General features: G+C 39.2%; 3 protein-coding genes across 12 annotated transcripts; 1 reads left to right on the plus strand and 2 right to left on the minus strand.

Moving 5' to 3' along the window:
- Positions 1-30,639: 30,639 nt before the first annotated feature.
- Positions 30,640-39,618, minus strand: LOC143146381 (oxaloacetate tautomerase FAHD2A, mitochondrial). 3 transcript variants are annotated; one of them, XR_012991926.1, is made up of 8 exons: positions 39,365-39,618; positions 36,032-36,193; positions 35,232-35,267; positions 33,194-33,410; positions 31,963-32,297; positions 31,691-31,778; positions 31,251-31,610; positions 30,640-31,036 (listed from the first exon to the last, which is right to left on the minus strand). XR_012991926.1 is itself a non-coding variant. In XM_076310624.1 (7 exons), exons 1-7 carry the CDS (start codon positions 39,499-39,501, stop codon positions 31,548-31,550), a joined length of 1,038 nt encoding a protein of 345 aa, XP_076166739.1. In that variant the 5' UTR covers positions 39,502-39,618; the 3' UTR covers positions 31,080-31,547. The 3 variants fall into 3 exon arrangements, 2 of the variants coding, with proteins under 2 accessions (XP_076166739.1, XP_076166740.1); XM_076310624.1 differs by lacking the exon at positions 30,640-31,036 and having other exon boundaries at positions 31,080-31,610; XM_076310625.1 differs by lacking the exons at positions 30,640-31,036; positions 35,232-35,267 and having other exon boundaries at positions 31,080-31,610.
- Positions 39,619-40,215: 597 nt separating this feature from the next.
- Mrpl35 (mitochondrial ribosomal protein L35) lies at positions 40,216-41,757 on the minus strand. The gene is made up of 4 exons (XM_076310627.1): positions 41,370-41,757; positions 40,834-40,993; positions 40,601-40,741; positions 40,216-40,528 (listed from the first exon to the last, which is right to left on the minus strand). The coding sequence occupies exons 1-4, from the start codon at positions 41,398-41,400 to the stop codon at positions 40,297-40,299; spliced, it is 564 nt and encodes a 187-aa protein (XP_076166742.1). The 5' UTR covers positions 41,401-41,757; the 3' UTR covers positions 40,216-40,296.
- Positions 41,233-121,688, plus strand: Mitofilin (inner membrane mitochondrial protein mitofilin). Of its 8 annotated transcripts, none has more exons than XR_012991924.1 (16): positions 41,233-41,542; positions 41,907-41,992; positions 42,449-42,517; positions 42,944-43,150; positions 43,249-43,343; positions 43,504-43,611; positions 43,755-43,962; positions 44,042-44,453; positions 44,538-44,669; positions 58,481-58,709; positions 92,324-92,482; positions 100,566-100,669; positions 102,132-102,319; positions 116,306-116,498; positions 121,097-121,323; positions 121,371-121,688. XR_012991924.1 is itself a non-coding variant. In XM_076310615.1 (15 exons), exons 1-15 carry the CDS (start codon positions 41,489-41,491, stop codon positions 121,118-121,120), a joined length of 2,268 nt encoding a protein of 755 aa, XP_076166730.1. In that variant the 5' UTR covers positions 41,233-41,488; the 3' UTR covers positions 121,121-121,688. The 8 variants fall into 8 exon arrangements, 6 of the variants coding, with proteins under 6 accessions (XP_076166730.1, XP_076166735.1, XP_076166734.1 ...); XR_012991925.1 differs by having other exon boundaries at positions 121,389-121,688; XM_076310615.1 differs by having other exon boundaries at positions 121,097-121,688.
- Positions 121,689-121,896: the final 208 nt, after the last annotated feature.

Here is a 121,896-nt window from a genome sequence, read left to right on the forward strand (position 1 = left end):
TTTTAGGGAATTTCGAGCAGGGTGTTGCGAGATGCCCTGGAGACATTTGCCTCTAGCCGTTGCTAACTCCACCACTGTCTCGACTGATAGGACATGGATGGGTGTTTAGATTACAAAGGACACACATAGATGCCTATGTGGAACATATTCTTTCTCAGTGTTGGGTAAATATCATACACTGATAGATCAAATATTCCTTCGTGAAGGAAGATACTATAATGAAAGCTCGTGTAATTATGTCCTCTCTGTATCACAAGTTCACATGTGGGTAGTGCTAGCTCTGGCAGACGTTACTACTGAAAAATTTGTAACATCCTCTTTTCCACAGAGACTCTGTAGACCTGGTGCAGTCACCAATGCAAGAATCACCACGCAACCATCGATCTTAGACCTAAGTTAAATATTCGAAGGCAATTGCGTAACATTTACGAGAATTAAACTACGTCAACTTAGAGCAATTGAAGAACTTATAAAACAGAAATTCTGGATCCTGACCTGACGAAAGGGAACAAAGTCCCCCTAGAATGATCTCAGAAGTCTCAGCTTCCATCTCCGCAAGTCGCCTATCGCGAATGCCTCGGCGAAAATGAATTCCACATCGAGTACACCCGTTCACTCAATCATCGATCTTAGACCTAAGTTAAATATTCGAAGGCAATTGCGTAACATTTGCGAGAATTAAACTACGTCAACTTAGAGCAATTGAAGAACTTATAAAACAGAAATTCTGGATCCTGACCTGACGAAAGGGAACAAAGTCCCCCTAGAATGATCTCAGAAGTCTCAGCTTCCATCTCCACAAGTCGCCTATCGCGAATGCCTCGGCGAAAATTAATTCCACATCGAGTACACCCGTTCACTCAATCATCGATCTTAGACCTAAGTTAAATATTCGAAGGCAATTGCGTAACATTTGCAAGAATTAAACTACGTCAACTTAGAGCAATTGAAGAACTTATAAAACAGAAATTGTGGATCCTGACCTGACGAAAGGGAACAAAATCCCCCTAGAATGATCTCAGAAGTCTCAGCTTCCATCTCCACAAGTCGCCTATCGCGAATGCCTCGGCGAAAATTAATTCCACATCGAGTACACCCGTTCCCACAAGGGCACGTCAAGCCCCCCCTCTGTATCCCGCTCTCCCTAAGTAAAGGGAGGGAGACGCCGGCGCGTCGTGGCAGCTTTTTTCACCGGGTTTCGCGAACGTGGACGCGCCGCGGCCCTGTTTCCACTCCGATACTTAGGTAATAACCCGGTAATGACGGGCTCCGTTCGAACGGATTACTTTTTATTCGTTCGCGTGTAGGGGCTGCAGTGCAAACACGCCAGCGTGGAGGATGATGATGATGATGATGATGATGATGACGATAATGATGATGACGATGATGAGGGTCTTCACGCAATCCGCGGACCCAGGCCGGTCTACATACGCTTCTCGCTACATGTTTATACGGATCGCTGGGAGCCGTTGAAAATTCCATCAACGCGATTATTACGTTGGCGCTACATAGGTAGGTGTACGCACGAAACCGCCTAGGAATATACATATCCCGCTCACCAGCGGCTACACGCCCGTTTAATCGGAACGAGATTAATTGAATTAGTGCCCGAGGCCCGTTCCCTACGACAATTTCCCGCTTAATTTTTATCATCGTCCCCGGGTTACGATAACGTTGTCCCCCAATGATTAATCGATTAATTTCTCCATACGTAGGAAGACACGCAGGGTGGTGTGTGGTGTGTGGTGTGTGGGGGGGTTACTGCTTGTTCCCGCGTAATGGACACGAGTTTTCTACGGTCTTGTTGCCCCCCCGTCGATCGTCGTTTCCGTCCCCTCGCGGTCTTGCCGGATATTGTTAAATAGCAGTTAGTCGTTCCTAGCCGCATCGTGACGCGTTACTCCTTTTTCCGACGATACGAGGCAATTTTCGTTCAGCCGGCGGAGCAAACGTAAAACCGATTCACGGTGATCTCCCATCGCGGTTCCCTCGCGAGTCGCGTTCGTCCATCCTCGTTTATTGGAGCGAACGTATCATTACGGGGAGCAATTAATGTTCTCGGCCCCGAGGCCTAGGTATCCTTAATTGCCGGCTAATTGCTTCGTAATGTCGATCTATTAATCTCGGTGTGTGATATTAACCGTGGACGCGTTTTAGGTGGTTGAGCACGTTTTACGCGTGTAAACGGTTTAACGAGTTGAATCGCTCGCATTCTGATGCGAGGGCAACGCGAGCCACACTCTCGCGACTTTACCGATGTTTCTCCACCGCGCGTTCATTGAATGTATTTCGTTACGAGGGAATCGCTAATTCTTCCAGCGTAGATACGATCTTAATTGAACTGACCGATACGCGAGTTCACTTTCGAAACAAAAAATTGCTTATCGATGCGTACGAAGGTAGATTGGCTCGGGTTCGTTCTTGGTTTGCTCTTGGTTTGCGCGAGAACGGGTGAAAAATTGCTCCCCGGTTGTAATAAACAGAAATTAGTTCATCGGGATCGGAACGACGACGTTTTACGACCACCTCGAGTCGAGTTTAAATATTACAAAATGAGCCGATAATTGAGAAAATTTCAGATAAAAGAAGATTGGGAACGTTATTGCTTACTTTTAAAATACTCTCCGAGCACCAAAGTGTAGCGTGCTTTTTTTATAATGATTAACGGGGTACCACTCTTGCGAAGTGACGGAATTCCAGAGGACGCGTAAAGCGGCGAAGAATAAGGGCTCGGGGTAAATTAATCTTTTGCAATAAATTGTCAATTTTTGTGTAATGACAGTTTCAGTGAATTGAGAAAAAAGGAAGGAGAGTCGCAGGAATCTGTCGCACGGCCTATCAAGGTTTAGGTCTTCTCCGGCGCAATTGTTATTTTTTTATGAAATGTTGAAACTTTTCAAAATTGAAGAAGATAAAAATTACTCTTCCTAGAACCTTGTGTATTCGCACAATGTCACTTTTTGCCATAAATTGTGAAGAATTATCCTCGAGAAACAATTCGAGTTGTAGTGAAAACTCGGTGTAAATATTGAGCTTAGTGTAAAGAAATAGTTAAACGATAATACGGCAGGTTTACCTCGAAAGTAAATCGTTACGTTTAAAAAAAGTTTGAGGAGTAGCTAAAATTACTTACTAAATGGAAACTTTTAAACATTTGTTTACTTTAGGTAATTTAAAAAAATTACTTACCATACGGAAACTTTTAAGCGGTTTATTTACTTTAGGTATTTTAAAAAAACTTTTTAAACGTAATGGTTAACCCGAATAGCTTCTTTGTGGCCTAAAAGCTCCCTCGTAATATACTCAGCAGGTATTTCACGCGAGAAAGTTTGTTTGCCGAACTTTTCCACGCTTTCCTGATCTCAATTTAAGAAACACGACGTACGAGAAAGTAATTCCTAGTTTGGCCGCTTACAACTACCCCGTTCGTGCTTCTAACGAGCTTTCGAGCTCGAAACGATCGTGAATTAAGTTCTCCGCGTGCAAGGATGAAGCTCCATTTCGCGAAACATAGTCTAGAAAAACGATACTATCGTCGAACCTTACGGTACCATTACGCGCGCGATCACAAAATGCGCGTCGAGCGGTCGATCCTCTTCGAACTCCTCTCGCAATCTCCGCGCGGCAGGTTCACGCGATCCGTAACTCGCAGCAATTCTCAGCCCTGTTTTCCGCGATCCCCTTGCTCCCCCCCGATGTTCCCAGAGAATGATTGCTACGTTCATCGACAAACGAAGCGTATCCGGTGCGATTGGACCGGGATCGAGTATACAGGGTGTGTCTGCAAGCTCTCGTTCTACTTTCGGCTATCGTGGTAACGATTCCAACGATGTGAAAATTTTGTGGAAATGATGTGAACATTTTTTAGAAGGTCTTACTATGGAAAGTGAGCCTCTTTAAAACGAATGTAAGATTCGTAGCCCTCACTTGAGAAGTTTGACTCCATCTGTGAAGAGTACAGGGTACTCGGAAGCTTTATATAGCACTATAGTGTTCAGAAAATGCGAATCCTCGAGGATTATCAATTTTGTGGAAATACAGAACTTACTATGGAAAGTAAGCTTCTTTAATACAAAAATAAAATTCGTAGCCCTCTCTTGAGAATTTTGACTCCATCTGTGAAGAGCACAGAGTACTCAGAAGCTTTATATAGCATATAGTGTTCAGAAAATGCGAATCCTCGAGGATCATCAATTTTGGAGAAACACAGGTCTTACTATGGAATGTAAGACTCTTTAAAACGAAAGTAAGATTCGTAGCCCTCTCTTGAGAATTTTGACTCCATCTGTGAAGAGCACAGGGTACTCGGAAGCTTTATATAGCACTATACTGTTCAGAAAATGCTAATCCACGAGGATCATCAATTTTGTAGAAACACAGGTCTTACTATGGAATGTAAGACTCTTTAAAACGAATGTAAGATTCGTAGCCCTCACTTGAGAAGTTTGACTCCATCTGTGAAGAGCACAGGGTACTCGGAAGCTTTATATAGCACTATACTGTTCAGAAAATGCGAATCCTCGAGGATTATCAATTTTGTGGAAATACAGAACTTACTATGGAAAGTAAGCTTCTTTAATACAAAAATAAAATTTGTAGCTCTCTCTTGAGAATTTTGACTCCATCTGTGAAGAGCACAGGGTACTCAGAAGCTTTATATAGCACTATATTGTTCAGAAAATATGAATCCTCGAAGATCATCACCTGGTCAGAAAGCTTGAGCAGGTGATATGGACGAAGAGCAAATATTTTCAATCCTACGAAGTGTCTTTATACTTGAGACAATACGATAGAAATGAAAAAGTAAATTAACTGCTTAGAAGTTTCTGTATAGTAAGTAATTTTAACTACTGCTCAAGCATTTTTTAAATTACCTAAAGTAAACAAATGCTTAAAAGTTTCCATTTAGTAAGTAATTTTAACTACTTCTCAAACTTTTTTCAAAATGTTTCACAAAGTAAATAAACTGCTTAAAAGTTTCCGTATAGTAAGTAATTGTAGCTACATCTCAAGTTTTTTTTAAATTACCTAAAGTAAACAAATGCTTAAAAGTTTCCGTATAGTAAGTAGTTTTAACTACTCCTCAAGATTTTTTTAAAATACCTACAATGGACGCGCGAAAAGATTGTATCTGGAGTACAGCGAGTACTGTACCTTCAGAGATAATGTCTGAAGAGTGAAAAGGACGTGAGTATATCTGTCTTGTACCTGAGAAAACGGCCCCTGAACGAATATAACCTGCCATAACTTCAGATGTCATCTTCTCTCATGCGTATTGTACATCAAACATTTTATACTTCGAACTGTCCAGACATTGAGAGAATGCTACCAAAGTCTAATTGTAGCTCTCTGGATACAATGCAATTTTTATTCTTTGTTGTTATTTTACTATATTGATAAATTTTCACTGTAGAAAAAAATTTTCTTTGTAGAAAAATATTTCCATAACAAAAGAATGTCTAAAAATCCTTAAGTAGCAAATGAACACTCGAAATATTTTATGCTTCGAACTGTCCAGACATTGAAAGAATGCTACCGAAGTCTAATTGTAGCTCTCTGGGTACAATGCAATTTTTATTCTTCGTTGTTATTTTACAATATATACTCTGATAAATTGTCACCCTCATGGAAAAATACCTCCATAAGAAAAAAATAAAAGGCTGACAATAGAAGACTATTCATAGCTTAATTTTTAACTTTATAGAAAAATCCATGACAAAAGAATGTCTATAAATCCTTGAAAAGCAACTGAACACTCGAAATATTGTGTACTTCGAACTGTCCAGACATTGCAAGAATGCTACCGAAGTCTAATCGTAGCTCTCTAGGTACGATGCAATCTTTATTCTTTGTTGTTATTTTACTATATTGATAAATTTTCACCCTCGTGGAAAAATACACCCATAAGAAGAAGATGGAAAGCTAATAACAGAAGACTACTCGTAGCTCAATTTTTACTTTTGTAGAAAAATATTTCCATGACAAAAGAATGTCTATAAATCCTTAAGTAGCAACTGAACACTCGAGAATTTGTCAATGCAAACGCACATCGTACAATGTAAACGCAACTGTACCGTGCTCTGAAAAATTTCACCCCATCGATCGTAAACACCCCGTATAGCTTCCTCGTGCGAGGCTTACCCAGTGCAACGTCGACGCATCGCGGACAACGTAGGAAAACAAAACTCATCGTAAAAAGGAAAAGAAGGATCCCTTCTGTAATACGTCTCTGCCAATCGTCGAAACTTCGTGCCAGCTGTTATTCAACAGAAACTATTAATTTATTCCGTTGCGAGGCCGGGCTAAGTACGGTGTAAACGCGCTCGGAGCTATAGCATCGTCGGCGTGTAAGCGGGCGATCGTCCGATCCGATACACATTGCTCGAGAAAGCAAGAGCAAGGAGTGAGAGGGGGGAGGGGGAAGTAGGAGGAGGGGGTGGGGGGATCCAGCCCTGGTAAACCGAGAAGGTGCGTTGTGTAGGTTGATTGCAGGGTGCCGCGCGGTGTTTGCTTTATAAATCGTGCCCGGGTCCAGGCGAACGAGAGGATAAAACGGAAGGGGTGGGGAGGGAGCACGATGGGAGGGGACGAAACGGAGGGCAAGCGGTGGACACGGGCAGAGGAGGGGGGCTGCGACGAGTCGCGATTGATATCGCGTTCTGAAATTGGGTTATGATTTATCGGGATTTCGGGTCTCCGGTTTGCACCGGCTCGCCCCTCACGATTGAATACCCTTCGTGGCACGAAGGTATCGATGAAAGGGACCCCACGATCCCTTCCACCTTCACGAAACTGAACTGCCGTCAATAGAAATTGCCCGGTGGTTTCTGTCCGGTTGAGAATTGGATGTTTTGTCAGCGGTACGCGAGCTCGATTATCGAAAGTCTCGCTGGGATTTCTCGACACGTGTCGATTACAGTAGATTCTGCCACTTATTATTAAATAAAGTTTATTAAATAAACTTTTATTCGTACTTGAGTGTTCTCCTCCGGACAGGATACCGTGCACGGAGATCCGTTCGAATTTTATCTTTTGCACTGAATTTATTGTACAAAATGTGTCGTGTACCAAATGTATTGTACGGAGGAAGAAAGATCGCTTCTGGATGAGATTTTTCGTCACACTGCTTCGTAGTTTTTTGGTAAAGAATACTGCAGAACGGAGGAAGAAAGATCTAAAAATCCTTAAAAAGCAACTCGAAACATTTTATGCTTCCAACTGTCCAGACATTGAGAGAATGCTACCAAAGTCTAATTGTAGCTCTCTAGGTACGATGCAATCTTTATTCTTTGTTGTTATTTTACTATATTGATAAATTTTCACCCTCGTGGAAAAATACTTCCATAAGAAGAAGATAGAAAGCTAATAACAGAAGACTATTCGTAGTTCAAGTTTTACCTTTGTAGAAAAATCCATGACAAAAGAATGTCTATAAATTCTTAAAAAGCAACTGAACACTCGAAATATTGTATACTTCGGTTCTGGATGAGATTTTTCGTCACATTGCTTCGTAGTTTTTTAGTAAAAAAATTGCATTTCAATTGTGATAAAATTTCGTTTTTATTATATCTCTTCCAACCCATCTTTCCCAGTGCACTGTTTACACGCTAGCATTTGTCCACCCCCTAAATGCAATTTTCTCGCGCGCGCACTATAGCTCCTCCTCCGCGACATCTCTCGGTACAATCTTATACTCACTTTCTCGTAGTCTCTCGACCAGACGCCTTAAACACACAGTACAATCGACACTTCACTGTTCGAGGACAACGAAAGACTCTTTTCCCCCGGATCGGTATCAATAGTATCCAAAGCTCCTCAAATTACAGTTCGCGATTCGTCGTCAATAATACACCGACCATTCACCCCTTGGCGAGTAGTTTTTTACCGCCAAAAAACCGCTAAGAGCTACCGCGAAACTGTTAAACCACAATTTGCATTAATGTAACCAACCCATCGAACCGTAATTCGCGATCCCCTCGAGTATTCAATCGAGTCGGGCGTTTAGAATGCGAAATTACGGTTAACAATCGGCCCGCGAACGAACACGCGCCCCGGCGGTGTGAACGATTTTCAACTTGGACGCCGTAACCACGAATACTCGCGCTCGAGAAACGATAATCGATCCCTATCCTCGATCCACGGGCCTGTAAATGATCAGTTCCAAGCCAGGACAAATTAATAGTTCAACCACCGAACAGCTGGCATGGAATTTCGACGAATTAGCATGTACGCGGACCGCGTTCGTGCTGCGACTGTTATCGAGGGAAGAATCGACGTAGCGAGCGAGGAAATAGTCCCCGATCATTTGCTACTTAAGGGGTCCGGCACTTCGAAACAGGTGTTTAACTTATTCCCGTCTCGTTTGCGAAATGAATTGCTCCGTTCTCCGTTTTGACGTTGCCACGGGAATTGCGTGGCGCGCTGACTAACAGTAAGTTCAAGGACTGCGCAGCGCTGCGCGCACCCTTGGCTCATTAATCAAACGCGAAGTGTTCGTCGAACGTGAGCGTTAATTAATTTGTTTCTTTTTTCTTTTTTTTTCTCTCTCTCTTTCTTTCCTCGACCGAAGTCGATCATTGATTCGCGTGCATCATCGAAGTGAACGGCTTTCGGACGTTAAACAGCTGCGCGAAAGATCCGGATCGGTGATGTTTCACCGTTTACGAAATTAATGGACCTGTTGTATATTGCTACTTTTGGTAATATGTTTCGGGTTGTGTAGCAATAGGCCGGGGGAATTATTCTGTGAGGGTTGAAGGTGAAAAGTGAAGGATTTTCTGGGTGTTCTATTAACTGAGTGCAGGTAAGTTATATTTTTTTATATGTTAACAGTGTAGGGGAAGTTTTCTATGAGATTTTAAAGAAAATTATGAGGAGTCTTTGAAGATGAAAAGTGAAGGATTTTCTGGGTGTTCTATTAGCTGAATGAAGGAAAATTAATATTGTTTTATGTGTTAACAGTGTAGGGGAAGTCTTCTATGAGATTTTAAAGAAAATTATGAGGAGCCTTTGAAGATGAAAAGTGAAGGATTTTCTGGGTGTTCTATTAGCTGAATGAAGGAAAATTAATATTGTTTTATGTGTTAACAGTGTAGGGGAAGTCTTGATGATCAGTGTATGAGATTTTAAAGAAAATTATGAGGAGTCTTTCTATTATGAGGAATCTTTGAAGGTAAAAAGTGAAAGATTTTCTTGGTGTTCTATTAACTGAGTGGAGATAGTCTTCTGTGACATTTTAAAGAGAATTATGAGGAGTCTTTCTATTAGTGGTCCTCTTGACCAAATGAGAAAAAATGATATTCTTTTATACGTGAATAAAGTGAGCAATTAGACTGTAAGATTAAAAAAAAAAGAATTAATGGGTCTTTTGGGTATTCTCTTGACCAAGTAGGTGCAAATTACATTATTATATGTATTAAAAGAGTAGGGAATTTTTTGCGATTTAAAAAATAATATGAGAGGTCTTTCTTTTAGGTGTTCTCGTGGCCAAGTGGAGGAAAATTATATTATTCCATGTATTAAAGAAGTGGGTGATTCTTCTATGAAATTGAAAGAAAAATTATGAAGGGTTTTTGTTCTAGGTGTCTTCTTGCTCAATTTGCAATAAATAATGTTATTTTATGTATTAAAAGAGTAAGGAATTTTTTGTGATTTAAAAAATAATATGAGAGATCTTTCTTTTAGGTGTGCTCGTGACCAAGTGGAGAAAAATTGTATTATTCCATGTATAAAAAAAGTGGGCAATTCTTCTTTGAAATTGAAAGAAAAATTATGAAGGGTTTTTGTTTTACGTGTCCTCTTGATCAATTTGCAATAAATGACGTTATTTTATGTATTAAAATAGCGAGAAACACTGTATGATTTATAAGAAAAAATAAAGGTTCTTCCAATCGGTTGTTTTCTGGGCCAAGTGGGAGCAAATAATAACTTTCAATTCGTGACTGGAAACGCAGGGAACCTCCACGGGGGATACCTGACAATCGTGACTGGTAATGACTGGTCGTTAATGAATAGCCCGTTCGTTTCGCGATCTCCAGGTAGGTGGAACCGCAAAGTAGCCAAAAGTATCGGCTGGGATTCTAAATTAACGTTCTCGAGTTTTTACGTTTCGCCGAACAGTTCTAAGTTTTTGCGTTAATACCCCATTATTACCTTGTAAATTTGATCCGAGAGGGAAATACGATCGAGTCAGCCAATTTGAATGGTATTATAGCGTAGTGGGATCTGTTCAGAGATGGGAGTATTTTTTGTTAAGAAAAAAATTCTCTCCTAAAAGCTATGTATAATACGCACGCGAGAAAATTGCATTCAGAGTTTTGCATTCGTTCCTAAAGCGTATAATGATATACTCACGTCCTTTTTGTGTCGAAAAGACACCCTCTGAACCAATTGCTCGAGGTGGAATCTATTTAGAAATGGAAGGGTATTTTTTTAAGAAAAAAGTTCTCTCCTAAAGGCTATGTATAATACGCACGCGAGAAAATTGCATCCAGAGTATTGTATTCGTTCCTAAAGCGTGTAATGATACACTGACGTTCTTTCTGTGTCGAAAAGACACCCTCTGAACCAATTGGACTCGTTGTAACTCCAAGTGCAATTTTCTCACGTGTTTACTATACATCATATTTGATCTCGTGCTTAGGTAGCATAATATGAAACATAGAAATTGATTTTATACTTTCAGAGTCCTAGAATTCTAAAATTAAACCTATACAGAACCCTAATTACTCGTATTCTTCGATATAGTTTCAAATTTCTACGAATACCTATTTCAATTCTTTTTATTTTAACCACTGACTCTTTTTATGCTTCAACAATCAAATTGGAGCTCGAGTAAAATTTCTAATTCTTCTCAGAAGTTAATGAGACAGATTTATGGAATCTGACAACTACAAAGATTAAGCGTTAGCTCTTTTTTATTTTTTATTGCCGAGAATGATACGTCGGTAGGAAAAAGATGAAAGGGAAGAATATTCCCGGGGAGACAGAAAGGGTTAATAGAAATCTATTAATAAATAGCACAATCGTTTCGTCCGGCCCAGCCTCCGACAGGAAAGCCACAAAGTAGCCGGGATATATAATTCGTGCTATTCATAAGGTCAAATTACTATCCTTCGTCTGACCCCTTTTTGGTCCTTTCGTTTCTATTCTGTTATATTTTTTTTTCTACATACATTCCTTCTCCCTACTCGTCCTCCCTCTCCTCGTTCATACTGTTTCGCGGCAAACTAATTTTAAGATCGGAACTTTCAACGTAACAGGGATCAAAAACCAAAGCTATAAAAAAAAAAAAAAAACACGCGTTATAGATTACACGCTCGCTTAAATAAAAACATTACGAGTTCATTAAAAAGTAAATTAAGGTCACCTTAAAATCTTGAGAGATTTTCTCCACTTTCTTCTAAATTTATTTTATAATTCAAAAATATGAACAAGGAGAGACCATAAGTGGACACTCTTGTTTAATTGACGATCAGAGAAACAATTTCTGTATAATCGGGACTTTGCTTGTACATTCTCGGTTATTTTTCATTCGTTTTACACTAGCCTGTATATAAAAAAATCGTTCTTTCATCGGGAAAATCGTCTTTTGAAATCAGTTTCCGCGTTAAAACGAAGTAATAAATTTCAGTATCTTGCAATCGAACGTGGACACGTTTGAAAGCGCACGTGCGCCACAATTCACGCACGATAAGTGAGCAATCGTTACTTTTCGCGTCCCTTCATTCTCACGTTCGAGAGATAACGGTACGTTAATAAGACTGCAAATTGTAAATGATTACGCGGTATTCGTAAAAAGTCCCGAGTAATACAAGTTCACCGATGCATAAAGCGACGTGGCTGACATACTTAATTCGCAACTGCATACCTAGAATATCCTCTTAACGCGGAAGAACGCCACTAAACTTCAAGGAAATATTTTCCTACTGGCTAATGACGACGTTTCGCCGGAATCGTGCGCGAACTCCACCCGATCGCTATCGATCTTCGATTTCGAAATTATGTTATCGTCGGATTAACATTTCTAATCGTCTCTTCGAACTGGAATCCCGGTTCCCAGCTACACGCACAAGATCTAATCAATTCCCAATTACTTCCGAACAAATAGCCGAGTAATCCCCTAATATTTTAACTCCGCGTTCCAATATTTGCAGCCAACGTCTACTAAGGACCTTAATGCCTCTCGATAATAACTAATCGATCGTCTAACATTTCCTCTCCTAAGATTTAATTAATTTCCTAACATTGTCCTATTTAATATCCAAGATTACCTGCCTGAGACCTTAAGCTGTGTCGACTAATAAACGAATGACAAAATTTTGAGAAAGTAAAGAATAAACTTTCTGAACACCTGGTGTACCGTCTGTATTGTTTTATTTTTTGAGCAGTGTGCTCGATTGTTCTTTCGAAAATAATAAATTGTATTCCCCGTTGAAAAATATTCGAGCGCACATTTTTATGCAAAAAATAATACTAACAGTTCGTCGAAAGCGATGAACTTTCTGGACAATCAATTTGAAAAATATTCGATTGCACGTTTCCACATAAAAAAAAAAATAATATTTGGTATTTTCGAGTTGAACGACACGAACTCGGTACAGAGGATATCGAACACGAGTGTGTACTCGACTATTCGTGTTCATCGTATTGTTCCTCGAATGAGTTATTCGATTTTCTCGTCGATCGGTTGAGAGATTTATCGCCCGTGAACTCCTGTGCCCTATAATTTGGTAGTTTTTTAAGGGGCACGTTGAAAGAGGAGCGTTAGCGACGTTTAGGGAAGCAACCCGGTGATTTTCGACGTAATTAACCGTAATTAACGGCAACAGTTAAAGAATCTGTCGGGACAGGTGATCAACGCCTCCTCCTCTAACCTCGGGCAGTCTCTAAATTTTTACCTACCCGTCCCCCTCACTGTCATTCTCCTTAATTTCTTCTAAACGCGCTCTGTTCGTTAAACACGTCCACCGTTCCTCTGTTATTCTCTAACAGCGCACAAAAACTGCATCAACGAAGGACCTTCAAAGGATTCACTGGCTACAGGTATTCCTTACACCCCTGATATTATGAAACAAAAAACAAAGGTTCGATTGTATTATGAAATTCCATTTATAAAAATTACAATGATTTTCCGCGAATGAATTTTGAAAAAATCTCGACACCTTGCATCGAGTTTATACAATGTGTTTTATCTCTCGAAAGTGTGAGATATTTCACGAGGAAACAAAAATAACGAATGTGTGTCTTGGAAAAAAATTGGTGTAGTATAAAGGGGAACATTACATTGTATAAACAATTTTTCTATTCCCCTCTATTCGTAAGAACATTTTATTGACCCTCTGTAAAGGGTTGGATTTTATATAGTATAATGAATGTTATATCTCGATACTGTGAGATGTCTCACGAGGAAACAAAAATAACGAATGTATGTTTTTCAAAAAAATTGGTTTAGTATAAAGGGGAACATTACATCGTATAAACAATTTTTCTACTCCACTTCATTCGTAAGAACATTTTATTGACCCTCTTTAAAGGATGCACTTTAAACCGTGCATATACTCAACACAACGACGTATAGAATACCGGAAAGGGAATTTCAACATTGTTAAATAAAAGATTGATCGTTCACGCTGAACGAAAGAATCTCAAGGTGCATAGAGTTAGTAATTCGTGGCACGATCGTCTCGACTATACCCGAGAAACTATTTTGACAAGTTGATTATATCGTGAACCAACTGAGGCCCACCCCCTTTTTCCCAGAGGGCATCGAAAGATGAAATTTCTTCGGCTCCTTTAATTCTTATTCAAAGTTTAGAAGTTTCTCGACGCGTCATAATGATTTTCGTGATACACCTGCCTAATATACGGCTCTCGAGGATGTAGCATCCCTAATTTTTCACCCTCGTGTATAGTCGAGTATCGGCGACCCCGACTATTAGACGTTTATTGGTATTTATGGTGCAACGAACTGTTGCACCGGAGCCATAATTTCCAAGAATACCGGTAACTCTTGCGAGAAGGGTGTTAATTTAACATTCAGTTTGTCAAATCTAACATTAACGTATCTGATGGAAATGCTTTATTGGCGAGTTCGGTAGCGCCGAGAGAAAATATTTTTATAATTACGATTTCTCGCATAATGTTAGGGTGTCCCAGAAAATATGACGCCATTTTGATCACTTTGGTTGGTATTATGTCTATCGAAATGAAGTATATAGTACGTTCGCAAAAAGATTGCGTTTGAAGTTATGGAAATTTTCATACAGAAGCCATAGTCTCGGGTATAGAAAAACTGTACTATGGAGAAATAGAAAAATATCATTTGGATCAGGAGAGATGTAGTATTTGTTTATTTATAGCCATTCGAAGGCCGACTGAAACGCCTGGCCCAATGCAATTCGCCATTCCCTCCAGAAGTCAACTTCTCAGCTGCATACAGTATATATACCGTTGCAAAAAAATCAAACTTTCCACGCTTTTGCACTTTTGGAAATGAATTCGCTTTCAAAAAATCCCTTTATCGATAAATTGTGAAATTCAATGAAGTATAGTACGTTCGCAAAAAGATTGCGTTTGAAGTTATGGAAATTTTCATACAGAAGCCATAGTCTCGGGTATAGAAAAACTGTACTATGGAGAAATAGAAAAATATCATTTGGATCAGGAGGGATGTAGTATTTGTTTATTTATAGCCATTCGAAGGCCGACTGAAACGCCTGGCCCAATGCAATTCGCCACTCCCTCCAGAAGTCAACTTCTCAGCTCCATACAGTAGATATACCGTTGCAAAAGATCAAACTTTCCACGCTTTTGCACTTTTTAAAATGAGATTTCATTTAAAAAGTCCCCATATCGATAAATTGTGAAATTCAATGAAGTATAGTACGTTCACGAAAAGATTGCGTTTGGAGTTATGAAACTTTTCGTACAGAAGCCACAGTCTCGGATATGGAACAACTGTACTATGGAAAGATGGAAAAATATCACTTTGATTAGGAGGGATGTAGTGCCACGTGTAAGGGGTATGCAATCAACAATTTTTGTTTATTTATGACCATTCAAAGGCTGACCGAAACGCCTGGCCCAATGCAATTCGCCATTCCCTCCAGAAGTCAACTTCTCAGCTCCATACAGTAGATATACCGTTGCAAAAGATCAAACTTTCCACTCTTTTGCACTTTTAGGAATGAAATCGCTTTCAACAATTCCCCATATCGATAAATTATGAAATTCGCAATATTTATCCGGGCCACCTTAACAATTTCAATGAATCGATTACTACGAATGGTTCATAACGTTAACGAGACCGATATTTTTCCTATTTGTTCGATTCGCGTGAATTTTTCCATCGGTGTGATTTTTCCCTTTCACTAGCCAGTGCTAGTGACGTCGATCGAACGCCGCGCGACGACGTCGGGCCTCGGCTCGGCGTCGAATAAAGTCACCTGACCACAATGGCACTTAATTTTTTGCGGCATTGATCGCCGGATTCCCGAGCGGTAATCCTTCCTCCGTTGGAATCCGTTGGGCTGGTAATGAAGCCTCGCTTCAGAAGTGGCCACGGCGCGGATGCTTCCTCGCCTCCTTTTTGCCGGGCCGCGTGGGCATGAAGATGTAACATCGTGGCCAGCCGCAATATAACGAAGGGAATCGCGATACCCGGACAGATAGGTCTATGGTGATGAATGCTAGCAAGCCTCCAGCATGGGGCGCTATCAATGGCATCTCCACCGGCTACTCGGTGCCCGGGGCCGATTGCAAGTCATTCTCTTCGCTGTGGCGTCCACCGCGGCTACGCGACGCTACAACTTCCGAGAACTTAGCTGAAATCACATGTGGAAGGTGTGGCTGGGGACCACAGTGCAAGCATCTATTAAATAGAGTAACCCCGTCGCGGGATTCAAGCGATGTACAATGAGGAAGCGACCGGTAATGGGGATCGCTTCGTCGTTGCCCCCTACACTCTGTTTCTATCTTTTATACCTTCTTTCCATCCGGGGATGCTGGATCTTGGGATAGTTATTCGCGCGTACTTGCCAACAATTGCACCGATCGATTCACCGGTGTCTTCTACGGCTTGGGTGTAAGTTATCTCTGTTTGCACCGGTCTCGAGAAGTGACAATTTTGTGGTCGGATTAAGAACTACTGTCGCGAGTTTGGATAGATTTTAAACCTCTTGAACTCGATTCGTTCGCGACAATTAGGAAAACCGTAGTGCGCGATGTGTAAAATAGACAAAGAGAAATAAACGATTGTCCATTTTTAACGTAAAAATTAGTACACTGTTTTTCTACGCGTGGTGTCCTCTTTTCGACGCGCGATATTCTATAAGTAGAATCTACTGTTATGACTGCGTCTAAGATGGCCTCCGAACGAACAGAACTCACCCTAACTCCAAATGCAATCTTCTCGCGCGCGTACTGTATCAAGCACCTCCTACAGTCACACTTTCCCAATCCGTGAAAACGTTCCATTTTATACTATACTGTAAGGAATGATCCCGTCGAATATATACCTGACACGAGTTATTCCCAAGTTCCTGAACTATGATGTCCTGAAAAATCTCACTCGTGGGAATTGTTTCCCCGGGTGAGAATAATCGTCACAGTGATACAGAAATTCTGGCTATCGGCTCGCGTTCGAAAACTTCACCTGTTGTAAAAGTGGAAATCGAGCAATTATACATACCTAACCGAAACCGAATAATAATTAGTATCTGTCGACGGGACTTATCATCCGGTACGCCAGCGGCGCGTCGGGCGTTGCGACGTACGCACGATGGTTCCCCTATCGATCGAGCAATTAATAGTGAATCCAAATAGAGGATACACCCGCGATACGAGCCGAAACGTTCCGCGCTGCGAAACCCGACGGGTCAGCAGCAGTCACGCCCCGCGGCTTTAAACTGTTGGTAGATGTGGGAGCGGTTTGTTTTAGACACGGGTCTAATGCACGGGCAAACCTGTAATCATCGACGATGGAATGGGTGGGATCGAATATATCACGGCAAACGGAACGGAATCGGACGAAACGGGACCCCGTTTCACCCGACGGTGCTTGTTGTTGCCCGTGGCTAACACTTTCTGAACCCTTATCGGGCCGAAAAATCGCTATTTCGGCTATAGTCTCACCCGAGCCCCGGAAACCTGGGTCATTATTTTTTTACTCGTGATACGCGACTACTATCGTCAAGTATCGATAAATATACAGTATTTACTCACGGGTTATCGCAATCTCTGGACCGATTGGTTAACAGCTATCTAGGAAGGTTTGAGAGAGAGAGAGAGAGAGAGATTTATTTGGAAAAGATTTTTTTTTTTTTTTGAATTACCAATGTGAAAGGAAAGATTGCACGAAGATTGTTTTCGTGACTCCATGGAGCACGTGTTGGTGCTGAAGACAAAAGATTTCGTTTCGAAGGTTTCATGTACAGTACGCGAATGAAGAAATTGCATCTAGGAGTTATAACGAGTAAACTCCTCACTACCGAGCAAGTATACCGGTTGTTTGTAAAAGTTTGGAAAAATGTCTCCAACGAATCTTCGAGAGAATTGAATTTTACGTAAAACAAAAAAATTACATAAATTTCTTCTCTATCTTCTTCCATAAAAAATATATACGATCTAATATTATTTGTTGCGTACTTAAAGCGTATATTCTTCGATTGAAGAGTATTGCAACGTATTTATTGATTATGAACATTTTTTGTAAGAGTGTTGACTTTTAATATAACAACGAAACAATTTTATTAGAAATCTCGCTTCGTGGGAAGAAAATACCTAAAATCAACTTTATTTTCGATCTTGGAGGCGTGTGTCCCCCCCTCGTATAATAATAATATCGCCTGTCTGGGACTTGGGAAGAGAAAGGTACGGTAATAATGCAATAACGCTAACAATAACAGCAACGATATCGACGGAGAGATTGACTCCCATCCGGGTAGATGATACGATACACGAGCCGGACTTCAATATCGGCCGGCGCGGCGAGTCGCCCCTTCCTGGCCCGTCCAGCCATGAATTATTCAAACCAAAATAATAATGTGCGCGTGCTGTAATCGCGCGAGTCAAAATATAATTACCCGTCGCGTCGCGACCGATGAAATATCCACGCGTCAAAGCGGACCCGCGGCTCGTTATTAACGCTGCGCGTCTCGCCGCGATTATGTCTACTAAATTACGATTATTCCTGTAATTGTCGCGCATCTGTCGCCGGCTGACGCCTTCTTCGGGGGCTGACGCGAACGGGGACTAACGGGCCCCGGTAGTTTCTCTACGAAGTTTTCTCACATGCCCAATTTAACCCTCTCGGTACGAATTTACTACGAAGCGTCCCCCGTAAAAAAAAAATGCGATTACAAAAATAATTCTCTCCGCGTATCGTTATTTTGTAAATGCAAGTTGCAACGATCAAGTTGCAGTCTCGAGTGAGTTGTAACGAAGGACTTGGTTATAGAGGGAACTAAATAAAATGGAATTAAAAAGAATTTATAGAAGGTGTATATTACGATTTAGTATAAAAAAGTTATTTTTATAATTACAATTTGCTTTCTGGAGCTTCGAAATAAATAGAGACCAAGGGGATTACATTATCCCTGAACACGGGGCACAAACACGAAACAGAATATAGTCGATAGATAGTGATATATATATATATATATATAAATAGTATATTTGTTTTATTTCGAATGCGTTACTGCACACAGTTAAGGAAGAGCATTGGACCTCCATAAAATATACTTTTTCTAAGATTTTTTTTTCGAATATAGCAAGACAATTAGGTTGAAAATTTATTAACCTGTATTTTTTATACAGGTACAATAAGTACAGCTCTCCAAATGTATTTCGAACGCGTTATTGCACATAGTTAAGAAAAAGCATTGGACCTCCACAAAATATACTTTTTCTAAGATTTTTTTTAGAATATAACAAGACAATTAGGTTGAAAATGTATTAACCTGTATTTTTCATACAGGTACAAAGAGTACAAGTTCCCTACGTGTATTTCAAACGCATTATTGCACACAGTTAAGAAAGAGCATTGGACCTCCACAAAATATATTTTTTCTAAGATTTCTTTTTCGAATATAGCAAGACAATTAGGTTGAAAATGTATTAACCTGTATTTTTCATACTGGTACAAAGAGTACAAGTTCCCTACGTGTATTTTAAACGCATTCTTGCACACAGTTAAGAAAAAGCATTGGACCTCCAACAAAAATATACTTTCTCTAAGATTTTTTTTAGAATACAGCAAGACAATTAGGTTGAAAATTTACACTTGTATTTTTTACACAGTTAAGGAAGAGCATTGGACCTCCACAAAATACACTTTTTCTAAGATTTCTTTTTAGAATATAAGAAGACAATTAGATTGAAAATTTACACCTGTATTTTTCATACAGGTGCAATGGATACAGGTTCCCTACGTGTATCTAAGTGTACATAGGAGGGATACAGCGACCATTCTGAAAGGTGAAAGCCCGGTTATAACAGGAGACGCTCGGAACCAAGTGGAATTTCGTGTGGTTTAAAGAGCCCCGTGCAGATAGCAGCCGCGCGATAAGGAGATTATTAATTTCGGCTCTCTCCCCCCGCCCCCCCTCCTCCTTCGCGCCGGGACAGAAATTACACGCCCCCTTCGATGCGTTACATTTTATTAATTTTCCCGAAGGAGGTGCGCGCGTCGTGCCGCATCGGGGCATTACCGACGGTAATTTAAAAGCGCTTAAACACAGTTTAAATATTCGACCGCGGGACAGAGGGATCGAGGTTGCACGATCACCGCAGCCTGGCTTTTTATTAAGTTTGACAAACTGGTTTCCACGTTCCCGTACGACTTTCGTCGACGGTTTACTCCGCTCCGATGATTTTCTTTTTTTTTTTTTATCGGGTCGCCGGTGTCTCCGTACTCCGAATTCCCGTAACGATTCTTTTCTTTTCTTTTTTTTTTTTCTTCAACGCTCGAAATTTATATAAATTTTCGAATCGACGCGAGTTTCCAGGACGCTCGCAATTCGCCGACGTTAGTACACCTACGTGCGATAAAATAAAGCTGCGTGGATTAACATTGGAAAGAGGCTTCTGTTCTCGGCTCGTGGACTGGATTTTTAATTGGACGACAATTTAGCGAAATTTATGGAACACCAACGACTCGCTCATGGCATCGACAAATAAGATAACAATCGGTACAAGAACGTCACCCGATAAGATTTCAATTACGTTAATTTCCCTTCGAACGAAATTTATTTTTATATACACTTCACTTGTAATTATACCCCTACTCGTGAACGATTTCCAACATATTTTTATCTACCAAACGAACGTCTTTATTCTTCTCTGGAGAAATTTTATTTTAACATCTACCGTCCTATAGTTCTATCCGTGGTTGTAAACGATTTATATTATTCACACGTTTGGCGCGAAGGAACGTATCAATCGGGTTATTCGATACAATTTCGACCAGGTTTATCATACTCCGAATAAATATTCTTTTTATACTCATTATCCCCCGCAGTGTTTTCACACGAAACACACCGGCGACGCTTTCGTTTACGCTCGATTTAACCTGCGCCCTGGAATCGGCTCATACAAATTTATTAATCGTATTTCTCTGAAAGAGCGCACGCGACGCAATCGAGCTGCACGATCTCGAAATGAATCAGCCTCCCTCGAATTTCCTGGCACCATAAAGATCCTTATAATCGTCCCGGCGAACGCCGTCAGAATAATGTGCCCCGACGCTCGCCTTCCAGATAGCCCGTGCTACGCCCACGCGTACAGGTGTGAATCTATCCAGGTTACCCGAGTGTCCGTGCCAGGAATTATTACAATTATCGCGAGACAAATTTAGCCTAGTTCTAAATATTATTCCAACCAATTCCATTACGTGTTTCTATTTTCTTCGACACCGATTCCAGCGAGAAATTGTTTACCCGACATTGAACAGAATAGCGTATAGAATAGTGAACGACCCAATTACTCGTGGTTTGTAAATTCAAATAAATGTCTATAATAAAGACACGAATCTAATCCCAGGAACTCGCTAGTGTCGAGTCGGAACCTATCTTAAAAAACGACTCGCAAATTCTAATGGAACTTTGCAGAGGACTTGCAAAGCACTCTGTAGACACAACGGGTCTAGTATGACCCAAGGAATCCACCAATATCGAACGAGTGCCTCTCCTAACGAACGAGAAATCCATTTCTAGAGGAACATCGATACACAGAATCGACGTCCACTTACCCCTCCGAGTAGGAAGGGGGAGGGGGGGATTTCTAAAAATGGATAACGTATCGAAACAAATTTCTAAAAATCGATAACGTATCGACACAAATTTCTAAAAATGGACAACGTATCGAAACAAATTTCTAAAAATGAATTACGTATCAAAATGGAGAACGTAATCAATGTTACTATAAATTACACACCGAAAGAAAATTTTCAACGTTGGAAAATTGAGGATAACTTAAATACTCGAATACCAGGAATTTAACAATTGTAGTAGTATTAATATTTTCTTTCCTTTTTAGTGGGTCTTATAGTTGAGATAAATATTGAACAGTAATCGTTGCATTTTTTTAAAAGCGACAGTTCGTAATTTTGAAGCATTATTGAAAGTCTTCAAGAATACGTCAAATATTCGTACGAGTTGGCTGATTAAACGTCATCATCTTGCACGAATAGTCGTAACGACCTGCCAACAGGAATATCTCTCTGGTAGGAGGAGAGAAAAGAAATCCACACCTGCGCGATCAACTAGTAGTCCACGTGTACCCTACATGGAAAAAAAACAAACATTGAGATCTAAAACTACTATTACACACAGTATACGCGTACTAATTGTTACGTTAAAACTGGACACAGTGACTAGGTATACTCCCTCAATAATTCCTTTCCTCTTGTCTATTTTTCGTATCGTGCACCACGATTTACCTAATTATTGCGAAAAAATCGAGTTCAAGGGGTTCAAAATTCTGATCGAACTTCGCAGAGGACTTGCAAAGACGTAACGGGTCTACTATGACCCAAGGAATCCACCAATATCGAACTCTCCTAAGAAACGAGAAATCCATTTCTAGAGGAACATCGATACACGGAATCGACGTCCAGGCGTCAAGACGGGGAGCCGTACGAGCTGGCTGATTAAACGTCATCATCTTGCACGAATAGTCGTAATGACCTGCCAACAGGAATATCTCTCTGGTAGGAGGAGAGAAAAGAAATCCACACCTGCGCGGCCCGCTTGTAGTCCACGTGTACCGTACGTGTTACGGTCGCGAATGCTCGCCCACGTGTTGTAGTTTTCGCGTCGTCGCGCTTAATTCTCGCAGTGTACTCTGTCGTGGACGTCAGACTTAATTGACACGCGATATCGATAGGCAGTATCTCTCGGTTATACACGCCCGCGCGAGTTTCGCGTACGGCGACTTCTACCGTGAATAGCGTATGGTGAGGGGGGGTGAGGTGACCGACGGAGACTGGCTCGGTGAGAATTCACGTCGAAGTCCGTTTCCTCGCAACGACGACGCCGTAATTAGAACGGTTGGAAAGAAAGAAAAGAAGAAAAAGAAAAAAGAAATGGACGGTAATCGAATAATCGTGCGGATATCGCGGAGATGTCGAATCGGGTAGGTGGACGTGCCTGAATCTTAAAGGAGTCGATTCATCATAATTTCTCAACGACGTCGTGGAAACTGTTGCCCCGTATCCGTGTTACCTGCTGGCGACGCTGTAATTAGACTCGCTCGAAAATGTGTTCTAAACGCTCCAGGGACTCGGTGGTAGTGGAACGATCACGGAAACACGTCCAGGGTAGAATTTATGTACGTGAAACTGACGTGTTCAGAGAGGGGGGACAGTTGACGCCGTGGAAACGCGACGAGATGCACTGGAACGGGTTTAATTTTGATCATTTTGATCATTTCGAAACAGTCGAGGGGGGGAAATTTCTAAAAATGGATAACGTATCGAAACAAATTTCTAAAAATGCATAACGTATTAAAATGGAGAACATGATCGATGTTACTAAAGAAAATTTTCAACATTGGAAAATTGGGGATAACTTAAATACTCAAATACCAAAGATTTAACAATTGTAGTAGTATTAATATTTTCTTTCCTTTTTAGTGGGTCTTATAGTTGAGATAAATATTGAACAGTAAGTGTTGCATTTTTTTAAAAGCGACAATTCATAATTTTGGAGCATTATTGAAAGTCTTATAGTTCCGATCTATATTTCTTGACTCGACGCCATAATTACGGTCGTTCGAAAGTACCTAGATGGCAATTAAATAATTAAGGAGATATCGTGGAGGACCGTGAAATCGGACGATGATGCTCGAAAATTGAAGTGAAATGAATATTCAGTATAAAGTATTGGTTACAGAATCTTGGGTGTGCACCGGTCTAAGTGTGGAGTAATTCGTCATAAGTTTCAAATGTCACTGTAAGCAACTATTGCTCGAAATGTGTATTCAAAGCAACTGGCTGCTTTCACACTGTAATTAGTCTCTTAAGAACGTTCCGGGTATGCACGCAGTAAGTAACAATTAAAATGATCGCGGAGTTATTGCACGCAACAGAAATTAAGTGGAAATACTCATGTGAATATTATTAATCTGTGTGTCGGGCAATTTTTCGTTTCAACGCTGTAATCAAATTGTAATTAAGTAATTACAGAGTCGTTGTTAGCGTTAAAATTTAGCGCAAGAGAATATTCAACGGAATCGCAGGTAGGTTAAATGCGATACATTATGAAATATTTCGAAAACGGTTTAATAATTAAAAGTAACGCCGATAATTACAATGATGGAAGCACTTTGTATTTCTTTTTATTTCTCAATTTACGAACAAACGAAAATTTATTTTGCAAACATTTTCGATCTTACGAGGTCATCTTTCGATAATTTTGTAATGATTGATTTTAAACGAAAACTTGTTAATGCAACCACAATTATCGGTGTCGCTTTTATCAATTTACAAGCAATATAAATCATTGGCAAATTTAATAATTCTCGACCGTGCAAGTTGTAACTATCGATCAATTTCTCGTTTCATTATTTTTAGGTAAGTTTTTAGAGCAGTCGTATTTGTCGAACCTTTCCTGTTCAGCTTGCTTCAACAGAATGCAATATTCTCGTCTCTTTAATTTTCTCTTTTTTTTTTCTTTCATTTCATTAAAAGAGTGAATAAAGTTGCGAAACAAATAAATCGAATTATTAACGGTGATTTCAATGCGCAATGAAACCATGACTAATTACAAAACACGAAACAATCGTGCCCGAAGAAAGAAAAATATTATCGAAACACGAAACCCAGTCGACAAAGAGACATTACGAAAACGTAAATCGCTCTTTATTGTTTGGAACGAGTATCGGGTGTCTCGAGCCGAGTATTTTTGCAGCGATTGGGTCGTGCTCGTCGGAAGAATAAAACGATAGATTAATTTGCAGCCAGGTATGTTTTATCTCGCGCTTAAATGCAAATCGGTAGCAATTCGTCTTGCTCATTCCGTCGCCGCGAGCGTTTAAATGTTTCACGAATTAAGACGTTAAGTCTGAATCTCTCACCCCGTGACCATAAAACGAAACACTCGTGAAAATAATCAAAACGATTGACCATTGTTTCAACGAGGAGAACCTGACCGTATCATCGCTCCATTGGTACAAAGCAGTGTTAAAAAATACCTTCGACTTCCGTGACACTAAGAACTTTACACGAGAATAACAACAACAACAACAAAAATTTAGTATACATTAAACAGAAGTGGGAATATACAGAAGCTGATGGACTGGATTTTCGACATCAATAAATTCGCATATAGTCGTATTTCACGTCTCGAGAGTGTTCTCGATGGATTGGTGAAATTCTCCAGTCGAAAATGAGTACAAACACGATTATATTCGAACCGTGTTAAAAATAATATTCAATGCAATATTAGTCGTTTGCGTACTTAAAGCATATATTTTTCGATTGAAGAATATTGCAACGTATTTGTATTTGTTGATTATGAACATTTTTTGTAAGAGGTTTTCGAAGACCTAGAATTTCATTTCGAAGATGCGTATGTACAGTACGCGCATCAAGAAATTGCACCTGGGAGTTATCAGTTACTCCCAGATATATCAGTTGTTTGGAAAAATTTGGAAAAATGTCTCGAACAAATCTTCGAGAGAATTGAATTCCGCATAAAAAAAAAAATTAGATAAATTTCTTTTCTATCTTCTTCGATAAAAAAAATATTCAATACAATGTTTATATTCGTAGCATACTTAAACCGTATATTTTTCGATTGAAGAGTATTGTAACGTATTTGTATTTGTGGATTATGAACATTTTTTTGTAAGAGGTTATCCAAGACCTAGAATTTCATTTCGAAGATGCATATGTACAGTACGCGAATGAAGAAATTGCATCTGGAAGTTATAATGAGTCAACTCCTCGCTACCGAGCAAATATACCGGTTGTTTGGAAAAATTTGGAAAAATGTCTCGAACCAATCTTCGAGAGAATTGAATTCTGTGTAAAAAAAAAAATTAAATAAATTTCTTCTCTATCTTCATCCATAAAAATATATATACAATCTAATATTATTTGTTGCGTACTTAATGCGTATATTTTTCGATTGAAGAGTATTGCAACGTATTTGTTGATTGTGAACACATTTTGATTTTTTACTACGCATTTTTGAATAAATTTCAATTGCTCGTAATTAAAAAGTTACCATATGACGCGTCAATGTGGTGTAAATATTTTTTTGTAGAATCGGTGTCGAAGAAAATAGAAATACGTAATTGAATATGTTGGAATAATATTTGGAACTAAGCTAAATTTGTCTCGCGATAATTGGAATAATGATCTCGTGTTTGGGCTTATTTTCGAGAGAATAACCTTAGCAATTCATTGATAATACTCTCGCGTGTATAAAATATTGAATGTCAAAATTTTTAGTTTTGCTAACAAACTCTGTCTTGTTGACGTATACATTATTTCTCTTCCCTGGGATTCAAAGAGTACCCAATTCGTTCGTGTTACGTGACAACAAGAATTCTAATTGAGAATAAAAGAAGAAGAAACTCTTAATGTAAATTAAACAAAAGAATCGACGTACGATCAGCATCCGTTTTCAGAACGGAGATGAAAATCATAAATTAAAGACGGCAGCATTTTTTTCACCTGTCCTCCGATACACCCCCCCCCCCCCCCCCTAAAAGACCGCATCACGTTTCGTGTATTAATAACAGGTATCGTGAGGAAGCTCCCGAAGCATCGTTCCTGCAATGGAATGCGCCACGAAACGATTGTCATCGTGTGACACAACGAATTCCATTGCAGCGCGCCAAAATCCACCAAATCATTGTTATCCAACCGCTACTCTGGTAGCACTGTTTTGACTCCCGTTGGATACCGAACTACTTCCTTCGAGTTTCCACGGAACCTTAAACAAACATTGAAAATTATTTTTTTAAAGCTCCACGAACAAGAGAAAAGAAAATACATTAGGTGCTTCGAACAAAGGAAAATAATAACAGGTAATTACCAGAGACACGTAAGTACAGGTACCAGTCTAATATATAAATTGAATGAAATAACTACGTTGATAATTGGTAATGCAAGATATGTTAAAATTAACAGAAATGAATACAACTCATCGTCAAAATAAGAACTCTTTCGGTTGGATACTGAACCACTTCCTTCGAATTTCCACAGAACCCTAAACAAACATTGAAAATTATTTTTTTAAAGCTCCACGAACAAGATAAAAGAAAATATATTAGGTGCTTCGAACAAAGGAAAATAATAACAGGTAATTACCAGAGACACGTAAATACAAGTATCAGTCTAATATATAAATTGAACGATATAACTACGTTGATAATTGGTAGTGCAAGATATGTTAGAATTAACAGAGACGAATACAACTCATCGTCAAAAAGAGAACTCTTTTATGAGAGAAAATAGAGAGAAAGTTTCTTTAACTTTTCTACGAGAAATTATCTTTAAAATTGATTCGGAACGTTTCTCCCAATTTTTAGAAATAACGGGTGTATATCGAAAAAACGAAAACAATTACAAGAGGTGATCAATCGTTATCCGTAGTTCGATTTTGCTTAATATAAAATTTTAATGTACACTTTTATCGAAAGCACATTCCAAATAAAATTTGTTTCAATCGTTGAGACATGCTCAAGAGATTGTAAAACTTTCTTTCTAAGCTACGAGAGAAAAATATATGAATGTATAACGAGTAAAGGATTGAAGATAATTAATTTTTAGAGCCACGTGGATGGAAGAAACGCGAATCAAAATTGTTAAATCTTCGATAATATACACGCTCGCGCGGTCTTAGCTTTCTTATAAGTTGTCAAATCGTTTCCAGGAAACTGGAATACTGTTCGAGCAAAATTATGGACTCAGAAATGGCTGTTCGATGGCAGTAGCTTTTCAGATCGTCGAGGGGCCAAGGCACACGTGGCCATTATTAAATCGTTCTTGGTAAAGCAGAACGTCATAAAGGCCGTTTAAAGCAGCTATTGCGTTATCCTTCATTGCCGTGGATGAAATATACAAACGTAAACGGAGAGAATCGTGGATTTTCGTTCCTATAAAATAGGACTTACAACCGCTTATCTGTGTACCACATCTATCGCTTCGAGATATACGATAGGACTATTTCTAGCTCGAAGTGAGTTTCTTTTTTCTCTTTTTCTTCTTCTTCTTCTTCGTCTTCTTCTTTTTTTCTTTTTTTTTTTCGCCGCGTAGAACGTGATCAAAATTGTAAACCAACTTTTCATCTAAACATGGCCTTTGACTCTCTTCTCGGTATTACTGGCCCCCGTGAAAGCAGATACGACCGGTCAACTGCGATCCAGTTTACGCTACGCAGTTGTCTTTTGGACCAAAAATGGAATTTTCGGTTTACGAGGAAGCCGAAAACCAGTCGAGAGTACGAATAACAGAGCTCACCGATTCTCGTTCGTGTGAAACCTCTCAGAAAGTGTTCTTAGCTTCAGATCTCAATTTCACAACGAACAGATACAACATTTTTTCTCTCAATTGTCAATGCATTCTTTGCACGAGAATCCTTCAATCATAAAGATTCCAAAAAACTCAACGCTTTCGAAAACTCCAAGACCGAGTAGACCGTCTCCGTTTCGCGTCAATCGCAGACTGTAATTTCGAATGAAATATATCATCCACTCAAGGTCATCGAGAGGTCATCCCCACCACGGTTGGTTACCACCGTTCATTTCTTCTCTGCGATCCCTCCCCACCGAGCCAACCTAACTTTGATATTCGACGCGAAACTATTCCGAAAGGTCTCGAACAATTTCCAAAAGACGCCGGGACGCTAGCCATTTTTTAACAGTGGCCCCTTCTGAGCGTACGCGACGCGCATGCGCGATAGATCTGATATACCGGTAACAAATGACATCGTCGAACTGGCATAGTCACTATCTCTCCATCTCGTCCGGATCGCGAACGCGTAACTATTGTCCGCTGCGAGAGTGCCGCACACGGCGTTGCACGAGCGACGATACTTTCACCGCGCTAAATTAACTCGGCCGCGATAGTATTGTCACCGTAAGACGTTCGCCGCTATCACGTGCGACGGACAATTGTTTCGCCGATCTCAAGGGTAGCTTAAGCGAGCCTAGTTAGAAGACATGACGCCGGGTTATGAGTCCGAAGTAGAGATACGGGAAGGGCTTTGGTTGTAACACGTGTTGTTAACCGGTTCTACCTTAATTGTCTTAAACGGAGACCATCATAATTCTGGCTTTATCTTGCTGCGACCCACCGTTCCGACGTACACCGTCGCGACATCGGAAACTGCCCTTACAGGACAATTTCCTGGAACAACGTTTTCCACGATGGTGGGGGGAGGAGGGTTTTTTGTTCCTGTTTTCCGTATTAATCGACCGCGTGCAATAATCGCTGGATTGTTTCTACGATGGAACCGTTCTACACCGAGGACACGAATCCGAATCGAAGTTACCAAGTTACTTAACTAGAGACGAAAAACTTTTATTCCTAGGAACGAAAAGCAGTTTATATCTTGAAACTGCTGGAACGGACTTTAGATCGATGTAATAACAACAGTCGAGGTAGCGACGAATTCATTTGAGTAATTGATGTTTTTTATTTCCAGATCGACGAGGAGAGTGTATTAAGAAACTTTTTTATTTAACATTGCATCTTCGCGAGAGTATTATCAATAGATTCGTGAGATTCTCCCGTTGAAAATGAGTACAAACACGATCGTATTCGGACCACTTTGACTTTTCGATATCGTACGTTTTTGAAAAAATTTGAATTGCGCGTAATTAAAAAATCATCCGAAGGTGGTCGTGTTTGGGCTCATTTTCCAGGGGACGATCTCAGTAATCTGTTGATGATGGTCTCGCGGGGATAACGTTTCAAATAAGTTTCATTTTCGTTGGCGAATGAAATTCGATCTTGTATCCATTTTCCCTTAAGTGGGAACGATTCTTCAGTTGCATGTAACCGAGCACTACTGTACCGTGCGAATCCAAGTTCATCCCCTCGTCGAGTTTTCACGCGGATCAGGTTCAGAGCTTGGTGAAAATAAAGAAATCGAGAGCGAAGCTCGATGCTAATGAGACGATGGTTGAGGAGGAGAATTAGGATTGCGGGGCACGTTCCTTCGAGCGAGAGAGGATCGTACCGCGGTGGACAGTCTTGGTTTCGGTTGAACGTGCGACAGTGTCAGGACGTTAACCGTGAAATATCCATCACTGCCGTACCGAGAAACCAACGACGGTGTCCCGGCTTCGGTGGATCGGGTTAGATAAATGTAATAGTCCATAGTTCAGCTTGCTAACAAGGCTAGCCCCCCAGATCCGAGATAAAGTCGCGGTCCAGCTGACTCTGCCTGTTTATAATGAGGCCTAGCAGGGCCCGATCACCGATTAGGACATTCTTAGGCAGTACTTCATCAATCACCGAAATCGCCGCCGATTCCGTGACGCGAAATACGAAGAGACGGCGTACCCTGCGGGGGTACAATCGGTGACACAATGATTTTGTATACTTACTGTGGACAGATAACGACTGCGTCAAGATTTTTTTGGTAATTTTAATACTTGCTTCGTGCATTGCGATTTCCTGATACCGAGCGGCTTACTCGAGTAACTATAGTTTGAAGAAAAGCGATTGACCGCTGGAGGTCACCGAGGAACAACATGCTGCTCCATCTGTCGGCTGTTTGCGCAAACATCCAGACAAGTATTTTATGTCTTGCAAACAGAGAGAAGGTATCAAGTAAAAACAGATTCCATGGGTAATATGGAAGTAGCTTTTAATCGTTAAATGATTCTGTTTCAACTGTAGTTACTAGTAGGAAAGGCTATAATTGCTTTTCGGATGAAATCGAATATAATCAATATCGTTTTTCGCGTAAGTTTCAAAACTTCGTCAGGGAAATGCAAAAATCCCCGCGAGAATAATAATTTAACTAAATAGTAAAGCAAATATGAGTATAATAATGAAAATGGATATGTAATTGATGAAATTATCGGTGGAGGAAAATTGTAGAAAATATAGATATTTTGTCGGTAGTTTGTCAATACTGGATAATTTCGATACGACTCGGTGCTGATTTGTTTTATCAATTATTAATTACAAATTTAATAAGCTTAATAAATTCACTTTACCTCGTTTTAAAGTATACATAAAGACGAAATATTTCTGGAAACAGGAACTACTTCTCTACAATCTTGAACATTTTGTCGCTGAGGGCGTTGTATGTACAGCATAATTAATTTTTGTCGTTCGATCTGCTCACCGATAGGCGGCTACATCATTTGATTGTCACTTTTGTTTGCAGACTACCGATCCGAAGATTAATCCATTATTCAATGAAATATGTGCCATTGCGTCTCGAAAAGAAATTCCAGTGCGTTTATTCCGGATACGGTAGGTGCAACGAACTGAAAACTGTCATCGGCTTCACGATATTTTAACTTTATAGGATAACAGTACCGGTACGGACGACTGCGGTATCAGGTTCTATAATATTATCGTTAAAAATGAATTATCAGGACAGGATAAGTGGTAATGAAAATTCATCAAAAAATACTTTAATAGAAGTTCATAGAGGTAGGCGGAAAAAAGAAACAAAAAAAAATACAATTGTCATAAAAAAAGGTGCATATAGCAAAATCGCATTTTTAAAAACAGTCTTTCTTTAATTCTACAAGTATGAAAAATCCATGATGCTTACGAAGGTGTGTAGTAGCACTGCCGAGATATGTAAACGCGTGTAAGCTCCATTTTTTCTCGGGCGGAGCATCTCGATACCTTCGGCATAAACTTCGTGTTTTAATTTTACTGGCATCGACGCGCAAGCATCAACACGTATATATCTTTTTTTATGTCGCATCATTTAGTCCCTCTCTTGTTACCGTGAATTGAATCTGTTCAGAACAGATCGTGATTTATCCGCGACGTTCCGACAATAGTTACGATCCTGAAACGTTTCAGGGCAAATCGCTCTTGTACGTCCTCTCCGGGCATCGCATCAGAGAACTTTGTTCCTCAGGCGTCCTAAGCTCTCTATTTCTGTTTCCAATACATCCCCGCGCTGAACAATGGGAGAAAAAAAAACATGAAATTAGTCATAAATTAGACATAGAAAATAAAGTCACTTATTTCTTAAAGTACCTGCAAAAACTCTGGCGGTTTACGAGTAAATCCTACACCAGCTGGTGTACCGGTCAGAATTACATCCCCTGGTAACAGAGTCATAAATCTAAAACGTAAAATTACATAATTAAATTCCTGTTACGATGAAATTTAGTATTTATGAGTTACTTCTAGCAACGATTGTTTCATTGTTACATGGCCATTGAGTCAGAATCATGTACAATGACGTTGAATCTTAAATGCAGATCATTGCTTGTGCAACTCAAAACTATAAAAGAATTTCTACATACTGTGAAAGATAAGCAACAATCTCATGGGGTTTAAAGAGCAATTCCTCGGTGTTCCCGTCTTGCTTAATGTTGCCATTTACCCATGTTCTCACGGTCAAGTTATTGATGTCGCATATGGATTCCTTGGTGACAACAGCTGGTCCCAATGGGCAAAACGTGTCCATCCCTTTGCCAAGAAGAAATTGGCCACCATTTCTCTTCGACTTTTGCCAATCCCGAGCTGTAATGTCTTGCGCCACTGTATAACCGAAAATACAATCCTCTCCTTCGTCTTTGTTCAGTGCTTTACACTTTTTGCCAATTACTATCGCAAGCTCTGCTTCCCAGTCAACCTTCTGCAGGAAGAATTACAAGAGATCCATCAATAAATATCCAAATTGATCATTCGCTACGAAGATACACCATTTAGCATCAACGTCTTTGCAGTATTGTTCCTACAAAATACTTTTAGCTTAGAAATTAGCCTTTACATTCTTTGTAAATTAAGTCTACTTTCGATTCATAACTTATAATCTTTACCACGTTTTTCTTAACTATCACCGCCATTAAGAGTTTGAGCATAAGAAGCCGTTAGCCAATTTTAAGGTTAACCTATTGTCGACGACGAATAACTGACGAAAACTTCATTTTACGGTTTTCCTTCCATTAATGTTACAGAGAACGCTACGAGTTACTGTACACATTCATTTTCTATACTAATTACTACATTATTATCGAAATAGTCTACAATTCAAAGTAAACGAATAACGCCTGAATAACGTCTAACGGTTGTTCGTCAACGATCAATTAAATACTCAGTAAACTGCAAATAATTTTTATCCAAGAAACTAGCCCTTGAATTCTTTATAAATGAAGTCAATTTTCGGTTCGTAATTTGCAATGTTTATCATTAAAAGTAAATATAATCTTTACCACGCTCCTCTTACTGACGCCAGCATCCAGGGTTCGAACGGAAAAGATTCGTTAGACGAGCCGGTCGTTAAAGCAGTGATCTTACCGATCGGTAAGAAAGATATTGAGGGTTCGAATCTTTGACGAAACAATTCGTGTCGAGCAATTCTTTCTCTTCTCTCGCGCCGTATGTACATGGTATCTATTATTAACTCTTCGAAAGTCCGTTAACTCGTTATGCAATACACGCAACTAAATTAAGCGGTCACGGCTAAGTGGAGAGAGTTCGCCGACGATTTTCTAGACTTCGAAGCCTGGCAACGAACGCACTTGAACTTACGTCTGAAATCGGGGGGAGTAAGATGTTGTCGCGCGGCCCAATAATGTTGCTGGGAAATTTGCTGAAAACAACGGGCGATTCTGGCGGTGATAGACCTTGTTCCTTGCAGTGACCGCTGTAATTTAGACCAATGCACGCCAACTTGTCCATCCGTGTCACTGGCGCCAGGAAGTTTACATCTGCTTCCGGTATCACGCTTCGTCCTTCAGCTACTATTCTGCAATTGTTGGACTCGCGTCAAGTACAAGATATTCTTTGCTTTTACCCACTCGTAACGTTCAGAGCTTCCTCGGTTAACATTTCGATTAGTTTGTTAGTAAAAGTTTATTCGTCGTTTGCGAACAATACGCTAAAAACCGATTACGATGAAAAAAAAAAAGGAAAAAAGAAAACCAATTGTCGACGATCACCACGAATAGTTTCTTTTTCGCTTAAACGCTTAGGCTGGCTCTTAGGAGCTTGCAAACTCGCCAAGCGGGACACCAGGGGAAAACAAAAATCGCAATCGGCTCTATTTTAACCAAATGTGAGTTTTCGAAAACTGGAGAACTGTACGATTAGGGACTTGCAAGTGTTTAGTATTTTTAGAGGCAAACACCCATGCACATGGTGTGTCTGTAAATCACGAGGTGTGTCGCGTTACACAATATTGAAAAACTGTATCGGAACGGTTAGTAATTTGTCGGTAGACTCGGTTCACAATTTCCGATTGTATTGTTTCGTGTAACGCGAGGATTAAACAGGTGACAGAGATATCAGCGGTCTATAAACAACGTGCGCGAATAGGAAACAAATGACCGTGTCGATGATCAACACAGGGATTGAAATCAATTCGATGTTCGAATATTAAACGAGAATAAAATTTAAAAGACGAACTCAAAGAATTAAAATTTATTATTATTCACGCTGCACCACCGAAATGCTACAAACATTACGAATAGTAAAAAATATTCAAGTAGTAGAATAATCGAATTTCTCAATATTCACACCGGTATTCAAATATTTAAATAAGCTGTCTCGAACCTGATTGGAGCACAATCGGTTGCAACGAGCTTCGTAAACATTCAACGATAAGTTTGTATCTACGTTCGTTCCTACGATTAAGTAAATAATAACGATCTCGATCGCGATTATGTCACCGCGTGAACGATGCAACAACAAAATTCAAACGTAAAGATGAGCGACACGATCGCTGATCGAGATCGAGCTATCGATGTTTTTGTCGCGGGCGATAAACAACGGAAGAGACCCTCGAAACGGATTTCAATCGCCGGAAGATAACGGAGAACGTTCGTGGAAAAAGGCAATCGAGGTATCTCAAGGAGAAAGATCAGTACCGAAACGTGGACAGTGTCGAGTGATTTACGTTGATCGTGGGCCTCGCGTTGACTGATTTAAACTTAAATTTATTTCCTTCCAAGTCTCGTAATCCAACACTGAGCTTCTTATCTCTCGTCGAAACGTTGTACGAAAAGTACGAAAGTAACGAAAGTTACTTATACAACTTATATACACGGTGTTCTTCTCGAAACGTATCGTCTCAATATTTTATATCGAATTAAAATTAAAAGAAAAAAAAAAAAAAAAATTGATTAACATCTAATTTTGAAGATTTCTCTTCGCTTTTGGTATTTGTACACGGTGTCAGGTAGGACTGGAACTGGTCGAATAATTTGTAAGTATTCGAATATCGTTGATCGAGTATTCGAGTACTTGAATATCATTGTTCGAGTGTCAAATAAAAATGAAAAATTGAAAAAAGAGCAATCAACTTAAGGAACTCGATTTTTAGTCTACGTAATACTATTCAATCGTTGTCTAAAATATTCAAATGTCGGATAAGTGCATGAAATATTCGAATGGTATTTAGTCGGACCAATTTCGCGTGCTGGACGTAGTCCATGTGTATGTGTGTTACGTGACGAACAACGACAGGGGTGTACACGAAAACAACGAATCAACGTTTTAGAGAAATCTCGTTTGGTGGAACCAGGAATGCAAAGAATCGTTTTCACACTAAACTTATGAAGAAACAAACCTCTCCACGATGGTCCACAGGTCGACATCGTCATCCCTGGTGACAAAATGATTCTCAATGAAATCAAACTGTGCGAATCGCCGTGTTAAACGACACTCTACAGTGTTATGTTTATCCTTATGTTAAGTGTTCCATTATTTCTCATCGAGTGTTTACGTGCACTTCAGAAGTTAAAAGAGATTTGTACGATATCTAAGCATATTATTGCATGATTGATATCTAGAGAACATTACCATCCACAGAAAGCAAAAGCTACGTATACGTAACCGTTGTGTAACTCGTTAGATAACATTATTATTATCTACGTACCCTACCAATCACGAAAGTTACTTATACAACTTATATACACCGTGTTCTTCTCGAAACGTATCGTCTCAATATTTTATATCGAATTAAAATTAAAAGAAAAAAAAAGAAAAAAAAAAGTTAATTAACATATAATTTTGAAGATTTCTCTTCACTTTTGGTATTTATCTTTTCGAAGTATCAAAGTTATCGGTAATTTTTTCCAATGAAATCGCTTCTTTTATATACAGATGGAAAAATGTAAGACTGCTTCAACGACTTCGTTTTATTATAAAATAATATCCCATTTTTAACGGACCACGCTGTAAACAAATTCAATACACTCGTATGCTCCGCGGTAATTAAATTTGCTCAGTAATCATTTCTCGTGACTGCTGTTTTTTTTTCTTTTGCCAATATGTTTGCATCGTTTGCATATTAATCAATGGACCGTTGCGATAAGTGCACGCCTTATCGCTACTACGAGCGTTTGACCCGGAATTATCGGCGCTTACCTTTTGGCCTTCTTCTGAAGACCATCGCCACCTTCGAGAAATTTCTTCAGCGTGTTGGGGATCCGTGAATCAATCGCAGACACAGCGATTATATCACCGCCCTGTTTTAGTTGCACCCCTAAGTGCTGGGGACCCCCATTCTTGTTGGTGAATTGCACGAACCTGGAGAATAACGGATAATACATAGATATTTTGCAAGTAAGTAAAATCATCGATCTTCTAAATACAGAATGTTTTTATCGAGTCTAAATCCTCGAAAAATAGACCAAAATTATCGAGTCTAAATCCCTGAAAAATAAATTGAAGTTGAATTTGTTCTTTACTATGTAAAATAAATCAAAATCAAATTCTGTATCGTCCAAAGAATACTTTTTGGGAGTGGTTTTCGCTAAAAATTGTGAAATTATTTTTAAAAAAATATAGACACTCCATTTAATGCTTTTTTTTTTTGTGTACAAAAAGTCAATTAGTCGATTAAGGCCACGCCCCTACTATGAATCACGCTGAAGGTGACGCCCACTTTTGGAGCAGCGATGAAAGAGGAACCAAATTATTATTTTCTGTGTAAGAGTAATTTTTCAGTGACCTTGAGCGATCGATTAATTTTCGGCTTTTCAGTAAGGCTATATATAGCACTCCGTATATAAACACTGCATTTAATGCTTTTTTTTTGTGTACAAAAAGTCAATTAGTCGATTAAGGCCACGCCCCTGCTATGAATCACGCTAAAGGTGACGCCCACTTTTGGAGCAGCGATTAAAGAAGAACCAAATTATTATTTTCTGTGTGAGAGTAATTTTTCAGTGACCTTGAGCGGTCGATTACAACTTGGTTTCTGCTTTTCAGTAAGATTACGTGTAATTTTCGATGCGATTGAATATTTAATTTCGTTTGTTGCGACACCCTTTTTGCAATATCATTTCAGTTTCGTTCACCAGGATACTTTACTCGTTCTGGTACATTTATTTTATAACCGTATTAAATTATTTATTATAACTTCATTTTCTGTTACGTCAGACTTCGATTTTATTTCTTTGATCGATTATGTAATTCCCTCTCGAAGGAAATGTTTCCTTACGATACTGCCAAGTTCTTGTTATCGTTATTCACCCTGCAGTCCGCTTGTCGTATTGAACAGGTTTCCACGAAAGCGAAGACAAATTCCTCTCAGCTTTGCACGTGTGCCGAGCAAAGTAAGGAAGAAACCTGAAGGTTCGTCGTTACTTTCCTATATGCGTACGCCCGAGGCACTTGATTGTATGAAAAATACTGTCAATCAATAGTGTTTGACGACTCGATAAGGGTGTGTCTCGAGTACACTCTTGAATTCAAATAGGACGAGTGCATACATACATTACAATGAAATATCAAGTGCACGTGTTTATCCATTAGCAATAATTGACGATAAACGAAATATACATTTTATAAATAAAAATGGAGAATTGTTATATCTAGAATTATTTATTGTTTGAATTCGTGTTCCGCACGACCGACTAAGAATAACATACAGAATTATTCAAAATCGGAGTATATATTTGTTCACTTATATTGTCTATTTGTTAAATATTTTTTTTTCTTACTTTGATATGCCATCTTTAGATATAGTCGTCGCGAAAGATTAATATGACCTAGACTGTCTAATAAAAAAGCAAACATAAACGATAAATACACTGGAAATCTAACAAATAATTATTACGCAATAAAAATACTAATGATAAAAGAAGCAATGACAAACTTGAAAATATTATTTTCACACGTGTCCCATTTACGTGTTTCAATTACGTTTGTTACGGTTCTAATGAATATTTCTACTGATTTCAATTAGTAACGTATAATCTTCTCTTATCAATTTCAGTCAACAAAATAATCCTGTTTACGATCGGAAACGACGAACAAAAAGTAGTTTACGGTATATTTTTAACCTAATTGAAATTGATTACGAATTTATCAGCCGTTAAAATTATCCGAGGTTTACAATGAAAACGGTAAGTCTTTCAAATAAAATTATTCACAAACATCTGGACGAGTTTATGGACGACTTTGCTGCCACCTGTGCCATTTTGAATACGAACATATTTGACGTTAATGCGTTTAATCACGAAAAGCCGTAAGTAAATATTTCGCGGAAATCGGTATGAAAACACTAAGGAACATAATTCCATTCCATAAAATTGAATTGAAAATTATTCAAAATTGGTAGAATGAATAATTATATGTAATCGTGTAATCAGAACTACTTAAAAGATACATGAAACAATTTTATTAATATCAATTCCAAACAACTTTAATCATTGCTGGAATCACCGTCGATAAACATATATAAATCTCAAATAATGCCTTAAATTTACATATAGTTTGAATCGAAATTAATTAGGTTTTGCCAGTTTTACTTACTTTGAGTTTGGTAAGAATGGAACCTCTTAAAAATAATAGCCGTAATACATTATGGTATGTAACATATGCTTAGTGTATTTAATCTAATTTCATATAGCATTATTCGTATTGTTTAATATTAACAGATTTCAAAATAATTGAAAATTTCGAATTCGCAATGCTATTATCATTTTTACCTTACACCTTGCAATTTTTTTCTATTTCGTTCGCACTTGCATTAATGAACACTCTGGTGGCACGTCTTCTATATATATGTAGCTACATTCAGCATGCACGGCGCCTTGTAAGTGTGCAAGTTCAGACTTGTTCAGTGTCGATGACATAATTATGTTTTATCAAAGGTATTTGGGTGTTTGAATCGAATTAATCGATCAATTATCACACAAATTAGATTTGCGCCATTCATAGATCGGCCTATGCAATTTATTCATTCTACATGTAGGTGAATGACACCTTAAAAGTGAACGGATCGGAAATCTAAACTTAAAAAATCGTTCGAAATTTCATACACGTATTAGCTTGTAGTTTTTTCTATACTGTGTTACTAACGTCTTTTTCCAGTCGATCTAAGATATTACATTCTGGGAACGAATCGCAATATTGTTTCTTGAATTTACCACGCTTGTCTATTTCAAGTATTCCATTGAATTGAACCAAACCACGTTACTTTTGCATCATAAAATTTCGAACCAAACGGAACATGGAACATATACGTAATCGTGTCTATTAACATCGCGAGCCATTTTCGAACAAATCGATTCCCTGCTTGGGTGCACGAAACAGTAAACAACAAGAAAATATGCAAAAGTTAGATGCAGGAATCAATTAAATATGCCACGTGAAATTTGATTAGCATCGATTATCTACTAAAATCTGACATTCTGGAGTTTCTTATAACTATTCATAAACTATCAGTGAGTCGAAATTGAAGGTTCTTACCTCATATCGAGCGCGCTGCTTACAGAGAAATTCCTGCCGCAAATGCGTGTGGCGAAATGCGTGTTCTTCTCGGTGCACGAGTTTCTAAAGGCGAAGCAAGCTCTGCTGAGTAATTGCAGTTTGCCACGATAAGGCATTTTTTTCGTTGATAAAATTTCTCCCGGTGAAGTACAAACGTAATGTTGTTAACAGCTCCTATGGAAGAAAAAAAGGATGTCGCCGGCAACTCACAAAGATAGAGTATTCATCGGGAAGGACGAGCTACGACTGAACGCATTTCGCCACTCTAGCGTCGTCGAGTGTGGTGGGGAAGGACATGTGACCTCGGTGAAAAATTAGTTTTCAAACTCTATAGCGATCTATTTGATTGCGATTTTCGTGTTTAATAACAAACAATTATTAACATCTCTTAACCGTCTTTAATTTATAAACACATTTCATTTTTATAACTTTTAATGACACGAGTAATGCAATTGAGAATCGCGTGACTATAATTGATTGGACAGTTATCTTATACGAGTTAAAACCAAAGTTAGTTTAAAATCTAAATTAATGCTACCTTATCTTTTCTAGCTCTTAGATGTATTCTTTGCTTTTATGGTAATTTAATATTGAGAACTGGTTGGATGATATTTGTATTTTATCAATGTAACCTATGTTATATAAAAGTGCACAAATTTATCATTTACAATGAAAAAACTTTGACATCAAAGAATATTTATATACTACATAGGTTATGTAATATTTATCTATTTTTATTAAAATTATTAAGGTTACAATGAACATGATCAATGGAGTATTTATATTAAATCAATGAAAGGATTGAATTTTGTATTTATATTTTATATATATGTCAGAAAGAATTGGTATATTTCACTTTATAAATGCTTGATATAATTCTTTAACAGAGCTGATACTGTAAATTAGGTTGTTTATGGTAGTGGTATTCTTCTTGTTAAAGGGAATTCATTACGTTTATGATATGGATTATAGGGATCATCTACATAATAGTGGGGTCTTTTCCAATATTTTGTCACCATCTTATCTAACAAAGTGCATTGTGTTGAATTACAGAAAACATGTCTCTTTTGTCTACGTCTTCTGTTGGAAGATTTCCTCCACCTTTTTGATCGATGTCCAGCGCATGTTCTGATCCACATGCCCCTGCAATTAAATAAAACATGTTAGGAATACATTAGATAGTATACATTATAGTTTGTTGTTTTGATACCTTACCAGTTTAATCTGTAAAATCGTTTAAGTACAGTTTTTACACTCTTTCTCTTGCCCTTTTTCAAAGAAAACTTTGTGACTGTCCGTGTAGGTATTGTAACTGGTAACACTGAGGAAGGAATGACATTTTCTGCATGTATCTGACTGTAATTTTTAATTAAATTATCAATAATCTTCCATATTAACCTAATACTCTACAATATATTACGATACATGTTTTGAAGTAATGATCATACCTCAATATTGCTTTTGATTCAATACTACCAACATTATTCCAACTGTTTATAACAGAAGAAAGTGCACCAAAGTATCTTTGCTGCACAGAATGAGCAAGAGGATACTGTTTAGGGATTAAAGAATTTGTCAAACCAACAAAATTGGTACGAGCAACAATTCCTAGAACATAGAAAAGGAAACAAATGGAATCTATACATAACATGAGAAATTTTTTAAAGAAGATACAGATTGAGAGCAAAAAATTAAATTGAGGTAAAAATGGAAATAGCAATTGTATAATTAGATTGAAGTTTGTAATACGTGGTTTCAATGAGCGCGCTAACGGTTACAATTCCACGGCATTCCTTCTGTCACAAAACTAAAATGGCCCTCCCATTCGGTCGAATATAACCTATAAACTACGAACTTCGAACGATTACCGCATAACGATTTATCGAATTTGAACGAATAATATCTTAACATGAAGCCAACGAACTATCATTTTGCCCGAGAGAGTCGTTGGTGGTAGATTCACGAAGAGACTTGGCTTACCTACCTCGAACTACAGTACTAACAATACGCAACATACTTCTTTTCGTACAGTTCCGTCGGTGCCCAGCTGTTTTGTGCCGTCGTTCCCTTTTTCCTTTGGCTGCCTGACCGGCCACCCGAAAGATGTTCCGAATTGGATTAAAATTTCCGTGCAACGGTTTAAATAGGGTACGTAAAGTAAGTACAAAGGACAATCTTTGTATCCGTGTAAATTGTGTTGTAACGGTATGTGAATTTAAAGAAAAATACGAAAGGAATGTAGATAAATAACATTGTTCGTTACGCGCTGATAGACTATTATCGCGACACTTCTTGTAATAATATTTAGTTTTTCGCTGTTAGTTTAACGTTATCCTGGCAAGGAATAGTCCAAGGTTTATGTGAGAAATCGTGGTCGTGTCACGACGACGACGTTTTCACAAGTTGTCAGTGAATATTCCTGCAGACAAGACCAAGGTTGCCCTCCTCATGTGACAAGATGGCTTAAATTTAGGAGCTTACATAATTCCAGACGATTTCACAGGCATCGTTGTCCTTTCAGATAAAAAAACAAGGATCCTCCAGACTCTATCTGACAACTAGGTGTTACGAGACACGTGCACGAGTTAAATGTGAACCGGAATGGAGGTAAGCTGATAAAATTTTTGTTTGTTTGATAACATGTTTTCACGATTGTCAAACGCTGTCATTATTTTTAAAGGAAAGCATTGTTTAACCATAATTTTATTTGATTTTTACGAAACACACTTTAATGAATAATTGTAAGTTTCATGTATTTTACAAGTATACTGTTGGGTTAGGTTTATGTTAGGTTATGTTTCATAAGAATATTTTATTCGATTCAGATATAATCTAAAGGAGTTTGACACATTTCTTTTGAACAGTTTTTCTCATCTTTTATTGCGAAAGTACTGTATAATAATCATTGTAATTTTGTTTACAAGTCGTATTGTAATTAATTATCAGAGACTTAAAAATAAATTTGCATGTATTTCAATGTATTATATCGGAAAAAATTCGTAACATAGTATGTTAACTGTGAAAAGTGAGAATACTTTATATGAGCTAAGTTTTGTGTTTTAGGTTTTTTAAGGATGTCAAACTTACGTCCAGATATTCTGGGCATAGGTATTCAACTGATTCATCAAAGAGGTACTCAAAATTTAAACCTAAATGCAATGTTCTTGTGTTATATAACAAAATTGCATGCATGATCTATTTCTGTGTATGAATTTACTAATTTAATCGTTACTTTCATTGCAAAAGATTTAAGTATTGGTAATAAAATATATGCGTTACTAAATAAATTAAAGTAATTATTGCTTATTTGTTATTATACTGTTTGAATTTTGAAGACTAGAATATTATTTATATACAGACATATAGAAGCTTAAAAATATTTAGTTAAGAATAGTTATGAGCTCTGTATAATTCTTGAAGTGTAAGTAATTTTATTTTATTTTGTGATTTTATTGCTTTTTGTCATGTTGCATAAATCAACATTAGTACATTTAATATTTAAACATTTAAACATACATGAAATAGATTTAATATCTATTACAATTTTTATTATAATAGTGAGAAGAGCAGAGGTGGCAAGGCATTGTTAACTCTGACTGGTGTGGCAATATGCGCTTCAGGAATATTATTTTACGCGAAATACAATCCAGAATTTCGTGCAGCTCTTGAAGGATGGGTACCTGGCACGGATAAAACGATTCAGATCATCTACGAGACATCTTATTTGGAGTTCATGAATACATTTTTTAAGTCACTCAAAGACAAGTAAGTTTAAGTAATGTGTTGAAATGGTGACCAAAATTCAAGTTCAGCAGAATTATTAATTATTTCGTAGCAATAAAACATACATTTTTTCTTTTCAGAATAATAAGTTCAACTGTTGGAGATGGATCAGAAAAAGAAACAGGTTCGAGTTTGAGAGAAAGATTAAGTAACATAAACCTTGAAGAATACATACGTGAGCTCCGTTACTAATTCCTAATTCCTCCATTTTTTCTGTTTTTTCCTTTTAGTTGCTAAATGTTTAAAATTTCATTCTATGTATTTAAAAAAAACGCTTTGTTTAATGTAGGAATTATTTTGCTTACTAACATTCGACAATGACCTGTCTACTGTAGCCCCGAAACCAGCATTTGTACCATTGGTTGATAAGAAGGAACCACCAATTAACGAACCATATTCTGAAATAAGATTAAGTAAAGAAAAAGGAGATACAATTGAAGTTGGTACGTTTTTTGTTAAACATGGTATAGATCACATCTACATACATACAACTAATAATGGATATATTCATGCAACTAATAATAATAGTAAGAAAATTTTTGTTCAGTTGTATAAAAGTAAATAAATATATATCATATTTCTTTAGTTGCTAAAAAGCCTGCACCACCTGCTAAAGATATACCTGATGAATTGATGCCAGCAAATTTGGTTGACCTGGAAACATCGTGCAGTCAAACTGCATCCAAAGCGATTGCAGCTTATCAAAAGGCTACGAGTGCTATCCAAGATTACAATGTAGAAGTAATGAAAGTTGTGGAGAGTGCTGATAATACTGGCAGTATAGTCTGGAACAGGTACTTTTTGTGCATTGGATTCTATACTTTCCGTTTGTTTATAATTTCAGATTTGTAGTAATGAATTTTCGTACTATAGATTAGAGGAGGCAACGGAAAAGAGGAAAAAAGCGGTTGAACAGGCAGAGCAACATGCAACTGAAGCATCAAATTTGCTCGAGAAAATGTACAATTTGATCGATGATCCTAAATTAGACACACCGTCGCATATGAAAACAGTTACTAAAAGAAATATTAAAAAAATTGTGGACGACGTTGACGAAGCGAAGAAAAAGTACGAGACAGAAGTACAAACCGGTAACATCACGGAGCGTTACTGGGAGCAGGTCAAAGCAGTTCGTGAGAAACTTAACCAGGAGCTGCAAATACTATTCCCGACGATTAACATAAACGAGAAGAAGTTGTCCATTGGTGAAGATTCCTTTGATTTGTTTGTACTTTACATGTACAATAAAGTAGCCACTCTTCAGAAGGAAGTGGAAAAATTGAGGGTAAGTTTCTCATGATTTTATATGGTATATGTATGCGGAATTGGATCTTCAAAGATATTTGTCGCGTTTGTTCGAATGTCGCAGACGATCGAAGAGAGAAAACTGCGAACAGCGTTAAAAGCATCCGGCGATGCCAATCAAGAACAATTGGACACGCTCGTGTCTTTGGAACTGGAGAAAGAGAAGATGATCCTCGAGGACTGGTACAGCAAAAAGGTAGGGAGATGAAACATGCCGCTACTTAAATGTAGGAAGTGATCGTTGCAATTGTTACGCTTCGAATGAAATATACACACTTTTAACGCGGCTGTATCGCGGTCGCGTTAATTCGTTCACGGTGTCGTACATTTAAATGAAATAAAGCAAAACTTTTGGACGAAGCCGAGAAAGATTCAAAGCTCGGCAGTAGCATGGTGATAACTCATACGCGCCACCGCGAAAGTTTAAATTTATGTTCTTGCGCGTTTCCTGGTTCAAAATTATTGTGACCAACTTTGGGGAATATTCAGAAACCTCATGAAAATGAGAAGACAAATATCTTTGTACCGTATGAAGCAGTGGATAGAATTAATATTTTGAATTAATAACTACAAAAACCGTGACAAACTTTTTACAACTTGTAAGAATTGTGTCCACAGTTTGGAGATGTGTGGCATAGTTAAAGGTACTATTAATGTTACATTTTTAAAGAAAATCGTTTCAGACGTGCGGTCGAGTGACATTTTCTCATCTTCAAAGAGGTACAGAATAATCTTTCAAAGTGTGGGTCTTATTTTTGGGACACCCCGTGTATAGGAGGGCAGGACACACGCTTCATGGTACAGGAAGAATTTTGCATTGGAAAAGCTTGGCATATACTGTCACACAAGTATTATGTATGTCTACACATGGGATGTGGCATATCCCATATCCTGCAATCGTGCATATACCTGCATGTATGTATATAGCTATTGGTTTGGCACTGCGAGAGGGGCACAGCCAGGACGGATGGACGATTCCGCCACCCTTCGGGCTTTTTATCTATTTCCATTTGGCCCGACGCCAATATTTCGCTAGTAGGAGGCAATATTATCTCTTTAGACTAGCCCCGCGGTATATCCGACGTGTACGCGACTAGTCGCACCGAGATATCCTCGCTCGGGAATCACTATGACGTGCTGTCGTCATAGTTGTCTGATGACCTATACGAGATTTTCCGCATTTTGCTCTACATTCCCCCCTCCCCCTTCCCCCCTCTCGGTCAGGATGCTTGTATAATTGACTCGAGTCGAAGTTGTTTCTATTATCGTGCACCGAAGCATATTATTACTAATGCTGCATATATTGTTTATTTAGGTGTCTGAATTCACGTCGCGAAGTCGTGAATATTTTTTCAATGCCGCGACTTCCCTCAAATTGCTTTTGACTAATTAGTGAAGAAAATGGAAAAATTGTCTTCACTTTTGTTTTTTTCTTTTATATTAAATAATATATTTTAAGCGCGTGTTTAGCCACGACTTTTTACTTTTTGCTAGCGTGTCTCTTTCTGAGAAACAAAGAACATGGATTTATAGGTTTTGTTGCGGTGACCTTGAACGGTCAAATAATTTTGTGCTCTCTTGGGGGAGTGCGCGCGGTGAACGCCCATAGGCGTTCGGCGCACGTGGTTAACAAGCGCGGCTACTGAGATTCCGTACACGGTGCACGTCGAGTGTTCAAAAAAGTTTCGGCGGTAATTTCTCGAAACGAGATGTAATTTATTTTTATCTCTGTTGTTCTACGGGGTTCTCGAGTCCCTCAGAGTCTGCGGGTAATCCTATCAGCTATCAGAGTAATTCTAGGGCCAAAATCTCACGAATGCTTTCGATAACAAATTTTATTGTTCTTTTTACGATCCTTTAGATTCTTAAGACGTTTGTTTCACGACGAAAGACACCACTACGATCTAAAATTTTTAAACCTCTAGTAAGACTTCACCAATTATTTACGAACGGACCGGACCGCTCTGTTTACCAAAAGAGTTCGATAAAAATTTTATCGATCGTTCCTCTATCTGGAGCAATATCCGAACAAACGAATGTCGTTTCGTCGACACGGTAAATATGTAACTCCGGACACGTACTTACTGTGTCCAATTATCATTTCAAATATATTCGTTTAATCGACGAGCATTGAACCGAAGTTCAATTTAATGTCAGAAACGCCGAATAATGGCGGATTAAATAAACATTGGAACACCTCTTATTGAAACGGGATCGTTCTATTATATCCGTGGCCGTTTAATTATTCGTCACCCGTTTCCTGGTTCACTTCGACGTGAAATGACTCGAACGATATGCTTCTTCGTCGAACAAGTGTCGTTTTCAATTAATAATCGTTCTCGCAAAATTGACAGGAAAACCAAAATTTTGAAACTAACTCCGTCAAAAATCATAAAAAAATTCCTTTGAAAAGCTTCTTTCGTTCATAAACGCTCTACGAATTTGCAAAGTTTTGTGGTGGTACTTCCCACATTTGCCACCAGAGGGAAACCGATCGGTATATTAACGATTCCTTACCGATTTCCCAATATCCCTACGTACAAGGCTGGGCTTTATGTAAGATGCCTTACTGATGAGTCCACTAGCAGGATGAAACTTTCTCCTTTCCCTTTCCTATCTACCTTCTATCTTCGCTACTTTAAACCTTGCCAAAGTTTCATAAAAATCGGTCTCGAATTTCGTGAAGTGTGTAAATACACACAGATGCAATCTTTTCGCGTGCGTACTGTAGGGCTAGGTATTCTATTCGAATAATTGAATGTCTTACCAGTATTCGATCATTGCGAATTATTTATCGAATTATTCAAACTATTCGAATTTTATATTCGATCGTCGCAAATTATTCATCGAATTATTCGAATTTTATATTCGATCGTTGTGAATTCTTCGAATTTTATATTCGATCGTTGCGAATTCTTCGAATTTTATATTCGATCGACGCGAATTATTCATCGAATTAGTAAAATTCGATATTCGATCGTTGTGAATTATTCATCGAGTTATTCGAATTTGATATTCGATCGTCGCGAATTATTGGAATTTTATATTCGATTGTTGCGAATTATTCGAATTTGATATTCGATCGTCACGAATTATCCATCGAATTATTCGAGGTTGATATTCGATCGTTGTGAATTATTCATCGAATTATTCAAATTTTCGAAGAAAGTACCACGAGTAGCCTCGAGGAAAAGAAATGGTGTCCTTTCGCATTCCTCTTTCTCTACGTCGAGGGCAGAGGTTGTTCTCCCGTATTTCGTCCGGTGTCCCCGAAGATTCGAAGGATTCTTTAACGCGTGGTAAAGGGGTTGTGGGATGTCGCGGCTCGTATATCCGGTTTTACGACTGGGAGCATCCGACTCTGGTGAAAATATTGCGGGCAGAAGCGTCGTCGTCGTCGTCGTCGTCGTCGTCGGGGCAGCTAGCGGCGTGTTTCACGGGCGTAAATTCGAGGAATTCCCACGTTAGAGGCAGATCTAATCGGACGTTTTTCGATCTTTTTCCAACGTTGCCCCTCTGCGGATCCTACACTCGGCCGCCGTCACGTGAAATCGATTTCTCCTGGCTCGCGCCTTCTGGTCCCATCGCGGATGGTCTAGACTTTACGGCTAAACCGTGGAATAATTTAAGAGACGACCGACCGGGACACCGCCAGGGCCATCGACGAAAATTTCGTCCTAACGCGAAATCACAACGATCGAATATCAACCTCGAATAATTCGATGAATAATTCGTGACGATCAAATATCAAATTCGAATAATTCGCAACAATCGAATATAAAATTTCAATAATTCGCGAAGATCCAATATCAAATTCGAATAACTCAATGAATAATTCACAACGATCGAATATTGAATTCGAATAACTCGACGAACAATTCACAACGATCGAATATCGAATTCGAATAATTCGTTGAATAATTCGTGACGATCAAATTCGAATAATTCGCAACAATCGAATATAAAATTCCAATAATTCGCGACGATTGAATATCAGATTCGAATAACTCGATGAATAATTCACAACGATCGAATATCGAATTCGAATAATTCGATGAATAATTCGTGACGATCAAATTCGAATAATTCGCAACAATCGAATATAAAATTCCAATAATTCGCGACGATTGAATATCAGATTCGAATAACTCGATGAATAATTCACAACGATCGAATATTGAATTCGAATAATTCGATGAATAATTCGTGACGATCAAATATCAAATTCGAATAATTCGCAACAATCGAATATAAAATTCCAATAATTCGCGACGATCGAATATCAAATTCGAATAACTCGACGAATAATTCACAACGATCGAATATCGAATTCGAATAATTCGATGAATAATTCGTGACGATCAAATTCGAATAATTCGCAACAATCGAATATAAAATTCCAATAATTCGCGACGATTGAATATCAGATTCGAATAACTCGATGAATAATTCACAACGATCGAATATTGAATTCGAATAATTCGATGAATAATTCGTGACGATCAAATATCAAATTCGAATAATTCGCAACAATCGAATATAAAATTCCAATAATTCGCGACGATTGAATATCAAATTCGAATAACTCAATGAATAATTCACAACGATCGAATATTGAATTCGAATAACTCGACGAACAATTCACAACGATCGAATATCGAATTCGAATAATTCGTTGAATAATTCGTGACGATCAAATTCGAATAATTCGCAACAATCGAATATAAAATTCCAATAATTCGCGACGATTGAATATCAGATTCGAATAACTCGATGAATAATTCACAACGATCGAATATCGAATTCGAATAATTCGATGAATAATTCGTGACGATCAAATTCGAATAATTCGCAACAATCGAATATAAAATTCCAATAATTCGCGACGATTGAATATCAGATTCGAATAACTCGATGAATAATTCACAACGATCGAATATTGAATTCGAATAATTCGATGAATAATTCGTGACGATCAAATATCAAATTCGAATAATTCGCAACAATCGAATATAAAATTCCAATAATTCGCGACGATCGAATATCAAATTCGAATAACTCGACGAATAATTCACAACGATCGAATATCAACCTCGAATAATTCGACGGATAATTCGTGACGATCAAATATCAAATTCCAATAATTCGCAACAATCGAATATAAAATTCCAATAATTCGCGACGATCGAATATCAAATTCGAATAACGCGACGAATAATTCACAACGATCGAATATCGGATTCGAATAATTCGATGAATAATTCGTGACGATCAAATTCGAATAATTCGCAACAATCGAATATAAAATTCGAATAACTTGACGAACAATTCACAACGATCGAATATTGAATTCGAATAATTCGTTGAATAATTCTCGACGATCGAATATAAAATTTAAATAATTCGATGAATAATTCGCGACGATCGAATACTGGTAGGACATTCAATTATACGATTTTGTCTTAAATTAAGTCCTGCGCGACTATTTCGAACATTGGATCGATTTTAGTTCATCGATGTACTTCACCTCCTTAAGAGATAATTGCTATATAAAAATTCGGAGCATTGTGTTGCATGGTTCAAATTATAATATGTAGTTTATTATAATATGCAGGGATCTCGTGTATCCAGTAGTATAGTTTTTGTATTATACATATGAGGATACAAAGTCTGAACAAACAAGTATACAGTGATATGCCTTGACGTGAACGACGACAGTGTCGTGTGGTCTTTGTGACTCTCGACTTGGAACTGATTAGAAAAAATCGAAAAGAAAAATAGACATCGACCATTTGCTCTCGACATCTGGCACTCTTAGGATCATTGTTGCATTCATTCCAACACATTGGATATTGGTCAAAAGTGTTACAGTATTGAAAGTTTCAATTACAAGAATTTGTAAAATGTCCTAGGGCTTAAGAAACAGAAGTACGTTACTTCTGAACATTAGTAGACCTAAGTAAATTTAATTTAAAAAACATTTTCAAAATGTTTTAAAGTTTGAGAAGCTCCATAGTAATCGAATACTGGAATATGTATTATCTTCGTAGAAATTTGTCGAAGATATCTTCTTTCCCCTTCAATTGTAACGAAACCGTGCAGATTCGAACAGCAGAAATTGATTAACACCCATTGAACTTGATTTATTCCTTGTAAGAGTGGAAAAAAAAAATTCAATCTTCCATTTTTGGCTGCTCTACAAAATTGTGAAGTTTCGTTAAAATCTCCTCCATAGAGAATATGCATTTTGGGGGCTCTTGTACACGTCCCTGTCGCTGTACAACAATCGCGATCATTATTCAATTACGATATTTCTTTTCCTTAACGACGAACGATTAACGAGGAGGCACGGTTCGCTGTCTTCGATGAAAGTTACTCGTCCCACACCCGCTTACCCTCGTTCGAGAAATTAGCGAGACTTCGATAATCGTGGTTTGGAAACAAAGAAGGGATTTCGTGATTCGATCTCGAGATTCTCGTCTGGAAATTGTCGTCGTTCGTGCTTTTGTTTCGCTGGATGTTTCGTTCGGACCTATTGTCGGATATAACAACGAACCCGTTCCACGGATTTTGAAGACTGAACAGAAGTGGAGTGGGGGGAGACGGGACGCCTCGAGTTTTCCCGTCGTAAACTTTCATGGAAATTGTGATTCGACGTGGAGCGAGTGCTCGCTGGTCTCTAATAGCCTTAAATCCTTCCCTCGCTGCATTCACCGCGATTTCTGTTCATCGTCGATTCCGCCGAAGTTAATCCAGGGACTCCTAGAAAATTGCTATTCGATACGAGTCGACGTTGATTTGTCTCGGCGGTGATCGAGTGCACGGTGCTCGACCGTCGCTAACGAGTGCCTTCTCAAGCTGTAACGGGCAGTTTCATTAGGCGAAGTAAAATGTTCCGAGCGTTTTTTCCCCTCTATTTCAAAAATGAAATTAACAAAGTTAGAATTTTCGGATTTGGATCGAATACACGCCGTTTTCTTCCATAACTTTCGTCCATTTTGTTCATTTATTTTCGAGGGGAGATTTCCGAAAGATAAACCTCGGTTTGGCGAGAGTAATCGAGCTTCGAGCTTTCAACGATTGTTTGCTTCTCGATTTACCATTCGGAGCTACTTCTCGACACGTGGTGCACGATTATTATTATTCGTATAGATGTTAGACGAAGTAACAAGTTCTGAGCGTTTTTTCTCTTTATTTCGGCGATGAAATTAACAAAGTTAGAATTCGATACTGGATGGAATTTAGATTTCATCATTCGAAGAATAAATAAAAACTTTATTACAAATCTGGGAAGCGCAAAGCAGACATTTAGATTTGCAGTATAGAATGATAAGATGCAACGTATACATCGTGAAATATGACTCGCTGAAGCCATTTAACGAAAAACGCTCGAAACTTTTTACTTCGCCCATTGTAACAAATTTTTGCGCTTTCTTCTGTGATTCTGTTGGGTTGTTCGGAAAGTAATTTCATTTTCCAAAATGGAGAATATATAATTTAATAAAATGTTTATACACTCTAAAAAAATCGTGTTTCATTTTCACCAAATAAAAACGAAATAACTTTCCGAACAACCCAATATTTGTTCGAATACGATAACAATGGCCACAAGTTGCGGGGAAGCTTATGAGTAAAAAATGTCACAAACTTCGGGAGGAGAATTTTCTTTTGACAAAAGTCTGAAATTAGAGCAAACAGAGATGTACCATATCGTTAAAATACATGTATCAGAACTATAGCAATGTCTATGACAATTGTTTTTAACACGTTTAATAATTCAGAGTGCATTTTCTCAATAAAGATTATATAAACTATGTTAGATTGTTCAACTGTTTCACATTGTGGAAAAAACGGGTAATTCAAGGTATGTGGAGCTGCCTATATCGATTAACGTAATTTGTATTTAATTTAATTGCAAAAATTATTATATGTTACCATCGATGAATCATTGACGACGAGTTAGAAACGATAGTTGCAAATATTGATAAAAGAGAAATGTATGAATTTTTCTGGAGAGTCTAGTTAATTGTAATCCATTAATGATGGCGTTTGTAGGGTTAAAAGTATGTCAGAGATATTCGATTGAGAATCATTGAACCGAGTATGAAAATATCGCCTCCAGTATCGAGGATTTAGAAGCCATTGCTTGAATACGCGACTATTGACACTGTGCAAACCTAAACCATTAATGATGGTGTTTATAGGCTTTTTCTCAGTGAAGATAATACTCACGATGTCAAATTGTTCGATTATTTCAAATTGTCGAAAAGATGAGTAATTCAAGGCATGTGGAGCTCCCTATATCGATTAACGTAATTTGTATTCAATTTAATTGCAAAAATTATTATATGTTATCAACGATGAATTCTTGACTAGGGGTATAAATGATGCAAATATTGATACACGAGAAGTGTATGAATTTTTCTGGAGAATCTAGTTAATTGTAATCCATTAATGATGGCGTTTATAGTGTTAAAAGGATGTCAGAGATATTCAATTGAGAATCATTGAACCGAGTATGAAAATATCGCCTCCAGTATCGAGGATTTAGAAGCCATTGCTTGAATACGCGGCTATCGACACCGGGCAAACCTTCGACGGACTGAAACTATTACGGCCGGATGTCTTCTCGAACGTCGATCGGAAATGGATGGTATCGATCGTCCACTATCGGTTCGACTGGCGTTCGTGTTATTAAACTCGACCCTTCCAGTCAATCCCGCTAAGGAACTCGCGGACGAGGCGTTGAAAAGCACGATTACCGTCTTAGACCCCGAGTTGAACAAAGTTTCGCGCTACGAAATCGGAAAGTTTCCGCGAGATCCGAGGAAACGGCGCTTCCTTGTATGCAATAAAAACTCGGTGTCCTCGAAGCACTCGATCAAAGTCCGAATCGGAGCATCTAATTTCTTCTCAATTGAATCGGCTACCAACTTGGTCAAACGGTAGCTTTTCTAGTTCGTTACTGAATATTCGAATTGCGTTCGTGGTATTAAAAGCAGAACTCGCGTATAAGGGAACTGGATAAATATTAGTTAGAGTCGTCTTTGGAATGCAGACTTGGAATGTGATTTGATAGAAAATTTTCGAATTTCTCGAGAAACTGCGAAAAAATCGGCCAGTCGTGTCGTTTTCCAGCTCCGGTCACATCGGTCCGCAAACTTCAGTTACTTCGATCGCTGAATCGACGTTGTACTCTCTTACTCAAAGTCACGGGTAACGTTTAGAATACCATGAAACTGTGCAGTATCTCTCGAGAAACTTAAAAATTTACAACAAACGCTAATTAAACATTATTTTAACGATTCTTTCCTCCTTATCCGAAAAAAACGAAGAAAACAAAAATTACAAAGTTCGAGTATGACTGTTCCCCCGTCCACCTCGATCGAAACTCAAATTGATAATTTCCAATTAAGTATTTCACAGGCGTACATTTTTGAACGCCGAGTACAAGGTAAAAAAAATACACGTTCAGATATTTTCGAACGCATTGTTTTCTCGTTCGTGCAATCGAGATTCTTCTAACGGAATTCGGTAGCTCGATCATGGCGTTCCATTTCCGTCGGATTTACCCCGATCCTGCTTCGAGTTATCCCGGCAGGTGGTCAGAGACAGCGGGGGGGAGTTTTTGATTTTTTAAAACGGATTAGCGGACGACGCACCGGATTAGCATCGTTTCTGGCCGGTAGATCGTTCCGCTCGCGGGATGAAAACGGGCTTTGTTCCGGCTCAATATTTTTTCACCCTCCAGCTCACCCTTCGTTTTTCCACGCGACGCTTGGCCGCCCGATTAATTTAATTTTCGCGGCGTGGGAAATACCGCCAGGGTGTCAGAAATCATATTTTCTGTTTTCCGCTATTTTCCCTGCCCGGTGTTGTCGTTTTTTTTTCTTTTTTCTCTTTTTGTTTCTCGTGGGGACCATATTCACGCGGGACACGTTTCCGGCCCTCCTTTCGCGACCGATTCGATTTTCGCGCCGGATATACGGGGAATTTTTCGAATTAACGGCATACTCGCGTGCACAGTGTATCGTCCAATCGGAGAGTCCAGAGGGGAGAGGATCGTGCTCCGTTTCGAAATCGAAATTGAGATTTTAATACGCGTTAGGGCTCAGGGAAGTCCGTTAGACCGAATGCTCGAACGAGAGGTAAAAACGGAACGGTTTAGGAAAAATTCCGAGCCGCAGGATCACCGTAAACATTCCGAGCAGATATCTGTCGCGATAGGAATTTTTCTTTTTTGCTTCGGAAAGTCCGTGTTCTTCTCTGGCAAAATAACATTGGATCGTTCGGTATTCTTAAAGAGATCCAGGAACTCGTCGGGGGAAAAAAAAGAAAGAAGAGTATTAAATTTTCGAGCGCAGTAGAGAGAGAGTTTGCAAAGTTTGCCTTCCAAATACTGAAACTTTTATTTTCGGTGACTCTGATCGTATTTCCCCCGGACTCGATTCTGTTCCAACTCCTGATGTATGTAAAAGTTCGCATCGAGAATCGTAAATCTCGTTCTCCTTTTTGCTCCTTTCGAAGTACTAACCCGACAATCCTCAAGTTGGTAAACACAGTCGATAGTAAAAGTTGCATAAGTATTATTTCTATCGTTGCTTCGATCATATCTGTACACGATTCTCTTTGTAAAACAAAGGATACGAGTGTCAACGTTTCTTTATGAAATACAAAAAGATCCACTCGATCGGTTCCACTTGATCGAACGATCGAACCGTTGACCTATGGAAATCCCTCATTTTTCCCGGAATCTAGATAGCAGAATATGTCCATCTAGCTCGACGTATCTTCATCGCGATCTATGTAACCCCGTCACGAGTCAGATCGTTCTCGAAGCTCCAGAAATGGTAGCTTATCGGCGCCCTAATGGAATCTACGGGATAACCAGGTCTTGGCCCGCAGGTCTTGGTCCTCGATCGTGCGAGCCAATCGAAGGATTTCGAGGCCCTCTGTATCGCTACGTGGGTCTCCGGAGTCCAGCGGTGTTCACGGACCTGTCGTCGATCTCTCTTCCTCTCGACGGACAGCACGACGGGTTGTCAGAGCAGTCGGGCGTTAATTATTGACACAGCGTTTCTGTACATAGAGACCCCCGGTCTGGATTAGGCTCCTGAACTGTCCCAGGAACAAGGATCCGTAAGCGTAGCGCATACAAAGTACCTCGGGCAGAAAGCGAGCGAAGCTGAGGGTGGGACAATGATGGTCAGACGTGGAACAGCGGCGCTGACGAAGAAACGAGAGATTAGAGGCACCCACCGGGCCTTGGGTCACTTACCAATGAGGGCAGCTAGCGCGAAGCCTTAAGCGCGGATAATTAATCAAAGTCTCATTACGCTAATGTTCCCACGGCTTGCTCGACGGACGGCGCACTTTCACCTCGCGGACGTTCGACTTTAATCGCGTCTCCAGTCTTGTACACTGGAACAAAGTTGGGATTGGTGGAATTACTTTTTTATTCGAATTGTCGAATATATGGATGCATCGAGTATTCCGTGAGAATAACTCGAATAGTATTCAGATACCGTTCGAATAGTAGTTGAATACTCGAATATATATTCGAATAATAATCGACTATTCAAATATCTATTCGAATAGTAATCGACTATTCAAATACGAATGCAGTGGAATAACAATTGACTGGCCAAATATCTATTCGGATACCAATTGACTTCTCTAATGTATACTCGAATAACAAGTGACTACTTAAATATAATGTATATTTGAATAATGATCGACTACTCAAGTATTCGTTAAACACTGGAGTGGTCAAGTATTCGGGTATTCGAATTGTCGAATATTTGGATGTATCGAGTATTCCGCGAGAATAATTCGAATAGTATTCAGATACTGTTCGAATAATAGTCGAATACTCGAATATATATTCGAATAATAATCGACTATTCAAATATCTATTCGAATAGTAATCGACTATTCAAATACGAATGCAGTGGAATAACAATTGACTGGCCAAATATCTATTCGGATACCAATTGACTTCTCTAATGTATACTCGAATAACAAGTGACTACTTAAATATAATGTATATTTGAATAATGATCGACTACTCAAGTATTCGTTAAACACTGGAGTGGTCAAGTATTCGGGTATTCGAATTGTCGAATATATGGATGCATCGAGTATTCCGTGAGAATAACTCGAATAGTATTCAGATACCGTTCGAATAGTAGTTGAATACTCGAATATATATTCGAATAATAATCGACTATTCAAATATCTATTCGAATAGTAATCGACTATTCAAATACGAATGCAGTGGAATAACAATTGACTGGCCAAATATCTATTCGGATACCAATTGACTTCTCTAATGTATACTCGAATAACAAGTGACTACTTAAATATAATGTATATTTGAATAATGATCGACTACTCAAGTATTCGTTAAACACTGGAGTGGTCAAGTATTCGGGTATTCGAATTGTCGAATATTTGGATGTATCGAGTATTCCGCGAGAATAATTCGAATAGTATTCAGATACTGTTCGAATAATAGTCGAATACTCGAATATGTATTCGAATAATAATCGACTATTCAAATATGTATTCGAATAGTAATCGACTATTCAAATATGAATGTATTGGAATAATAATTGACTGCTCAAATATGTATTCGGATACTAATTGACTACTCTAATGTGTACTCGAGTAACAAGTGACTACCTAAATATATATTTGAATCATGATCGACTACTCAAGTATACGTTAAACATTGGAGTGGTCAAGTATTCGGGTAAGAAGCGAGTAATAAAACTCAAATATTCAAAGTTTATTCGCAGCGTACCCATAGGATATTCGAACCTGTGGGACGAGGTTTTATTGGCGGACGAGCATTTCTGGGAGGGCCTTTCATCTGTTCGTTTCAGTTCCTCTTTCTATTTCGTTGGCGTTATTTTTAAAGCGGGAACAAAAGAATAAAGAATTCTAAGCAAGGACGTACGCCAAGTTTCATCCAGCAATATCGTCGTCGCGAGATTTTCGGAAAAATGGACCGCGAATAGGATGATATGAAGATATTCGTTGGGAAAAAACCGTTTCATATTTCGCGACTGAGCTTAATAATTCTGAACCCGTTGAAATCCTCCTCTCGACTCGTCTTATGTCTTATAAACTCGAGAAAATAAGAGTGTACTTGGCCCAATCTTCAGCGCGAAATAACGCGAAACAAAAGGAGCAGAGCACGCGGCAACCGAAAGAATATATATTTTTCCTGTACTCCCTTGTCCGCCGACAGGGATCTCGATGTACTTGTTTTGTACTTGTTTACGCCCTCGTTGTGAGGAAGAAGCGTGTCTCGAAATATAAGGGGTGGTTTTCGTTGACTGCTGGCCTTTTCGTCCTAGATCGCAACAATTTTATCTCCTTTCGCGGTTTATAGCTCGTTGAATTTTTAACTGGATTCTAGATTAAAATATCCACGGAATGTCCCCTTCTTTTCTTTCATGGAAAATTCAAAGCACCGAATAATCCTTAAATGAAATTCCACCTCGCAGGCGGAGAAATTCTTAATAATTCGATATTAAAGTCGCTTTGATTTCTGTCGTTCTTCTATGATTGTTAAATTCAAATGGAGATATGTGAAACAAACGTTACGTTGATCATTATCTTGTAAGTTTACTCGTTGAACTTCTACCGTAAAAGTATTCGAATAATTCGAATAGTATTCAGACACTGTCCGAATAGTACTCGAATATGTATAGAATAATAATCGACATATTCAAATACGTATTCAAATAGTAATCGACTATTCAAATATATATTCGAATAACAATTGAGTGCTCAAATATGTATTCGGATACTAATTGACTACTCTAATGTGTACTCGAGTAACAAGTGACTATCTAAATATATATTTGAATCATAATCGACTATTCAAGTATTCGTTGAATATTGGAGTTGTCAAGTATTCGGGAAATTATTATTCGCCTTTCGTAGAACCTAAGATTGTGGAATTGATTCACAGAACGTTCAACTTGTCTTTTACAGTTGCTGGAGGAGCAAAATAAATTGAAGACAGAGATGCGACGGCAGCTGAAGTTGCAACAACAGATACACACGGATCATCTTCAAGAGGCACTCACGGTAAAGGAACAAGAAGCCGAGAGAAATTTGAAGCGTATGTTGAACGACCAAGCCGAGGCTGATTCCCTGAAATACAAAGCGCAGCTTGCAACGATTGTCGGGAGGTTACGTGGACTCGAAGCGGCGCTGAAGAGTGAGTACATTTTTTTTGCTTCACCTCTGCCGAGTATTTTACTCGACAATAGGGTCAATAGTACCAAAGGAACTGTGTGTCGCAAACGAACCGTTTTCTCGCAAAAAATTGTTAAAGTATTAGCCGCGTCAAAGTACTAGTCTGCAGCGCGTGGAGGGAGTCTCGTGAATAGCGCTAGTGACTCACAGCGGTGGGAGTGGTCGAAACGCGTCACGCCCACAAGCAGCTCCGCGCGACGCGATTGGTTGAAACTTTAACATTCTCTTGCGGGAAAACTAATCGTTCTCTACGTATGCTTCCTTCTCAACTTTTTCTTCTATCGTCGAGTGGAATCTATAGAAACATTATCAAATTTTGTATTATCAAAATTTTACCTCCACTCGAAATTTCAACGATAGATGTAACTTTGTCTACGTTACGTGCAACTTGGCTAAAGTTTCCATACCTAACCCAGAGCTTTCTATTGCTACACAGCTTCTCCATTTTTCTCAAGCTGTCAAGAACGATTTCTCGATCAAGTGGTGGGGGTATTGTTACGATTTAAAAAGTAATTCTCCTTCGAGACTCGATGCCACTTATTTTTTCCCCCGCGGCTCACAAATTGCGATTCGTTGCATCCCCGCGATATGCAAATGTCGAAATGGCGGCGGGTCCTTTGTCTCGGGTCGCGGGGGCGGGTCGCGAGACGTCCGGCCAGGGCCTTTGTCGCGTTCTCCATTATTTCGTCGCCGCTTAATTACACGGGCAAAAACGTGCAGCGAGTGGTATTGCGCACTCGGCGCTATGTGTTCCTCCTGGGACAGTCCGCGACATTTACAGAGACTTCTGATCTTCCAACAGCCCGTTTCTCTTTCGCTTTGTGCCACGACGGAGGACCACGGAAGTTAGATCAGATCGGATTAAGTCGAGTTGACTGCCGCTTCCGAGACTCGATCTCCCTCACCCCGTCTCTCGTCCTTAGATGGACGATTCCGGCGAAAATTAAGACCCTAGCTCGAGAACGATCCGTGAGTAAATTCGACATGGAAGTTTTAGAGTAACAACGCTTTGAACTGCATCGGTTCACTCCCCTCATAACTCGAGAAAAATAAGGTTAGGAACAATGAGGCCAGATTGATGTACAGGGCCGATTGATTCTGGGTATAGTCGGATTAAAGTCTATTCGAGAAAGAAAAAGACGTTGGAATACTACGAGTCGGTTTGGAGAAAGAAATTAGACGTTGTTCTTGATCGTGGACAATTATGGGAACAATTTAGCATAATTTGCTTCGGGGTTTTTGTAGTTCGGAGTACTGTAGCGCTTCTGTTTGAAGATCGAAGATCGAGACGGTCAGTTGTCTTTAGTGTCGGAGAGCGAACAATTGGGCCGATAGATTCCGGGTATAGTCGGATCGAAGTCGATTCCAGGAAAAAACAAACGATGGAATACTACGAGTCGGTTTGGAGAAAGAAATTAGACGTTGTTCTTGATCGTGGACAATTATGGGAATAATTTAGCAAAATTTGCTTCGGAGTTTCTGTAGTTAGGAGTACTGTAGTGCTTCTGTTCGAAGATCAAAGATCGGGACGGTCAGTTGTCTTTAGCCGAGGGTCGGTGGAGGATATTTCTTGGAAACTGGTGGGACTCGAACAGGTCCAATGAGGACAGCGAATTGGGGTTAAAGACCGAGAACGAAGGGGAGCAACAGTTGCGATTTGAGAGAGTGGTCGAAACTTTAAAGCGACGCCAAATACGCATTGGTATGTCGTTTTTAATTTGAATTAAAATTTGTGTATTATTTGTTACATCTCTATGAAAGTATCTATTCGCGAGGTTTCTTCGCTGAAATTGTACAAACAAAATCCCGATTACACAAATTTCGATTATAATTGATTGGAATTATTTTCCAAAACCTATTGTAAAATTAAAAATAGTCCGAAGTGAGTCGTGTTTGATCTTAATTTTATCGGGCAAACCTCGCCGATTTATTGTCGATACTCTCAAGAAGATATAATAAAAACCATAAATGTTTATAATTTGCATCTCTAATCCCCAATAAGTTCGATCTTTAAGCGAGGTAACGCGTTATACATTTCTTTCAAGAGTCGAGTATTTTCAAAAAAAAAAAAAATAATAAAAAACCCGAAAAAAAATGTTACTAAAAGAGAAACATTTTCTCTACCGAACAACACATTTCGCTGAGTAGTAAAATGTATCCACTCGCGCGATAATTAATACGGCAAATTGGCCCGCGGAGCAAAAATGAGTTTGACGTCGTTCGCGAAACTTCTCGCGATTGTAATTCTCCTCGGTGCTTCCGAATTTTTCACTCCTCAGTGCTGTTCGCGAAACGTCCAACGTCGTAAGTCGTCGAGTGCACGTTCTCTTGGGCTATTTAAGCGATTAAGAGCGTACCGTTTGCCCGTAAATAAATTCCGCGGGCGCGTAACAAATCGCGGACGCGGACCGGCCAACTTTAATGGCACAGAGGCGGGCCACCAATACGATTCGGGACGGAAAATATTATATCATTTCCAATACGGAGCCTACGGGGCTCGAATATTAATAAGGCGACTACGAGTTCGGTCACGTAGAGCCTCGCCAACATTTCCATGCTCTGTTTCTTTTCTAACTCCCCCTTCATCCCTCTCGTGGTGGAGTTATAGCGGTAATAAGTAAAACAGATTTCCCCGTTACCTCTACTCTCCCTCCCCGAGACTCTGGTGCGAGCGGGACGGTAATTTAACTTCGTTAACGTTTATGTACTTTGCTGAGTTTTCCCTTGGTTTGTCCGCTCGGGATCTCCATTTCTTCGTTATTATATCCGGGCAGGAACTCAATCCCGAACGGAACAAACGAACACGTTGTTCCCGCGTCTCTTTCACGGAGATACTCGGGCCGGGACAGTCGCCCCGGTATCGAGTTTAAGAAGCTTCGAGACTGCCAACTTCTTTGCAACACTCGCAACTTTCCACCTTCTTTTCTTCTTGATCGACGCGCTAGTGTCATCCTGAGGGTACAGAGTGTGTCGGAAGTTGAGCATTGAAGTTCCGTTTCCTTGTCAAAATCGCTTATATTTTCCTCGCAAATGTTCAGTGTACAAATTCAAAGATTTCGGTTAAATTTTGTTATAATTACGTTGATCGATATTGTGAATTATTATATTAATGTTTCCTTGGTTGTACAAAGGGACAGGACTTTTCTCGCACGTTGTAGAAAACAGGAATTGTAACTATGGTCGTTGCAAGAGTCAAAGTGAAAAAACGAGGATCAATTGTGTTGTCGTGGCGATAAGTTTGGTAGCTACTGACTTTACAACCAAATTCTGATTTTAAAGCATTCTTTAAACAATTTCAACTTCTGCCACACTTTTCATAATTTACAAACAACTTCGTCCAACCCCGTAAAAGTCTTTCAGCATGTATTACCATTTGGATGTCAGTCCATTCACACATATCGACAGTTTCCTCAAAATCTCTGATTCAAAGTTTAATGTTTGGCTTGTTATCCCCGCTGAACTTTGTCATCGACTCTTCAATATGTTTAAAATTAGGTACATATTTTATTTGCCTGCTCTTTCCACGTGTATTATGTTCTAATCTTCCATTATCGTCATCATCGTCGTCATCAACGTCTTCTTCAACTCTGTCGGCATCATTTTCTTCGTCGTCCTCCACACAGACATTCGTATCTTCCTTTTCTTCCTTTTCACTTTCTTCTTCTAGCGTCAAGGCAGTTTGTAAACGATGTCGTAGTTCTTCTTTATTTCCGGTAATCCTTAACTTCCGACTTTCCAATTCTGTTCAAAGTTTTACCAACTTCGTTTTAGTAATTTTAGAATTGTCAGACCTATTTTCACCACTGGTCCTTCCCCGTTGTCTATTGCGACTCATCCTTGTAACTATTGACGTTTCTTCTTCACTCTGAACCACGTCTAAACTATCCTGTGCTTGATTCGTAACGACACTTGTTTCATTCGTCCCGGACGAGGCCCCAAAAATTTGTTGTTGTGGTGATAATAATGGATATTGTGGTAATGCGTGAGAATGAAAGGGATTGGCTACCCTAAAGAATGCTTCGTTCGAAGACCGATAACGTTACTTTGGCAGGAAGGTAATTTACGGGCAAAAGGATAGATTTAATTTGTATAATTGTCGATTGTTTTACTCTATTTTCGTCCGTGTCGATATTGTGGTAATGCGTGAGAATGAAAGGGATTGCGTGTGGTTAGGAGAGAATCTGAAGCGTTTGGAACAGAGGAGCGAGTGAAGTGTCAAAGAGAAGCGATTGAGATAGCGTCATATTGGGAAATTTTCGGCGTACGTGACCAGACGCATGGAGTGAGAGAGATTAAGAATTAGAATGAAAGGGAATGAATACGTGTGAGGGTGTAAGGTGCGAGAGAAGAGTGTTTAGGGCGGCAGTCATTGTTGGAAAATTGTCAAAGCGTGTCGTGTCGCGTAAAATAAGAATAGCGTGGTCAGTGTAGTCAGTGTGGTCAGCGTGGTCAGCGTGGTCAGCGTGGTTAGCGTGGTCAGCGTGGTCAGCGTGGTCAGCGTGGTCAGCGTGGTTAACGTGGTCAGCGTGGTCAACGTGGTCAGTCTAGTCTGTTTAGTCAGTTTAGTCAGCGTAGTGAGCGTGGTTAGCGTGGTCAGTGTAGTCAGCGTGATCAGTGTGGTCAGCCCGGTAAGCGTGGTTAGCGTGGTCAGCGTAGTCAGCGTGGTCAGCGTAGTCAGCGTTTTTCTAACTCTCCTCTCTTACTACGTCTTTACAAGTCCCTTCTCTTACACTTCTTGCGTCATTACAAGTCTCCTCTCTTACTACGTCTTTACAAGTCTCCTCTCTTACTACGTCTTTACAAGTCTCCTCTCTTACTACGTCTTTACAAGTCTCCTCTCTTACTACGTCTTTACAAGTCTCCTCTCTTACTACGTCTTTACAAGTCTCCTCTCTTACTACGTCTTTACAAGTCTCCTCTCTTACTACGTCTTTACAAGTCTCCTCTCTTACTACGTCTTTACAAGTCTCCTCTCTTACTACGTCTTTACAAGTCTCCTCTCTTACTACGTCTTTACAAGTCTCTTCCCTTACTCTTACTGTCCCAAACACGGTTATTTCGCACTGTATATTCTCAGTCTGTTTAGTCAGTCTAGTCAGTCTTAGTTTTAGTCTTAGTCTGTTTAGTTAGTCTAGTCAGCGTAGTGAACGTGGTCAGCGTGGTCAACGTGGTCAGTTTAGTCAGCGTAGTCAGCGTAGTCAGCGTGGTCAGCGTGGTCAGCGTGGTCAGCGTATTCAGCGTGGTCAGTGTGGTCAGCGTGGTCAACGTGGTCAGTCTAGTCAGCGTAGTGAGCGTGGCCAGCTCGGTCAGCGTGGTCAGCGTGGTTAGCGTGGTTAGGGTGGTCAGCGTAGTCAGCGTGGTCAGCGTTGTCAGCGTGGTCAGCGTGGTCAGCGTTGTCAGTGTGGTCAGTATGGTCAGCGTGGTCAACGTGGTCAGTCTAGTCAACGTAGTGAGCGTGGCCAGCTCGGTCAGTGTGGTTAGCGTGGTCAACGTGGTCAGCGTGGTCAGTATGGTCAGTGTGGTCAGCGTGGTCAACGTGGTCAACGTGGTCAACGTGGTCAGCGTAGTGAGCGTGGCCAGCTCGGTCAGCGTGGTCAGTGTGGTTAGCGTGGTTAGCGTGGTTAGCGTGGTCAACGTGGTCAGTGTGGTCAACGTGGTCAGCGCAGTCAGCGACTTTCTAACTCCCCCCTCTTACTACGTCTTTACAAGTCTCTTCTCTTACTCTTACTGTCCCAAACACGCTTCTTTCGCACTCTATATTCTTATGCGCATTCATTCCTTTAATTCTAATCCTCGATCTCTCTCACTTCAGACATCTGGTCAAGTTCGCCAATTTCAATCATTCGTCAAACACTCTACATTTTCTCCGGATCACACACATTTCCTCTCGTTCTCACGCATTACCACGCTCGGTCGTCTTGCACGACACCTTGTAAAGGGTCGCTCGTGCTCTTCAGGAAACCTGAAACAAGCGTCAAAGTGTTTACCCTAACGCAGGTTCATTCGCACGTAATGTATCTTCTAGGCCTGCAGTTGAACCAGGCCCAAGTAGGAATTCCGATATCACAATTATCAATGAATAATTACACTGTTCGGAACAATCTTTACGTTTCAATAACAAGTAGGCGATCCTTGTAGAGCAACGCTCGCCAAATAAGAATCCAGAAGACAATTCTCCCCAGTTTTCGAAAAACACGAGCTTGCCTAAAACCCACGATTTTCGACAAAAATGAAGATCACATGAGAAGTAAAAACGTTAGAAAGTTCTAATTGATCTTCAAAGATCGAGGAGAGATTTTCGATTACAGTGATGTATAATTTATTAATAGTTTTCGGTCTTAAATAGTCATACATTAACGTCAAAGTTTAACATTAGATTTATCAACCAGTCAAAATGATTGGTTTCAACTACTTCTACAAAGGAATTTACTTTAAATTCCATAACCTATTTTCAAAAGACGTTGTGACATTTTCTATTCTATAGATGTAATCTATTTCGTAAGTTTCTCTTTTTTCCCAACCATTAATTTTCCCGAGACACGTATGAGGTATTTTAATATACCTGAATCTATCGGTACTTTTAGCGTTAAAGAAGTGCCGATGTGTGTAGTTTCTCTGCATTATTTTTGTACGTTTACAAAAAGTTCTTCACCTAGGACAAAACTCTGGTTATTGGAAGGCAGAAAAAAGTTTGAATCTCTTGAACAATGTAATTTAGGATTACAAAAAGGGAATAGAAGCAGAATAGGTAAAGAAAGCAAGATACTCGAATTACTGGCAGTGAATTTATTTCATACAAGTTTTATACATTCTTACACGTCACAAAGCCTTTCAATATCGTAATATAATATTCTAAATTCGCAGCCAATTAGCTCGGTACTACTCGTAACGAAGAATTATCGTTCGTCGCGAGTAATACCGATTACCAGGTCTCACCACGTGGAGGTTGCTGCGAGTGAAGACCCTGAGAAAGATAGATGGAATCAAAGTTCCATCGATCTCCCTCGACACGCAATATAAACGAAATTACTAAATCAAGGTGATGGAAGGAATCAAAGTTCCTTCGATCTTCTCGTTTAGTTCTGTCGAGTAATTACATTATGGGAAAAATTAGGCAAAATTTGGAAATACGCGACGCGAACCTTGGAGTTGGTCCTACTAGATCGGTCCCATTTCCCCTAAATGGGCTCGATTCGGGAGGAAAGCCATCCAAGTCCACGTGGTCACGACTTAAGAAGGATTACAAAAGAGAGGATCCTCTCCTGCGATCTTTTTCCATAAACATTCAAAGTATAATACTTTGATTCGAGTATTATTTTATTTTGCTCTACGAGGACCCTCTCCTGCGATCTTTTTCTATAAACATTCAAAATATAATACTTCGATTCGAGTATTATTTTATTTTGCTGTACGCACAGCCTTCTAACCGAATAAAGGTCTTGACTCTTCTCTTCATGAAAGTTTGCAAAGTAAAGTTTGTTCTCTCTCTCTCTCTCTCTCTCTCTCTCTCTCTCTCTCTCTTTCTTCCTCTCATTCGATCAATATTTTCCCGAAGCATTGTTGACAGACTTACTTCCAAGTTTTCAAGCTTCTCCCGACCGCGATCAAGAACGTTGAATTTCGTTGGAAGAACACCTTGTTTCCTTTTTTCTTCGTCGAAATGGTAAATCCTGCCAAAGATTGGGACAAAGTGTCTTCGATGTCCAAGTAGTCGCGCACCGATAACGATCCGTGGAAGATGACGGTTTGGAATTAGGGAAATAGGTCGCGGAAGCGCGGTAAGGAATCGCTGAATCGGATGATCGGAGCTTTTCCTGGGCGTGACAACGTGTCTTCTTCGGCGAAACATCGACGCGCTTGCTTGCGTGCGAGCTCGATCCTTTGTCGTTTTATCGGGAACAGAAGGCTCGCAGCTTCATCCGGATTAACTCAAGTCGAGCTTAATACACTTTCGTGGCCCGTTATCGCAGCTTGCACATCGTTAGAGATTAATGCACCATTAACGGATACCAGGGGCGATCGTCAGATCTGGGAGACGCGTAGTTTCAGTGATACGAAAGTGGTTGGACGTATGTTGTAGTTGGAGGAAGAAATTTTCGGCGATACAACGATGTTACGGGCCGAAAGGGGAAAATTGTAAGCGTTTTATCTCTATGAATGGTTTACAAATAGTTAAGTATTCAAATGGTACTCGAGTAGCCAGACGTTCGAATAGTATTCGATAATACGCAACTATTCGAGTAATACTCGATAATACTCAAATAATAGAATAGTATTGGATAATATTCATATGGTCGAATAGTATTTGATAATACTCAAATAATAGAATAGTATTGGATAATATACAAATAGTCGACTAGTATTCGATAATACTCAAATAATCGAATAGTATTTAATAATACTCGATAATACTCGATAATACTCGATAATATTCGATAATACTCAATAATACTCGATAATACTCGATAATACTCGATAATACTCGATAATACTCGATAATACTCGATAATACTCGATAATACTCGATAATACTCAATAATACTCGATAATACTCGATAATACTCGATAATACTCGATAATACTCGATAATACTCGATAATACTCGATAATACTACATAATACTCGAATAATCGAATAGTATTCGAATGCAGAGAAATTCAAGTCCTAGCCCCACTTGGGGTCTCCAGTAACCTTTTCTAATTACGTGTAATTATTTTTTCCCGATTTTTCTTTCTCCTTTTTAAAATATACGGTACGCGCGTCACACAGTCGAATACCATGGGTCGAAAGAAAATACACACTCGAACAAGAAAGTTACTTGTCTAAAATTCACTTGATTCGCAAAAAGAAATTGGCGACAGCGTTGAATATTTCAAACCGCAATTTAAATTTCTGTTTGCATTAATAACCGTAATATTTATAATTACGGTTTCCTTCTGGGCAGGAAATCTAGACTTGTAGGAAACTGCTGCAACAGGGAATTGGTTCTTGGCAGGGAAAATTGGTACACGAAGATATGGGTATTTTCAGAAAATTGCTGTAAAGGAGAGCGTGTATTCTACGGTAAACGGTTATAAAGAGGTATTGGGTTCTTACATAAAGTTGCTATAAAAGTTTCTTGCCTCTTTATGGGAGAGTACTTTACGGAGGTACTGGTTTCCACGCGAAAAATTACTATAGGATGTTATGGACTTTTTTTGCAGAATTCTTGCAAGAAGGTATCGGTCTTTATGGGGAATAACCGTAAGAACAGATAAGAATGTACCGTCAGCTTCCTACTGACGTGTTACAAAATTTTATTGATTTCGCGAAAAGGTTGCGCAAAAGCTATCAACACTTTATCACAAATTTCTACAACAACGTGCAGCTGTCCAAAAAAAACTTTCAATTTATTTATCTCCAACAAAAGAGGAGAGAAATTCGATAGAAAAATTCAGTAACTGCTAAAAGGTCGACTCTTTGTAAATATTTTTTATAGAAAATTATATGTAAATTTTGCAACAGAATATACGCGTAATTTATACCTTGGTGGGAACTTTTATTACGCCGTCGTACGTAAATTATTGCAGAGGAAGGATACTGGGGCGACCAGATAACAGAATTATGGAAAATTCATTTCTAAACGAGATAACGAGGTCGAATAAATAACGAGCATTATTTCTAATTTTACGAAAAATCTGTCCTTTAATTCTTCTATCTATTGTTGATCACGACCTCGGTGATATTTAAATTACACTAAAAGTACAAACTTTTAGTCGGTGCATGAAAGTTTTATTCAAGTCTAAGAGATTTGTCATTAGAGAAACTTAATTTTCAACGATTGCTATTTTAACACACAGTAGAAATTCTCTAGGAATGCTTAGGAATGTTCATTAGGATGAACATTTGAAAGTGTCAAATATTTGGCGAATGTAACTCGAACGATATTCGAATATTCATTCGAATACTCGAATATTTAAATACTATTCGAGTACTTAAATACTCTAAAATTCAAATACTATTCGAGTACTTAAATACTTTAACATTCAAATACTATTCGAGTACTCGAATACTCGAAAAATGATATTCAAAGTTTACTCGTACCATTCGAATACCCAAATTCACAAATACTTCCAAATCCAATTCATTAGTAAAATACTAAATCGAATACTCGAACATTTGAATACTATTCGAGTACTTAAATATTCTAACATTCAAATACTATTCGAGTACTCGAATACTCGAAAAATGATATTCAAAGTTTACTCGTACCATTCGAATACCCAAATTCACAAATACTTCCAAATCCAATTCATTAGTAAAATACTAAATCGAATACTCGAACATTTGAATACTATTCGAGTACTTAAATATTCTAACATTCAAATACTATTCGAGTACTCGAATACTCGAAAAATGATATTCAAAGTTTACTCGTACCATTCGAATACCCAAATTCACAAATACTTCCAAATCCAATTCATTAGTAAAATACTAAATCGAATACTCGAACATTTGAATACTATTCGAGTACTTAAATATTCTAACATTCAAATACTATTCGAGTACTCGAATACTCGAAAAATGATATTCAAAGTTTACTCGTACCATTCGAATACCCAAATTCACAAATACTTCCAAATCCAATTCATTAGTAAAATACTAAATCGAATACTCGAACATTTGAATACTATTCGAGTACTTAAATATTCTAACATTCAAATACTATTCGAGTACTCGAATACTCGAAAAATGATATTCAAAGTTTACTCGTACCATTCGAATACCCAAATTCACAAATACTTCCAAATCCAATTCATTAGTAAAATACTAAATCGAATACTCGAACATTTGAATACTATTCGAGTACTTAAATATTCTAACATTCAAATACTATTCGAGTACTCGAATACTCGAAAAATGATATTCAAAGTTTACTCGTACCATTCGAATACCAAAATTTACAAATACTTCCAAATCCAATTCATTCAAAGGGATTAAGTGCGAGAAGTTACTAGGGTCCCACTCGATTCGATGATTTTTAGTCCTTACATCTCTCGAATAATATCAACCGACATTAATGTTTTCCAACGACCGTGATACCGATCATGAACGAAATTCGTAGAAAGCATCCGAAAATTCTAAAGCACTTTAATATCGTAGGGTGAACTTCCCGCCCTCGGCGTTTCAATTTTAATTCCACGCGGAACGTCAAAGCTCCACGAGAGAAAAAGAAGAAAGAAAAAAAAAAAAAAAAAAATGGTCGTAGGCCGTGTGTTAACCGGGGAACGAAGTTTTCAAATGAGCCCTTGTATCGCGCGAGCGTAACGACAAAAACATCGGCAATAAATCCGCGGCCGGTATAATGGCACTGTTTTGGGCTAGTTTCGCGTGCGAGAGAGAGATCAGAGGGGTTCGCGATAGTTCCCCAGACAGTGCGAGAATGATAAAGGGATGGACGCCGATGGAAAGAGAAACAGAGAAAAGTACAACAGAGAGAGAGCGAGAGATGTGTAGCTTATAGCGTGTCCGTGGTTTTACAAGCCCAGAAGCGAACTAACGTATTCAGCATGTGCCGCAATTATAACTTCCAACGTACGTCCCTCGGGGGTGCCATTAAGGGCCTGTGCACGGTACCAGTGTTTAAGGGGCGCGGACAGTGGAATTATTTAAATCTTTCGCGATATCGCGTCCATAGCAATTTAAAGTACAACAATTTCCCGGATGTACTTGTTTATGCAGGTCGTGGGAGACCCGAAGCGATCGGACATCCACTTTTTCTATTTACATTCGTTTTCTACACCCGTGAGGACGATGTCGTTTTAATTGAAATATTTCTCCTATCGTGGAAAAATATTTCGCCTCGTTGCTATCTGGAAGTCACTTCGAAACGACTGATAGTGAATTATAGATAAAAACAATTGTATTCACTTGAAGGAATTGTTAAAGAATGTTCAGTTCAGAAGTACCAAATCTCGGTGTAAATACGAAGAAAGGAGAATGTCTTTTCTTTAAGAGGATTCACCGCCATAAAGATCCCCCCCATTGGGTTATACCTCGCGAAGCCGGGCACTCTAAGGAGTCAAAAATCGCACAGTCAGTTCTCATTCCAATGAAACAGCGTTTCTATGAAATATGACGCTGCGATTCCGATCTGCGCTCGGAATTAAATATCGGTTCGCGATGTGAATAATACGAATCCGAAAGGGTGTTTCAATGGACGAGCCGATAACCGTAGATGAGTTGTAAATAATTTATCCACCAGGAACATGGAGCAAAATTCACGTTACTCGCGGGATGATATTTTTCCCTCGACGATGATTTTCGCGATTGTGTGGTTTATCGCGTCTCATGAGGGAAGTGTGTGTGTGTGTGTGTGTGTGTGTGTGTGTGTGTGTGTGTGTGTGTGTGTGTTTAAGAGAGAGAAAGAAAGAGAGCACGAAATTCAGTCGTGTCGTTCCGCCGCGTGTTACGGTCGCTTAACGACTGGGGAAATTCGGAAGGTTAGAAAAATCGAAGAAAACGCCGGCCCGTGTCGACGCGTGCCATTATTTATTTCGCGCGGGATCCTTTTTCATGCTCGTCTCATTCGACCCTCCACAATACCAAACCCTCCTCCGAGGGGGTGGGTACACTTTCAAACTCGTTACAAGATTTATGCGCGTTTCTCGCGCCTCTGAAAAGAAGGGAAAAAAAAGGAACACGCGTGAAAGACGTAGTCCGTACATCGTTTTTACACCGTTTCGGCGCGGAGAGGACGAGAAAAAGGAAAAGATAAATAAATAAAACTTCTTTCGGTCACTGGAAAATCGAGAATTGGGATTTACGAGAAATTTGTTTCCTGAATAACAAGGCTGTTTTTTGCCCCTAGGTAGCGTATTGGAGTTGTATGCGTGTTTCGAGCAGGAACAAGGCGAATCTTTTTTGTATTCGAATATTCGAACATCGGTGAGTCAAATATTCGGCGAATATAATTCAAGTGCTACTCAAATACTTGCACATTCGAGGGGCATTCGAATGTTCGAGTATCGTTGAATATCGTTCGAATATTGAATACTATAGAGTACCATTCGAATATGTATCGTCGAATACTATTCGAACATCGAGAACCATCGAGTATTATTCAAATACATATCGTCGAATACGATTCGAATATTGAGTACCATCGAGTAGCATTTGAATGTTCGAATATCGTTGAATATTGTTCGAACATTGAGTATCATCGAATAGTATTATTCAAATACCCAATACATCGAGTACTATTCGAATATCGGGTATCGTCGAATACTATTCGAACATCGAGTATCGTCGAATACTATTCGAACATCGAGTACCATCGAATACTATTCGAATATCGGGTATCGTCGAATACTATTCGGACATCGAGTACCATTGGGGACTATTCGAACATCGAGTACCGTTGAGTACTATTCGAACATCGAGTACCATCGAGTACTATTCGAACATCGAGTACCATCGAGTACTATTCGAACATCGAGTACGATCGAGTACTATTCGAATATACGAGTATTATCGAATACGATCGACATCGACGCGATTTAAGCTCCCAAGAAATAATTCCTCGGATGAAAATTTTATTTCAAGATCGTTCTGGCATCGATGAAGGTGCAAAGTTCCCTTAATCGTCAATCTTCGATGACTTGGAAGGCAGGCGTCCCGGGACCCGGGGCGGCGCAAACATTTTTGCAAGCAATAAATGTCACTCCGCGCTCCGTCGAAAAGCCAGAACGACAATCTCCGTCGATACGGACCAATCAATTTCGCCGCAGTGGCGTCCCTCGTACTTTTTGATTTTCCATCGTTCCCGGCCGGACGGACCATTATCCTCGTCGACGCGGATTTATCCAAGCGGCCGTAAAAATTCCGTCACGCGATTTCCACGATCCCCGTGGCGGGCAATGAAATCGAACGAACAAAAAAAAAAGAAAAAAAAAGAGAGAGAGAGAGAGAGAGAGAGAGGGAGAGAAGAAGAAGAAAAATATTGCAATGGCAGGAAGAAAAAAATATCGTTAGGCGGCGACGAAAACGACAAAAGGCTCGCGATTATTCGAGAGAATGTGGCCTCGCTCGAAACGATTGAACATCGTATCGAGTTCCAGGATCGATCAATTTTATTCTGTAATCTTATCGACAGACTGGAGAGATGCATAACCGATGATAACAGCGATAACGTTTCGAGTGTTGTCTCTTGGTCGGTGAAAAATAATCGCGATATTATCTGCGATGGTTTTCAGTTTCAAGTACTGTTGAAAGAATAGAAGAGGTGAATACTAAAGGTATTTTGTATATCAGAAGTTTATGGAATGTTTCTATCTAATATCTGAAACTTTGCTTTTATTTCTCGTAATCCCTTCGTCAGCGAATTCTAGACTTTATATAACCATTCCATTTCTTCCGTACGATCATACTTTTTACTAAACGCTGAGGAAGTTCATTTACTTGGATAATATTTTTTTTATGTTATTAATTTCTTGAGAAAGAGCAATAAGTGCAGTCGCAGAGGTATGCATCGGGTCACGACGATATCAATTGACTGTTCAAGGTCACTGTCCCTACTACACCGTTTGCTTACCCCCACCACTCCCTTTCACTATCCCTAACATTCCAGGGGCATGACCGAGCAGCAAGACACGCGTATCTGTTCAGTACGTTACTTGACACAGCAGGTTTTCGACCGTGAAGGAGATGAAGGTGAGTTACGTTGTAAATTTCTTGTAAAACAAGGCAAATAGAATTCACGAGTCACGGAAGACACACGTTCCGTCGACAACGTGTATTTATTAAAGGTCGAGCCTTGTAGTTGGAAGTCGAGAGGATACACTATTCAATCTGTGTCTAAGAACAGCTACACCGCACGATACAATTTTTATTATCTTCGCTGGCCAGGATTTTTGCTTGGAAGGTTATCTCGGGTGATTTATCTTCGCATTGGAATGAATCGTCTGTTTCACAGTGACAGATTATTTCTCTACCAGCGAAGAAAAACGAAATTCGATCGTGCTTCACAGCGAAGACTTTCGAACTAGAAATTCCCTTCGATTAATCTTCGTTCGTCGTCGCGATGATATGTTTCTACATTTTATTGTTTTTAAATCTGTGACTCGGTGAACGATTCGTTGAATCTGAATTTTATCGTAGGAACCAAAGACCGTGAAAACCTTGAAGAATCGAATCCCTGTCCGGGGAAAAAATTGTTCACGCTCGTTGTAGAAAATGTAAACCAGTGTCCCCAATACCTGGTGAACTATTCTTTCCGGTGGATATTATTTGACCCAGTGAACGTGGATCAAACGTTAGTTTCGTGTCAGGGTTTCGTCGATCCTCTTTAAGCTCGTATTTCAATCCCGGTCTGCGTTGAGACGACAAAAAAGGGAAAAAAGAAAAGAGAGGCGCGCAAGACGCAGAAAAAGAAGGCTCAGAAGATGTTACCGGGCAGAATGGCGAATCTCTCGGTAATATAGCGTGGAAGGCAGTTGAGCGTACGACGCTGGTGCATTTTAAAGTTTTTATGCTCGGACTGTAAAGTCAGCGTTGCGCGACAATTTGAAAATTGAAGGAAAGCCGAGGAGGGCAGTCGCAGTTGAAGAAAACGCTGAAGTGTTTTCATCCACAATTTCAAGAGCTGGTTTCATCAGCGTGGACGCTGTCGAATAGGTTTGCAAGAATTATTTCATGGGTTAAAGTAATCTAACAATTTATAGACTCTGAAGTGTCTGTATATCGTGATTCGATAATTGTCTTTATTAGTTGCGTACGAAGTAATTATTAATTTAATATATGTTACACAAACAATTATGGATTGATATTTGGTAGGTATGTGGCTGATAAGAATACAGTGTCTGCTGGGCTTGTTATCAACGACAAATGAATTTTAACCAGCCCGTGAGCTCTTAACGTAGAGAAGACACATTTTCGAGTAATCTATCTAATTAGCTCTCGTTTTGTCTAGAGCTCGTTTTCGCAGAAGAAAATTAGAAATCGGTGGAAAGTGCACCGAGTTTTTATCGTGTAGGTCAAACCGAGAACCTAACGAATAAATACATCATCGTGTTCGATCCAAACAGTCGCACGATTTTAGTTCACGAGTTACACAAAGTGACTATGGACTTCGATAGCAGAACTTTTTCGTATAAGAATTTCATAAAACTCGATAACTGTCACTGTCTTCGTAAGTACTTCGATAGTGTCACAAACACGTTTGCACGAAATATCAGATTACCGTGTTCGCGTAGTGATTACGTCAACGGGAATATCGGTTACCAGCTAAACGCCACCTGCATGTTACACAAACAATTATGAATAATTAGTTCATATGTGACTGACACAGTGTTTAATGGGCTTGTTATCAACGACAAATGAATTTTAACCAGCACGTGGACTCTTAACGTAGAGAAGGCACATTTTCGAGCATCTATCCAATTAGCTCTCGTTTCATCCGGAGCTCGTTTTCGCAGAAGAAAATTAGAAATCGGTGGAAAGTGCATCGAGCTTTTATCGTGTAGGTCAAACCGAGAACCTAACGAATAAATACATCATCGTGTTCGATCCAAACAGTCGCACGATTTTAGTTCACGAGTTACACAAAGTGACTATGGACTTCGATAGCAGAACTTTTTCGTATAAGAATTTCATATAACTCGATAACTGTCACTGTCTTCGTAAGTACTTCGATAGTGTCACAAACACGTTTGCACGAAATACCAGATTACCGTGTTCGCGTAGTGATTACGTCAACGGGAATATCGGTTACCAGCTAAACGCCACCTGCATGTTACACAAACAATTATGAATAATTAGTTCATATGTGACTGACACAGTGTTTAATGGGCTTGTTATCAACGGCAAATGAATTTTAACCAGCACGTGGACTCTTAACGTAGAGAAGACACATTTTCGAGCATCTATCCAATTAGCTCTCGTTTCATCCGGAGCTCGTTTTCGCAGAAGAAAATTAGAAATCGGTGGAAAGTGCACCGAGTTTTTATCGTGTAGGTCAAACCGAGAACCTAACGAATAAATACATCATCGTGTTCGATCCAAACAGTCGCACGATTTTAGTTCACGAGTTACACAAAGTGACTATGGACTTCGATAGCAGAACTTTTTCGTATAAGAATTTCATATAACTCGATAACTGTCACTGTCTTCGTAAGTACTTCGATAGTGTCACAAACACGTTTGCACGAAATACCAGATTACCGTGTTCGCGTAGTGATTACGTCAACGGGAATATCGGTTACCAGCTGAACGCCACCTGCATGTTACACAAACAATTATGAATAATTAGTTCATATGTGACTGACACAGTGTTTAATGGGCTTGTTATCAACGGCAAATGAATTTTAACCAGCACGTGGACTCTTAACGTAGAGAAGACACATTTTCGAGCATCTATCCAATTAGCTCTCGTTTCATCCGGAGTTCGTTTTCGCAGAAGAAAATTAAAAATCGGTGGAAAGTGCATCGAGCTTTTATCGTGTAGGTCAAACCGAGAACCTAACGAATAAATACATCACTGTATTCGATTCAAACAGTTACATGATTTTAGATCACGTGTGACACAAGGTGGCTACGGACTCGTTCTTCGATAGAAGAACTTTTTCCTATAAGAATTTCATAAAACTCGATAACTGTCACTGCCTTCGTAAGTACTTCGATATTGTCGCAAAACACGTTTGCACGAAGTACGAGATTACCGTGTTCGCGTAGTGATAACGTCAACGGGAATATCGGTTACCAGCTGAACGCCACCTGCATCGAATCGAACTGATTACCCTTTACGGAAGGATTTGATTGGCGGACAGCTGATTTACAGGACACAATCGCCGCGGGTGTACTTTCGACCCAGATCGAAACTTTGAAATTTCCATCCCGAGGGGAATAACAACGACAATTCCTTCCCGTGTTGCACGCACGCGAGACGACGATTAATTACGCGAGTAATTAAGCGCGCCGTGTCCAGGAATTACGGGCATTATTCGGTTTGTCAATTAGCGCCGATGGGGCTGGTGCACGTGTGCACCACCGACGATACCCGGGAAAACCGCACGGAAGTTTTTTTTTCGCGCCGTTGGCATCCGCAAAAAACACACGCGATTTTTGCGGTTTGAATGGCCGCTGATAACCCCGGGGGGAAAAAATTTCTCGCCCTATCGAGTGTTACGGTACTCCCATGGACCTTGGTTCTGTGGTTATTAAAAGTGGAGCACCATGAGAGCAAATATATTTACAGAAAGAAAAGAGCGCAGCATCGTGATAAGAATCCTACGCATTTTAAATTCGCAGTACCAAAATTAGACAAATTGGAATTTTTCTTCGATTAGAAGTCATTTATCGTCGATAACGATCCCAGAAAAGAATAGTATCTCGGTACGTGGTTTCCAGATTCTTTCCCTCGTTAAAAGTCCTGTTCCCTCCGTAATTGTAACTCGAACACAATTTTACTACCAAGAATTGGTACACCTCTTTTATAAAAGCCACTGCATTTTATACACGCCTGTATCACCCTTCGATCACAAAGGGCACAGAAAAATATTTCGAATAAAATTTCTATCGTTTCCGGAGACTTGTAAATTAGTAGGAAACAATGGCCAGAGTGAAAAGTACTAATTACAACCCCGCAGGAACTCGATTTAAATTGGCAGACGAGACGAGGTGTACACACGCGAATTTGATTCTCATCCATTTCGTTCGATTCGCGTCGGGATCTGTAATTTTCGCGCTTCGAATCGATATACGACGTCACGTGACGACACACGTCGTTCAGTTATTAGAATCGCGACACGTTTCTTGCGTATCGCGTGCAACGCCCGTGACCGCGTCTTCGTTTTTCGGTTCGGCGATGTGAAGTCGCACAGACGCGTTGAAACCGTGGCAAAAACGGTACGGTTCACGGTGCAAAAAGTTTTTCACGAAACTCGACGCGGACTCGCTCATCCCCGGATCAAAGAGTCCGCTCGAGCGAGTAGCAGTGATACGCCAGAACAGATTCGCCCTTAAACGAGACGCTCGATTAAAGGGGTAATTAAACTGACCGGCGAGAAGCTCACTCGGTAACCGGAGACCTGTTAACGATCCAACCCCCGTGGTGTTAGTCAGGCTCGCGCCATCTTTTTTTTTATACTCTCTCCCTCTCTCTCTCTTTCGCAAAATGATTACGCGGCCTTGGGAAAAGTATCGCAGGAGCAAAAACGCGTCGACGTGACGCGCCACGGAGATTTATTACGATGTACCCTTCTTGCGTTATCGCCCCGCCAACGCTTCTCCCCTCCTCGTTACGATTAATTAACGCCCCTCCCCCTCTCCTCCTCCACGGACAATAAAGCGATGCGCGATGAATCGTATTTGGACCAGTAATTAATTATCCCGTCCGTGCGTGCGGGAAACACGCGGCCCGCGTCCTCCGTTAACAATTACCGTTTTGCGCCACTCGTTTACCGATTCACCGCGATTTTCCAACATGGGAAATTGCGGTGAAATTGTTTCTTTGTCCGGTACTCGTCGACGCCCCCCCCCCCCCCCCCCGTTCTGCGATATACAAAGTCACGCAAATGCTTGTGACAACCATTACCGCGAAACGCTTCCACGGGAGCTACGGTTTTGGGTGGGTTCTTCTATGGTAATTGTTTATAATTTATAGATTCCGAGTAGAGACACTTCTACCGAGTCGAAAGATGTAAGAACTACAACGAGATTATTATTCTATGAAGAGTGGATGCAGCGAGTGCTGTGAAAGGCGACACAGTAACGGGTCGCCATTAACTCCGACCTGTAATGGGACATAGAGTGGGGAAAAAGGAATGAGAATGGCTAGATGTTGATAATTCACAAATTCGTTGAAAAATTTGGTTAGAAGGAGTGCTGGTTGATCACAGTTTTTATCCAAGTGAAAGTTTCGAATAGTGAATAAAAGATCAACTTTTTCTGAATTCTTCTACATTCGAATATTTGATGGATATAAATTCGAGTACTCGAATGTTTAAATACCATTTGAATACTTGAATGTTCAAATATTCCAATGCTCGAATACTCGAGTACTTGAATGTCCGAATATCTGAATGCTCGGATACTATTCGAATACTTGAATGTCCCAATATCCAAATGTTCGACTACTATTCGAATACTTGAATGTCCGAATATCCAAATGTTCGAATACTATTCGAATACTTGAATGTCCGAATATTCGAATGTTCGGGTACTATTTGAATACTTGAATGTCCGAATATTCGAATGTTCGAATACTATTTGAATTCTTGAATGTTCGAATACTATTTGAATTCTTGAATGTTCGAATACTATTTGAATTCTTGAATGTCCGAATATTCGAATGTTCGGGTACTATTTGAATACTTGTTAGTCCGAATATTCGAATGTTCGAATACTATTTGAATGCCTGAATGTCCGAATATCTGAATGCTTATACACTATTCAAATTCTTGAATGTCCGAATATCCGAATGTTCGTATACTTGAATGTCCAAATATTCGAATGTTCGGGTACTATTTGAATACTTGAATGTCCGAATATTCGAATATTCGAATACTATTGGAATTCTTGAATGTTCGAATACTATTTGAATTCTTGAATGTCCGAATATTCGAATGTTCGGGTACTATTTGAATACTTGTTAGTCCGAATATTCGAATGTTCGAATACTATTTGAATGCCTGAATGTCCGAATATCTGAATGCTTATACACTATTCAAATTCTTGAATGTCCGAATATCCGAATGTTCGTATACTTGAATGTCCAAATATTCGAATGTTCGGGTACTATTTGAATACTTGAATGTCCGAATATTCGAATATTCGAATACTATTGGAATTCTTGAATGTTCGAATACTATTTGAATTCTTGAATGTCCGAATATTCGAATGTTCGGGTACTATTTGAATACTTGAATGTCCGAATATTCGAATGTTCGAATACTATTTGAATGCCTGAATGTCCGAATATCTGAATGCTTATACACTATTCAAATTCTTGAATGTCCGAATATCCGAATGTTCGTATACTTGAATGTCCAAATATTCGAATGTTCGGGTACTATTTGAATACTTGAATGTCCGAATATTCGAATATTCGAATACTATTGGAATTCTTGAATGTTCGAATACTATTTGAATTCTTGAATGTCCGAATATTCGAATGTTCGGGTACTATTTGAATACTTGAATGTCCGAATATTCGAATGTTCGAATACTATTTGAATTCTTGAATATTCGAATACTATTTGAATTCTTGAATGTCCGAATATTCGAATGTTCGAGTACTATTTGAATACTCTACTAGTACTATTCAAATACTATTTGAATATTTGAACAATCAGATAGTACTCGAATACCATTTAAATTCGATCACTATTCCATTACTCGAATACTTAAATAGTATTCGACTTCTCAAATATTTGAATAGCCACAAAACATTGAATTCCTTGAATAATCCCAGACACATTTTGCTTAAAGGAGTCTCGGAGAATGATCGAATATAATCGAGTAGGATATTGAGACAGTGACGTGCAGCCTGCGACCAGGTGTAATTTATTACAGTGAAGGACAGAACTAACCGCTAAGGACTCGGTTCGTGTCCAGTAGACGGCTAGCACGAAATTGAAACTCACGATGCATGATGTTATGTAAATGGAACATAGTGCAAAGTTCCCCCCCCGGTTAAATTGCTCGTTAACGTTAGTTTTTCTCCGCCATCGATTTTGTATCTTTGACGTGTTCTTCGACCGCAGCGTCCACGCTGGAAGCCGCGGCAGGGGTATAATAAAGGGGGAGAAGACGTGAAACAGAGAGGTAATTACAGAGAAAAGATGCGAAAAGAGGGTTGGTTAATGAGAAAAACCGTGAAAGAGGAGGTTAATAGGGGGAAACGACGTGAAAGAGAGAGGTAATACAGGACAAAGACGCGAAGCATTGGAGTAACAAAGGGAGCGGACGTGAAAGGGAGAGATAATACAGAGGAAAGAACAGTGAAGAAGGGAGGTAGGAAGAAGCAGAGGGTAGAGAATGGAAGATGAACTAGCAATAGGTGGGCGATGAAAGATTCATTAAAGATATCAGACTCGTGTAATTAAGTGTAAGAACAAAAGCAGATTATACCGCTCGAGAAATATGAAGAAACTTTATCCGAATGAGTTTATCGTGTAACGAAATGCCCAATAATCCCCAGCAGAGTCGATTTGCATTGTATATACATTTATTTCTCTTTCGTCTCTTGTACGTATTCGATCGAGTATCGCAGCGACAGAGACAAAGTGGAGGACACGAAGTGCTAGAAAGAAAGGGATTAAAAATAACAAACTAGTATCACGATAGCTGTCGAAATCTGTTGAGCCTTCGAAGCGTGAAACGTCACACGGACAGGCCACAGCTCGTCGATCCTAATCCCTCACTGATTTAACCTCGGTTTTGCCGCGTGCCAGCCTCCATAAACAATGAGCACTATCCCCTGGAACAGCGGCAGCTTTTATTGTTAAGCGGCTGTGTCACGTTGACGTACGGGTTCCAATCAGTGGTGCAAACACATCCCTGACACACGGTATAAGAAAATTGTTACGAAAAGTCCATCGATCCATTTAACAGGATCATCGAATCACGAGTTACGGCGGAAATATCTTTAAGCGAGGCGTCTCGCTGTTTCACCGAGGTATCGCGACTGTTACTATTCTGAGATATTCGAGGCTCTCGTGTGCCGGGGCTTCTTACAGTTGACAGTGCTTGAAGTTCCCGAGCATAAGCCGTGTCCTTTGGGGAAAGCTGTTCCGACGTTTCGCCAGCATTGCAGTTAGCTTCATCAGTGGGTCAGATGACACACCGACGGAGTTGCAACGTTGGCGAAATATCTTATGTTTGGAAGCCTCGAGCTTCCATCCACTAGGGTATCTTCACGGTGGATTAAGAGGTAACAACGATCGTATCTTTATAATGTGCAATCGTGCCGAGGAAAAACGTAAACTTTATACTCTGGGTTCTATTTATACTAAAATAATCTGACTAAAATAATCCTCTCGTGTTCGAAGACGACAAGACCACAAGTGTACAGTTATAAAAATAAATACAAACCGACATATAAATCCTAACGAGCGAATCGGGAACCAAAAATAAAAGGCCAGGAATTAAATATTTCAAGAAATTTGTAAATACGAAGAAATCCTAGAATTAAACTTGAGGTGGGACGATTTGGATAATATTCGAATTATATTCGAGTACTATTTGTGTTCTATTCCCCAAATATTTGAGTACTATTCGAATAATATTCTCCGAATATTCAAATACTATTCGAATAATATTCTCCGAATATTCAAATACTATTCGAATAATATTCTCTGAATACTCAAATACTATTCGAACAATATTCCCGGAATATTCGAATACTATTCGAACAATATTCGCCGATTACTTGAATACCATTCGAATAATATTCCCGGAATATTTAAAAACTATTCGAACGGTATTTGCCGAATACTTGAATACTATTGTACGAACATTCGAATATAGGAAAATCCGAAAAGTAGATAATACTTACTCTCGTTGAATCGTATTCCCCAAATATTTGAGTACTATTCGAATAATATTCTCCGAATATTCAAATACTCTTCGAATAATATTCTCTGAATATTCGAATACTATTTGAATACTATTCCCCGAATGTTCGAATACTATTCGAATACAACCACGAGTGTACAAAGCTATTGGAAACACACGAACTATTTTTCTCTCTCAAATCTAAGATGTCAAATATTCTAGATCAACGTCTTGTAGATCGAGACCAAGAAGACCCACAGGGTCAGAACACGTTCTCTAATATATATTCCCCCATCGCGTTTAATGTCGACCATTCGCCATCTGTCCACGTCGTTCACTGTTCCGGTACGACTTTATCCATTTCCTACCCCGTGATTCCAGACATCTTAGAATCGCTTGCTCGTCGAATTCTGTTCAACAATTATGTCTCCAGAAGCGTCATCGAGTTCACATTCGATCGGGTCGAGGCGGAGTTAAATTCTAATCGAATTCGAAACGACGTCGTTCCCTCTGAGCTCGGGGATACCCGTCAGAAACGTCGTCCGAGCGGCGTATATCCGCATAATTACGTAATGTCATCCGTTTCGCGATGGTACGAAAACGAGACGGGGGGCCTGGCTTGAAAGCAGCCTCAGACCTGGCCGACCTTTTCGTCTCGGTCTTCCGCCCCGACGGTTCTTGCTCGTTCGAGCATGAAGAACAACCCCCACGCCCGCGGCGGAAAGTCCGAAGGAAACAGATTCGAAAGTCGTCCAGCGGCTGCGAGTCCCCCGAAGCCGCGGTTCTTGTTTGGAAATGGAGCGTCTGCCGCTTTTTATAATCAGGTTACGGCCCGAGAGCTTTTCCCAGCAACGATCGATGACCGTTCGCACTTTGCCAACGTTTTCGTCGGGAATGGTCGAACGATCGCTTCGAAGTGCGTGAGACAGTACGACAGGTTTTCTGCGATCCTCGATGGAGATTAGATTGGTACGATTCAACTGGAGTAAGTGTTATCCACTTTTCGAATTTTCCTGTATTCGAATGTTCGAACAATAGTATTCAAGTATCCGGGGAATATTGTGCGAATAGTATTCGAACATTCGGGGAATATTATTCGAGTGGTATTCGAATATTCCGGGAATATTATTCGAATAGTATTTGAATATTCGGAGAATATTATTCAAACAGTACTCAAATATTTAGAAAATGCGATTCAACTAGAGTAAGTATTATCTACTTTTCGAATTTTCCTGTATTTGAATGTTCGAATAATAATATTCAAGTATTCAGTGAATATTGTTCGAATAGTATTCGAACATTCGGGGAATATTATTCGAGTAGTATTCAAATACTTGGAGAACATTATTCGAATGGTATTCGAATATTTCGGAAATATTGTTCGAATAGTACTTGAATATTTGGAGAATATTATTTGAATAGTATTTTTCTGTATTCGAATGTTGGAACAATTGTATTTAAGTATTCGGCGAATATTGTCCGAATAGTATTCGAACATTCGGGAATATTATTCAAATAGTATTTGAATATTCAGAGGATATTATTCGAATAGTATTTGAATACTCGGAGAATATTATTCAAACAGTACTCAAATATTTGGGGAATAGAATGCAAATAGTACTCGAATATAATTCGAATATTATTCAAATCGTCCCAACTCAAGTTTAATTGTAGGATTTTTTTATATTTACAAATTTCTTGAAATATTTAATTCCTGGCCTTTTATTTTTGGTTCCCGATTCGCTCGTTAGGATTTATATGTCGGTTTGTATTTATTTTTATAACTCGTAACATTTTAAAAGAGTGTCGTAAAAGAATTTTGACATCGTGAGATTTACTACGGGGAAGTTGTTCTTGATTGATTTTTATGTTTCACAATCTTTATTTTTTCCCGTTTCAATTTCGTCGTATTTTATATTCGAAGTTTAGACAAATAACAATGTCACTGTAGTTTTTATTTCTTTGACACGGTTTATTTCTTTCTGCATTTTAATTAATAAATTTTTGCTTCTCCGTTCGATATTCCTGTCGGCTATATTTTTATTTGCATACATTCTGCCCGTGTACAGTTCAGAGTGTCCGAAATTCTTTAGCATCACCTGTTTTTATAGTTAGCGCAAATCGTATATTTTCAGGGAAAACTCAGAACGTTTAACGCATAAAGTGTGCAACGTTCGGACATTAAGCTACTTCAATTAAAAAACCGCGCCACCGAATAAAAACAGAAATAAAATCAAAATGAGAAATAACAGTTTCCGCATAAACAAACGATATAATATGCACGGAGTTTCGTGGACTTAGTAAAAATAAATATTGCGGAAAATCCTTTATAATCTTCCCATTGGTAATTCCCCGTCACCTTGCTTCATAAATTCGGTAGTTAACCTCTTATTTATAACGCGGTAATAAAAATATCCGCACGCTCTCTATTTCAATTCTCTAAAATTGTATTTTAAATTCTCACAATTGTACAAAACACACTCTGTGTAGTCAAATTGGTACCAATTCGAAATATTGATTATATTACCTACAGAAATATAGAAATTGAAATCAATTCGAAACATTGACAATATCCGTGATTTGTAGTAAATCGAAAATCGTATCATACTCTCTATCGCGTTATCACAGAAGCGACCAAAGATTGAATTTTCCATAGTTGGACGAATTGTTCCTTTTTTCGTCTTCAATCCAAGCTCGAGACCAGGATTCGACGTTTCACAGTGCCAGGAAACGAAACTGTGGTCGAATTTCTGGTCTTGTAAACGACAAAAACCGTTGCAATTATGCGCGGTTTACGCGTGGCACCGATAATAAAAACGGAGATTCGGGCAGTAAAAAAGTGAATAAATGTGCCGCATCGAGATTGGTCGTTTGTTTGGCGACGTTCGCGCTGATTTTCCCACGCGTGTTGTTGTGTGTTCTTTTTTTATTTTTCAATCGGAGCGAGACCCCGGAGAGCTCATCTAACGAGTCACCACCTGTGATAATAATGTCGCGCGTGTCAACAATTTACTTCCCGGTACACTCGACGAGAGGCCTCGGTTTTAAGTATCGCGAAACGACTTGAGTAGGTTAGAGTTGCAGGGAGAGTCGGGTAGAACGCAACAAACCATGGCGGTTTGGTAATAAAAACAGACCACCCGTCGTGCTCGAGCAGCTGACGATCTAAGTAATGGAGTGGGGGTTATTTTGTATTCGACTAGGAAGTTTAATGACTTTCGTTATAAGGCAGTCGAGAAATTCGTGTCCTATGGCGTATACGTGGTCCACGCGTTCGAGAAACAGCGTCGAGAGTATTTATCATACTTGGTCTTAAGCGGGTTTGGAAGCGATCTTTAAGCGAGGGTTTGTTAAAGAATAGTCGAGAGGTTCGTGTCCTATGATGTATACGTGGTCCACGCGTTCGAGAAACAGCCTCGAGTGTATTTATCATACTTGGTCTTAAGCGGGTTTGAAAACGATCTTTAAGCGAGGGTTTGTTAAAGAATAGTCGAGAGATTCGTGTCCTATGATGTACACGTGGTCCACGCGTTCGAGAAACAGCGTCGAGAGTATTTATCATACTTGGTCTTAAGCGGGTTTGGAAGCGATCTTTAAGCGAGGGTTTGTTAAAGAATAGTTGAAAAATTCGTGTCCTCTGGTGTACACGTGGTCCACGCGTTCGAGAAACAGCCTCGAGAGTACTTATTATACTTGGTCTTAAGCGGGTTTGGAAGTGATCTTTAAGCGAGGGTTTGTTAAAGGATAGTCGAGAGGTTCGATTTTTGCGACGTACAATGTTTCCTGCTTTCAAGATACAACGTTGGGAATGTGCATTTGTCTTTGAGTGAAGTGAAGTGGCAATTTATAAGCGAAGTTTCCTAAAGAATTTACCAGCACTTCTGCGATGGACGTGCCGAAGTTTTTCGCATTTAGTTACGAGAATTCGACGAAAGGAGAATCAACGAGCTCGATTTTGACGAAGTACAGTGGTTTCCGCTTTCAAGAAACAACGTAGGGAGTGCCAATTTGTTTTCAAGCCGTGTAAGTAGTAATCTTTAATTACTACTAAATTAAGAGTTTTGAAGGAGAATCTTCTAGGGGTTCGATTTTTACAAAGTAATTATTTCTATGTAATTCTCGCTTTCGAGAAACTATGTCGAGGTAGAGAATCTAGGGGTCTGATTTTTAAAAAGTAATTATTTTTATGTAATTCTCGCTTTCGAGAAACTATGTCGAGGTAGAGAATCTAGGGGTCTGATTTTTAAAAAGTAATTATTTTTATGTAATTCTCGCTTTCGAGAAACTATGTCGAGGTAGAGAATCTAGGGGTCTGATTTTTAAAAAGTAATTATTTTTATGTAATTCTCGTTTTCGAGAAACTATGTCGAGGTAAAGAATCTAGGGGTCTGATTTTTAAAAAATAATTATTTTTATGTAATTCTCGTTTTCGAGAAACTATGTCAAGGTAGAAAATCTAGGGGTCTGATTTTTACAAAGTAATTATTTTTATGTACTTCTCGCTTTCGAGAAACTAAATCAAGGAAGAGACACTATTACTTTACTACCTTAAACGAGGTAGAGTAGCGATCTTTAAACGTGGCGAAGAAGAATTGCTCTCGTTCGAGGCTACGAATCGATCGATCGTAATCCGAACAGTCGAAGGAACGATTGTGGCATTGATACAACAATAGAGTCTTAGTTTATCAAATAATATATAACTTCATTATCCAGAAGTGTTTGAGAAACACTCTCAGTATATAATGACGTTTTACGACTCGTTTGGCAGAGATTTTGCAGTCAAACCTTGGATGTATATTTTACGAGTAGAAATGTAAAAAAATATCCGTCGTAAACGTGGACACTGTAAACGTTTTATTAATAAATTGTAATAGAGAAACGATCATGAACTCGAAGGAAACGATCATAGACTCGTTCCTAATACAGTATAGGAGTAAGAATAGAGTGAAATATTCTAAATTAGTTCTGGACTCGTAAGCTGGCTCCATGTATAAGGATTTTCAAATATTTGTGTACCTTATTCTGGAATTTATTGACCGAATCGAGTTGCGATAGAATCCCTATTATCCGTGCCATACCATTATCCAGACGTTCTATTATCCGGACGCTTGTTCTTCTACATTATATTCTACTGCGGGGATACGTTCTGCATAACAGGTATAGAATCGATAAAAAGGATAATTTGGCCGATAATGATATTTTACTCGACATTGCGCGTATCCACGAATAACGAAGCTGTTTATCAATATGCTAACGAGAGAGTGAACCAATATGACTTTGAGTACGTAGACAATATCATTTCGTCCAGTTGACCTCTTTGCGGGACGAATTAATAGTTGGCAATTAACAAAAATTCGAAACTGATATTAATCCGGAATGATCGTTAAGAAATTCAATGACAAATATTCGTGCACAACTTTAGGTAATTTTATGTTACGATATTCAAACTGAGGCTCGTAAGTGTTCGATTAGTTGTTAAAAAATAATTTTACTGCTTTTTTTACCCAAAATATAGTTTACAGTAAATAAAAATAAATTTGCATTATACGAATGATTACTTTTTACAGTATTTTCAACAATAGTATAAATATAAATTGAAATACGCGACTGTCTTTCGTTTATCAAACAAAAGTGCACTTTTGGGGTATGGTTACTTTTAAGCTACCACTTTCGTAGTATCCCCGCAAAAGTTTAACCGTGTATACGTAATTCGATTGTCAAAAGTATGCAATGAGGTGATACGTTGGAAAACGCGGCGTATCATTTTCAAAATACAATTCGGACGAGGCCGACGATTCTGCGGGTAGGAAGGAAGCGGCGCGTAGCGATCTGTGAAATTCGGCCGTCTAATTTAATTCACCCCTTTCCACCCCCCCTGTGCAGTTTTTCGATCATCCGTGAACGCCCGAGGGGATTCACTGTCGCGTTGGAACAACGGCGCGGAACGTTTCGCGCGTTTTAACCGCCCTCGTTTAGCGTCGACGTTCATTCCAGCGGAGCTCCGATTGAAAATTATAGAAAGCGTTGAACGATAGCCGCGCCGCGTGTTGAAACACCCGATAAAACGACAGAGATTCGTTCGAAACGTATCCCTTTATCCACCGAATAAACATTTCGCCGCGAAATATTTTTTAACCCCATAGTGGTTCTCCGGTACCTTTCACCATTTCCTTTCGCGCTTCTCGTACAGAACGATAGACAGAAGCTTCTACGTTGCACGTACGGCAAAAGTGCACATAACACGAATTATGGGAAATGAAATTTGGAAACTTTTCCGTGGTATACGATTTTTCGATAGACTCGACGATAAACGAAATATCGACCCTCCAAGTCAGCATTCTACGAAATGCTTCCACGGATTCGGCGAAGTTCCCCTTAGTTGCAAATAATTTTTTACTTTTACAGATCAAAAGTAAATCGATTTTCTCGATAATTTACGTAACTGAATATCTCGAATTATATTTTTTAATAAAAATTTTTATTCCAGGTGTTGATTTTTACACGGTGACATTTTTCGTAATTCATTCCATCGAATCAGCTGCACGCGTTGTGAATCTGTTACGGTATCGCGAAACAAAGGAGACGGTAATGAAAGTATCGTTCGGCTATAAACATTCTCGAGGGGGGAGAGCACACTCTTCGACTACGAAACTCGTGGTTCTGACGTCGAGTTACGCGCGAAAGAAAATAAGTGAACGCGCACGGAGGGGGCCACCGCCATAAATCAAACGAACAGTAGGCGAGAATCGAAGCGAAATAAATAAGAGCATAACGGGAGTAAGTTCGCTAACCTCGGTTCGAGATCAGTTCGTTTCACGATACAATGGCGATAGCATGTCGAAAGCTCTCCGGATCTTGGCTTGACAAATGCCCCGAAGAAATAAACCTCTTCGTTTCTCGTTCTCTCTCTTTCTCTGGCTCGAACTTCCGTTCACGCATTTCCCGAGTTTCGTCGGATTCAAGTTTCTTTTGTATTTGTTTCTTCGAGCGAAGCGCAACTCGACAAAGCATGTTGACTCAACCATGTTGAATTAATTTCACAATTTATTTATCGATAACTGTACTTATACCAATAAATAAATATAATATAAAATATAAAATAAAATATGAAATAAATAAAATATAAAAAGAAAAAACACCCACTATCGACCATAAGCGAAAGAAGTTCTCTTGGAATTGTTGAAATATTGCTATACTCGAGTGTGACGTAACCGTACTTATAAATAAAATATTTAAAAAAAACTCCCACTATCGACCACAAAAAAAAGTTCTCTTGGACTTGTTGGAATATTGCTATACTCGAGTGTGACGTAATTGTACTTATAAATAAAATATTAAAAAAAAACTCCCACTATTGACCCCCCAAAAAAAGTTCTCTTGGACTTGTTGGAATATTGCTATACTCGAGTGTGACGTAACCGTACTTATAAATAAAATATTAAAAAAAAACTCTCACTATCGACCACAAAAATCAACATGTTCTCTTCGACTTGTTGAAATATTATCGCGTGATCGATTTCGTCGAATTTTTTCAGTATTCTCTCAATAAGTAGTAATCGAACATTTCGTTGAAAATAGTTGGAGGGGGTATCATAATCGATACTCTGCGTTCGCGAGCAACCGTGCGGTGAACGCCTCGGAGGCGTTCGTTGGGTACTCTTAATACACGCGACTGAAACATTTCCGCACAGGGAGAGCGTGATGGAGTCGAGCTCGCAAGAAAAGCTTGAAATTTGTTCAAATTTATTATACCGATAGTGCGCGGTATAGTACGCTTAAAATTCGATGGATCCATCAACGAGGACCAATTTGATTAACGTACTAGTGTACAATTACTTCATCAACTTGATTGCTAATTACCGAGGTAATTAATAAACAAAATTTCTACTTATAGAACCGACTAACGCCATATTTCGATCATCAATTTCAACCGTCCGGCACGTTCGTTTCGATTAATCTGTTGGTTGCGACACAATCAAATTCAGATTCACAATCAATTTGGTCTAATGAAATATTCACAAGTATTACAACTGTTCAACAAATAAGAAGTTCACTTATATCGTAATATTGTATTTTAATATAATTACGTGTTGTTTGCTGTATTATATATAGTATTTCTTTTTGTCTGTTTAGTGAATGAGTATATTAAAAGGATAATATAGGATAAGGATAATAAGGATAATAATATACTTTGGAGTGTCTAAATATAGACATTTTTTTGCAAGTAATCACCGAATGAAAAATTTCAATCGTCTCGGACAAATTTTTTTCTCACCTCAAAAAATCAACTTTTAAGAGAAAAATAAACAATCTCTACAAAATTAAACAGTCAAGTACCTTTATGCAAATTACAATTCCGTACAATTATTAGGTTGTTCGGAAAGTAATTTCGTTTTCCAAAATGGAGAATACCTAATTTAATAAAATGTTTATACACTCTAAAAAAATCGTGTTTCATTTTCACCAAAAAAAAAAAAACAAAAACAAAAACACCAAATGACTTTCCAAACAACCCAATATTTTATATTTTGTTGTTTTCTTTTAAGAAACCAAAAATTCCGTTGAACTAACAACTCCATTCAAACTACTCAGCCGTAACATTGTCAGTAGTTTGAATTTCAATCGTTCGTTTTTTTCCCAATATTCTACGTACTTGAAACAACGATAAAATTTATTCTACCCACGATAAGAATTCGATTTTTTTAAACCACGTCGTTTACCCCCTTAATTAATCGATCGATTGCCAGGGTGACGTATCCACTTAGGAACAGAGTTAGAAAAAAAATATGGAAGAAACTCTCTGTTTATTATTCACGGTTTCAGCGTCCTCCGCTTCCGGTCCCGGTCGCGGGTAGGATGGCGGCCGCGACACCGTCGACGTTAATCGAAGTTTAATTAGATGCCCAGCAAACACGTTTCGCCCCGGTGCAATTTGTAATTGATGAACTGTGAATCGACTAACCCGGCAAGGTGTTCTCCCGGTCAAGCCTGTCGTTAATGTCGCCCCCGAGAAAAACGAGATCTATCTGGATCAAGTGCTCTCACCCCGGTGATTTATTATACACGTCAATCCGTATAACTTTCGCGAAGTAACCTCGTTCGCAAAGTGCCACCCCCTCGTCGCCATTCTTCCACCCCTCCCCGCTCTACCACACCCCCATCCCCCCTACTCGCACGCCTTCCAAGCGTCAACTCTCTCCCATTGCTGTTGAAGGTTCTCCACGGTATTCAGAAGCGAGTATCGAGTCTCGGTGCCGGTAGAAAGGAAATCATCGATCTTGGTACCGACGATGATCGTTGTTCCCGAGACTCGACCTGTTTCGGGGGTCGAACGATGGATTCTTTCCTATCGAGGACCCCCGAAAGTGAAATCGTTTCACGATCGCGGTGAATCGGTCCGGTTCAGATTCAGTGAAATTTCTAATATTTTCTTCATCGTTACCCTCGCTTAATGTTCGAGAATCGGAACCGTCTAATTATCAATACGCGGAACACCGGTGGAGAATCTCTCGCGGGGACTGGCGGAACTCGAACAATGAACGTTGGTGACATTGTGGGGGCAGTGGTGGGGGTGACTCCTGATCACGAATACGGGTAAGACGTATTTGATCAATAATCGAGACATTACGTGGTCTGGAGAATCGAGTGTATTCGAAAGCTTATGGGAAGCGAGTACTTGGATTAAAAATTGTGCAAACTTTCTCGATGGAATCGAAGAAATATCTTCTCCGTTTGACATTTTACAACGTAACAGAGTATGGTATCTAGAATGATAATCGTGGTATTTTTTCGAGATTGTATTTTACGAAAAGGGAACAGTGTTTTTTACTTCGATACTTCTTTGCGTAGAATACAGAATGTTGATTTTTTGAGTTAAGTTACGAGGTGTATTAAGTCTGTAAGATGGGAGGTACGGTTACTATTTCTGTTGGTGAAATTTAACCTCGATCTACCCTCGAATTCGGTGCACCGAATCGTAACCTGTCGTTCATTTCGAACGAATGTTCGCTCTACTAACTACAATCGTATTCGTTTCTGTTTCAGTTCGCATGGAGGAGGAAAGAGGAGCGTCGAACGCACAGATACTCTGGTCAGCTTGTCAGGCTTTAGCTCGCGCTGTTAAATCGGCACCTCCCGGCGCACACGCAGAAGTGGTTATCAGACCTCTGGAACAGGAAATCAAGGCAGTCACTAAGGCAGCACGTAAGTAATCCATTATTTCCATTCGCTCCTTCACCTATTCCATGTTCAATTCATTTCACAATTTATTTACCCATAACCGTACTTATACTAATAAATAAATATAATATAAAATATAAAATAAAATATAATATATAAAAAATAAAATAAAATATAAAATAAAATATAAAATAAAATATAAAATAAAATATAAAATAAATAAAATATAAAAAGAAACTCCCACTGTCGACCACAAAAGTCGACAAGTTCTCTTCGACTTGTTGAAATATTATTGCTATACTCGAGTGTGGTGTAATCGTACTTATAAATAAAATATAATAAAAGAAACTCCCACTATCGACCACAAAAGTCGACAAGCTCTCTTTGACTTGTTGAAATATTCCTATACTCAAGGGTAGTGAAACCATACTTATAAATAAAATATAAAAAAAAAAGATCCCATTATCGACCACAAAAGTCGACAAGTTCTCTTAGACTTGTTGAAATATCAATGGTACACTCGAGTGTAGCACTCGAAGGGTCTCTTCAGCATTGATTTAATAAATTTTAGTAAATTTCTCTCACGTGAAATACAAACCGTTGTACAAGCTCGAGAAATAAAAAAGAATCAGGATAATTTCGATGTTCGAAAAATGAGACGATATTCAAAAAGAAATTGTTTTTCATATGTTACGATGCGTTTCTCTGCGTTCAATCGAGCGATTAATAACGTGTATTTCGTGAAATCATGCGTATAGACACTATCGTTAGCACTCGGGCGGAAATTGTTTCTGCGCAATTGACAGAATGTATTTTGTGATATGTCAATTAACACGACCGCGGTTTGTTATTAACTGATATTAATACTACTACGTTTATGACTACGGCCGGGAGCGGAGTATCGAGTTTGCGGTAACCGTGACGATAATCTTGCTCCACCCTCGTCACGATACAATGCCAATCTTTGGAAGGATTAAGCTCGCGAACGTGGAAGTATCGATATCGGAAATCCGCGTGGCTGGAATGCTAAAACGTTCGACAGTTCATTGAATACAAAAGCTTCGTGTCCGTAGCGCGATAGATACGCGATGAATCGTATAACTGTTTCGCGAATAAACAGAAACGACGTGACGAGCGATCGTGTAAAAAAGATTCTTCCCTTTGCTCAGCAACGGTGAAAAAAATCCACTCGTCCTCTTCTTCAGATGGAAATATTGTAACATCCAGCGTACACAACGATCACAAAAGATAAAAAATATATTTTAAACGAGAATTTAACTCGAACGAGGTAAGCTCCGAGTAAAGCTTCCATGTTATTTTACGAACTTTGAGAACGTCGGAATCATTATGAAACTTAATTACGAGAACATCCCCGGTTCTTTGCAACAAATCCGATAAAAATACAAGAATAAAGTTCAACTCTCGGACGTATTTTCCATGCGAGTGGAAACTTTCCACCGAGTCCCTTCTCCTCGAAACTTTTAATAATTTCAACTAAAGCATTCGGCGTAACTTATCGAATCTACGGCCGCGTTCTTAAGGTACGGATTAAGGTTCGTTTCCACCTGCTCTGCCGAGGAACAGAAAGACGATCTCGACGTTCACTCGCTGATTGTCCCCCACGTCACCCCGTTAAAAGTCCCCCGGGGGAGAGCTAAACGGATCGATCGTTTGTTCTTTCGCGTTTAAGAGCACCAAGGACAACAATCTCGAATTTACGTCTCGAATCTACCGGTTGCGACCGATCTAGTGACCGTTCAAGGTCACCCTTCACTTTCTCCACTTTCGCACACTAGCGCAACGTGTATGCGTGTAATATTAAATTTCTATTCCAAGGAAATAAAACTTTCCGAGAATTTTATTTAGAAAAATGGAAGAAAGTGAAACGTGAACATTAACCATGGCGAAAGAAGTTTTATTTAACCGGAGATGTTCTGATAAAACTTTTCCAGAATTTTATTTAGAAAAATGGAAGAAAATGAAACGTAAACATTGACCATGGTAAAAGAAGTTTTATTTAACCGGAGATGTTCTGATAAAACTTTTCTAGAATTTTATTTAGAAACATGGAAGGAAATGAAACGTGAACATTAACCGTGGTGAAAGAGGTTTTATTTAACCGGGGACGTTCTAATAAAACTTTTCGAGAATTTTATTTAGAAAAATGGAAGAAAATGATACGTGAACATTGACCATGGTAAAAGAAGTTTTATTTAACCGGAGATGTTCTAATAAAACTTTTCGGGAATTTTATTTAGAAAAATGGAAGAAAATGAAACGTAAACATTGACCATGGTAAAAGAAGTTTTATTTAACCGGAGATGTTCTGATACAACTTTCCGAGAATTTTATTTAGAAACATGGAACAACGTGAAACGTGAACATTAACCATGGTGAAGGATGTGTTACTTAACTGGGGACGTTCTAATAAAATGTTTCGACAATTTTATTTAGAAAAATGAAAGAAAATGAAACGTGAATATTAACTATGGTGAAGGATGTGTTACTTAACTGGGGACGTTCTAATCAAATTTTTCGACAATTTTATTTAGAAAAATGGAAGAAAATGAAACGTGAATATTAACCGTGGTAAAAGTGGTTTTATTTCCTTGCGATAGAAATTTAATATTACACGCATACACGATACACTAGTGTGCGAAAGTGGAGAAAATGACGGGTGACCTTGAACGGTCACTAGATCGGTCGCAACCGGTAGATTCGAGGCGTAAATTTGTGATTGTTGTCCCCGGTGCTCTTAAACGGGAAAAAAACAAACGATCGATCCGTTTAGCCGTCCCCGGGGGACTTTTAACGGGGTGGTGTGGGGGACAATCAGCAAGTAAACGTCGGGATCGTTTTTCCGCTTCCAGGAAGCCGAGAGTTTAATTCATTTCAACCATGGTTGGGTAGTTAATGAGTTTTCGTCGCGTAATGGCGACATTACCACCACCATCCATTCATCCCCCCTTCCCCTCCCTCCCTCCCTCCCGCGAATATTCATCGCGTTTCACGGGGCACGCACCGCGTAGATTTACGCGTTTTCGTTTCGATGTCGTAGCCCGACACGGTATGATAAAAACCGCATAAATTTCCTTGGCCCCGTAAAATGATAAGGCGGGACCCCGTGAAATGAAATACGATCGTGACGTTTCGGGACGGGCGGTTAGTTTGCATTTCGAGCGGTATTAACGGTAGCCTGATTGTTCATCGAAACGAGCGACAATGACGATCGCGGTCAGTTCAGAAATTCAACGGGGACACTCTGCGTGGATTTATGACGATTTTAACGTATTATTATTGTTCACGAGTGGATGTTTAACGGTTGCGTAAATTCTGAACGGCGACGATGCACGAATTTTAATATCTCGTAATTCGAGTGGGTTTGCCGGGAACTGAATATACATGTGTATATAATGTCTGTATACGTACCGGTGTTAAAAAGTTTCAGGACACTCGAGCGAAACGCTATCAATCTTTGAACTGCCGTAATTTCGTGAAAAGTGGTCGTATAATATTCTTCGAAGGGTCATTTTGAAGCTCGAACCTTCCGCTTTCACAACCCTAAACCGGGATTTTCCTGGAAATTTTTCATATCGGAGAATGATCGAAAAAGCGATGATGGTTTTCTCTAAAGAAATTGCAAAACTCCGAATCGGTCTCGGTTGCATGAAAAAATTTGCACGCCTTCAAAATGACTTTGAATTCGAAGATCGAAGTCTCTACTTTATAATAATCCGTGAAAAGTTGGTGTACGATTTTTGTTCATCGTATTATTCCACTTTGAACAAAGAATGCACTGTCGACAACTATCCGGGCACTCGTGAATTGGAGGAAGTAGTAATAGCAAATTTTTTACTCAAAATCTCACCTAAACAACGAGAAAGTGGTAAAGATTGACTTTAGTTACTGTTTAAGACGTTCAATTAACATTTACGCATTGTTGCTGCACATTTTACAAGCGTCCGGATAGTTACCTCAAAAATACCAAACTGTACTCCAATGTCGGCGGATCGTTTTTCATTCTAAATAGGATAACTCGACGAAAGAAAATCGTGTACCAACTTTTCGTAAGTTTTTATAAAGGGGAAGGTTCGATCTTAAATCTCGTGGTAATTTTATCCGTGTGAAAACCTTTTTCAATAATTGACAGCAAGTTAAAGTTTGACAATTGTTTTCGAGAAAAGCATCTTCACTTTTCCAGTCCTCTTCTGTTGTACGACGACTTATAGAAAGATTTTACCTAGATCAAAGTAGATGTATCGATCTTTAAATTGAATTTATACGACAATTTATACGCGTGAACAACGTTTCGAACAATTGGGAGGCGTTCAAAGTTTTGCCTTTTTGTTTGTCAAGAAAACCATTTTTCCTTTCTGAATCGCTTACACGGTGTAAGAGGATTTTCAGTAGAATTCGAGCTATGGACGCGAAAGTCGATGATTCGATCTTTAAAATGACCCCGCGATGATTATCGTATCGCCATTTTTCACTAAGCAGCGGCGATTCAAAGATTAATGGCGCCTCGGTCAAGTGTCCAGAAACTTCTGAGAGGCGATGTATGCACGTACGTCACCGCGTGGCAAATAAATTGCATTTCGAAACGAACCGGTATATCGAGTTTCGCGTGTTTGCGATCTCCGGCTTGTCTCGAACAAGGTCTCCAGGGTAAGAGAAACTTCCTAACCGGGCCTGTTTAAACTTCAACGACTCGATCTTAATCTCCCTTAATCGCGCGCGCAATTTATTTCTGAACAGTTGGATCTAATAACGATGAATAATTCCCGGGTAAATGGGCGCAGTAATTCTTCGCGATCTTTTAATCCCGCGCGATTTCTGAGTAGTACTTGGCAATCTGTTCGCAATTATCGTTAATAATTTCTCCATAGCTCCCAATAAGCCGGAATAATTCTTCAATAATTTGTTCACAATCTCCAGGAGTTAGTCCCGGTAACGATCTCCCTGAGAAACGAAACAACACTTCTCGTGTATATTTTTACCTTTTTATCATTCCCTAGAAAAAAAGAAAAAAAAAAGCGTGGAAAATATCGTAACAATTTCCCCGTGGCTTCCAACAAGCCGGATTAATTTTTTAATAATTCGCCTTGCAATCTCCGTTACTTTCGGTAACGATCTCCGCGCGAAAAGGAATTAACATATTTTAATACTATGTTACCTTTTTGTTTCCGTATGAAAACAAAAAAAAACAAAAAGAAAAGAAAACTAAAACGAAATAAAGAAAAATATTCGTAGCATCGTTCCGTACCCTCCTCTTAATCGGGTGCAAAGAGTGCTCCGTAACTTGTTTCCAACGAGCGGCAAATATCGCGCGTTTTTGATCATTTATGAACGAATAATGAAAAAAAATTTGAGAAATAAAAAGACACACGCGAACACAGAGGCGAGCGAAACAAAAACGAGGGAAATGGTCGTCGAATAATTTACCGACACTTTTCGCTATTAACCCGGCATGCAGGGTGCATAATTAATGCACCTGACAGGGGGTGTGCGGTTCTCGAAATGTCTGGCGAAGCCTTTATGCACGCTCGCTACCGATTAAGTCGTAAATCTTGGACGGTTTTACACCCGGAACCACCAGCGCCCCTTTCTTCGTCTGTGTCCCCCTTTCCAGCCGGAATTAAAACGATTCTCGACGTTGTTGGTCATTTTTCACACCGTACCTTTATGGCGCCTCTTCAACAACGCGATAAATGCGGCGTGGCTCGCTGTGAACGGCGCAAAGGAGAACACAGGGAATATTTCGCGTAAGCGCGAATCGGAACGGTGGATCTGGGGAACGTGCTTTCGTTCGGCCAGTGGAAGGACATTAATTCGATATCCGATAACAATTTTAATTAAACTATAACCGGGTATCTGTTTGCTCGAAATGTTACAAATTGTCGGGAAGACGCTCTGTGCGATTCGTTACGTGAATTTTTTTCATTCTTTCAGAAGCTACGGAATATTCACAGTAATTATTTACCCGTGAATTATTCTTCTCGAATTGAACGATTTGAAACTGACAATTGTATCTAACGATTTTGTGTGGCTATGTGGTACTTTTTAAGTTATCGGAAAATTTAATTGCGAGTACTTATTTTCACGTTATAGTATTTAAAGGAAATAATACAAATAATATACTAAGGATATATAATAGAAGTACTAGTGTACTAAAAATACATAATGAAAATGAATACCATATTAAAAATACATAATGAAAATGAATACCATATTAAAAATACACAATAAAAATGAATACCATATTAAAAATACATAATAAAAATGAATACCATATTAAAAATACATAATGAAAATTAATACCATATTAAAAATACATAATGAAAATTAATACCATATTAAAAATACATAATAAAAATCAACACTATATTAAAAATACATAATGAAAATTAATACCATATTAAAAATACATAATAGAAATGAACACCATATTAAAGATACATAATAAAAATGAACACCATATTAAAAATACATAATAAAAATGAATACCATATTAAAAATACATAATAGAAATGAACACCATATTAAAGATACATAATAAAAATGAACACCATATTAAAAATACATAATAAAAATGAATACCATATTAAAAATACATAATAAAAATGAACACCATATTAAAAATACATAATAAAAATGAACACCATATTAAAAATACATAATAAAAATGAATACCATATTAAAAATACATAATAAAACTGAACACCATATTAAAAATACATAATAAAAATGAATACCATATTAAAAATACATAATGAAAATTAATACCATATTAAAAATACATAATGAAAATTAATACCATATTAAAAATACATAATAAAAATCAACACTATATTAAAAATACATAATGAAAATTAATACCATATTAAAAATACATAATAGAAATGAACACCATATTAAAGATACATAATAAAAATGAACACCATATTAAAAATACATAATAAAAATGAATACCATATTAAAAATACATAATAAAAATGAACACCATATTAAAAATACATAATAAAAATGAACACCATATTAAAAATACATAATGAAAATTAATATCATATTAAGAATACATAATAAAAATGAATACCATATTAAAAATAGATAATAAAAGTAACAGCGCATCAAGAGTACACGGTAAAAATAATGTGGTAATAGAAATTAAAAATACGTCAGTATCCTCGAAGAAATGATCCTCGATAAAAAAATAGTGTACTATTTATTTTCTTGCCCGATTTTGCGTTAATAAATGAAGACACCCAATTGATCCACTGAGCTCGTCAATTTATAGACAGCAGTCGACACCCCTAATCGTGAGTAATTCGCGGCATCGTGCCGGGACATGTAACACGCGCAAATAGATAAATTTCAGACACGACGGCCCGAAAAGTGTTTAAAATTCCTGTGTTCATTTATCACGTTTTGTAGTAGCGCGTTTCTCGCAAAATTGCAAAGTAATGTATTCCACTGACGTAACAGCATCTGGTGTAATGCAATTTGTTCAAGGGGGTGAGGGGACGAGGCAGCAGTATTGTTCGATGTTAATCAATTTTGTGCCCTCGATATTTCGGTTCGTTAAAAATTGAACCGCGGTCTCTTTATTTTTCGTCGTTCGTTCCTATTAATTACAGAGATGAACATATTTCGAAAAAAACCTGTTCGATTCTCATTCGTTTAAACAACGAGCGAGAAAATTCTGTTAAACCGCAAAAGAGTAGAATAGTGTATTCTAATTTCCATTTCTACGAAAAAAAAAAATATTTAAATATCTCTGAAAAATTTTTTTGTTTCGTTCATTTTTTATTCGTATCATTTTTTAAAGTAATTGACGAGGTACGAAAATTTGATAAAACTATTCGCGTAAATACGAAATTATAACTCCATTTCTATTGTAATATAATAATTGCATATTTTTGATAAGAGAAAATAAACTCAAGTCACTCGTCGCCCTCTTCGCAATGTTAACTCGTGTATCGAATTGCTGGAAATTTACATATCGTGTTTATTATTCGTGACCAGTCGACCTTCGTGCTCGAAGAAGCGTGTTTCGCGTCGTTCACCGCGCAAATTACGCTAATGCTGTTTTTTCGTCTGGATTTTCCAGCCAAGGAGGATCCTCTGGTGCTCGCGGTCATCCAAGGCATTCCCGAGGAGGCTGCAAAGCGAGGAGTGTTCCCCGAGGACGTTCTTCGCGCGAGGTTCCTCAAGGTAAAATTATACTGACCGATCTTGTCCAGTTTCGGGAAATATATTGCCTCTGAATACTTTAAAGGGGATAAAATAATAATCGCGAACTCTTCGAGGCGTGAATTTAAAAAAGAATCTATAATCGTTGTCAGTCGAGCGTTTCAAATGGAAATTTTCAACTTTGGAAATATTACATACCAGTACTTTAATAGAGGTACAAAATTATAATTGGGAACTCTTCGAGATTGAATGAAATTTGAGAAATATCTATAATCGTTTTCAGTTGAATGTTTCAAATGGAAACTTTCAACTTTGGAAATGTTACCTAGGAGATATATTACATACCGGTACTTTAATAGAGGTACAAAATTATAATTGAGAACACTTCGAGATTGAATGAAACTTGAGAAATATCTATAATCGTTTTCAGTTGAATGTTTCAAATGGAAACTTTCAACTTTGGAAATGTTACCTAGGAGTACTTTGATAGAAGTACAAAATTATAAAGAGAGATGGAATGAAAGTTGAAAAATATCTATAATCGTTGTCAGTCGAGCGTTTCAAATAAAAACTTTCAATTTTGGAAATATTACTTCGGAGTACTTTAATATGGGTACAAAATTATAAAGAGAGATGGAATGAAAGTTAGAAAGTATCTATAATCGTTGTCAGTCGAGTGTTTCAAATGAAAACTTTCAACTTTGGAAATATTTTATCCGAGTACTTTAATAGAGGTACAAAATTATAATTGTGAATCCTTCGAGATTAAATCAAATTTAAAAAATATCTATAATCGTTGTCACTTGATTGTTTCATATGGAAACTTTCAACTTTGGAAATATTACCTCCGAGTACTTTAATAGAGGTACAAAATTATAATTGTAAAAAAATATCTATAATCGTTATCAGTCGAGCGTTTCAAATAAAAACTTTCAATTTTGGAAATATTACTTCGGAATACTTTAATATGGGTACAAAATTATAAAGAGAGATGGAATGAAAGTTAAAAAGTATCTATAATCGTTGTCAGTCTAGTGTTTCAAATGAAAACTTTCAACTTTGGAAATATTTTATCCGAGTACTTTAATAGAGGTACAAAATTATAATTGTGAATCCTTCGAGATTAAATCAAATTTAAAAAATATCTATAATCGTTGTCACTTGAGTGTTTCAAATGGAAACTTTCAACTTTGGAAATATTACCTCCGAGTACTTTAATATGGGTACAAAATTGTAATTGTAAAAAAATGTCAGTCGAGTGTTTCAAATGAAAGCTCTTAACTTTGAAGACCGAGGAAATTTTCCTTGGTTCGGTATTTTTCACACGTTTTGGTCGAATCGTAAGGAAGATTGAGACGAGAGTTACGAGGGAGGAGTTTCTTTTTATTTAGAAAACGCACTTTGCTTTCTGATTGGCCGATAGATGATAAAGTTACACGGTTTCTGCAGAGCGAGAAATTTACGAGGTGGAAATGCTTTTCAGGTGGAAGAGGTGGCGAGACGATTGGCCCTGGTTCCAGAGCAGGGTGCACCTTTGCTTGTCTATTTCCTTAGTTATCTTCAAAACTTACTGATAATCAAGAAGGCTAGCAGCATCTCTCAGAGTGAGCTCGAGGACAAACCCTTCAACCCTGAGGGCCTCAACACGTACGACATACTCCATCGAGCCAGGTAAGAATTTTATTTTCATCCTTTGAAAGTTCACTATTGCATTCGGATATTTTTTCCAAAATTTTTCATCAATCATCAATTTTTCAATTCTTCTACATCTTTTTTCCTTTTCTACAATACGTTCAATTTCGATCCTCATTTCGTCCAAGTATTAACCAATGAATCTCTATGAGTATTATTTTTAAATATTATTTCTCATTTTCATAATTCTCTAATTTACGATTAGAAATGTTTAATATTTAATGTCATTCTCCTAGGTCTCTGGTTCACGATTGTATTTAATATCATTTACCCAGTTTTCTAGTTCGCATCTAACGTAAGCATCTTTTTAAGCCCCGTTTTCAATGTTGCGATCTTACTGGTATATTCCGCGCGAAGCTCTTAATTTTGCAACGCAGCTGCTTGAAAAACGCTCGCACCAGGTGGTTGCTTAGATTCAAACGCGCCGTAATATTTACTACAGTTTAAAAATTATCTCGAGGAAAGGGCAAAGTTCGAGGGTTGAGTAGCTCGGTCCGCGTCTCGTATCCCTATAGAGACCTCTAATTTACCCCGTGTACATGCAGTTAATGTCGTGACCACAGTATGACGTTGCAGGAACTCCCGTGCAAACGAGCCTTAATGCTGATACTGCGGCGGGGGCGTGTTACGTCGCGTAGCAAAAAATTACGAGCCCGAAGATAACGTTCCCCGGGGGCATTGAACGTAAATTTAAAAACTTCCAGGAAATAGCAAATTTTAATGGCGGACAGCAAGTTTCCTGCGAACGTAATGGAAATCACAGTTTCTTCGCTGTTTTCAACGGAAACGCCTTTTATTTTTCGCGCGGTTTTGTCGTTAATGGAGAGAGAGAGAAACTTAACGACCTTGGGGTGACCTTGAATCTTTTACACCGAAAGCCCAGGACCTCGTGGATTATACTTGTCATTATTTAATTAGTGATTAATCGTAAAAGAGAAGTCATTGACAGTGAAATAATCAGAATCTTTTATACGGATAGTACACGACCTCTTGGATTCTAATTGTCATTATCTAATTAATAACGAATTGTAGGAGAGAAATCATTGGCAATGAGATGATCTTGAATATTTCACATAGAAAATTTAGGGCCTTTCGCACTGAAAGCTCAGGAACTCGTGGATTCTATGTCATTATTTAATTAGTAATTGATCCTAAAAGAGGAGTCATTGGCATTAAAATGGTCTCGAATATTTTATATGGATAGTAACGGGACCTTTTAGGCTCTACTTGTCATTATCTAATTATTAACGAATCGTAAGAGAGAAATCGTTGGGAATGAGATGTTCTTGAATATTTCACATAGAAAGTCTAGGGTCTTTTGAATATTCTGTTTGTCAATGTACAGCAATTGGTAACGAATCGCGTAATATGCGAGAACGTGTATTCTCGCCGTGAATATTTCAGTTTAGGGTCGTCCGAAGGCGGTCGAAATGTCATGAGAGTAGGTCACTGAACACCACTTTGCGTCGGCTGTGATCTGGAACCTCCTTAACATTTTCATCGGCCTAGTAAAAATCGGTGGTTGTTGACCAATGATCCGTGACACGTACTTTAAATAAATAATAGCGAGACGTAGTTGTAACCTCCTGCTAAACCGCAAGGATGTTAAGCGGAGCGCCACAAACTCGCCGCGCCTCAAAGAATCAACAAAGCGGGGAACGTGTCTTCGAACAAAGAACCGACGACAATGGCGTCATCAAGTCACACACTTGCCTACAAGGAACAACGATCAGGCGACCAGTCAACAAACGAGCCGCGAGAAGCTGTCTTCCGTCCGGAAAATTAATTTCCTCGCTGGTGGTCCCTTCCTCTATAACTTCACTGCGGAACACCTTTCGCTCTCTAATTAGCAGACGCTACACGTGCGTGCGTTTCAATCAGCATCAGCTCTCCGATCCGATGACCCAGCTTTACGACCGCGACACAACGACGAAAAAAAATCACGATCGCATCACGAACTGGTCGTTAATAAGAGTCGCCGCAACGCGTGACGACGTAGTCAAACATTCGCTGACTCGCGGACCTTAAGCCGTTATTCCATCTACTAAATTATGGAGAGACACGATTGGGAAAAATATCGGTCGATAGTTATATGGATGTCGGATCTTTAAGGTGTACTTTCTTCTGAAAGATTCAACGGTGATACGATTAGGAGAATTATTACTCGATAAGTGCTTGTATGTAGAACATTTAAGCCGTTGTTCCACCTAAATCATCGAGACGCTATTGGGAAAAGTATCAGTCAATGATTATATGGATGTCGAAGCACCAAAGTGTTCTCCTATCAAAAAGATTCGATTGTGACAGGATAAGGAGAATTATTACTCGATAAGTATCTGTGTTTAGAACATTTAAGCCGTTGTTCCACCTAAATTATCGAGACGCGATTGGGAAAAGTATCAGTCAATATTTATATGGATGTCGAACTATCAAAATGTTCTTCAAAAAAATTCGACAGCTACAGAATCAGGAATATTGTTACTCAATACTACAATAATTATTACTCAATAGGTGCTACCCTTAAGCCACTCTCCTACCTATAGGATGATCAGTTATCAGAATGTTGAATCTTTATGCAGTGCTTCCACGTAAAACGTGCAACCGTGAAATAATTAGGGAATTTGTTACCTCATAGATACCTGTATGTATAAACCTTAAGCCGTTCTTCCACCTACACGATTACTCGAAAATTGTGTGCACCATTAAGCCCATCTCCTACTAGAAAAAACGACTGAGACGCGAACAAAAAAAAATGATTTCTTGTACGTAGAACATCAAACCACAATTTTGAAAAATGTAAAACAATTTTCTGTACACGGTATTCCTAAAATTTTTCGAAATATTGCGATTTCACCCACCTCGCTGTCACGAATTGTGTCCAATCGTACTTCGTTTTCGTCGTATATCATAATTATGTTCGCAATTTTCCCGGGTATAAATTCTTCCATACGGCCCAGTTTTTACAGCATCGGTCGGATGCAAATATCGCGAATTCGTATCCTGCAAACGGCACCGTTTTGCATACGGAACTGGCATATTTGCTCGTCTGTTTTGTTTATTTTATTCTTTGTTTTGTTCCTCCCCCCACATACGTACTTGTTAAGGTAATAAGTTCAGCGCAAATTCACGCAACTTTTTCACCCCTTCACTCCCCTCTACCGCCACTCGAACTCCCACGTCCCATATCTATGATATGCATATTTACAGCCGCGGTTTATCCATCTACTTCTTTATGCATGCCACATTTTTTGTCCTTTTTTATCGAGCAACACACACCCGGTAAATTCCGCAAACACTGTGCCGGTGAATTGCGTATTTTTGCCCCGGATAGTTGCGGTTTTAATATTTCCCGCTGCAAGTGATTATTCGCAATATCGCGCTTCTTATAATTTACCTGCGTTATCAATCTGTAGCACGACTTAGTTAAATACAAATCGACGTTCTCGCTGAGCAAACATTCTAAAACAACAATGAACAACAATATCGTTAATTCGCTTTATCGAGGTCTGGAATATTTAAAAAAGAATACTTACAAAAATTGTTGCTTACGAAAGGAGCAATCTTAGAATATTTGTACAATCTAGTATCTTTGAGATATTTGTACTCCTCCTCAATATACAGAGTGTCCTAATATTGATGGTACAATCAGGAAGATGATTTCACGAGTAAAATGTTTCATATTAAATTATTGTAACATCATTACAATATTTTCAATATCATAGTCTTTTGAACATTATCGAAAAGAAATCAATTCAATCATAGCATAGTATATCCATACGTGTCCGGAGAATATTAAAAATTAATTTCCCCGAAAACAAAGCCTCCGATAAACAAATTTTGTCGTACATTTTCAATTTATTTTCTCACGTAGAATCATCCCGCGAAACTCGATGGTATCATTCGTATCGGGTATCCTGTATCTCCGTACGATACGGTCGCGGAAACGATCCCAAAAACCGTGAACTCCCCGGTGACATCGGTCCGCAGTCACAAGTCGCTTCGACCGCGAAGCGTTGCGCCAACATCGTACAGATGAGCGTCGATAAAAGGGAGAGACGGCCCCGGAAAGTGCACGGCACCACGTTAAATATTAAATCGTAATATTGAAGGAGCGCTTCCGGTCGTCACGTAGACAGCTAGCTCGCGGCCACGATCCGCGGACGTTGTGCAAACCGCAGTGCGCTTCCGGTTAAAAAATTCACGATTCTCCGTGGCTTGTGTACCTCGAGCACGTGCCCATCCCCCCACTCACCAACCCCGCCCGTATATACACACATGTTTTAGGGTGTTGGTTCGACGAGCGAGAATCTGCGTGACACATGCGTCCACCTGCGTACGTATTAGCTCCCGCGAGCCAGGTATACGACGCGACGTCGCGACGCGGAAAAGCTACGCTTTCCACGGTTATGAAAGTTTAACGGCTGCGTTGAGGGGATGTTGAATAGGAGACGGAGTTTCTGACCCCGCTTTCTAGTTCATTTCCGTGAAACTCGCGGAAATTTACACCGGTTGTGTAGACTCGAAATCTCGAGTTACAATCGAGAAGATGTTGCGTTAGAATTTACCGATCCTTCTGAAAGTTAGGTTAGAATCTACAGGGTGTCTCAGAATAACACGCAAGGCGTGTGGTGAGCGTGGTGATTCGATTGTAGCAAATTATTTTCTTTGCAATGTTCTTTTGTTTCTCGTAAAAGTTAGGTTAGAATCTACAGGGTGTCTCGGAATAACACCCAAAAGCGTGTGGTTCGATTATAGTAAATTGTTTTCCTTGTGAAGTTCGTTTGTTCCTTGTGAAAGTTAGGTCAGAATCTATAGGATGTCTCAGAATAACACACAAGAGGGTGTAGTTTGCGTTGTTGGTTCAATTGTAGCAAATTGTTTTCCTTGCGAAGTTCTTTTGTTTCTCGTGAAAGTTAAGTTATAATCTACAGGGTGTCTCAGAATAACACGCAAGAGCGTGTGGTTCGCGTTGGTGCTACGATTGTAGCAAATTGTTTTCCTTGTCAAGTTCTTTTGTTCCTTGTGAAAGTTAGGTTAGAATCTACAGAGTGTCTCAGAATAACACACAAGAGGGTGTAGTTTGCGTTGTTGGTTCAATTGTAGCAAATTGTTTTCCTTGCGAAGTTCTTTTGTTTCTCGTGAAAGTTAGGTTATAATCTACAGGGTGTCTCAGAATAACACGTAAGAGCGTATGGTGAGCGTAGTGGTTTGATTGTAGCAAATTGTTTTCCTTACAAAGTTCTTTTGTTTCTCGTGAAAGTTAGGTTATAATCTACAGGGTGTCTCGAAATAACACCCAAAAGCATGTGGTTCGATTATAGTAAATTGTTTTCCTTGTGAAGTCGTTTGTTCCTTGTGAAAGTTAGGTTAGAATTTATAGGATGTCTCAGAATAACACGCAAAAGTTCTTTTTTTGTGGAACCATATAGGACGAATAATCGATGAATTTCGTTGGTTTTCGATGAAACTTTGTTGAATGTGTTCAGTCGCCATGGAATTTTCATTCCGTCGAGGGTGTTGGTCGATTACGTTCGACGCACGAAGAAGAGATATTAGGCAGCGTTCGATGAAGGACTGTTGACGCTTGCGTTGGAATATATTACGCTTCACTTGGGTCAGAACTGTTCTTTTGCCGGTTTTATCGACAGGGGATAACAAACGCTCGCGACACATAATCGTTTTATAGCTTACTATGATTTTAAACATCGATACTTACAATTTGTATACTTAGTTTTTTCTCGATTAAAATTTAACGTTCGGAGTACTATATACACGGTAGGCCATTGAAATGGGAACAACATCTCGGTTGCTCACGGATGTATGAGAGAAATTTGCCAGGGAAAGTTCATTGTTCGAAGGGTCGAATGCAACGGTAGAAAATATATTTTCAATTGGGAGAATGTGTTTTTTAATGCGTATCAAATAACAATATTATCCGGGACTCTTGCGAATGGACAAAATGGCGAAGAATTGTGCCACGCTCCGTACGTACAATGGGACCGGCAGTTTCACCGTTAACGCTATTTAAATTTAATTTGCTCCGCCCCTCGAAACGAGAGAGTTGTAAGTAAAACGGTTAAACGCGGGTTCTATAGTGTTCTCTGTTGCCTCGTATTCTCCGCCCGGTTTCAAGTAGCCGATATTGTGTAACTTTTACGAACGAGAAGTGGGAGTCGAGACAAATCCGCAGGAAGTGCTTCCAAATACAAATGTTTTTCACAGAAAACTTGAAGCATCCTTCGAGGAACTTCTAAAACGTCCCTTTTATTGCGGTTCTCTTACAATCCTTTCCTGAACGCTCTTCAACTCGCGGGGGACCTTTCGTGACCGCGCTGAATATTCTCGCCACGAACGCTGCTCAGAGTACACAGCTCGGGAATTCCTTTTTTTTTCGCGAGAACCCGCCTAACGACTTTATGCAAATTCCAGTTTTTCTTTCGTAACTCTAACGTTCTTTCGTCAATTTTTGCTACGGAACAGACGTACCAATTACGAATACGATTCTCGGGGATGTCACGTCGCGGCGTGCTTCAAAAATGGGAGCAAATGGCAAAAGTAGTAAAGGCGAATTATTCGTGCAATTTTTAAGAGATTATGTGCTTTATTTCCAGCCATTTGCTTTTACGTAAATTTTTACTGCGAGTAGTGTCTTCTTTCTTTCTTTTCTCTCGGAGTGTACGCGGACTTTCATGGTGGCTTTATACATTCCGGTGAAAGTAGAGGTTTCGAGCTTCGAAACGACCCCATGAACGTCATCGTACACCGAGCGGGCAAGTAGGTACAGCCTTTCAAAAGTTGATGGTGTTTCGATCATGTGTTCAGAAATTGCTCAGGTGTTTATATAAGTTCAAATCGTTCTCAGAGTTGCAAGGCAGGAGGAATGTCAACTATTAGGGGCTTATTGCAAAGGGCAGGGTTCTCTCTTTAGTCTCGTGTAACTTTTATTCGAGTCGAACATTTTTTAAACAATTGCCAGCACCTAGAAGTTTAAGTAAATCTTTCCATGGGTAGCGTCTTCTCTTATTCTTTCCCCTCGTGGTGTACGCGGACTTTCATGGTGGCTTTATACATTCCTGTGAAAGTAGAGGTTTCGAGCTTCGAAACGACCCCATGAACGTCATCGTACACCGTGCGGGCAAGTAGCTGCAGCCTTTTAAAGTTGATGGTGTTTCGATGATGTGTTCAGAAAATGCAAGTTTGTGTCTATACAAGTTCAAATCGTTCTCAGAGGTGCAAAGCAGGAAGATTGTCAACAATTAGGGTCTCTTTTTAAAGTGCAGGGTTCTCTCTTTAATCTCATGCAACTTTTAGTTGAGTCGAATATTTTTGAACATCGTTTAAAGCGTTGCTATAGATTGTTTTAAACGGTGTCGATAATTAATCGCGATATGTTTTTGTTGTTCGGAGGGATTCTTTTTTGTCCCCTTTCGTGCTCGTCGTCGTCGCACACTTTAAGGTGGAAATTTATCCCTGTGACATCTGGTATGCAGTCGATAAGGGGCCTCCCGACAGACGTCATTTTTTTCGGCTGCGCAAACGAGGTGATAAGCCACGAGGAAAGCCGAGCGAGGAACAGCTACTTGCGGGGAATACGGTTCGCCAAATGACTGTGTTCTTTGTCAATCCGCGCGTGACGGATATTACGGCAGGTGTTTTCGTCTCTGGTGGTCGTTCGGAGATATTGCCTCCATCTCCCGTGGTACCCACAGGTCCTTAGGGTCCTGTACGGATAATTTATAGGGTCGCCAGGTGATGGAGGAACCAGAGAGAGACACGCTCGCGTCACGTGAAAACTGCTGCCCGAGTTACGAGCGCGCGATAACACCGCGATTTAATTGGACGAGCGATAAATTCATGCGAGTGGAGCTACCTCTTGAAAGTTCGAGTAGCTCGGTCGGCGATATATCGTTGTCGGTTACGCGTTTCGACGTTTGGGGATGCATTCGTCGCATCGAGCTGTAAGAAAAAATCGAAGATTCGGATTGTTCGACTGTACAGAGTTCCTTTGTTCGATCGTTACGTTTAAAATCTTTGGGTTCGGATGATATCAGTAATTTAATTTCTATTCTTAATTTTATGGTACGATTAGAGTCAGTTGTTTCTACCTAAGTTTAATTATAGAGAAATGTAACACGAGCCGGCGATGGGTCAGAAAAGATCCAAAGAACGGTCTATGATTAAGAATATGACTACTTTGTTTATCGACTTAGAAAAATATGGTGAATGTAGTTTCTTGATCATAGAGGGTTCTTTCGTTGTTCACGCATAGTTGATATCTTTGGATTAGAGGTGTATCGAGTGTATGGGATTAGGGTTTTTAAATTTATAGTAAACAAGTCAGTTGTTTCTGTTACAATTGCTTCATTTAGGGAAAAATACAACATTACAAAAAGATCGGAAGTTAGGGTTCTTTCGTTGTACAGGCATAGTCGATATCTTTGGATTAGAGGTGTATCGAGTGTATGGGATTAGGGTTTCTAAATTCATAATAAACAAGTCAGTTGTTTCTCTTACAATTGCTTTATTTAGAGAAAAATACAATATTACAAAAAGATCAGAAGTTAGGGTTCTTTCGTTGTACAGGCATAGTCGATATCTTTGAATTAGAGGTGTATCGAGTGTATGGGATTAGGGTTTCTAAATTTATAATAAACAAGTCAGTTGTTTCTGTTACAATTGCTTCATTCAGAGAAAAATACAACATTACAAAACGATCAGAGGTCTGAGCTAGAATTATGAAAGGGTTAACAGGTTAGGTCAGTATTGTACAAACTTCACGTCTCTTATTATTTATTAATTAAAATGCAAAAGCAAACACGTCCTCGGTATCGAGAAATACTCTCCGCCCCCCGTTATCGTCCCCTCTTGATTCGAAAATACCACCCGTGGAAATATCAAACAAAAGAAAACATCCCTGGAGCACCTATCGCCTGTCGAGAAGATGAAGGAGGGGTCACATTTTAATTAATCCGCCCCTCGTGACCCCGATGTCGCCTCCGCGAGTCTCTGCTTATATATATATATATATATATATATATATTCCCGCGATTCCCTTCGCATTGAAATCTCTAGCTCCGTTAATTAATTCCCCAGCGAACAGGGATTCGCTCCTCGCGAGCCATTTATCATCCAACGATACCATCCTCGCGAATTCGAAAGGAAAAAGAACAACGCGCGATTTGACACGGAGATATTCGTTTGTACGGTGACAGGTTAGGGGGTAGGTAAGAGAGGGAGGTGGTTGATAATTAATCGATAACAGTTCCGGGGAAGTTCGTCTTCTCGGAACGATCGACGACAGAGGCGTTACATTGGTCAGGTTGCCTTGAGAACAAGCTCGAGGGTGAAAAAGTTTTCCCAGCCTGGGCCAAAGTAGTCCTGGCACCGAAAAGGGTATATATTGGAGGGCCGATAGCGTGCGCCGGATGTCGCTAACCGCCCTGTGCGAACTATTGTTCGCGGAAGTATAACGCGGAGACACCGCCGGCACGGCGAGTTTTCATCGAAAGGAGGTTAGGAGTTTCAGTATCGCAGTTGCCGTGTGGAAACTGGGCGACCTAAGTGACCGAGAACGACGCTGGACTACCATTGTTGGTTCCGTTCATGGTAAATTGATGCGGTAGAGATGACCAGTAGTTCAGACTGGGACTGGTTGCTCTACGAAGCAACGTGTAGATCTTCTGGTACCAATTCCTTGGACAATATGGTGCAACACCATGGGATAACTTCATGGCGAAGGATTGCAATAACTTGCGAGATGACCAACGACATCCTTCAGCAACTGGTTACCAGGATGGATTGGGCGAGAAACTTTAAAATATCAGGAGAGTACAAGTGGCTTAGACTCATCTTGGGGATATGTTGGTCTTAATATGTACATACGGCCTAAGCGGCATGATCTAACGTCCAATAAACGTGCAATTGCAACTCATCCATCATCGTACAGCCCCCGGCCAACGAGGATGCATATGTTGTCTGAAGGAAGTGTTCAGTTTGCGCGAAAGTGTTTAAAAAGTGAGACAGTATATGAATAATAATTGTAATGTAAATCTACATATTTATTGTTACAAAAATACTTGCAAACATGTACGAAATGTATATATGATCATATTTTAATAAAGAATACAATTATTCAGAATACATAGAGTATTTTTTACACAGAAACTTCTTTTCCCTTTCTACGGTCGATTAATATTCTGCTAAATCTCGAAAGCTTCAAAATCGGCGAAAAATCTTAGCAAAAGTTCAGAAATTCATTTGAAATTCCCGCAAAATTTCAATTCTCGGAAATTCCAAGAAATGACGTCATTTCCAAGAATCAACGGAATCGTGCCACCTCCTCGCACATCATGTTCTCCTGATACAAAAATCTCGAAATCAACGAAAAAATTTAGCAAAAGTACAGAAATTCGTTTAAAACTGTCGCCAAGTTCCAGCTCGCGGAAATTCTTGGAAGTGACGTCATTTCCAAGACATTTGGAAAATTCTGAGAAATGACGTAATTTCCAAGAAGTGGCATAATATGAATACCTCCTCGCATATCATGTTCTCCTGATATCAAAGTCTGAATTTCGGGCAAAATTTTTAGAAAATCTCCAATTTTCGGGCTTTGGTATCAGGAGAACATGATGTGCGAGGAGGTGTCACGATTCCGTTGATTTTTGGAAATTACGTCATTTCTTGGAATTTCCGAGAATTGAAATTTTGCGGGAATTTCAAATGAATTTCTGAACTTTTGCTAAGATTTTTCGCTTATTTCAGGACTTTGGTATCAGGAGAACATGATTATCGAGGAGGTATTTCTTTTTCGTGGATTGTTGGATATGACGTCATTCAATTATTGTCGTCATTTAATTTACTTAATACAACATACATATTTCTTCCAGTTACAATCGTATTACTACATTTCATCGTCGTATTTTAAGTATAATACGTTCTTATGCGCCGCAAAAGTTTTCTACATTGCAATATACAATTTTTCTTACTCTCTACGTATTCATTCTAAGTGCTTATTATTTAAACGATAAAAGTTATTCTAAATTCACAGCCAATTAGCTCGGTACTACCCACGACGAAGAATTATCGTTCGTCGTGAGTAATACCAATTACCAGATCTCACCACGTGGAGGTTGCTGCGAGTGGAGACCCTGAGGGAGATAGATGGAACTTTGATTCCATCGATGATTTGATTGACTCGATACGCAGTACAAACGAAATTACTAAACCGAGGAAATGGAAAGAATCAAAGTTCCTTCGATCTCCTCGTTTAGTTCTGTCGAGCAATTACATTATGGGAAAAATTATGCAAAATTTGGAAATACGCGACGCGAACCATGAAGTTGGTCCTACTAGGTCGTTTCCTCTCAATGGGCCCGATTCGGGAGGAAGTGGCCGACGCCGCCGAAAGGAGTGCCCCATTTCCCCACAACTCCGCGTCGCGAGTCACACGAGCGTGATCACGATTTACGAAGGATTACAGAAGATAGGGTCCTTTCCTGCGATCAGTGACTTCCACAGAGACAGAGATAAAATACCTCCCTCTGTGTTCGAACATCATCCTCTGGAAACGAACGCACCAGAAGAGACAGCAACTGACCGTTCAGACCACTTACACGGCCGGTCACTTGCTTATGCAACAAGCAGTGGTGACCGGAGTGAGAAACGGGAAAGCGAGGAAAAATAGGCTACTGATTTTATAATTCCTTGGCAGAGTACAGAGATTCGTACATGGTGGCCTTAAGACTAACTTAGTCTAAGCTTAAAACTAAAGTAAATGTCGCACGACGGCTGCGATGATGGAGTCCTCTTCTTTCTTCTTCCTTCTTTCTTCTTTCTTCTTTCTTCTTTCTTCTTTCTTCTTTCTTCTTTCTTCTTTCTTCTTTCTTCTTTCTCCTTTCTTCTTCCTTCTTCCTTCTTCCTTCTTTCTTCTTTCTTCTTTCTTCGTTCCTCGACGTTGCTCGCTCCCTCGATATTTCTCGGTTCTGATATACCTAGCTAAGAGAAACAAATTGAAAAATGACAAATATTAAACAAGTCAAGACAAAATAAAAAATGAACACGATATAAGTGGGTTAATGATTAAATACATTCATGCAATAACAGAGAAAATAAACGAAGCTGTAACAGAAGAATAAATAAAGAAAAACATGTACGAACAAGGAAAAACATGTACAAATTAAAATCAGTAAGTAAATACAGGTGTATATGAACAAAGAAAATGGAGAGAGGGGAAACAAAAATGGTCGCGACTATTGACCACTGCCTATCGGTGGTCACTTGACCAATTGACCAATTGACCCCTTGGTTGTCAATGTTCATGCTAATTCGTGGAGGGTCCGGGTGTCTAAAACAAATAGGTCCATCTAGCACGGAGGCTCCCGGTGGAATAAAGTTCTCGTCAGCCGGGAGTTCTTTATATACCTCCGCGGAAGGTGACTTGCCATTTACTTCGATTGTCTCTGTTCGATCTAATCGAATATTTCAACAAATTGATGGCTTTTAAGCCATTATTTATACTAAGACGTTGTTAATAATTGTTTAAACTATGGTTCTACGACAGTTGTTAATAATTATGATAAATAAACATCAAGAAATTGCGAAATCTGCGAAAGCGAACGGGTTCAATGAATGTTTCTTCATCCACGCGATTGTTATTAACATTTACGCATGTTCTGAGTATCAATATTCCAATACGCATCTTATTTATACATTATGAATCATTAATTAGTTCACAGAAGTTAATTTTGATCGAAAATCGAGAAACATATCAATAGGAATCTTTTACTTCGATTTTCCTTCAAAATTAATTTCTATTATATTAATTCTATTAATTTATAATCTAAAATTTGATTCGAAACTCAAAGTAAAAGATTCCTATTGATATGTTTCTCGATTTTCGATCAAAATTAATTTCTATGAACTAATTTATCGATAAACTAATTATCAATTAGTTTATTGATAATCGTCAACCAAGTACACAAATTAAGTATCTAATTACTAATTATCTTACGTGTACATCGGTGTTTAAGTGTGAATATTGAATCCTCCTCTGAATATCGAATCTATCGATCGGTAGAGTGATTCCGATAGATCTTCGAAAGTGCAGCCGTGAATTTAAATTACACCAGAGATTGCAAATAAAATCGTTGCATAGGAAGTTTAAAATGATCGACGGTCTGGCAATCCTTTTAGGCGGCCCAATTTCACCGAATTGCTCGAACAAATTCTTCATGACGATTGCAGACACGTACATCCAACATACTTTCATGTTTATACCTCGTTTCTCGGCAGGTCGACAGGTAATTTGGATGATCGTTCCCCGAAAGTGCTTTCGTTCAAGATTATCGAATATTGGATTCCAATCTCGAATCGTTTCCCGCGTGTTTATTTCTCGATGAATCAGATATTGAAATGGAACGAGACGATGAAACCGAGACCGCGGGATCGGATAGACTTTTCGTCCGATAAAATTGCATAGACTTTATTTTATCAAGGGGTCAGCTGTATTATTACAAACTCTGCAACTTTGTGCCACGGTTCGCCCCAATTACCGTACCTCGAGCGATTTATTTCAACTTACGGAATCATTTTTGTACACAACCATAGAATTACCGTAGACTCAGTTCTGGTTGAACAAAAATCCAGCAACTTTTTCACGCATCTTTTGTCGTTTAATTAAAATCCCCTAAAAGACTCGTAATTCCTTTCTGGTATTCGTACGGAACTGCTCGGACGCCTTAGAAAGTAGAGGCGGGATAAATTAATCGCTCAAGGTCACCGAGGCGCTATCCCCACCACAGTTCCTCTCCACTCGTTCTGTCCGAGCAATGAAAGATGCAAACTGTTAAGAACTTGCCTCGAGAATAAATTTTACCCGACGTGTCTTCGCGTGACAATCATCTCGAATTGTAACTACAACGAAGAACTCGAGACTCACGTCAAACGGTTCCCGATTTATCGTTTCAGGTATTGGCTCGATCGCGGTGACTTCAAGATGACCCTGCGGTACATGAACCTTTTGAAGGGCGCATCGAAGTCCATCGCCAGAGACTGGATGAACGAGACTAGGATCCTTTTAGAGACCCAACAGGCCGTGGACACTTTGTTAGCGTACGCTGGCGCGATTGGTCTTGTGTTCCTTGGTGCTGGAGACCCGAAGGTCAGTCAAAGCGATTAGAGACCGAAGAACAAACTGTTTCAATGGTCAGCGAACATTCGTCGTGCCTCGATCAGTGATGAAAGAATACGTACTCTAGAAGAAGTATATCGTCGCGTTAGAATTCCGTTGAAATCTCCCCTATTGTAATTCTGTGTTCAACACTCAACGGATATACTCTTTAGGCGAATTTGTTACTTCGAAACGAAGACGAATCGTTATTTCATCGGTTGTTGAAAGATGTACGCGCGTGCAACGATCGATAGCCGATACTGTACTCTTTTTTTTTCTTTCTTTTTTTTCTATCATTTCAAACGATTGGAAAAAATGGCAAAAATACAGAGAAATATAATACGTATACATATATTGACTGGTTGCGTTTTCAATGAATTTCGTTTGTCTCGTGTACTGGCGCGTACCACGCTGCTCTTTTTCCACATGATTTATATATATATATATATACATATATGCGTGTGTTTGGATGTGTATTTTTTTCCCCGCTTTCACAGCGTTTGCGAAGTGTTCGCTAATTGAAGCCTTCTTTGTTTATTTACTCGCGACTGGTAACGGGAGAACGAATGGCACCCTTCGAGTACCCGTGACGTGTTTCAGCCTCGATGCAAAAAGTTTGGAAAAAAGTTCACGTTCGACGATACGGAGAATCTTTTAGCGTTTCGAACGAACACTTCGCAAATTGGAGTTACTCGTTCTTTGATACCCACGTGGGAGGAGTCATTACTATTTAGGAAACGAGAGTAACCTTTCAAGCTTACGAAGATAGAAACTTACACCCATCTGTGCGGTAAACGCTTATGGGCGTTCAACGAATACACGAAACGAACGTGGCACTCGGTTGCCAGCACACGGAGAACTGGCCGAGAATAAATTTCCAATTTTCGATCGTATTCGGTGTCGATCTTTCTTCCAAATCCTTGATAATAATTATCGTTTCGTATTTCGTAATTCCTCGTTTCGTGTACATTGTGATTTAATACCAATATTTAAACCGACATTTAATAAAATTCAATCTCTCGTTCACCCATATACAGTCTTGTTCCAGCCAGCTGGAATCGTTCTTCCTCGATTTCTCATTTTTCTCACGTCGATGAAACCTCTGGTGGTAGTCGTCGAAATTTCAAAGCGTGTCGTGACAAAACAGAAAAAAAAAAATACAGAAATAGGCGAAATGGGAACGGAGAAAAAAAAGCACAAAAACCCGTGAACGCGTTGAACGCCCCGTCACGTTTCTTTCGTTGTTGTTCGAAATGTTTTAGTCGGAGCAGAAGTAAAGCGCGCCCCGAAAACGCTGTCCATCGAGATCACGGAAGGCAACGCACTCGAGAAGCATAGAGGGGGACAGACATACACACACATACAGCTACGAACACACTACCAACGAGGAGGAGGAGAGGAGCGGGGCTCGCAGCGCGGAAGAATCGTGAACGAAAGAAATATGGAAACAGCTCCTACACAATGGACGATATTTCCTCCCGGCGGACAAAGATAAAAGGGAGAAAAAGAGGAAAAAAAAAACACCAGCGCCCCGAAAGAAGAACGACTGAAGTTCGACCTTTCTTTCTCAGTCGATTTCGATCCTCGATGTTCGCGAATGCGTTTGTATGTGAACTTCGTCGAGAGGCAGTCGAGGCCAGATGACAGATGAAACCCACCTAGAGAAAGTTGTCACGGCTCGTAAAAATATAGACCGCGACGTAATTCGTGGAAAATTTCTGCAGGGGATGAATCTTCGAGACAAAATAGATCGAAAATGTGTAATAAATTTTTTTCGTCCGGGGTCTTTGTTTCCGAGAAAAACGAGTCGAAAAATTACTCGGCGCTCGAGCGTAGTCGGAGAAGATCAGTGGTTCTTTATAGCTATCGTTGTTGCTTTTTCGAACACGGTGAGAAAGAGTCAAAGCTTGCAATTATTATCGGAGCAAAACTATCAACGAGGACAAAGTATGAAATTGTTATTTGCGATACGTTTAAATTGAGCTTGACGATTCGTGTGACGTGTTCAATTGAGAACCACTGAGGTGGCTCTATCGAGCGTACGTCAATCAATAATTTTAAAGTTTATTTTCTCAAAAAACGAAGCCCGGTATCGAGAAAATTTATGTCACGGTTTTGATTCGTTTTTGAACGAAGAATGTCCTCCCTGCAAATAATGCCAACATCTAATAACGTGGACATCTTCGAAATGCTTAGTAATTATACAAATTAGTAGTTCGGTGTAAAAGTTCGATTAAATTTGGACACCCTGTGTAGGAGAATAGGAAGCAGAGACAGGAGAGAGACTTTCATTCGCTTAACTTTATGAATCTGTATACTCTCTGCTCGTTTTTCTTTCCGTCGTTGCTATATTCTCCAACGTAATCCTCTTAGCGTCTGGTGCAAAAATGAATCCAAAGTTCACCGTTTGCTCTTCACTACGATTAGAAATAACTCGGCTATTCCAAGTAAAAAACACCCGCATTATGCTCCAGGCGTTATAGACATATCACGTTGGAGACGCGAAGAGCGAGTGTTCGACCAGAAATTCGTCAAACATTGTCATCGATCGTATACAGATTATAAACAAATAATCACTACTTTCCTTTAAAACTCAAGATCTATAAATTCTACTCGTCAAGGGGATAAAAAGTTCCGAAGGAACCGCGTCTCTAAGACGAACCGTTCTCTCGCAAAAGCGTGTTGAAATTTCAACCAGTAAGATCGCGTCGTGTCTCTCCTAGGCGTGTCGCGGCTCCCCCACTACCAGAACTTTCGCTCATTGGATTGGCCGAAACTTCAACGATCATTTACGAGAGAACGGTTCGTCTTAGAGACACGGTTCCTTCGGAACTTTTCATCCTCTCGTCGAGCAGAATACGTAGAAATAATGAAAAAAAAGATTCGATCTTAATTTTTAAAAGATTATGACAAATATCGTGTCGAACAAGTATCTTATCCGATGAACCAAGACGAGATACGTTCCTTGCGAGTTACGAGTTCCATTTCGTGGAAACGTCGACGATCGAAACGGGGATTCGTCGCTGTCTCTGGTGGATCTTCCTCGCTGGCTACGGGCTAATTCATTTCACGTGACGTTTTCTTTTTTTTCCAAACTTAATCCCGGATTTGCCGCGCGCGAGCACCGCCACCTGGGCCCACGCATGACCCCGTTTTAAATGGCGTACGAGACACTTTTGAAAAAGTTCGCGAGCTTAGTGGATCCTGACGAACAACCTTCTCGTTTCAAGGGACAGTGTGAATGCTCCCCTCGGCGGACCAACTGGTATAATTCGATAAAAAGGTCCGTTTCGCGGGAAGATTTCAACGGAGACATCGACGTGAAGCGGTCAACGAATGTTCTGCGAGAGTTGTAAATTTTGTACCCATCGTTACTATTGCTGACGCCTCGTCTATGGTCCGGGCCGATCCAAAAATCGTGGGTAATATTTCGAGTCTGTTCTATCGGTCTGAAGCGAGCTGTCGTTGCTTTTGGATCGTCTGGATTCGTTCGTGATGAACGTGGCGTCGGGAGACAGGCGACGAACGACTCGTTTTTGGAGTCGACTCGCCTGCGATACGCTAGCAAATAATAGAGAAATGAAGAAATAAATATTTCAACGATGCCGTCTGAACGGGGCTGAAATTATTTCCTACCGAGAGATTATAGGGGGCGTTGAGTCAAAGTGACGAGGACTTTTTGCCGACCTAAGTTTCTTACTCTCCAATTTACCCAACTCCCCGGTTTGTAGAAATGAGCGTTTAACCCTTTGATATATTATAAGCACAATATCGCATTAGTTTAATCGTTGAAATAATTTCTACGAGCAAGGAGCTTGGATAAATTCGAACAAAGTCAAGTTATGTTGCCTACATAGCTGAATTAATCGATCGGATTTGAGAGTAGTCTGAACATACCTTTTACTCGAGGCCCTCTACAGTCTGTTTCAATTAAAGACAGAATGTGGCTTGACAGAATCGTTTATAGACCCTGTGTCTACGATAGGAGAGGTATATGCACTTTGTTACTAAGAGATAATATACAGAGACATCGAACAAAGTAATGAAAATAAAAGTATATTTGAAAATGGACAGGGTAAAACGACACACGACGCCGTCAGGCTTATCGAAAGTATTCATGGACGGAAGGAAGATTAATCATGGTATGAGGGGGGAATGTGGTACCACGAGTAATAGAAGTGTGAACAGTACAAGGTAATTTTTGCTCGATTTACAGGCCCGATTACAGTAAATATCTCACCAAGTACGACTCAAAATTCTTCCCAGATCCGATTTTCCATTCTCCCATGAATACATTCCATCAGCACCCGTCCGATCCACGATCAATCTGGAGTAATTGCTTGTTCTAAGGCCTCGGAAGAATTGTTAAAAATATCGTACTCTACGTGACTGAAATTCTTACCAAGTTTGATCTTCCATTCTTTCATGAATACAATACGAAACAGTTGGCTGGACCCCTTACCGCGGACATTGATGTTTTCCAGGTCCTGAGAGCCTTCAACTTCCGGTTGGCCTGTGTCGCGTTAACGAGAGTCGTGGAAGAAAACGACACGAGCATTGTTAATCCCTTTTTCTTTCCGTTTTTCCAGGCACACGCTCGAGAGGTTGTTTAGTGTGTACCATAGTGAGTAGCCGGTATGCAAAGAGAGAAATTGAAAAGAAAATGTTGGCGACGTTCCCGTGTGTCCTCCACTTAGGCGCTCGAGCGTCGGAGTACCTCCGAGTCGAGAGAGTTTAGAAGCTGAAGAAGGGAGTCACTTCGATGCGACCTTTTGTTTTCAGTGACACCGATGAAGTCTTGGTTTCAGTTAATGGGGTAAGAAAGGCGAATGTTATTTTTCAGTAACAACGGCCGGTGAACAGATTTTACGCCTGTTCCAGGTCTCCCTGTGGAATTATCGCCAAATTCCGAATCATCTTACCGCGAGTAGTTAAATTTTCATCGGCTGATAAAAATGGTGCGCTTTCGTAGCACCGTTTCGAAACGTAGCTTCCTGAAACGAGGAATAAAAATTTCCCAATCGCTGGAACTTTGTTAACGGGTTTCTTGAACTATTTCCAGAATTATAATCCCACCCCTTTTCTTTACCTTTGTCAGCAACTCTTTTAAAATATTTTTAGATCGCAATATTGTACAATGTTTCCCAATTTCTGCTGTATCTTTTTACTCAATAAAGTAATTTGTTACCAATTCATTGCATTATTTATTTATCAGTTTTAATGTTCCTTTTCTAAAAATTCCAAAGTTCCTAAATACAACTTCCAATAATAATATCCTATTTTGTAAAGATAAAACCTAAAATTATTAACCAATTCGAAATTCTTTCCAAGTTTGATCCTTCATTCTCCCATGAATACATGCTGCTCCAACTGCTGCTCGTCTAGAAGA

This window comes from Ptiloglossa arizonensis, chromosome 4, assembly GCF_051014685.1.
Source record: "Ptiloglossa arizonensis isolate GNS036 chromosome 4, iyPtiAriz1_principal, whole genome shotgun sequence".
In the NCBI taxonomy this organism is placed as follows: Eukaryota; Metazoa; Arthropoda; class Insecta; order Hymenoptera; family Colletidae; genus Ptiloglossa; species Ptiloglossa arizonensis.

Bases quoted from the DNA above. Each gene is read 5' to 3' on its own strand.
- LOC143146381 (XM_076310624.1), bottom strand. From the start codon at position 39,501: ATGCCTTATCGTGGCAAACTGCAATTACTCAGCAGAGCTTGCTTCGCC. The intron at 35,268-36,031 runs GTAAGCGCCGAT...TTTTGTCACCAG, and splicing joins CTTCAGAAGAAGGCCAAAAG to GGATGACGATGTCGACCTGT. The intron at 31,779-31,962 runs GTATGTAGAAAT...TTTACGTTTTAG, and splicing joins ATTGTTGCTTATCTTTCACA to ATTTATGACTCTGTTACCAG.
- Mrpl35 (XM_076310627.1), bottom strand. From the start codon at position 41,400: ATGTTGCGTATTGTTAGTACTGTAGTTCGAG. The intron at 40,742-40,833 runs GTATGATCATTA...TAAAAATTACAG, and splicing joins GAATCAAAAGCAATATTGAG to TCAGATACATGCAGAAAATG. The intron at 40,529-40,600 runs GTAAGGTATCAA...ATTTAATTGCAG, and splicing joins CGATTTTACAGATTAAACTG to GGGCATGTGGATCAGAACAT.
- Mitofilin (XM_076310615.1), top strand. From the start codon at position 41,489: ATGTTCCGAATTGGATTAAAATTTCCGTGCAACGGTTTAAATAGGGTA. The intron at 41,543-41,906 runs GTAAGTACAAAG...TTGTCCTTTCAG, and splicing joins GTTTAAATAGGGTACGTAAA to ATAAAAAAACAAGGATCCTC. The intron at 43,963-44,041 runs GTACTTTTTGTG...TTCGTACTATAG, and splicing joins GGCAGTATAGTCTGGAACAG to ATTAGAGGAGGCAACGGAAA.